This window comes from Melitaea cinxia, chromosome 2, assembly GCF_905220565.1.
Source record: "Melitaea cinxia chromosome 2, ilMelCinx1.1, whole genome shotgun sequence".
Classification (NCBI taxonomy): domain Eukaryota; kingdom Metazoa; phylum Arthropoda; class Insecta; order Lepidoptera; family Nymphalidae; genus Melitaea; species Melitaea cinxia.
This window is the reverse complement of record NC_059395.1, coordinates 8,529,754-8,665,067: the sequence shown is the minus strand read 5'-3', so window position 1 is coordinate 8,665,067 and position 135,314 is coordinate 8,529,754. Positions and strand designations below refer to the sequence as shown.

At 34.0% G+C, this 135,314-nt stretch overlaps 8 protein-coding genes and 1 long non-coding RNA gene across 14 annotated transcripts; 4 read left to right on the top strand and 5 right to left on the bottom strand.

Annotated features, from left to right (window-relative positions):
* The first annotated feature begins 20,705 nt into the window (after nt 1-20,705).
* Nucleotides 20,706-49,979, top strand: LOC123664043 (TAR DNA-binding protein 43-like). Of its 6 annotated transcripts, none has more exons than XR_006744760.1 (4): nt 20,706-20,733; nt 48,349-48,457; nt 49,047-49,136; nt 49,810-49,979. XR_006744760.1 is itself a non-coding variant. In XM_045598671.1 (4 exons), the coding sequence occupies exon 1, from the start codon at nt 46,556-46,558 to the stop codon at nt 47,891-47,893; it is 1,338 nt and encodes a 445-aa protein (XP_045454627.1). In that variant the 5' UTR covers nt 46,518-46,555; the 3' UTR covers nt 47,894; nt 48,360-48,457; nt 49,047-49,136; nt 49,810-49,979. The 6 variants fall into 6 exon arrangements, 2 of the variants coding, with proteins under 2 accessions (XP_045454627.1, XP_045454622.1); XR_006744759.1 differs by lacking the exon at nt 20,706-20,733 and adding an exon at nt 46,376-46,493 and having other exon boundaries at nt 48,363-48,457; XR_006744758.1 differs by lacking the exon at nt 20,706-20,733 and adding an exon at nt 46,377-46,493 and having other exon boundaries at nt 48,360-48,457.
* An 8,154-nt stretch (nt 49,980-58,133) lies between these two features.
* Nucleotides 58,134-65,498, bottom strand: LOC123660295 (E3 ubiquitin-protein ligase RNF168-like). Its single transcript, XM_045595396.1, has 7 exons — nt 65,147-65,498; nt 64,867-64,996; nt 64,212-64,439; nt 61,327-61,519; nt 60,777-61,000; nt 59,060-59,255; nt 58,134-58,831 (listed from the first exon to the last, which is right to left on the bottom strand). The coding sequence occupies exons 1-7, from the start codon at nt 65,496-65,498 to the stop codon at nt 58,247-58,249; spliced, it is 1,908 nt and encodes a 635-aa protein (XP_045451352.1). The 3' UTR covers nt 58,134-58,246.
* Nucleotides 65,499-66,853: 1,355 nt separating this feature from the next.
* LOC123664025 (E3 ubiquitin-protein ligase UBR5) lies at nt 66,854-113,828 on the top strand. The gene is given in 49 exon segments (XM_045598655.1): nt 66,854-67,104; nt 72,444-72,793; nt 75,992-76,149; nt 76,386-76,609; nt 76,940-77,115; nt 77,285-77,475; nt 77,592-77,736; nt 77,846-77,981; nt 78,253-78,413; nt 78,519-78,661; nt 78,793-78,955; nt 80,412-80,794; nt 80,912-81,085; nt 81,906-82,094; nt 82,374-82,485; nt 83,378-83,485; nt 85,747-85,894; nt 86,495-86,638; nt 87,077-87,302; nt 89,127-89,365; nt 91,798-91,988; nt 92,404-92,555; nt 93,081-93,247; nt 93,621-93,866; nt 94,443-94,677; nt 95,069-95,282; nt 96,126-96,327; nt 96,682-96,860; nt 97,092-97,275; nt 98,039-98,193; nt 100,593-100,795; nt 101,425-101,590; nt 102,561-102,710; nt 102,901-103,019; nt 103,322-103,437; nt 103,797-103,930; nt 104,408-104,490; nt 104,785-104,912; nt 106,833-107,055; nt 107,996-108,184; nt 108,529-108,662; nt 108,896-109,025; nt 109,311-109,418; nt 109,563-109,725; nt 109,991-110,180; nt 111,826-112,032; nt 112,147-112,294; nt 112,381-112,611; nt 112,700-113,828. Coding segments are annotated over 49 exon segments (8,592 nt in total). The 5' UTR covers nt 66,854-67,042; the 3' UTR covers nt 112,913-113,828.
* Nucleotides 105,456-109,403, bottom strand: LOC123664034. Its single transcript, XR_006744751.1, has 3 exons — nt 109,393-109,403; nt 108,172-108,179; nt 105,456-105,624 (listed from the first exon to the last, which is right to left on the bottom strand). It is a non-coding gene; the product is annotated as an uncharacterized LOC123664034 (long non-coding RNA).
* Nucleotides 113,829-114,903: 1,075 nt separating the features above from the next.
* On the bottom strand, nt 114,904-116,680 carry LOC123664013 (lethal(2)neighbour of tid protein 2). The gene has a single exon (XM_045598646.1). The coding sequence runs from the start codon at nt 116,447-116,449 to the stop codon at nt 114,962-114,964; it is 1,488 nt and encodes a 495-aa protein (XP_045454602.1). The 5' UTR covers nt 116,450-116,680; the 3' UTR covers nt 114,904-114,961.
* Nucleotides 116,681-120,580: 3,900 nt separating this feature from the next.
* Nucleotides 120,581-122,416, top strand: LOC123660286 (cyclin-C). Its single transcript, XM_045595385.1, has 3 exons — nt 120,581-121,186; nt 121,439-121,531; nt 122,226-122,416. Exons 1-3 carry the CDS (start codon nt 120,596-120,598, stop codon nt 122,346-122,348), a joined length of 807 nt encoding a protein of 268 aa, XP_045451341.1. The 5' UTR covers nt 120,581-120,595; the 3' UTR covers nt 122,349-122,416.
* Nucleotides 122,417-124,149: 1,733 nt separating this feature from the next.
* LOC123664001 lies at nt 124,150-125,015 on the top strand. Its single transcript, XM_045598637.1, has 3 exons — nt 124,150-124,248; nt 124,458-124,692; nt 124,798-125,015. The coding sequence occupies exons 1-3, from the start codon at nt 124,169-124,171 to the stop codon at nt 124,948-124,950; spliced, it is 468 nt and encodes a 155-aa protein (XP_045454593.1). The 5' UTR covers nt 124,150-124,168; the 3' UTR covers nt 124,951-125,015.
* A 628-nt stretch (nt 125,016-125,643) lies between these two features.
* On the bottom strand, nt 125,644-131,509 carry LOC123663980 (peptidyl-prolyl cis-trans isomerase G). The gene is made up of 6 exons (XM_045598620.1): nt 131,255-131,509; nt 128,884-130,089; nt 128,469-128,793; nt 127,655-127,798; nt 127,214-127,289; nt 125,644-126,219 (listed from the first exon to the last, which is right to left on the bottom strand). Exons 2-6 carry the CDS (start codon nt 130,079-130,081, stop codon nt 126,061-126,063), a joined length of 1,902 nt encoding a protein of 633 aa, XP_045454576.1. The 5' UTR covers nt 130,082-130,089; nt 131,255-131,509; the 3' UTR covers nt 125,644-126,060.
* Nucleotides 130,137-131,229, bottom strand: LOC123663990 (phosphatidate cytidylyltransferase, mitochondrial). Its single transcript, XM_045598628.1, has one exon. It carries the CDS (start codon nt 131,215-131,217, stop codon nt 130,207-130,209), a length of 1,011 nt encoding a protein of 336 aa, XP_045454584.1. The 5' UTR covers nt 131,218-131,229; the 3' UTR covers nt 130,137-130,206.
* Nucleotides 131,510-135,314: the final 3,805 nt, after the last annotated feature.

Here is a 135,314-nt window from a genome sequence, read left to right as displayed (position 1 = left end):
TATTAAAAAAATTATTACAATTAATTTGTTTGTACCTACTTGAATTTTTAATTTGATTTTAAATCATGCTTTTTGCTAGTCACAAAATTATAGATTTGTTAAGAAAAAACTGTAATATGTAAGTAAACATTTAAATTGAAGAATTGTATAGGTTGGCGTTTATATTTTGCAAATATTTTTATTTAGATTGATTTATTTATAATTTATGAAAGGAAAAGTAAATCAATCTGCTTGAAATTTTTGTTCTAAGATTTTATATAAAAAATATATATTATATTTTTAACAACAAAATTCATTTATATTGTTAAAAATTATTATATAATTTTTATGTAATAATTGTAACGAAATTCTTATTTCCTACGCACACTATCTTTACCTATATAGTTCATTATTTTATCAAGAGTTTTAATTGTTCTTTATGACAGTCTGTAAAACAGAAATTTATGTTAACTTAATTATTTTTTTTATTTTATTTAGCATTTTAAAATAAACTTTACGACATATTTTCTTTTTTTATCTACACATAAAAAAAGTTAAGTTCTTAAAATATTCCATAGTTCTTAGAATATTACATTTACTATTGAACCTGCATAAAATAAGTAAAAGAAATTTCAATTTAAAAGTTTGTATACGAATAAATTAAAAGTACGGTAATTGGACATAAGTTGACAAATATAAGGCTTAGGAACTTATACCTACTCATCATTACAGCCTATACAGTACTAGACTAGGCCTTCACAAGTTTACGCCAAAAATAACGTGAACTCATGTGTTTTGCCCATAGTCACCACGCTGGGCAGGCGAGTTGATGACCGCAGTACTGGCTTTGTCGCACCGAAGACGCTGCTGCCCGTCTTCGGCCTGTGTATTTCAAAGCCAGCAGTTGGATGGTTATCCCGCCACCGGTCGGCTTTTTAAGTTCCAAGGTGGTAGCGGAACTGTGTTATCCCTTAGTCGCCTCTTACGACACCCACGGGAAGAGAGGGGGTGGCTATATTCTTTAGTACCGTAGCCACACAATACCTTATAATTTGCAGTAATTTTTTGTCATAAATATTTGAAAATTAATAAAATAATTTCGCAAATAAATAAATTCCTTTCTTTAATGAAGTCAAGTGCTCAAACAAAAAAAAAAAAAACAACTGGTATTATTAAGTTTTTGTCTCATACTTTGGAAATTATAGTACGCTTCGCTACGCTTCAGTCTGTAATACTCCCACTGCTGGGCAAAGGCCTCTTTCCCCATGTAGGAGAACGACCAGAGGTTAACCCACCACGCTAGACTGGAAATAAATATTTGTATAAATACAAATATCCACTCCGAGTGGGAATCGAACCCGTGACCGTCGGTGTTTAGGCGCCGCCAACACGGCATACGCATCACCACACCGGAGCAATTATAATGAGTGGAATTATAGTAGTTTTTATAAAATTAAGCTGTGACTAATGTAGAAAAAAAAGTAAATAGCTGTCCGTGAAATAATGTTTATACCTACTGCAAATTTATTTTAATAAGATTACAAAATTTTTAAGAATATGTGTTTGTCACCTTTGCCTTTTAAAAGTTATAGGTTTTATATATTTTAAATACAGACAACAACAGAATATGAATGGTATGTGGTATGTCGATCTGGTTTTCAAGGTTGATTTCGAGACGCTTTTGGACACAACTTAACTAACGATTTTTATTATTTACAAGCTCGCTTTACCTCATATGTATGTATTTAATCAAAATTACACGTACCTATATTATAGCTAGATTAAATTTTATTTTTAACAAGCTACCCGGACAGACTGTCAATAATTAATAGATTTTTTTTTTAAAGTATTAAAACCTTCCGTGGGCTAATTTAATTTTTTGTACGTTCCTATTAAGGAAAATAATTAAAAAATTAAATTAGCTGAATTGATCGAGCCATTGTCGAGTTATGCGCTTAGCAACATTCATTTTTTTTTATATAGATACGAGGGTCATTTGAAAAGTTCTTAGCCTAACATGGTTAAAGTCATTGGTTTTTTTTACAATTACCCTCATTTTGTAGTTACATTATTTAGCAACAAGTATGCACAGTTTAGTTTATTCACAATAACTCATTGTTCGTTTACACGTGATACCGTAAGTTAAGTCAGAGCTATTTTTGAAAATGGATAAAATTGAACATCGTGAAGTGATAAAATACCTGAATTTGAAAGGTTCAATTCCAAAAGCTATACAGATTGACTGTCGAGGAGATAGCTAAGACTGTAGGCATCTCATCTCAGCGAACACATCATATAATTACTACTGAACTTGGATTCTCTAAGGTGTCTGCGCGGTGGGTACCGCGACTGCTTTCAGTGGAACAAAAACGCAACTGACTCACAACTTCTCGCGACTGTTTAGAGTTATGTGAAGCTGACCCAATAGAATTTGTTAAGAGATTTATAACTATGGATGAAACCTGGCTTCACCACATTACACCTGAGACAAAAAAACAGTCGAAACAATGGAAAAGAGCAGGATCGCCCACCCCAAAGAAGGCAAAGGTGGTTTTATCGTCGGGCAAAGTTATGGCATCCGTTTTTTGGGATGCAAAGGGTATAATTCTCGTAGATTATTTAAAAAAGGGTGAAACAATAAACTCCTATTACTATTGCAACCTGTTGCGTCGTTTGAGAGAAGAAATCAATAAAAAACGTCCAGGTTTATTGAGAAGAAAAGTCTTGTTTCATCAGGACAATGCGCGCGTTCATACCTCTGTGCAATCCATGGCAGAAATCCATCAATGTGGCTTCGAATTGTTACCTCATCCCCCATATTCACCGGACTTAGCACCGTCCGACTTTTATCTATTCCCAAAGCTGAAACAATTTTTAGGTGGTAAACATTTTTTTACAAATGAAGAGGTCATAGCCGCCGTGGATGCTTATTTTGAGGAGTTAGACGAAGTTTTTTTTAAAACGGGTATCGAAGCCTTACCGGGGCGATGGAAAAAGTGTTTTGAGCTCGGAGGAGAGTATGTTGAAAAATAAAAATAAACTCAAAATCGTGTGGTTTCATTAAGTATGTTAAGCTAAGAACTTTTCAAATGACCCTCGTATATTATGGAGATTTATAATCCTACCTAGTCCAGCCATAAGTTCTGTTACATATGAAAATGCATTTTTTTCTAAATGAAGTAATGTAATATTATTAAAATTTATATCTACATATTTATTAACGTCTCACCAAAAAATAAAAAAATATTCTATTCGAAATGGCCACCTTTTAGCTTATATACAGGCCTTTAATCTGTTTGGCCACGAAACTATGGATTTACGCACTGTTTCCAAGGGAAATTTCGCCACTGCTTGCTCCAACGATTTTTTAAGAGACTCAATGTCGCCGTGTCGTTTAGAGCAGGCCAGAAAAATAGGATCTATAGGCTTACGTAATCGGGGGTCAAACTATGCAACCATTTCCTGATCTCATCTGCACTAAAATGAGGCTTAGCACTTTTATGACCTTTTAACCACCTAACTTTTCGCCACAATTCACTTTGACTTATTCTATTATCTATTGAAGTACAAAATTCATGCCATGATTTATTTTGTGCCTGGCGAATTAGTCTCTGTGTGTTACGTATTTTAAGTTTTAGTGATGAGTAATTAGCGGGTGTTGGATTGCGTCTGAAAGTAGAAAGGGCTAGTCGTCTTTCAGCAATGCATTTAGACAGATCCGATTGCCAATATAGTTTTGGCGAAAACTTACAATGGGGATTACAATTCATTTTAATATATGGTATACTTCGATCCGCAGCCGTGTTTATGGTCTGAACAAATTGGTCATAAAATTTTTGGGGATGACTTGATCCACATGAAAATTCTTTAAATAAACCACGAAGCAGCTCTTTATATAAACACCAGTTAGCTTTTTTATAATTACGTTGCCTTGAAATAAAATCGATATTTTTCTTCTATGGTGTCGACAACTTTATAAACACATGATCGCTGCCTAACGTTTCGTTCTGCCAGGTAAAACGAAACGCTATATCAGAAGAAACTAACGTTATATCTGGTGACGATTTTTGAAGCTGGTTATTTACCAACTTAATGCTTGTCGGGCATTGGTAATCGTTTAAGGAAACGTATGTACTGTCCAGTAGGGCATCATGAATTTGAGAACTTCGGGTGTCAGTTTAAAACACCAATTAACGTGATGACATTAAAATCACCGATAATTAAAAATGACTTCCCCAGGTGTCCGAAAATATACTCCCAGTCTGCTTGATTTGTATAGACGTTCGGTGCATAATATACTGTTGTGATATATTTAATATATTCGCAATTGAAAACTTTAATTGTAAATAATTCTATACCCGAATTTATACTATCAAAATTATATATAGTGGCTTTAATTGGGCGGTGGGCTAAGATGGCTACACCGCCGTATGAATCAAAACTATCTTTACGGTAAATATTGTAATTGCTTATTTTAAAATGACTACCTGGAACAAGCCACGTTTCACAGAGTGCAGCAATATGGATCTTTTCCTGATACAATAGAGGTTCAAGGCTAGGTAACTTCGGACGAACACTTTGTGCGTCCCATTGTAATATATGAGCTCGATTAGTTTACGTTGAAAATCTATTTTTGACAAAAATAATTTAAAATTGCTTTAAGTAGATATAGGCTAGTTCGATATATTTTCTACAACAACTAATATTACCCATTCCACACAACACTTTATAAACTGTGAATCTTAGACTGCATCGTAACTTCCTTTAAAAGTATTATATTCTGTAACCTTTGTTACAACTCACTCAATTTAACGTTTTTTTCTGTTTCTTCCCATGTGCACACAAAATTTCATAAAAAACCGGTCCAGCCGTTTCGGATGAGTATAGCAACTAACATTGTGACACGAGAATTTTATGTATAAGAAGATTTATTACACTTGTATCACACTCATTTTTACCCGACTGCCAAGGAAGGGTTATGTTTTTCGCGCGTATCTTGTATGTATGTATGTAATATTCTTTACTACCTCATATTTCCAGAACCACTGAACGGATTTACATAATTGAGATATCGTTAGGTTCGTCTTAGCTGCCCAAGTGTTCTTAGATAGGTGATATTTAAAAAAATCAAACATGGCGGCTGCGCGAAGCCATTGTATTTAATGAAAAAAAAATTTTTTCTCGAATACTACAATATGGGTATCAAATTGAAGGGCACAATACAAGAATTTTAAAAAGGTATACCATGATTATTATTACCGTAATACTAATACAGAAATACAATATTAAACTTCGGAGTGTAGCCTTTCTAATAAAATACAATGGTTAAAAAAACATACAATTAAAATTACAAATAAAAATTAATAAATGTCACACCAATTTACAAATACATTAATAAAATCAATAACAAATACATAATACCAAATACAAACAAATAATTTTAATAATAATTTCATTATATTAAAACTAATAGTTGTTGACTTAAGCAGTCACCTATTTGCTAAAGGTCAGGCTTACGTTGCTTTGAGCAGAGTGAGATCTTTCTCCGGGCTTGCTATCAGTACTCTTGACCCTAAAAAATTACATAATCAACCACATGATGTAAACTGTTTTAATGAATTGAACCGATTACGTAATTTGTCTGACTAAAAAGACATAAATAAAATAATAATTAAAAATAAACAAAAAACCCGCCTGCGTGAAGAATAACTAATAGAAAATCAACTGAAAAAGCTGGAACAAGATAAAAATTCAATATGCACATAAAGTCGACGACGTTGCATAAAGTTTCGAAAGACTACCGTATTAATATATTTTAAATGTACAGCACAAAATGTTTGATATTGTTTCTATTTATTTCGCTGACTTTGTGTGCATATTGAATTTTTATCTTGTTCCAGCTTTTTCAGTTGATTTTCTATTAGTTATTCTTCACGCAGGCGGGATTTTTGTTTATTTTTAATTATTATTTTATTTTAGTTATGTGTCTGTTAGCGATCAATATCATTCATTTCATTTCAGACCTCGCTCAAATTTAAATGGCGTGACGAGCACCAAATTTCAAATAGAAAAAGAATTATCAAAATCTATACACCCAGTAAATAGTTATGAGTTAAAACGAAAAATAAAGTAAAAAATAATGCAATCCTTTTTTTTTGAAGTCGGTTAAAATTTATTTTGTACACCCACTGATCTGTGTAGGTATACTAGTACTTACTAGTACTTGTAAAAAAAATCAACTCAATTGCTTAAAGATATATGCTTCAAGATTAAGTTGCAAGATGCCACCGTAACAAACATACCCAGATACCTACATAATTTGTAATCAAGTTTATAATTTGTTTGTGCTAATGCGATTGTAAACATCTTTTTGATTTATCTTACTACTATTTCGTTGTTTAACTTGTTTATTAAAAAGGAGCGCTAAAAACGATGTGACTCAGAATTGCAGCAGTAAATGTGAACCAATTTAAAAGTTCTGAATTATCACACGTAAAATCGGTCGCAAGTTTTAAGGATTAAACTAGATGTTCAACTTATTGATTAAGGGCCTGTTTTGCATATTGAATATAACACAAATTTGCAAAACAGGTAAATTCCCTGAAGTAGGCATATCTGATTGTTAAACAAAATCATGTACGCCAATTGAATAGATAACAGCAGTCGTTTTATCAATTTTCTACATAGAATGTCTTGAGTGTTTATATATACTAGTGATATCAGAAATTGAAGATATATAATTTAATCGCCTATACTCGATAAATTAAAGGATCAAAAGCGGTTCCGAGTAACAAAACAATCGCATTAAAAACTTGCTTTGATATGGCGACGATTGATTTCTTTTGAGATTAATTTTGTTACATTACTACAATTATATAAAAGTTGCCTATTTGCATCAAATTTATGTTTATATAAAAATACAAATGGTTATATGTAACAACTTTTTCGGATTTTTCGGTCACGGGACAACTGTCCTCCATGGTTGCTGTAAAGTATCCGAAACTTCGGGCATTTAAAATATCTAATAAACCGCGATAAAATCCGAAAAAGTTGTTTCACTATAATGAGTGAAAATCGCGTAAACATTAGAAAACAATAAGTGGTTATACATTTTAACGAAACGTTATTTGAATACATCCTTTACCTTTTTTCGTATGGATTTTAATTATAATTAAGGGGCGTTCGTATGGATTTTAATTATAATTTTTTTTAATCGAAAGGTGGTGTGTGTCAATTGGTCCCATTTAAATTTATTTGAGATCTAACGACTACTTTTCGAGCTATATCTAATAATGCGTTTTTACTTGACGCTTTTTTCGTCAACCTACGTTGTATTATACCGCATAACTTTCTACTGGATGTACCGATTTTGATAATTCTTTTTTTGTTGGAAAGAGGATATTCCTAGTTTGGTACCATGATAAGGAAACTAGGATCTGACGATGGGATCCCAGAAAAATCGAGGGAAACTCTCAAAAATCCACAATAACTTTTTACTGGGTGTGCCGATTTTGATAATTTTTAATTTAATAGAAAGCTGATGTTTATCATGTGGTCACATGTAAATTTTATCGAGATCTAATAACTACTTTTTGAGTAATCTTTGATAACGCGTAGTTACTTGACTATTTTTTCGTCGATCTACGTTGTATTACTCTTCGATGTAATTGAAGTCGGTTTTTTTTCGTTTGCGAGCAAACACAATTATTATAATAGATTACCATGTTTAAACGTGTAGATCTCGGGGTATATCGAATCAATTTTATAACAAGCTAAGGCTATAAAATAGCAGGATTATAAGTAAAAAGCAATAACAAAAATACGAACACAAATAAAACTGCACTGTATTTGTTAATAGACTGTTTTATTACAAGTAGGTATGTAATGTAGTAGTTGTACTGATCATACGTGTTAAATTGAGGAAAAAAATAGCCTTCCCCAGTAAATGGGCAATCCAACGCAAAAATAATTTTTCCGATCCGAACCAGTAGTTCCAGATGTTGGCGTGTTTAAACAAACAAACAAACTTTTCAGATTTATAATACTAGTAAAGGTTAAGTTATAACTCTAAAAACTTTTACAAGGCAATAATAAACCATAGGTACAATGTCGGTTGCATTTTCGCAACGTCCGAGAAGAAAACGGGGTAGGTATCCAGCTGAATTGTAATTACGTATACTTATAATATGTATGTACCAAAGTTTAAAAACGTTACAATTGTTAACGCATTATTTTGATTGTTTATGATATACGACAGCACTAAATTGTTAAATTTAAAAATTATAAATAAGTGTTACAGACGAAAATACAAAAAAAAAATATGTAAAAGTACCTATAACATAATTATTGAGTCAAATGATGCTATAATTTGAGGTAACTTTGTGTGTTTAAAGTCATTGAACTCTGAATCATAAAGGCAGTTACTCCGTTCATTTTTAGTTTTTGAGTATACCATCCGTTAAGGAACAATATAGTCTCAAACCGGTGTAGCAGACATACCAATTTTGTTTTAGTTAAAAAAGTAAAGTAAGTAAGTTTTAAGTGTAAAATTGTAGGTACTGTATATTTGTTAACAGCTGTTGTAATAAGAAAAAATAAGTGATATTATTTTTGAAAGTTACGTGTGTCGTCACTCTTGTCTATTATACTGAAATTCGTTGGTGTAAGCGTTGCTTAATAAACTTGCAATACGTTTCACTGTACGAACCTAGTATATTCTCATAATCATTAGGTCGCTCCGAGAGGTGTTGCTGGCGGGGGTGTGTTGCGGCAGGCAAGTGGGTCGGTTGTGAAACAGAGTGAGAGGCCTGTGTGCATTTATAACTATTTGCAAGAGCGACCGCTGATACTACACGAGTTATTATTGAAAATTATTATCCTAAAAGCGTACAACACATATTTTATGTATGTTGGAAATAAAAACATATTCCAACCAACCCGCTGTGAACTGATAATTGCTATTGCAATTCTTTTACGCGTTCAAGAGATAAACTAAGCAGTAAATAAGTCACACATATTATTATAGAACATTATGTACGTTAATATTAAGTACTATATCGTTTAGGTACGAGTATATACGTATGATTTACCTTTTCCCTAAACATAATAAATTCAGCACCTCACTCTAAGCCATACTATGTTATTAAATATTTTAGGTATCAAATACTGATTCGTCCTTTTGCCATAATAATCATTTACTTACAGATATTTCAACTAATTCGCGTTCACTTACTCTTTTGGTATTATAACGGCTGTGCACTAGTACTTTATGCTTGTCATTATTAAACTGACTAGCCCCTTGGCGCAGTTTGTAGCGACCCTACTTTCTACTCCAAGGGTTGTGGGTTCGATTCCCACCCCGAGTCGGGGTGTAATATACATATTTATTTATATATTTATACATATATATGTATTATTATAAGTATGTTTATCGAAAAAAAAACCTGTAGCTATACCAGTCGGCTGTTACCTATATGATACAAGTATTAAGTTGCTTAATTTAGGAACAGACGACCGTGTGTGTATTGTGTAGATATTGATATTTTTCCTAGACTTACACAGATCTTAAAAATATATTGAAAAAACGTAAGAAATTATTTTATTTACATTTGACATTATGACATTTATAGACGCTTGGGATTTCTATCAACAACTTTTTCGCCATTGTTCTTTTCAGAAATACAAAATAGGTATTATGCTCTGACACTGTTATACGATGGTTTAGTGTGTAAGATTGTTATCAACTTTTCATTAAAATGTTTTTCGTTATTACTACTATCATAATTATATCACAATCTTTTAACTTATTTAGCTCTGATAACAATATTATCAGTTTTTAAAAAATTGATTTTACCATACTTCAGAGTACAAAAAGTATATTATGTATTTATTGTAATAAATATATATCTAGAATGACTTATTTTTTGTATTACTGATACATCAAAAATCTTCTTTGTTTTGTTATTTTTACTAATCTTATTACATGGTAACTTTTGCATCAAAAAGTGCCTTAGATTTTACATTATTATGTTTATTAATTTCTATATGTTTCTGCTTTATAATTAATATTTATTTGTTAATACTTTATTGCTCAATATATTATATAATTATAGTCACAAAAAGTTTGCAATATTCAAAACTAAGCATTTAAGTACTTATTTGAAAAAATGAAGCCAGAATAATAATCACGCTAAGGTTAAGATGTTTGCCTCCCTTTTTAGAAAAAAAACTCACTATTACTCCACATAAATTATATATATCATTTTTAACCAACTTCCAAAAAAGGGGGAGGTTCTCAATTCGACTGTATTTTTTTATGTATGTGACTTCAGAACTATTGACTGGGTGGACCGATTTCGACAAAAAAAATTTTAATCGAAAGGTGGTGTGTGTCAATTGGTCCTATTTAAATTTATTTGAGATCTAATAACTACTTTTCGCGTTATACCTATCTAATAATGGTTTTTACTTGACGCTTTTTTCGTCGACCTACGTTGTATTATACCACATAACTTTTTACTGGATGTACAGATTTTAATAATTCTTTTTTTTTGTTGGAAAGGAGATATACCTAGTTTAGTACCATGATAAGGAAACCAGGATTTGCTGATGGGGTCCCAGAGAAATCGAGGGAAACTCTCGAAAATCCGCATAACTTTTTACTGGGTGTACCGATTTTGATAATTTTTAATTTAATCGAAAGCTGATGTTTGTCATGTGATCACATTTAAATTTTATCGAGATCTGATAACTACTTTTTGAGTAATCTTTGATAACGCGTAGTTACTTGAGTATTTTTTCGTCGATCTACGTTATATTACTTGTCGATGTAATTAAAGTCGGTTTTATTTCATTTGCGAGCAAATACAATTATATAGATAATTACGTGCTCTACCCGTATCCACAATTTAAGAAATTATTATTGCTTTTGTTTTTGTAAATTAATTAATTATTAAAATTATATATATGACGGCTTTAATTTTGAAACAACATCAACATGATTTAAGGCGATTTATATTTGACTGATGTGTCGTGTTGTGTGGCATCAGAAGAGAATCAGTATCATACATTTTATATGACAACGTTTATATGGATTATATCTAATAATGCGTATTTAATTGACTAATCGTCTATCTACGTTGTAAGTATTACTTGTCGATGTAATTGAAGTCGGTTTTTTTTCGTTTCCCAGCTAACACAATTTTATTATACTAGCTGGTGGTTTCACCAGCGTTGATTTGAGGAAAAAATAGCCTGAAATTGAACAAAAAATTTACCGACCGCCAAGGTGGATTTATATTTGACTGTCGTGTCATGTCGTTTCGTGTCATATTGTGTCCTGTCATGGCTAGTGTTTAGTCGTTTTCTGACGCATCAGAATGATATTTTGAATCAATACGGCCGCAGCTCTAGAAAAGGTCAAACGTTCGAAATGTTCGTCATCGGATTCTGATTCAGATTTTGAAGAAGATATTCAATTTTTAATGCTCCCAACTCTTTTAAAAAATGAAAGAAAGAGAAGGAGATTTTGAATTCATCCAATCAATAGACAAATATATTATATACTAGCTGCTACCCGCGACGTCGTCTGCGTGAACGCTATACAGCACCAAAAATACCTACGATTTTACTTTTTAAAATAACATTCATTTAGCCGTTTCTTCTTTACATTTCATACCTACAGAAAAAACTCATAGATGGCGCTGCTTTAAAATTGTCTTGTACACTTCATCATTACAGCCTATACAGTCCACTGCTGGACATAGGCCTCCACAAGTTGACGTCAAAAATAACGTGAACTCATGTGTATATTCATTTAATTATGTTTATCGGCTTAGTTACTTATATTGCGTGATTTTTACAGTGTGAAGCTAACTTATATAGCATCGTTATTAACATAATAACAACAACATTCAAATATGCGTCGTTAGACTACACGTTGTTACAGAATGCGTTGAGGAAATAAAGGTTCACTGCTCGTTCCCGGTAGGTGATAATATGATAATGTGTAACCTATATGTTGACCCGACTTCTTAATAATATTCGTGCCAAATTTGAAGTAAATCGATGCGGTACTTTTTGAGTTTATCCCGGACATACATACAGACAAACAAACAAACAGACAAAAATTCTAAAAACTATATTTTGGAAAAAATATTCAATGTACAGTTTTGACTTTCCTACCATTTTATTATATGTAAGTATATAGATTACTAGCTGACCCCCCAAACGTTGTTTTGCCATATATGTTATAAAGCCCCTTAATCCCCCCCCCCACTTATAACTTAGGGGTATGAAAAATAGATGTTCGATTCTCAGACCTACCCAATTACCCAATATGCACACAAAATTTCACGAGATTCGGTCAAGCCGTTTCGGAGGAGTTTAATTACAAACACCGCGACACGAGAATTTTATATATTAGATATACGGTCGAATTAAGTAACCTTCTCCTTTTTTGAAGTCGGTTAAAAATAAAAACAATCTGAATTAAAAAAAAGAGTAACAAATAATTATATTGAAGGAATAATTAATTATATTGGAGGAAAGGTCTAATTTTAGTATGTAAAATGTTTTGGTGATGGGAATTCGTTGTAAGTACAGTGTTATACATAAAACAAATCGTAATATTTACACATACATATATATGTAAAACAAATACATTAAAAAATTATAAAAAAATATTTCCTTAATCGTCATATTTATAAGATATCAATTGGTTAATCTATTTATTGAAATAAGTTGATTCGTACACTTCTTTACATCAAAATATTTATATCGGTTCAATGCCTATCCCTACATTTACCATCATATGTATAACATAGTGTACAAAAATAAATACATAAAAACAATAATCCGACAATTACAGTTGTCTTAGTTCTAGTAATATTATAAACGCGAAAGTTTGTATGTATGGATGTATGGATTGGTTGGTTGGTTGGTTTTGGTTGTTTTTTCCTCTTTCACGCAAAAACTACCGAACGGCTTTTAATGAAAAGTTACAATAATATAGCTTATACATTAAAATAACACATAGGCTATAATTATTAAAGATAGTGTGTGAATTGTCCAAAATATAACGATAATTATCAAGTAAGTCGGACAAAAATCTGCCCTCTGCGGCTATTCTGTCGTGCGCTGCAAAAACAACCCGCTATACTCATCTTGCGGCCTATATCTTTGTCAAAATATTTTTTTTCATTAATAAAGTAACTACATTTATAACTTGGAATTACGTTTTAATTAAAACCTAAATAATTCTAAATAATTTTGTTTGCAGCCCGCAACACTATGACTAAAACGTGTTTGTGGCCCCTATAATTGAGTTTGCAGGAAAACGAAGAGAAACCGACTTCAATTATATCGACAAGTAATACAACGTAAGTAGACGAAAAAATAGTCAAGTAAATACGCATTACCAAAGATTACTGCAAAAGTTGGTTGAGGGCCCATGTTGGAACACTGGGCAATGAGAGAGCGGACGAGCTGGCCAAAAGAGCGGCTTTAACAAAAAAAACGGCATCTAACTACGACAGAGTACCAATATCGTATGTCAGAAGGCAGATCCGGGAAGCGACTGCCAGGGTGTGGCAGGACAGATACAATTCTTCGAAGACTGGCTCGGTCACGACAATATTCCTACCGGATGTAAAGACCGCTTACAGACTGGTAAGGAAATCGGCACCAACATCTGTCGACACGCAAATTCTGACCGGCCACGGAGGATTTGCGGCGTATCTTCTCAGATTCCACCTCACTGACAGTCCCTCGTGTATCTGTGACCCGAATTGTGAGGAGAAAGTTCGGTATATTATACTGAACTGCCCGAGGTTCAGTAAGGAAAGGCTGGATCTGGAACTCAAACTCCAGATTAAACTAGACCAGCCATCGCTCCATACCATCCTGGAGAGCGAGGCTAGACGTTCGTCCTTCCTCACATTCGCGAGAAAGGCCGTAAAATACAGCCGCAAAGAGGAACAGCACGCTTTCTCCATCACCGGCTTTAACACCTACGCAGAGTGCCAACACCGTCGTTCATACAACACACACTCAGACACACTACACACAAGCACAAATAGAGCAAAACCGTGTCCAACAAGCCACTCAGCGGGACAACACAACAGCTCCGCGGATGTCTCCTGCCTGCACCTTTCTGGGCCAAATAACTAGGACCATGTCTTCCTCACTCCAAGACCTGTTCAGGAATAGAGCCAACCAAAACGCACCTCCGCAGCCGACTCAGAGCAGGATGACACAATCCTCGCCCAGTGAAGTCGTTGAGTATGGCTGGTTTAGGCGTACCTATATAATGGTACTTGGGTCGAATATGGCCAGCCGGAAAATATGGCCACATGCCATTATTTAAAAGACGAAGTTTTCTAATAACCACAAAGCGACCATAACTTGTCGGTAATGTCGCATGTATTTGAACAGCATATTTGTCACCCTCCCCGCGCACTCGCTGGTCGCCCAGCGTCCACTATAGTGAAACATGCTGTTGAGGCTATAAAAACATTAAGTATTGTCGTGTATTTTGTTACTTTTCTAATAAAAATCGTTGTGTGACGATTGTAATTTAATATTTCTTTGTTTATTTATCAAACCATAGCCTGTTTTTTATTTGTTAATATAAAAGCCAAAAATTTACACGACTGTAAATATGGCCAGCGTTTGGCCATATTTACAGAAACGTTTGCTCCACAACATTTAATGAGTCATATTCGTCTTTTTGTAAAATTTTAAAAATTCTGGAGAAAACGTCAAGCATAAAAACTACATCACCATCATCATCATCACTTCAGCCTATCGCAGTCCACTGCTGGACATAGGCCTCTACAAGTTCGCGCCTAAAAATGGCGTGAACTCATGTGTGTTGCCCATAGTCACCACGCTGGGCAGGCGGATTGGTGACCGCAGGACTGGCTTTGTCGCACCGAAGACGCTGCTGCCCGTCTTCGGCCTGTGTATTTCAAAGCCAGCAGTTGGATGGTTATCCCGTCATCGGTCGGTTTTTTAAGTTCCAAGGTGGTAGTGAAAGTGTGTTATCCCTTAGTCGCCTCTTACGACAGCCACGGGAAGAGAGGGGGTGCCTATATTCTTTACTACCGTAACCACCCAGCTAAAAACTACACCAAGGGCAAAAGCTATTAATAGTATGGAACAGGAGCTAACAAAATCGATGTTTACAGAGAAAAATAATGAGCCAGGACCATCTAAAGGTTTTCCCAAAGAAAGAAAAGAATATTCTGCTAATATGAACAAGAGCGAAGCAGTAACTTATAAGGTTTCTAACCAAAAAAGTAAAAGACATTCAAAAAAATCTAAAGACTTGGTATTGTTACGTTTGCAATGGGGATAGAGTAGCAGACATGAGACTGCTTTTTATGTAAAACGTATGACTGACAAAATGACATGAAGACTGGGTTGCGCTAACAAAAGAAGATACTGACTTTGTAGGTACTCGTTTATCTTTGAACGATCTAAAATGTACGTTTTCTTTTTAAATTTTTGTTGATTTTCTATCTTATCGAATACCATTGTTGATTTTGATCTCATTGTTGATATTTTTAAATTTATATTAGGTACTTGTTAAATATTGTGCTTTATTTGTAATGAATGTCGTCCAAAGAATATCTTTTAAATTAACACTATTAAAATATAATATCTATTTTTATTTCAGTTACTGAATAGTGGTTATTAAACAAGTAAAATAAATGTACATACAGCAAATATTTCCACATATTAACCCACCCCGTCGGAAATATGGCGAATTTCTATTTTTTTTAACTGTTTAAAATACTATGTATCGTTTATTGTCTTTGTATTTTTTTACCTTTATTATAAAGATAAATAGCCACTCTTCATGAACAAATGCTAAAACTTGTTTTCTTTAGCTTTGTTATTATAAAAAAAGGATATCAAACCTTAAGGTGGCCATATTCGATAATAGAACTGTTTATCTTAATTAGTCTTACAAAAAAGTCTGCAACAGCATATATCTATCTATCATTTATGAGTAAGCTATTATCGGAAAACAGTGAACCATAAATACGATAATAATTAATAATATAATTCTAATGCACATTTGGTAGTAATAAATTGATTTTTATGTTGCAGAACCAAGTTAATGAATTTTGGTATAAAGATAGATATTGAGAAGATAATAAGCTCTCGAACTCGAAGTATTTACTAATCCTTCGCAGACGAAGTCGCGGGTACCAGCTAGTAAGAAATAAACAAAAAATAGTATTACTGGCTTGGCTAGTGCGGTCAAAGGAGGTCACTGGCCGACGCTGACGTGCGTCGCAGAAAGAGAAATAAATATCTTTTCCAGGATTAAATGCAAATATAAATAATGTAATTTTCAAAAACATAATTTTACTAAAACGTTATATACAAATCTGTATTACATTTTTCTATTCTAACATAAATGACGAATTGAAAGGAAATGAAAGTGAACTTTGTAAAAACTTAAATATCACGTGATATATAATAATATTATAAATAAATATTATTATTTATTTTTCTCTGATTCTAGTTGTTTACGTTCGTGTAGATGGCGCTATAGCCTGTAAAATGGAACGGACTGAAACCTGATTGCAGTCGAACCGTCAGCTGACCAAATTTAAACCAAATGAAAATCGGATCCAAGTCCAGTGACGTAGTGTGCTTAACTCGAGCCCGGGGCACAGTACCGTTTTAGTGTCCCTCCCCCCTTATTCGAAAACCATATAAGCCAGCAATTTTTAGTTTTGCGGACCATTTGGCGCCCCTTTGTGAGTAGCGCCCAGGGCATGATGTCCCCCCATGCTCCCTCTCGCTATGCCACTGCCCAAGCCTCGGGTATCTGGTTTTATAAACAAATTATTCACAGACAAAAATATAAATAAAGCTGAGGTTATAGAAAAAAGTCTGTGAAAGATAGGGAGAGACAACTAGAGGACAAACCTGTGCATTGTGCACACAAGACATCTTAGAACTAAGCGGGACTTTAAAAAAAATTGTGACTATTCGAATGCATTTGTGCTTTAAAATAGGAAAAGTAGTCAAGCAACCACCTGATGAATGTACCACACACGTGATGAATATATTGTAAACAGTTTTTATTTATAAACAATAATAAGATATTTGATAAGATAATGACAATTTCTGTCTACATTGGCTTGTCTGTAAAAACAACGATAGGTACAAGGATTTTAACGATACCACTCGTTTATATTATTGCTGTTTTGTTAGGTAATGTACCTAAAATTGTCGACGTCAGTATCTACTTGCTTGTTTGTTTGTATGGGTCATCGTAACTTTCAAACGGATAAACAAATTTTTGACATTTTTCAGTGATGTAAAAAAGTGCTAATTAATCTTATTACTGTCATTATGACATTAATAAGATTTTTTGCTACTTTATTCAAACCATACAACAAAGTTATAACTTATCTAATAGAGTATATACCTAATTTAATAATACAATCCAGGAAACGACTATAGGTTTAAATTAGGTTTTTTCTACCGCATACCAAATAATATAGGCAGCTAATATTATCTCTAGTACAGCACCTTTATTTTGCCGCAAGTTTAATTTATTTTGAATGTGGTCTTGCGTATCGTAATTTCAACCGATTATTTGAAATTTAGAAACGACTCGTATATGTTAAATTGCGCAAGTTTTATGTAATAATTCTTTCTCCTAGTTGCATATTATATTCAATTATTATACACATCTTATAATCTTTTTAATATATTAATAAATAGTGAATATTGAAATTTTGAATTTTATTTATTTGTACATCTATTACCGAAACTGTTTACCAATGCGCTGGAGGATGTCTTTAAGACCTTGGATTGAGGGGAACGAGGTATCAATGTCAACAGTGAATACATCTCTCACCTTCATATCGCCGACGATATCGTCATCTTTGCGGAGACGTTGGATGAGTTAGGCCAAATTCTGGCCGGTCTAAACGAGTTGTCCTGACGTTTTGGTCTCGATATGATTTTGGACAAAACGAAAGTTATGTTTAACAACCAAATCTAACCGAGACTGGTATCGGTCGATGGTACCCTTCTCGAAGTTGTTCAGGATTATATTTACCTAGGCCATCCAACTAGGCCGCAACAAGTTCGAGAAAGAGGCCGATAGGAGGATTCGGTTTGGCTGGGCGGCGTTAACAGACTTCGTCGAGTCTTCACTTCGAAGATTCCGCAATGCTTGAAAATACAAAAGTCTTCAAGCAATGCGTCCTGCCTGTGTTAATATACGGAGGCGAGACGTGGACACTGAAGAAGGGACTGGTTCACAAGTTTAAAGTCGCTCAACGTGCAATGGAACGGGCTATGCTTGGGGTTTCTCTCAAAGATAGGATTAGAAATGAGACTATTCGCGAGAGAACGAAAATAACCGACATAGGCCACACAATTAGCAAGTTGAAGTGGCAGTGGGCTGGTCATCTGTGTCGCAGGACCGATGGCCGTTGGAGCAGATGGGTCCTGGAGTGGAGACCGCGTCTTGGCAAACGGCTTGGCCGTTTCGTTACTACCGGCCGATGTTGTAGATGACAACTGTTGGTGAGGTGGACTACTGCTGCTGGCGATGCTGCCCCCTGCCTCTTCATTTTGGGCCCGTCGCGGGACAGCATGGATGGTAAGTTCGTAACGGGCAAGCCACATATTTTGACTAAGGTGTAGAGTTTGTGAAGTTAGGGCTTGTAGAGTTAGGGCGTGTAGAGTTAGAAGCTTGGCTCTACATGAGATGTGATAACTTTTTGACAGTGCGAGCCATATCGCTGGCCCCGGGCAATAAAGCGGTATACGCCGGTTACACCCTTTTTAATGTTATTTAATTTTTGGCTTCTCTGAGTATCAATCTATCACTCTTATTTTTTTCAGTTTTTTTTATTAATATTTCGTTAGAATAAATGACAATAACCGTTTTATTGCATGGATAATTCTCTTACGACTAAGCTATGTATTATTGCATTATTCTAAGAAAAATAACACAAAAAACCGGTGAGCATCTTTACAGTAATTGTTAATGATCTTGCAATTAAAATAGTATCATCTATGAATTGTATTATACATTTTTTTAATTATTTCATTAAAAAATTATACGATTTGTTTTTAAAAAATTATTTTTAAAAGCTTAAATTGGTAAAAAAATAGCTTTCATTTGACATATTGAACGTCTGTTTTGGATCACTGTACACTGCACTATAAACAAATTAGCTTCTTTTATTTCTCCTGTAAAATTTGATTTTTGATATTACCGCTTTATCGCCCGGGGACAGCGATATGATCTCGTCTTGGCAACATTTTATATGAAAATGTTTTTGGTAGGATTTCACTTCTTTTTGTAAGTTGCTTATGACAATATTACAGCTGCATTTTACCTCCGACACATTTTATACCATAAATATCATCCAATCTTCACCATATTCGGTTTAGGCACGCTGTTTTTGATTTTATGTTGAACTGATATGCAAACGGTGACCTCCGCCAAAACTTAAATACCAAAATAACAAAATGTTTATTTTATTATTATTATTTAAACAAGGAGTAACAAGGAGTCCCTATATCAATTTTCAGACCTCTAGCATCAAAATTTGCGAAAGTCTCATACAAACTTCCCCATCCCCCAGTTTAAAGTTTTAGGGTTGGGGGGTAAAAGTTCCAAGTTTTAGAAATTTTTTGTTGTTTGTGTACTAACACTAGCTTACGTACCAAATTTCAGCTTTCTGGGACTTCAGGAAGTACTCTAAGAATTTTGATGATCATCAGTGAGTGAAAAAATCGGGGTTTTTTAGATATCAATAAAATCTAAAGTATAAGAGCTATGCAATTGAAACTATACGTTTAATAAGTCCACTATTGACATCATATCCCTAGAATTTTGTTTATCTGGTATAATCCAATCCCAAGTTATGAGGGTTCAAAAAAACGACGAAGCGCTTCGAGAAAAGATAGGTAGTGCTTTTCGTTTTTTTTTTTTTTTGTTTTTTTTTTTTGGCTCGTCTTGGCGGGGGCACTACCGTGCCCCCAGATAGATTTAGATAACAATTATTCAAATTTTTATTGTGTTAAAAAGAGTAGGGATGGGAATTATGAATGAAAAATGTTATCTGACCGCTACGACCACGGTTTTAAAATATGTCATACTTTTTAAACACTTTCTGAAAAAATAGTGGATCTATATTTCGTTAGTTAGTTCACGATTAATGATGAATGAGATAAAACATACATACATAATCATTACACAGTAATATATATTGTCGATGAAAAAATCGTAGCCTACTTCTCAGAAGTTTCACTTCTGCTTTGTCTAAATTGCAAACTCACACTTTTCTTATTCACTTTTTCACAAGCTATTGAGCACGCTACCCCATCGAAAGGGTATTTACCGTAGGGGTTTATACCGTATAGCCTTTTTAACCCTATAATTTTCAAAATCCAATAGATTATTATGATGCTTAAGTAAATGCCAATGTAACCTCTTGGGCTCTCCTACTATTAGTAGTTTGCATCACAATTGGTTATTGTTTCGTTTCGTGCGCACTTTATAAGTATTTCTTTGTGGTAACTTCAATGGTATTTAAATTTAACCTTTGTATATTTCATCAATATATTTTGCAAGTGGTTTGAATTATAATCGTACCGATAACATACATATGTATAATTGTATAATAGTAAGTTTTATTTAGCACTACTCATAAATTGCGTTATACGTTAAGAGGAGGGTTTAAAAGTGTGACACAAATACGGGTGTAAGTATTCATATTGGACGGCAAATAATAATTATTACTTGACCTATGACATGTAATATAATGAGTTAATAATGTCTAGGAAACAAAGGGCCCGTAATTTTAATTTGATTTTTAAATGGCATTCTTAAAGTTTTGTTCAACGTTTTCACTTTCACTAACGTACAAACGTGCTTATTTACATTATGTCAACGTCTTGTTAGCTAATATCTATCTACGATGTCTCCAAAATGCGGTTACGTGAAAAAACATTTTGCGTTTCTACTTACTACTACTACTACTTACTAATGATTTTTTAAACAAAACCTTTAAATATATTGGCTTCATTATTTATATTTTTAATAAGTCTCTTATCTAGGGATAAGCACACCCATGACACGTGAATCTCCATGACAAATACTTTATTATGTATACCTATAATTTTTTACGTATAATAAATTGTTAAAAAATTAAAAATATTATTATGAGTAGGTATATTTAAAATGTGATAATGTGGAAGCATAGCTCATTCAATTATTTCTTAAAATAAAGAAAGCCAAATATATTTTCCTGACTAACGGTTCTCTGCGTCCCGACGTAACATTGTGTGGCTGTTGAATACTTAATAATATATAGGTATACTGTCTATAGTCTATATTGTTGCCTTATAGAATGTTAATTATGTATTGTCTCAAAATCTATTTTGTAGTTACTCTTAACATATAAACGCAACACAGTTTTATACCTACATATAATTATGTTTATGGCCAACAATATCTTACTTGTAGTTCGATGAGCAACACATACCTGCATTACTTTCTTGGTCAAAATTTTGTTATCCACCTATATTTGCATATTTTAATTAATATAAAAAAAAAATATGACCAGCTGTCGAAAATTGGAAAATTGGAACAAAATATTATTTCATTACGTTTCTAGTACTTTAATTACCTATCTATTGATTTGATAAATAATAAAATTATGAATAAAATGGATTAACAAAATTTCGATTAAACGAACATGCGATTAAACTAAACTTATGATATTAAAGTTAACTTTACCAATAAAAGTTTTTTTTAATACCAACTTATTTATATCTCGTGGAGCTTTAATATTTATTTTGGAAGTAGGTATACACATACAATATTTTTTTAAGAAACAACACAATTTCATGTCTTTAATATTTATCTCTAGGCAGAGTAGGTAACTTTTACTATACCTTGTCACAAAAGTCTATATCCGCCAATCCGCATTCGAGCAGCGTTTTGGATTAAGCTCTGATCCTTCTTCCTACATGGAGAATGAGGCCAGCCGTAGCCAGTCTATACCCAGCAGTAAAATATTGCAGGCTGAAGCGAATACCACTTATTTTAAATCTAGTAGTTCAACAGATGTGATATTTCTACTGTTTAATAAGTACCTGGGAACTAGTTTCACTCTGGCCGTGTAGAAAATTAGAAGATCTTTAAAGCTAATGACATTTTTTAATTTTCACCTAATGTAAGGCCTAGATACTTTAGAGAACAAAGTTTATGTTCTGTTTTAATTTAAATGTGTTCTTCTGGGGATATACCAATCCCATTGAAATATTATTATGTTAGAATGTCTGCTCATAAATGAGATGAGAATTAAAAATATTATGGACAATATAGCATACAATTAAACAAGACATTACGCTGCAACTCATAAAAAGAGATACCCGAGAACATGGGCATCGAAATTAAAAATTGTTTCAAAGACATTACGGTCTCTGGAGTTGTTTAGAAGTCAGTGGCCTTAGCTGCCGCTGTCGCTGTCGAGTGTCGCCACGGCGAAATTCCACTGTTGAACTGACGCATACAGAATACTAAACATTTGCCTTAGCTCAACTCAGGTAAACTTGTGATTGCTTGGGAATGCGATTTAAACGTATTGTTACCTACATTGTTTTTAAACTTACAACTAAAAAAATGTTCTTCCTCTTTATTCCAATTCTTAAAATAAGTTATTTAAAACAAAATGCGTTTATATACTTGTATAAAATATTTTTAACATCAAGAATATTTATTTAACGATTGAAACATACTTATATGTGAAACAACAATTTATATGGAATTAAAGTTTAGTTTTGCTGCTAGATTTGTAATTTTGCGGAACAAGGGAATGCAGTCTTCAACGTCATGCTCGCCTTGAGCAGGCTTCCTGTTGGTGCATGCGGCTCGCCACCAGTGAAGGGGACTGCACTGAGCCTTTGTTCCTATCCAAAAGAGAAATGTCACGGAACTACTCAATGACCTTCATTGAGTATAAAAATAAAACTTAATCGGCCTTATCTTACATATACAGACATTTTTACGTATGATAGCGATGATAGTAGATAGCATACAATGGTATGTAATATGTATTTTTAATCCATTTTACTATGTTTTAGATTATTTTTAAATGTACAGACACGAGAGATAAAGATTATATAGTAGATAGGTACACGTGCAGTTGCTTAGAATATATGAACTTAAGGTTCAATTAATTAAGGTAACTAATATTACTAATAATGGACATATTTTAATTGAATGTCGTAGTTGATGAAGGGGCAGGTGTACATATTAAACTTGATAGTTAAACATATAGGTAGTATAGTTTAATTAAGAAAGTTGCGCCTAAAAAGCCTGTTCCCAATAAAGTTCATCTATATAAACTTCCCACAGTTAATATTTAAACCAAAACAGTTATCGCGTTGTGTTGTTCTCTGCCTAGTAACTGTAACTTTAATAAATTAAAATTAAGATAATTTTAAGATAATTTTAACAGTGACTCTGTGCACAGTTTAAAAAATATGCCGATACAATTTTACGTCGTTTAGTAATACAACCCGATTGATATGTACCTAATTATTCCCCAGTATTATTATTATTTATTATTTCATACATTTCCATACAATTTGAGATATTATATCAGAACTTAGACAAATAGGTATCTAATGTTACCAATATTATTGCTTTTTATCTCGATTTTATTTCATTTTTCGAGGACATGTAATGGACTTATTTTGTCCACTTTGCTACTTTCAATAAGATTTGTGTCTTATTAGGCGAATGATGATTTAAAATCGGTATGATTAGTGAGCTTTTTGGCATAAATATATGGCTCTAACATCATTCCAGTCATATTGACTATTGTTGTTGTTATTCATGAAAAGTTAATAGTTTTCAGTAAAAATATGAATGGAAGCTTCACAAAAAACACAACGGGGCTTAGGATGATCTCCAACTGATCTTCAAAATGTCTGAGAGTGTAGCAGCTTTTGAATACAATGATTTTTGATATTCGTTATATGTTTTTTAATTTAATTTTTAGTTATTTGATGAATTAATTATTATTTAGTGAAAAATCACTTCAGCCTATCGCAGTCCACTCTAGGTCTATACCTCCACAAGTTGCGCTAAAAATGGCGTGAACTCATGTGTGTTACCCATAGTCACCACGCTGGGCAGGCGGGCTGGCTTTGTCGCACCGAAGACGCTGCTGCCCGTCTTCGACCAAGTGAAAAATGCTTTTGTTTAATTTATATAAATTTATTTTGATTACATTTATGTTGATTACTGAACAAAAAACTAACTTTTTAACTCAATAAGGGCACAGCGGGAAATATCCTGTTCAAAATATTACATCGAAATAATAAATTATATACCTAAGTTTCCTAAGATTTTATAAGAATCACGACGCTAATTTTTATGAATTTCGTTTATATTATTCGAAAACCAAGAACTTAAGCTTACTTAAGCTCAACGCCATTGCTTTTTAAAAATTACATTTTTCTGACACACAACGCCTAAAATAAAAATTTCAATTATGATGGACTTTATTTAGACGCATACATAGATAAGCTTTAAAAAAACAGCTTTTAGCAATGACTAGACGTAGGCATCTTTTTTCTTAGTTTTGAGTAACTTAGGCTCCTTTTATTTTAGAAATATTTTTATTTAACTCTGCGAGCTGAACAAGATTTTTTTTAACACCACGAGGACGAAGTCGCAGGTACAGCTTGTATATAATATTAATGACTATCATATTAAATTATCGAACACCGTATTATACGACATTTACTTTAAAAACCACTTTTTAGTCAGACCCACACATCCTTAACGAAAATGTTAATAAAGCGGGTAGAACAGCGAAGTAATTTGCAAGTTGCTTATAACACACCAGAACCGGTTGTACTGGATTTCTGTTGAGATCGAAAGTTCATCTTACGACATTTGGGTGCCTTTTTATACAATATTAGTATTAAATTGACATGTCCAAAATATCACTCGTAGAATTACGTAATATATATTTTTCCGTTTTCTAACTAAGTATAAATTATACTCAACGATCTTAGTAAAGTGAAATAATGTATCGGGAGCATAGAAATACACATGACACATAATAGAAGTACACCAAAACACAAAACATGTGTACGGCAACAAACGCAGGCAAAACCTGTACAAACGTTTGTCATGAAAGATGATCGAAGATCCTCTTAAAGCAACGCAAAATATACATAAGTACTAATTTTTGGGGCTGGTCGATTTTTATTTGTGTAAAAAAGGAAACATATGTTCTTATATCATTAAGAATATGCCGCCCTACAACCGTTCTGGTAAAACGCCGACGGTTTGCGGATTCGATTCCGCTCGGGGATATGCATATATATATATATATATATATATATATATATATTTGTACAAATATTTCTTTCCAGTTTACATGTCTGTCCTTATGGGTCTCCCCACCGTGCCGTAAAGCAACGGAAATACGAAAATAAGAAAAAACTTTTCCCCGATCTTATCTGTCAGTCCTGGTTGTTATCATATACACACTCTTTGTATACACACGATTGCGATCGTTACTTATAGTAGGGAACATATCCGCCAATCAGCAGTGAAGCAGTGTGGTGAACTAAGCTCCTATCATTTCCTACATGGAAAAGCCTCTGTCCAGCAGTGGGAACAAGAATATACAGGCAGAATCGTGAATCAATAAGAAAAGTTTGTCATAATTATAACCATTTTTAATACAAATTATCTGTGCCCGCGGCTTCGTTCACATGGAATTTAACAAAAAAGTTATTTTTCAGTTCGCAGAGATACAAAATAAATAAATTACTAAAATAAAAATAGCCTATAAGTCACTCCTTATTACATCAGCCAGTGAAAGACATAATTGGTTGCTCTATCGGCGACAACGATTAAAAAATGTGTTATTACGGCACCACGGTTCGCTTAAACCGAAAATAAAAATCATCATATCAAAAATTTCGCTCTAGCGGGTACATCGTTCCATAGCTTAATTGGCTAGAGCGCCGACACGGTCAGTCGGAGACGCGGGTTCGAATCCCGCTGGAGCGGTCAATTTTTGATATGATATTCAAAAATGTTTAGAATTCCTAATGTGGGGGTAACACAAAAATAAAAATCGTAGGTATTAAATGTGTTATTGCTTTTTTTTGTAAATGAGTTAATTATAAAATTATATGTATACTAGCGACTCGCCCCGGCTTCGCAAGGGTGAGATGCTGCTACTAATAATATACCTACTACAGAATGTCTTTATATACACCCTTCACAGCTTATATGTCATTAGACAATACAAACATGTTTTCTTTAGAGGTTACTCTTGAATTAATAAATTATGGTTTTAATCTAATCTTATCCAACCTAATATACTTACAATAAATGCAGATTAAAAAACAACCTTAATACCGACTAAAATACGAACATACAATTTCGAAAAAATTATCGCGGCCGGCCGCGTGACCGCCCGGCCAGTACAGCCGCAACCGTTATGTCCCTGCATATTAAATCTTTAATATATTCGAAAATATTAATTTAAATTACATGCTGTAAAGAGCCATATTGATGTATACTAAATACACAATGCATTTATGGTACTTAATTGGATAAGGATTAATGCTGTATTACTTAAAATCGCTTCGAAAATAAGCCATTATTTCCCCTAAAAAGTACAGGATAAAAAATGGTTATTGTGGGTTACCCCTAAGAGATAGACATAATAATTATACCATCGCGGATTTTTTTTTGTAGACCTTTTATGGCGTACAATACTGTCACACATTAAATTGATCTATCTCTTTGGGTTCAGCCAGTGTTTGCAATGTAAGCGCAAAAAATATGTTTATTCACGAACTTCCTTTTGAATCACTCCATCTATTATAGAAAACCGCATTAAAATCCATTTAAAGATCTAAGCATACATGGGGACAGACAGCCAGCCGGAAGCGACTTTGTTTTATAATATTACTAGCTGACCTGGCGAACTTCGTATCACCTTATTTTTTTCTGAAATATAATAATAACATAATATATCAAAATAAAATATAGCCTATCTTTTAAGTTGGATCAAACTGCACACGGTGTGCAAATTTGACTAAAATCGGTTAAGTAGTTTAGGAGTCCATTGAGGACAAACATTATGACACGAGATTTATATATATTATAATATTATGTATTGATGTTTTGAAACAACGAACGTCAACATGATTGACGGTGACATGATTTTTTTTGTTCAATTTCAAATCCGCTCACGTATAAATATATTTTTTTTAATTTTGGAAAGTGATAATTATTATAGTTATTTAGTGTGAATTATTCGCACGGGTATAGCTAGTACCTATTATATTATTTTTGTTCACCACGAGATCATAAATCTGTTTTCGGGACGTAAAATTTCATGAACTAATTACTAAAGCTTATGGTAAATAAAAATAAATCGGCCCACCTAATTGTAGAAGTCTTTTTTATGTTTTGTTATTGTCAATATTAATTTTAAAAATTAATGTAAGTAGGAAGTTATTCATAAAAAAGTTGTCAGTGCGAAGATCGCTGGGTCAGCTAGTTTCAAAACAAATATTTTAGGAAGTTTGTATTTATCAGCTATTACCGACTTTTAGTTTACATTATTCACTAACAGTGTTGCTCTATGTTCACTAACGATAAGTGTGTAATTAATAAATATTTATTTAATTTTAAAGCCATCGAGCTAATGAGCATTTTAGACCTAATTAGTAGGTACATATAAATAATTAAAAAAAATTCTTATCATCTTTTTATACGAAATTCATAAAACATCGTGATAAAGCTACCAGTATTGCTAAAAAGAAGCTTAAAATTAGACAGTAAATAGTAAAAGTCAACATTCAAGGCCAGCAAGTGACTGGATAAACATCCGCTTACGAGCTACGAACTGTAATATTACCAATACTAGCCACGAGGAATAAATCTTAGAAAATGCACGTATAGTGCACTCACAAATATTTTATTATTTGTCTTTATAATATTAGGATAATTACGCCATACATATCTACCATATCAATCTAAGAAAGTCAATAAAACATTTAATTTTTTATTGAGGTACTATTTAGCACTAAAAGTACTGGAGGCGCCAACAATATTAGACTCACGCCGTCGCAACATATTAAAGTAATAATTTCACATAATTTCACTCAAGTAAATTCTTTGAATTACAAATTAAATAGTGAAAAATCACAGAAATGGTAAAATCTGTGAAAAGTGTTAAATAATTGTGTTTGCTCGCAAATGAAAAAAAAACCGACTTCAATTACATCGACGAGTAATATAACGTAGATCGACGAAATAATAGTCAAGTAACTGCGCTTTATCAAAGATTACTCAAAAAGTAGTTATCAGATCTCAATAAAATTTATATGTGACTACATGACAAACATCAGCTTTCGATTAAATTAAAAATTATTAAAATCGGTACACCCAGTAAAAAGTTATTGCGGATTTTCAAGAAGTTCCCTCGATTTCTCTGGGATCCCATCATCAGATCCTGGTTTTCTTATCACGGTACTAAACTAAGAATATCTTCTTTCCAACAAAAAAAGAATTATCAAAATCGGTACACCAAGTAAAAAATTATTGCGGATTTTCAAGAATTTCCATCAATTTCTCTAGGATCCCATCATCGGATCCTGGTTTCCTTATCATGGTACTAAACTTGGGATATCTTCTTTCCAACAAAAAAAGAATCGGACCACAGAGTACAAAAGGACAGATAAAGTGGTTGACATAGACTATGTAAAAGTTCCCAATATGCAGATTACAATTAATCAATCAATATGAACATACGTTCCATTATATTTTTAACCAACTTCCAAAAAAAGGAGGAGGTTCTCAATTCGACTGTATTTTTTTTTATGTATGTTACATCAGAACTTTTGACTGGGTGGAGCGATTTCGACAAATTTTCCTTTAATCGAAAGGTGGTGTGTGCCAATTGGTCCCATTTAAATTTATTTGAGATCTAATAACTACTTTTCGAGCTATATCTAATAATGCGTATTTACTTGACGCTTTTTTCGTCGACCTACGTTGTATTATACCGCATAACTTTCTACTGGATGTACCGATTTTGATAATTCTTTTTTTGTTGGAAAGAGGATATCTCTAGTTTGATACGGTGATAAGAAAACCAGGATCTGATGATGGAATCCCAGATAAATCGAGGGAAACTCTCGAAAATCCGCAATAACTTTTTACTGGTTGTACCGATTTTAATAATTTTTAATTTAATCGAAAGCTGATGTTTGTCATGTAGTCATATATAAATTTTATTGAGATCTGATAACTACTTTTTGAGTAATCTTAGATAACGCGCAGTTACTTGACAATTTTTTCGTTGATCTACGTTATATTACTCGTCGATGTAATTGAAGTCGGTTTTTTTTTTCGTTTGCGAGCAAACACAATTATTAATAAAAAGTAACACAAAATGCATGTGGAAAGCTAAAAAATAAATTACTTTAATAAATTTCGTTGATTATTATTGATAATATAATAATATAAGTAATGAGAAAACCATTTTCTGTTTTATATAGACATTTGCATAAACCCAAGACCCAATATAACGAAAAACTGTTTCTCGCGATAATAGAGTCATTCGATCTACCCAAGTCCTGCCCATCGTTGCGGCGGGCGTGACGTCAACTATCGTTTCAAGGTCACGCACCGACACCGATTGAGTGAGTAAACACCGACTTACACCGAATTACAAAGTTAATAAAATTTTCAGTGACGAGCAGGAGTAGTCACTTGTTGACTACATTATCAAATGTAGTCAAATGTTCTATGGACTAACTACAGCAGATGTAACAACACTAACAACATAAAGGTACCACAAAAGTGGATTGATTTGCAGCAAGCTGGAATTGACTGGTATTATGGGTTTAGAAAACGCCATGCAGTTTTGAGTCTTCGTACACCTGAAGGCTGTAGTCTCAGCAGAGCTACTTCATTTAGTAAACACAATTTCAAAATTTTCTTTGACAACCTCGAAGCAGCGTTGAGGAGATTTCAATGTTTCGGAAACGGAACACGAGTTTTCAAGTTAGATGAAACCAATACAACGACGGTTCAAAAGTCGAGAACCGTGTTAGCTGTCAGGGGGCAAAATCAGGTGAGTAAGGTAAGTGGTAAGTGGTGAAAAAGACACTTGTTACAACTTGCTACATAATAAATGCCCAAGGTTATGCTCTTCCGCCCGTGATGATTTTACGTCGCGTGCATTTTAAGCAACATATGCTCAACGGCGCTCCGACAGGCACTTTGGGGGTTGCTAGCTCCTCCGGATGGATGAACAGCTCACTGTTTTTAAAAACTATGCAACATTACATTGAACACGCACAAAGCAACAAAGACAACCCATTCCTGTTAATCATGGACAATTACGAAGCGCATATTTGCATAGAAGCCACCAATTTAGCAAAAGAAAATGGTGTTACCATCCTTACAGTGCCTCCTCACTCAACAGGGAAATTACAACCATTTGATGTTGGTATTTTCAAGCCATTTAAGACAGCTTACACGGCCATTCTCCGATTAGCAAATTTTTCGTGTCCGGGCTTGTTTAAGCCGTAATATCATCATATTCAATCATGCACTTTTTTATATATTTTAGATAGCATCCGTACCTAGCTGTAAAAAAAATATTGGCTTCTGTTTTAAGTAATTAAGACTAAATTAATTTAACTTATGTTCAAAAAACCTCTGTTCTCTAATTACCGTGACGTGTCCGCACACCAACTTAATCTTAAAACTTGCTTGTAATTTTTATAGCGTATAGATTTACTTTGATCCATTCAACGTTTTAAACGATATTAAGCAGCGTGTATCGCATAACAAAATATCAACTCAATAGAACCAGTCTACAAATAATTATTATGAAGTAATCGTATGTCCAATGGAAACATCTAATTACCGTAACATCTGCTGTTCTCGAGTATCCATCCCTAAATAAAAGTATTTGGCACATCACTACCGTACGCATCGCGTCTCCTCAGTGTGTGCCGAGGTCCATCAGCAGTTGTATGACTCTCATGTTAGTGTACCACCAATGAAGCACGTGAGTATATAATTACCGTAGCCTTGGTTAAAAACTTTTCTAATTACCGTTGTTCTTATTTTAATACTAGATTTTTAAGATAGACCCAAGTTGATCATGTAAATGGAGACAGTACTTTGGCCTCCGTACGTTGTAATAAGCTAGAATTTGTATACTGCGTCGGTTTTAAACATTTTTGTGTAAATTTATCGTTTTCTAATTACCGTATACCAATTACCATATGTTTATAATTATCGTTGTATGAAAAAGTAATACTTGTTTACCGCGGTTTTCGTAGATTATTATTATCATTGTCCGTAAATATGTCTATATTATATGCTGACCATTCATCAAATTATTTAATTTATAGGATAGGAAAACCTAAAAAGACCAAAGAGGAAGTTAAAGAAAATAGAAGGCTTGCCGCGCGACAACGCCGAGAACGAATTAAAAATGCCCCTTTTTGTATTAGCAATCAAAAAAAAATAAAGGAGAAAGAGGGGTACAATAAAAAAAAATAAAAAAATACTGCCTATCTGCGAAATGTCACCAAAAGCCGGAAGAAAACTCAAAAAAGAAGTAGAGAAAATTTCAGAACTTACTATAAAACACAAAAGGAAAAGGGAAAATTGAAAACAATCGAGGAAGAAGGGACCTTAGATATAGAGGTGCTTGATAACAATATAACAGATCCTCTTGAAACTCTGTCACACCACATCTCAATGATTTATCATATTCGCTGCGCTAAAAAGTACACTAAAAGAGTACAAAATTGTCCCGAAAATCCCAAATCAAAAAAATAAGATAATCAGCAAGACGAAATTTTTCTGCAGTCGACTTCTTTTGAAAAAGAATTAGTTCCCTTGAAAAAGACACCAAATTTTAAACCTTCTTTAACCACATCAACGCCGCGTCCATCTAGTGCTCTCTCATCATCTTCTACTGAAAGTATGTTATTTTATTATTAATCAATAATGAGCATTTGACCGAAAATAAAGATACAAGTGTGAATATTACGGAACGAGCGTCTTCCTTGTGTTCAACACCAACTTCACCATCTTCAAAGATAACTGTCGAGAAACCGATATGTAAAAAAATCTCACTCTTATTGTTATTTAGAAGGCATGTATAGAAAACAAATAAAGAAATGTCATATTTGAGACAAAACAATAGAGCTAAGAAGAGCAAAAGAAAAGTACAGGAAGCAAGCATTAAGACTGAAATATAAAACACGCTACATCCAAAACTAAAACAAAGTCATGATAAAGAAATAGAACCAAAGTATTTACATAATAATAATATAGGGACTACTGTAGAGAAAACCAAACAAGACGTCTAAATTTTTGTAGAGCAAGATGAGATCAGTCGCATTTGTCCTGGCAAGAGAGAATAAATTTCAAGAAAAACGTGGCGTGAACTCATGTGTCTTGTCTTGTCTTGCCCATAGTCACCACGCTGGGCAGGCGGGTTGGAGACCGCAGGGCTAGCTTTGTTGCACCTAAGACGCTGCTGTCCGTCTTCGGCCTGTGTATTTCAAAACCAGTAGTTGGATGATTATCCCACCATCGGTCGGCACTTACAAGTTCCAGGGTGGTAGTGGAACTGTGTAATCCCTTAGTCGCCTCTTACGACACTCATGGGAAGAGAGGGAGTAGCTATATTCTTACTGCCGTAACCACACAGCATATTTTCTAATTACCGTTACATTAAATATAAATATTTTCTAATTACCGTACTCATAAATTTTTTAAGTCTCATTATCTAGAAAACCACAATTAACTGTTACATGCCAAATTAATTATTGAATTCGTATTTTTGATTTGTTTCATATTTTAATGTGTTTCAGTCAAATCAGTGAAAAATAAAAAACGTCACGGTAATTAGGCAAAGAACGCCGAATTGGAGAATGACCGTACAACGCTGCTGTCGACAGTTGGATGATGCGTAATCCCGGGAAAACGTTTTCAATTTACGAGATTGCACAGTGCGTCAAAGAAGCACATATGAGGTCTATGACTCCATCAAATATCTGCAGCGCTTTTCAAGTCACCAACCAAGATTGCAGACAGTGGAGCAAAAGGATTTGTCAATACTTTTAATTTTCGAGGACTCCCAAAAGCTGCGGCCAGGAAAACTGATAGAGTTCCACGTCGCAAAGGTAAATCAATGATTGCTACAGATACGCCTAATAAAGAAATAGACAAACGTCAACAAGAGAAAAGACGAAAACTACATCAAGAAGAAAACAAGAGAGTTAAAAAAAAAGTTTTGCAATCTGAGTCAAGTGATGACGATAATAAACCAGAAAGTAAGAAAAAGAAGCTTGAAAAAAAGCCAAGACAGCGACAGAGAAATGCAAAAAAAAATATATTTCTGACTCTGATACAAATGGAGAGGACAGTAACTTGAGCCTATATTCTGAAGAAGAAGGCTATGGCGACGAAGAAGAAACAGACGAAATTGATCCAGACAACTTTCCTGCTCTTAAAACTACCCCCCTCCCCCCTCCATAGAAGGCAATTTTGTTTTAGTGGAATTTGTTGCCCATAAGTCAAAGATATTTTACACAGGAAAGGGTCTTGGAACAAAAAATGGAACAGACTTTGATATTAGTTTTTTGAGAAAAAGTCAAAAAGTCTTGAATGGGTATAGACTGCCAGATGTTCCGGATATAGCCTCAGTACCCTTGGAAAATATTAAATTGATTTTACCATCGCCCACTATTGGTGGAACCAAACGACAGCAACAAATCTATAAATTTAATCTTGATCTTTGTCGTTTAAATTTACGTTGATTTTTTATTTTTCGGGGTTCTTTTCAGAATAAAGTTCTTCTGTTAATTTGATTAACTTATTTAATGAATGTAGAAGCAGATATTTTTTATTTTTATTTTTAATTGCTGACTAGTTGGAGTTGAATAGTTTAAATGAAAGTTAAAAGACTTGATACTGTGTGAAATTAGAAGACTTGTTTGTACCTACCTCAGTAAAAATTAGAAGTTAAAAACGAATAATATATTAATAAATAATATGTTTTATAGTTTATTTTTAATAAGTACAAAGTAGTAATTTTGTGAAGAGTATTATAGTAGAGGATTATTTTAGTTTTGATTTTTATAATTATAACACTGTTTTGGTAGTTGGGAGTTAAGTATAAAATACTAAACATGCCATTTTGTATAATTATAAGACTGGTTTAAAAGTGCCTAATACTGTGATTTTAGACAATAATTTAATTAAGGCTGGTAAAATTGTACTAAACATAAAGATTATGGTATTATTTATTCAATAAAACTACTTTAATTACTTGAAAGATTTTTCCATTTCATAAATTTCGTCAGTCCGTTGTTACCCAGGTAAAATAGTATGACGATTTCACGTCTTGGTTCATTGTGCCCCACTACGATCCACAGTACCCCATAGCGAGACCCAGTGTAACCCATATATGGGGAACAGTGGATCAATTCCCACTTTTTAAAAAAAACCTTTATCTGTAAAATACTATCCATGATTTTGGAAAAAATATATGTGCGTAGGTAGCCAACATATCATGCTATCAATTAAAATGTAAAAATGTGTTACTAATGGTATTTTTACTACTTAAAAATGTATTAAAAAAAAGGGACCCATTGTGCCCCCCTCTCCCCTACTTTTTTTTGGTTAATTTTATTTTATCAAACTAATATATATAATACTTATTACGAAACGTTATAAGCATTTAAAAAATTTATAATACTTATGCATTTATATCAAAAACTTTCGAGTAGTGTGGCATTGAATTGTAGTTTAGTAATTACGTTATTGACCATGAGTTAGCTTTGAAGTCTATTTATATACATTATAACAAAAAAAAATAGGATAAATAAAGCTTATTTATCAGACTATGTTATTTTTATTCCATAACAACGACTTTCTCGTGAAACGGTTTTGAGACGGCTTTGTATGGGGCTTTCCCATGTGCGTCGTGGTGACTATGGGCAAAACACATGAGTTCACACCATTTTAGGCGCGAATTTGTGGAGGCCTATGTCCATTAGTGGACTGCAATAAGCTGAAGTAAGTAACAGATAAAAAGTGATAGATCCGGTCTAAATATATTATCGTAGGACGGGGTTAAAAGGTACGATTTCGAAGTTCGCACAATAAATTTTCTACATTATCGTTGAAAATATAAGCAATGATTAAGTATTTCTTTACCGCCTCTTTATATTTTACAATTAAGATAAAAAACTTAAAAATATATTTTTGTACAAAAAGATTTTAAACGAAATATAGGTTGTTCCCATTCACCACACACCATTTAAACCGGGGTGAACTTGAACAAGAAAAGGCAAAATAGGAAAAAATGCCTAGGATCAACAAAAATTTTAAAACAAAGTTTTGTAGACACAGTAGTTTATACAGTCCAACAATCTCACTTCTTCATATATCTTGTCTTATTTGTACTTTACTGATGTAAGACAGTTTCATAAAAGCAGGTTATAATAATAGGTTTTTTTATAATTTTATAATTTAGTAGCTGTGCCCGCGACTTCGTCCGCGTCTAATTTAACAAAATAATAATTGTTCAGTTCGCAGTTATTAAAAAAAAGTACCCTAAGTTACTCCTTATTACATCAGATATCCAGTGAAAGTCCCGTAAAAATCGGCCCAGCTGTTTCACAGACAGACAAAAATTGTATAAATGTTTATTTTTTCGAAATTTCTCACTAGTTTGGCAATAGTAAAGTCAAGATGAAATATTCTATTATACGGTAAAATTATACCTCCCTGAACCTAGCGGCTGAAACTTATTTTTATTATTTTTTTATAAACAAATCGTTTGTTCGTCCCGACGTTTCAGGTACTTTACAGCAACCATGGTCACGGGAGGATCATGTGCTTATGTCCAAAACCTAATAAATCGCGATAAAGTCAGAAAAAGTTGTTTCATTAAAATTTCGAAGGTTTTAATTTAATGTAAATTATTGCTGAATTTCATTCCCACTTTTGTCTCTATTGATATCGCAATTCCTATTTCCTAGTAAGGGACCGGCCCCATGTCTACGTCAAGGCGTCGTCGCCGTAACACGGCACGGCGCCGCGCCGTGGCGTTCTACGGCGACGGCGTCGTGCCGTAACATTTCATGACGTCTTGCCGTAGCACGGTGCCGTGGACGGTGCGCCGCGCGCAACTTGACAGTTGATATTTCGCAGTTTGTGTGCTCGGGAGTCCTTGTATGGATATGGATCGCAAAAAAGTTATTCTACTGTTGTTATTAAGACGACGTATGAAAAAGAAACATCCATAATTTATAATTTATACAATGAACCAAAACGGAAGTTATTTCAAAAGAAAATATGTAGCGTTAAAAATATGTGTGCATGAGAATTTTTTTGAATATTTTAGAATGACGATATCAAGCTTTGAAGAACTACTTACCAAGAAAGCACCTCGTTTATGAAAACAATATGTGTTCAGAAAACCTATTGTTTCCATGGAGATGCTTGGTTTAACTAGCAAATTAATTACTTCTTATATTACATCAGTTACCTGCCAGTGAAAGTCCCGTCAAAATCGGTCCAGCCGTTTCAGAGATTTGCCGGAACAAACAGACCAACAGACAGACAGATAAAAATTGTGAACAAATGTTATTTTGGTATATGTACCGTGTATACATGTCCATTTTAGTAAAAAGCGGTATTTTAATATTACAAACAGAGACTAATTTTTTTTTATTTGTATAGATTGGTAGAGTATTTTTGAATATTGTTTAAATTCCGTGACAACGGCTTGTTGGAATTTGAATTTAGGTAAAGGGCTGAAAATTATTTTGTTAAATATTCACAGCACACGGTTTTTGTTATTTTGTTTTTTAATGAATGAATGAATTTAGAATTAATGTCTTTCACTAGTGCCGAATAGCACAGATGATTTCGCCAATGTCACGTAAGATGGAGAAGACACGACGGAGATTGGTCGGTGAATTAGAGGTAGCAACCTCAGTGGAATTTTGAAGACTGCCAAAATAGTAGTTATTATATATCAAACTATGAACCTAAAACAACACAAGCACTAATTATACTATATACATAAACAAGAATATTATTAATAATTTATTTACATTTACACTATAAACAATTAAATAATAGAACAATCACCTAATTTATTTACAATTTAATTCTATTACGTTTGATATATCTACACAAGAATGTGCAATGAGGACTAAATACAAGCATCAATAAGCAAACAATATTTACAGGACGGGGGATTTCAGGGGGAAGGACATCGTAAATAGGGTAAAGGAGTTTGGGACAGTTGAAAAGGATATGGGATGCTGAACCTTCGTCGAGGCCAACATTCGCACAGTGAGTGATCACGCACCCTAATTTTTGCTAAATACACTGGAGTACATGAGTGACCAAGGCGCAAGCGACGAATTGTTGATGTTACCCAGCGGTCGGCATGTCTATGAAGAAAAAACCAAGGGCGCCTTAGAATATTAGGCTGAATGACAGAGTAGTGTTTTTCCTTAACCGATGTTGACTCAAGCTATGCTATGTCCAGGATTTGTCCAGATGAGTTTTCGCCAACGATCGCAGGTCTTGACTTGAGTTAAAAAAATGTTCTAATGAACCAAGTTGAACCGCTGACTTGGCACAAGAGTCTGCAGTCTCATTACCTGGAATACCAGAATGGCCAGGGATCCATACCAGTAAAACTTCTAAGCCTTTATGATAGCATGAGAGTAAAGCCTCCCTTATCTTTAAAACGATAGAAATTCTTAGTTTACTACGAAACGGGTTAGCTTTAATCGCTAACAGGCAGCTTAGTGAGTCACTAAAAATTACAGATTTTCGAATATTATGAGAAAGTGTAAATAAAATTGCCTCCAACAGTGCCACAGCTTCTCCTGTGAATACTGACGAATGAGAAGGACATTTGAATTGTAGGACAATTTTATATTTGGGAATCCAGCAGGCAGCACCAACACAACTATCTGGGGAGAGCTTTGATGCATCTGTATAGATGTGAAGATAGTCTGACCAATTTTGATAAGTCTTTTCTTGAAACTTTGTTTTTGTATCGGATGCACCTTTAACTAGACCAAGATCTGTGATGACGGGAGGGGGATATACTAAAGCTTGATAGGAAGTATTAAAAAGAGAGTTAGAGGGATATGATGCTAGAGGATGGGATAATCTGGTGAATTTAAGAAAGCTGTCTAATAGGCAGGATGGGAGAGTTCTCATACTATTGGAGCAAAGAAGGGAAAGCTCGTTTAGTCGAGACCATAAGGGATGGGAAGAAATTTGGAGAGTTTTAATGACATAACGATCGCACAGATATTTCCTTCTGAGATGTAAAGGAGGGTCAACGCACTCTACTTGTAAGGCATTTGTTGGTGTAGATTTCATTGCACCAACAATAATTCTTGTGCTGTGTGGCTACGGCACTAAAGAATTTAGCCACCCCCTCTCTTCCCGTGGGTGTCGTAAGAGGCGACTAAGGGATAACAAGGTTCCACAACCATCTTGGAACTTAAGAAGCCGACCGATGGCGGGATAACCATCCAACTGCTGGCTTTGAAATACACAGGCCGAAGACGGGCAGCAGCGTCTTTGGTACGACAAAGCCAGTACTGCGGTCACCAACCCGCCTGCCCAGCGTGGTGACTATGGGCAAAACACATGAGTTCACGTTATTTTTGACGTGAACTTGTGGAGGCCTATGTCCAGCAGTGGACTGTATAGGCTGTAATGATGAACAATAATTCTTAGACATTTATATTGAATTCTTTATGGGTTGTCTGGAAGAAATGGCTAATTAGCCATAAGTCCGCCCATTGTACTTCACTGTCTGTAACTATCTTTATGCTTTGTTTGTAATATATTTGTGGTGTACAATAAAGTATAAAATAAATAAAATGAATTCTATTTAACTTTTCTGAGTCACTCTTGTTAAAGGGGTCTAAGATAAATGTTCCATAATCTAGATGACGTCGTACTATTGCATTGTAAATTAATTTTAAAGTGTAAGGGTGGGCACCCCACCAAACACCTGATACTGCTCTAAGGGTATTAATGTTTCTTTCGCATTTTTTAATAATGTAGTCTACATGAGAAAATCCGCTCAGTCTGAAATCGAGAACAATGCCTAAGAATTTGACCTTATCTGTGAAGTGAATGCTTTGACCCCTAATATACAAATCAAAGGACGGGATATTCCTTTTTTTGTGAACACAACTCCGTGGCTTTTAGAGACGGAAAGGGATAAGCCATGGTTCGAAAACCACTGGTCAAGGTAGTGCAAAGCAGAATTTAGCCGAAAAGTAGTATCATCCTGGGAATTTGATCTACGATACAGGACAATATCGTCCGCGTATTGAAGGATATTACAAAAGCTATTAACAGACAGTTCAAGATCGTGAGTGTAAATGCTGTACAGCAGAGGACTAAGGACTAAGCCCTGGGGTAGACCTTTCCAGACAAGTCTGGGGAGAAAAGAGTGGTTTTGGTGTTTAACCACTATGGTTCTGCAAGACAACAGGTTGTAAATGAAATGCACTATCCTCGGAGGAATACTCAGTTGTAGCATTTTCTGCCTGAGCACCGGAAGAAGTACATTGTCATATGCAGAAGTGATGTCAAGAAAAATACCTACCAGGAACTCACCTTTTGCAAAAGCAGTTCGAATGTCTGTTGATAGAATACTCAAACTATCTATGGTGCTCAAACCCTTTCTAAAGCCAAATTGAAAGGGCGAGAGAATTTTTCTGCTTTCCACTATCCATTCCAGTCGATTTTTGATAAGATGTTTAGTAATTTTGCACAAAGTGGATGATAAAGCAATGGGTCTATATGAATTAGAATTTAGTGGGTCTTTGCCTGGTTTCAGAATTGGAATAATTATTTGTGACTTCCAAGGTTTCGGGACGATTCCTGTCGTGAAACAAGCATTAATGATATTCAGAAAATTTTGTTTAACTTTATCATTTAAATTTATTACGAATGAATAGGGAACACCATCTTCCCCGGGAGTAAAGTCTTTAAGGCCGTTCAATGCGCATTCTAATTCAGCGAAAGAAAATGGTGCGTCCCTATGGACTATGGACTAGTATTAGAAACAGACGGAATTATGGGAGTTGGAAAGCTGTCCTTGAAAGAAACATAAGGAGGGGTGAGTTTGTCTGTGAAATCGTTAAGCCATGCCACTGGATCATTGGATGTGGGATTAGCGCAATTAATGGATCGACGAAATTTCTTAAGATTCACCCAAACTATATGTGCGGGAGATCTGGGGGAAAGGGACTCACAGAACTTAATCCAGCTACTTTTTTTCTTCTTACGGAAAAGCTTTTTAGACTTTGCCTCGATATGACGATATTTGATGAAATTTTCAACAGTCATAGATAGTGCCGCCGTATACGCTTGTTCTGCTTCTGTTCTTTCCCTTATCAAAAAGCTACATTCCTCATCCCACCAGGGAGTGGAAGGGTAGTAAATTTTTTTAATAAAATTAATTTTGTTAAAATATTTGTCAGCTGAAGAAATAAGAGCATTATAGAAATGGTTGTAATAAAAAAAGATATTTTTATCATCTACAAAATCCGGAAGACAATCTAACATGCTATCAACAGATGCGGCATAAGAATGCCAGTCTGGATTGTGGAGTTTATACTTTTCAAGGGAAGGGGCTGTAGTGGAAAGTGGTGGGGAACTTTGAATTTTAAGAGAGAGAAGGATAGGATAATGATCGCTGCCGTAGGTAGATGATAGAGTCTTCCAGGAAATTCGGGAAGAAAGAGAAGTAGAGGATAGGGACAGATCAACAGCAGACATGGGATTCTGATTAGGGCAAACCCTGCGCGTCGACGATCCATCATTGAGTATGCAAAGGTTTACATCGTCAACAATGTCCAACAACACTTGGGCAAACCCATCACAAGAATGGCAACCCCACAAAGTGTGGTGAGTGTTGAAATCTCCCATGATAATGATAGGACTAGGGAGGGAAGAGAATAGGGATCGTAATTCGGGGCCAAGAGAAGAGCGAGGATGAGGGATATACAGAGATAGGAAAGAAATGTTGAAGGCTCTAATGGCAACGGCATTTAAATTAGGACTGAGGGAGGGAAGAGGGATTTGGAAGAAGGGAGTGGAGTGCCGGACAAGAATGGCACTATCCGCATACCCATCATTCCTGTCATCCCTCAAACAGGTGAAACCTGGAACCCGGAACCGGGAACCTGGAACCAACCATGTTTCAGCGATGGCAATAATGATGGGTTTATAAAGATTAATTAATAAAAGGAGTTCATGTAGTTTAGGACGTAGGCTTTGGCTATTCCATTGAAGGAAGTTGATTTGAGCCATTGGTAAGGGAATCTAAAATATAGGATAAATGAGAGGCAACGTTGGTCGGTAGTGTCGAGTCAGTATACTTAGTGGAGATTTTGAGATTAAGAGTAGGAGAGGAGGGATTCTTATTTGAGATAAGGGCGCAGCCGTTGGGTTGGGAAGTGGGGCAATTAGAAATAATAGAATCATGAGCCTGTTTGTTGAACCCTTTTCCCAAAAGCAGGTCGGGGACGAGGAGTTCGGGAATCTGTTTTTCTATATGAATGGTAAGGTGACGAGGTAGGTACAATAGGTGGCGTAGGACTGGTCCTTTGGGGGATAGAGGGGGAGTATTTGATTTGAGAAAACATTTCTTTGGCTACTTCTGCATAGGATCTAGTGGAAGGGGGGATACGGGAGGATGCTTACAAGTATGAAATGCTCTCCTCTGCCATGATGACCTTGATGGATTGCTGACGAGAAAACTCTGGACAGGACTTATTGATAGTAAAATATTTGCCTGAACAGTGTAAACATGTCGCATTATCTTCAGAAACCTCACATGACTCACCAGTATGAGGCTGCGCACATTTATAGCACCTAGGCTTTGACCTACACTGAGTTTTTATGTGACCATAACGACAGCAGCTGAGACATTGGATTGTCGGGAACTTATAAATTTCTACGGGCAGGGATGTATGGTAGGAATATATTTTTTCAGGGAGCATTTGCTCCCTGAAAGTCAGGACAACAGATTGAGTACGTACCCAAGTAACAGTACCTTCGCTTATTGTTTTTCTATTTAGACGTCGGGCCTTCATAACCTGTCCACAACCGGAGGGAAGCTCCAAGGACTCAACTAGTTCCTGCATAGACCAGTCTACTGGTACGCCTTTAACCAAGCCGATTCTAGTGATGTTGTATGTCGGTACAGTAGTTTTATATTTACACAAGTCGAGAACCGGATTAGATAAAAAAGAGTTGGCTGCTTGTGCAGAAGTAAATTGTACAGAAATTTTATTTCGTCCAACGTTCTTAACGCCGTCATTAACAACGGATTTAATTTTATTAGTATGTAAGAACTGACCAAATTTAATGGCTCGGGTCGTAGTTCCTGAGGCTGGGTCTGAGACTTCTCGTGAGACATGGACTATGAAAGGACCTTTGTCGTCCTCTGCGTAGCTCTTAGGAGCTTCGGAAAAAGAGGGGTGAACATAAACGGTCTGTATAGAGGGAATAGCGGCTGTAGGATCGCTAATAGTTATTTTTGGAGAGGGATTAGTGGACAGATCATGGGCTGCTAGACGTTTTCTAGAACTCTGAGGATCACCAGGGTCCGGTGGATCCGGAGGTCTGTCTAGGTCCATTATAATTAAAAGAAAGAAGAAAAAAAAATTAGTTAGAAAAAAATAATTTGATTATTCTAGTTAAAATACAAAAAAAAAGCACTTACCAGGACTTACAAATGTTACTAGAAACTAATACAACTAATTACCCACTATTTTAACTAAAAAATTTACAATAAATCCTGATAAAAATAAATTAAGCGACAACTATCTCTCTAATACGTGTGTCAACCATCAATTCGCGCCAAAAAAAAAACTTTTGTTTTGTACACAAACTGCGTAATGAGTGCCTATTTTGACATTTATTGTTGTCATTGACATCCCTATAATAAATATTTTTTTTTCTTAAATATCTCGAAACTCGAAAGTACAGACTACAGACACCAGCTAGTTACAATTCTGTGACAGCATAGCTTATAGTATTTTATAACTCTGCTAATCACGAAAAAGAAAAAAATTAGAAAATTACTAGCTTTTCTTATTCCGTGCTGCTAATGATAGTTAAATAATATAAAAATGATAGTGATAGGTACTTAAAAACATATAGATATTGATCTTTTTTATTAAAATAATTTTTTTGAACATTTTTATTTTTCAAAATTCATAGAGCAACATGTCAAAACTGAAAGGAATATAAAACATTTTTCAAATTTTTTAATCTTAGCCTTTATAATTTATAATACTCTTACCCAAAGAGCAACACGGAGGGGAGTAGCCATGTACAGGCGTTCCCCTCTGTCAAGGTATAAGGCCAAATGGCCATATGCAAACAATAAAACTAGTTGCTGCCGCACTGATCACTAGACTAAATCTAGTTGCGCGATTGAATCAACGTCCTTCAAAAAATGCCAAATTGTTCTGTTTTTTACTGCAAAAAAAAATCTGCCACGTCAAATTTACTAAAACATGGCGCTACCTTTCATACTTAAGTATTTTTTAATCACATTATTACTTGTATACTTCTTTTAAACCTTTTTTAAACTTAAAAATTACAAATATTATCGTTTGTGTTGACTCGATTTGTTTACCAACACAGGCCGCTCGCCCGCATACAATATGCGGATCGGTCGAGCGACTGATCGGAGTCTATTTCCGAGAAGTCACTGTCGCCGAGCGATAGTGTTGTTACCGGTTTGTTTGTAGATGGTTATCGATAAAAATGGCAAAGGCAAAAGAGGAGACAGACATTTTTGAGATTTTGATTTATTTAAAATATTATATTGCTAGCTTTTTTTAATAAACATAGTTATATAATAAAATTGCATTAAATCAAATATAATACACGTATTATGAGTATTAATACATTTTACTAAAATTACTTAATGTGAACTTCCACCATAATGTTTTATATAAAAATTTGGCAGGTTTTCTAAAAATCCAAATTTAAGAGATACATGGAAAAAAATGGTAATAACAGATTAACCTGGAAGCCCACAAAAAATAGTGTAATTTGTTCAGATCATATCAATACCGCTAACTTTTAAGTGTTGACGAACAATAGAAGGATTAGTCGAGGGCACCAAATCAACACTAACGCCACACTGTTTTTGTCCCGTAAGTTTTTTTTTGTCTCATGAACAAGGTAATCAAGATATGGTTCACATTAGTGATAGTAGTGAAATGAAGCTTAGATTTATCAACTTTGAAAATGAACAATGTCCATCGTTTCAGAGTCATCAACAAATCATTAAATCTAGCAGATGACAAGCTATCATCTTATGATGCCATTAGTGTTACGCTCCCTACTCCCGATTCGTTGACATCACCGTGTACATCATCAACTCCTTAAAATGTATGTTAAGTTTAAATCGTTTATTGTAGACTGGCATTGTTTGGCACAACAACGTTGCACCAAACGTATTGTGACATAATTATAATAGTTAGACATAGGCTGTCGCGACACTTTTTAACTGACTTCCAAAAAGGGGAGGTTTTCAATTCGACTGTATTTTTTTATGTATGTTATTTCAGAACTTTTGACTGGGTGAACCGATTTTGATGATTTTTAATTTAACAGAAAGCTGATGTTTATCATGTGGTCGCGTTTAAATTTCATCGAGATCTGATAACAACTTTTTGAGTAACCTTTGATAACGCGTATATATTACGTATATTGTATTACTTGTCGATGTAATTGAAGTCAGTTTTGTTTTCGTTTGCGAGCAAATACAATAATTGTTGATAATGATGTGTTGTACAAAGTCTTACTAAATGATATATTTCTATTATCATTAGTTTTTGCAGCGTACGCAATGTAAGGATTTTTTTAGATTATTTTTTTTATCCCTTGGGTTACATTATTGGAGTTTTAGTAAGGATCCCTAATATTTTTGAAAATATAGTATAACCTATGTCGCTCAAGGATTATGTAGCTTCTCAACGGTGAAATAATTTTTTGAATCGGTCCAGTAGTTTCGGAGCCTATTCAATGCTAACAAACAAACAATAAAATCTTTACTCGTTATAATCGTTTATTTTACATGAAGATGTTTGATTTGTAGTATATAATAAATTAAGCCTATTTTTATAATAACATCTTACCTTTGTATCACTTTAAAACCCTTATTTCCCTAACCGAGTACTTAAATTTATCGATAATGGATATCGACAGTTGTTACAACCATGGCTGTAAGAAACTTGTCAGTGTAGTTGTGGCGTGTCATTATACTGTAATGACACAGAATGTATCTATGTGTGTGTGAAAAATGTAAGTGTGATTTTAATTTAGTATGTGTGAGTTTCGTAGTGACAGACGATTATTTTTGTGTGGGAATTAGATAAAGTGTGCATGTGTGTAATTTCCCCCCGCAGAAAATGACAGACAATTTTGTATCGGTAGCAGACGCAATGGCTACTCCCCTCCGTGTTGCTCTTTGACTCTTACCTTTATATACTCTTTGGTTTGTAACTTTGTAGTACGCTCTAGCCTCTATCATCTATGTAAGTATGTAGGTATCTTATGTATGTATATAGTTATGTTTCTGTGTTTCTATCTGCCAGCTAGGGCTGCCAGATGTACGATTTTAATCGCACTCATACGATTTTTTCGCATTTTTACTCATATACGATCGCTAGACCAAGATCGTACGCAAAATGTATGATTTTTTATATTCCTAAGTACCTGGAAGCATTCCATAATTAAAGAAACTTCATCCACCGGCAAGCATGACTTTCGGAGTATTCCCCAACTACTTAACGCGTGCCTAGATCTTTTACTTAAATGAAGACTCTTTGAAAAATCATTGTATTTGTTTGTTCATTTGCTTCTTTGTTATGTTTTCACCATTATAGTGCAAATTGTGAACGAGCATTCAGCGAAGTTAAGTTAAGCAAAACAAAGCTTAGAAATTGTTTATCCAATGATACAGGTAAGGGCACATTATTAGTCAAGCAATTAATAAGAAGAAACGAAAATTATACGAAATTTAAGCCAACAAATTCTTTTGTTAAAATATATAACCACAGAAAATTTTGTAAGAGTGTAACAAATAGTTTTATTGCATTTATTTTCTAAAACTAAACACATTTTGATAATTTATAATAAAAAATTAGAACTTAGTCTTAAAAGGCTGTACGATTTTTTTATTTCAAAATTTCCTTGGCAATTGGCATACTTTTTTTTTGTAGTTGGCGTATTATCACACTTTTTTGCACCTGGCAGCCCTACTGCCAGCCCCAAACACCGCCATTTTGATTTATTTGCGGAGACAAGCAGTGAATTTTTCTAAACGTATCTAGTAAGTAGTGGTTTTTATTTTAACCTCTTTGAAATTAGATATTCCATCTTGAAAGTACAATAATGAATAATAAAAATAACTACAACGCAGACCTTTTTGAATATATTAAAGTAAGTGAGGATGAAGACGATTCGAATGCGGTGGAGATTCCTTGTGAATTGGATGGGACCTTATTATTATCCACGCTAGTGGCACAATTTCCTGGTGCTTGTGGTCTTAAATATCGCCATCCTGATAGTAAAACTATTCGAGGAATTCGTCTAAGTGATGGCAAGCTACATCCTCCTAGTGAGACCGGTTGGGGTAAGCAACTATTTGTCTGCGTTTTTCCTAAAGAAAATAAACGCAAAATGGAAGATGTGTCGCCAGAAAACTCAGCAGCTAAAACCAAACGCTTAGAAAAGAAACTTACATGTTCCGATTTGATATGCCTTGGTTTGCCATGGAAATCTACAGAAGAATCAATAAAACAATATTTTGAAAAATTTGGAGAAGTTGTAATGGTTCAGCTTAAGCGTGATAAAAATGGACTGTTTAAGGGCTTCGGCTTCGTTCGGTTCGCTACATACGCCTCACAAATGCGAGCACTTGCTCAGAGGCACAATATAGATGGTAGATGGGTTGATGTTCGTATTCCAAATTCAAAAGAGGGAGTAGTGCCACAAATGCCTTGTAAAGTTTTTGTTGGAAGATGTACTGAAGATATGACAGCAGATGATCTCCGGGAATATTTCTCTCGATTTGGTGAAGTAACAGATGTGTTTGTACCACGACCTTTCAGAGCATTTGGATTTGTTACTTTTTTAGATCCAGAAGTCGCTCAAAGCCTATGTGGTGAAGACCATGTCATAAAGGGTGCTTCAGTTTCTGTATCAAGTGCTGCACCAAAAATTAAAAGCAAATCTAATTCCAACTGGAAAGATGAAAACTATGGACAAAACAATTGGGAAGGCAACCGACCTGGTCCATCTGGAGGGTCTAATAGCGGTGGCAGCAATAGTAATATAGATAGTTTAAACATGCAAAACTTGGGCATAAATCCAAATGGTGGACCACCAGCCAATTTTAATTTACCAATAAGTCTTGTTGCAGCAGCATTAAACCAAGCTGGATGGGGTGGGTTCTTGGGTGGTCCGGGTAATTCCGGGCCAAATAATTGGCAAGGTGGCCCTCCCCAGGGTAGCGGAGGTAAAAATTGGAATAATAATCAAAATTGGGGACAAAATGGACCTCCCCCATCATGGAACCAAAACAACAATCCAGGATGGAATAGTGGGAAAAATGGCAATTGGAATCAAGGAAATTGGCCAAATGGGCAAGGTTGGGGAAGTAATGGCGGGGGAGGTTCAGGGAGTTCAGGGTCTAATAGTGGATGGAATAACAACAAACCCCAGACATGAGGTGAGCGTACACAGTGTTTGTACCAGAGATGATTGTGTGGGGAGGTATCAAGTGTTTAAATATTATTAGTTTTAACAATATTGTGTGAACATTCTTTTCAAAAATATAGTTTTAGTCATAGTATTATCATACAATTTAATTGTAAAAAGCTTAAAATGATTGTAGTAGATTTAAGATGACCTTTGTTCTGTGTGTCATTTGTGAAATGGTGTGATATGAGAGACATTGAATTAATAAAGTATGTATTCTGAGACGGATGTTTCACTTGCATCGTTGGGTGGGTCAGTTGTGTATCATTGAAGAATGATAGATTTAAGGGTGTAATGATTCTATACTGTTATTATTTATAATTTATTGTGCAACTGAATTGGTTGAATGCATTGATCTCAATTCTTTAAGAATTGAGTATGAATGTATTTATGATATTGAGTGAGATAAAATAAGTATATAAAAGACCATGTGTAGCAGATGCCTTGGTGTCTGTGTGAGTATTGGGCGAGACGTGTTTACTCAATGCTCCTGGATTTGTACAAGTACCTTCTGAGTACGACTGCGTCAAAGTGGTGAGTGTGTTGCAGTAAGGGTTTGATAAGTGACGTTAATTTTTGTATAAGAGGGATATGTTTTTGTAGCTTTTAAAATTCAAATAATTTTATTTCAAAGCTGTTTTTTAAAAACGAGTATTTTAGATTAAAATTGTTAGTCTTAGTAGATTATATAACAGATTAAGGGCCTGTTTTTTCTGTTTCAACAAATGTTATTGTACCATATATATGGGTACAGATACAATCATCGCCAATAGATATAAAAATAGTCAACAAAAAATTTCATAAAAATTAGTCATGCAATTCCAGTGGAGTTCAAACACTGTAACACGAGGTTATTATGTAGTAGACTTGTATTTTACCATAAAACTACACTTTTCTCTGTCAGATATTTGTATTGGCAATCTGTGTATCCAAAAGTTGTAGTTTATTAGTTGAAGCAGGCCCTTAAGTCTGCGAAGTCTATTAGTAACTTATGTGGAAGATTAAGTTTATCAGCTACTAGTGAAAAAGGCCCTTAACATTGTTTTGTCTTTTGTAGATTGATATATTTTTGATAAATTTGTTTAAAAAAATGGCCAGTGTTCTAATGAATTGTTATTTACAGGATAGCACTTGTAGATATGGGAAAATGGCATAAAGATTTCCAACTTTTATTTAGACAAGAAATTGAAAAAAAAAGTGATGAAAACTAAAGGTATTTAATATTTTAATAACAACTTAGCCACACAAGAGTACAAAATATATACCAAATGATGTTAATGAATAGTTGGTTTTTTCTTATATTTTATCCACTTCTCTATAAAATGCTTATGCTGAACTTTTGTTATGTAAACTAATTTACGAAATATGTTTTAAATAAAGATCCTTCATTATAATAATACAAGTTAATATTATGGATGATAGAATTTAAAATTGTTGGTTTTCTCTTTGGAATAATTAGAATAAAATTAAAGTTTTAAAGAAATTTCCCAACATTGAAACTATTTTACCATATAATTTGGATGTACTTTTTAAATACATTCCTAATTTTATTAATAATTTGCTAAAAATTCAATTGATGTTAATTTTATTATTATTTTCCATTACTATTTAAATAATTATTTCCCTTAAGTTGTAGAAATTTCTGTGGAGTGTCTCATGTCCTAAAGTTATTAGATTGATATTTTGATCCTTCCACAACTTTTTACTCAAAATCTTCTACAGAGATGTATGTTTAATCCATCAATGTAAATCTGGATACTACTTTTTTATTTACTAACTTGTGAGATCCAAAATAAGAAATAAACGTTTAGTAAACACAAAATTGTACATTGAATAAATAATTAATTTTACTTGAATAATTATTTATATTAAATGTTTTATTTCAGATGCAAGGAGCAGATAATGATCAAATTGAAATGAAAAACAAAATTAAATTTTTGTTACATATTTTTATTAATAAAACATTGTTGAATGAGTTTCAATAAACTTTTATATTTACTCATAAATGTACATTTACTTAGGAAATCACAAATAAAACTTCGTACCACAAGCATTACAATTTTGTTTTTATATTAATATAGGTACATGTAAAACCTAGAATATTATAAACACTTGTGGCGTATCACAGCAAGCATATTACAAATAATAATAATAATATACGTGTTAACTTATCCCGTTTGTCCATTGCATATTTGTTTCTAGTAACATAAAGACATTGACCATATATTTTAAGAATATTACACAGAATAATTATTACTTAGATTTAGGAGACTAATATGACTAAAAACTAAGAGATCTTCAATGATATACAAGTGTTTAGTGAACAAGAATATTACTAGTTAATATAAAATGGTTACCTCCATTACAACCATTTTAAATTTTTAGGCAAACACACATGTTTTGAATAAAATATTTGACCATTTTAAAGATAGAATTATTGTATGGATATTTGTATAAAAATACATAAAGGAGATTAAGGAACATTACTTAAATTCACTCGAGAGCTTTCAACTTCGGTTTTTAACCAATAAAGCTAAAGCACAATCGCTACTTACTACAACTTGTTAATATTATTTCAATATAACACATTTCCCAAAAATATATATAATATAAATGATGATAAGAAGAATGACGAAAGATATAATTCGATATACCTAAAAAAAAATACGAATTTAATCGCTCTTTTTTTGTGTCAGTATTTTGTTATTTATTCAAATTGAATTTTGATTGCGCAAAATGTAAAGCTTAAATTAAAATATTCGACAATTGTTTAAAACTAAAAATCAATTGAAAAAATCTATGTAACAAAAATCAAAAACTCTATTTTTCCATCCTCAACCTGGACTTGGAAGGATCATAGGAAAGTAGATAAAATCAATGTGATCTTGTATTTTCGGCGATTTTTTGAAACATTAAGCAATTTTCATAGATCATATTTTTATGCTTTAATTAAAAAAAGTGAAAATCGAACCGATATTAATGTCATTTAAGAAACACTTTTTGGGCAAGAAACGATAACTGTACTTATATTATCAATAAGAGACAGAAGATCTACTAGTTAAAATCAGAAATAGCTGTACTTGCAAATTTTGCTTGCGATGCTTATGATGTTGCAGACGTCTATAGGCTACGGTAACCGCTTACAATCAGGAATAATGGAAAGTTACTTAGACCGAAATAAATAAATATAGTATGAATTTACTTATTTATCACATTGCCTTAACATTAATAATTATTGCCGTTTGGCTGTTGGGCACTGTGATAAAAACTAATGGGGAGGTCATAAAAGAGGTATTTTCGTTCTACCTACCCTAGAAAATGAACACGACACTTTTTTTAAATTAGAAGGATCTTATAGTAAAACCTTCGTTATATATATATATATATATATATATATATATATATATATATATATATATATATATATATATATATATATATAGCTAACAAAAAACAATGTTGTCAATTATCTTTATTAATTCTTTCATAGTTATTTAAAGCATTTAAAAAATGTGGATTTGGTTGCCTTTCATAAATATGCAATATTGAAAGAGACGTGTAATACACAAAATTACATTTTATAAACGAAATCATATTTTAATGTTTAGTGAATAATTTGTAATTTATAAAAAAAACTATTATGGTTTCAGTTATTTTCAGTCTTGCTGTTGTTTTTTTATCAATATTTAAGCCTTATTATTTGTGTGTGCATCGACAGGAATTTCAGGTAATTTTATTTAAGTGTAAGTAAATTAGATATAAGCCGACCGATGGCGGGGTAACCATCCAACTGCTGGCTTTGAAATACACAGGCCGAAGACGGGCAGCAGCGTCTTTGGTGCGACAAAGCCAGTACTGCGGTCACCAACCCGCCTGCCCAGCGTGGTGACTATGGGCAAAACACATGAGTTCACGTTATTTTTGACGTAAACTTGTGGAGGCCTATGTCCAGCAGTGGACTGTATAGGCTGTAATGATGAAATTAGATATATCTAATTAAAAAGTTAAAATCGGTCTCTAAAATAAGTTTTTAAAGTGTCAATTAGTTTAGTAGTTCGAATTGTCCCTTTCAATACGTATCGCTTTCATAGAACCTCTCTCCAACACAGCTTTTGCGATAAATACTACTCTTTTTTTGTTTTAATTCTTCAGTCCTATAGGTGACAAGCATTACAAATAATGCCCGATCGATTTGAATATTTCTATAGTTATTATATATATAACTAGCTGTGCCCGCGACTTCGTCCGCATGAAATTTAACAAAATAAGTTATTGTTCAGTTCGTAGGGTTATAAATTATATAAATTTCTAAAATAAAAGTACCCTAAGTTACTCCTTATTACATCAGCTATCTGCCAGTGAAAAATCAGTCTAGCCGTTTTAGAGATTAACAGGAACAGAGACAGACAGACAAAAATTGTAAAAAATGTTATTTTAGTTTATCGACGGGTCCTACGTATAAGGGCCCAATGTAACAATTTAAGCATTTTCACTTTTTTGTTTTAAATGCTTCCTTTTAGTTTAGTTAATAAGTTGCGCTTAAAAAAATACACATTTATAGGTGCAAATACTATATTTTACTGTAGTAAAAGGGCTTATCTAACATAATTTTAAACGTATAAAGGATAAAAAGTTATTCGAGACTTGTACGCGGGGGAATCCCGCGTCTTTGTTTATTTCAACGGCCGATCAGTCAGTTGAGCGCTTCTACGACACATGGAACGATATCGCACTGCAATAATAGTTAACCAATTTTTTAGTTTTATATATGTTATAAGATCTAACATAAGCAAGATAACGTCCAAATACAATTCTAAATACAGCAGAAGTCAGAATTTAGTCAATTTAGCAATTCACCATAATACATCTATAGACCCAGAAATGATCAAAAGTATTTGTAATCACGTCAACTCATTCGAACCGGTTGATTCACACTATTGTCGTAAATAAAGTAATTAACTTTATTTAGGCGGATTATTAAGTTTTACTCAAATGTTTAATTTATATAAAGAGTGGTTTGATTCAACTAAGTATGGTACCAAGTGCGAGTCATTAAGACAGTATAGAGATGTGGTAAATAAAAATATCAATCTGTCATTTTACAAACCCAAAAAGGATCAAATGTCATGTCTGTATATCTTATAAAAATAGTCCAATAACTCCGGATATAAAAGAAAACTGATAATCATATCAAGAATAAAAATTTGTCTAGAGCTTTAATACAGAAGATAAAAATTACGCACAAAATAACCCTAAACCATTTTGTGCTACATTTGATTTACAAAAAGTGTTACTGGCTCCCAGTGGTGGAATTAGTTTATTTTATTATTGTAAGCGTTTGAAAGTTCATAATTTATCCGTGTTTGATATCGGAAATTTGGTTGGTACCTGCTATTTGTTGAATGAACAAATAGCTATGAATGGCTCAAACGAAATAGCTAGCTGTATTTACGATATTATTAAACTTAAGACTAAAGAAGGCTGTGATGACTTTAGATTTTGGTCAGATAATTATACTGGCCAAAATAGAAATAGGATAATGTTTTTTTATGTACCTCTATGCAGCTAACCAGCTTAGTATTGGTGGTGGTTAAACTTATTTTCTTTGAAAAGGGACATACTTACACAAAATGAAAGTGATTCCATACACGCCACAATTGAGAAAGCTTCAAGACATAATAATATTTATACACCATCTGAGTGGAGTTCATTAATAAGATGGGCTAAAGCAAAAGGAGCTCCTTATAATGTTATAGATGTAGCACAAAACACGGTTTTCGACTTTAAAAAGATGCAAGTAAGTGTTTGTTTTAACTGGACTAAAAATTCAGAAGGACGAAAAGTGCCTTGGTCTAAAATCAAACAGGTTCGGGTCACTAAACATGAACCATACATCCTGTTTTACAAATTGGATCTATATGAAGATGCTTTGGAAAACCGCATTGACATTTCTAATTTTTCTGTTAGGACAAGACGACAAATTGCAGACAGATCGGAAATACCTTTAAAGTTATGTTATAATCAGTTATTATTACCAATCCATCCATCCAAAAAATATTTAATTATTTTTTATTTTTTTATTAAAAAATATTTAATTGATTTAGGTATGTCGAAAAAATACTATTCCACCAGTTGATTATACGTATTACGAAAATTTGGTTGTATCTAATGATAGTTCAATGATTATTACCAGTGATAATGATGACAACGAGTGATTTTGTTTAGTTTTTTGATGTTTATTTTTTGTTAATCAATTTGTTAATTTTTATTTTATTATTTTTTCCTCTTAGATCGTGCACTAAGAATCTCTAATTATGTTTAATAAGTTTTGATTTTACGAAAAAGTATAATTTGTTTTTCTTTTGATATTATTTTACTTAACTTTAATTATCAGTTTAGTTTGAGGTATCTATAATTAAAAAAATGATAATAATCATAAGTTTGTTGACTTCCAACAATACAATACAATAAATACAAATACTCTTTATTGTACACTATCAGAGAAAAAAATTTACACCGAAAAAGAAAATATAGACATGTACAAAAGGCGGTCATATCGCTAAAAGAGCGATCTCTTTCAGACAACCTCTCAACACAACATGACAAAAGAATTAGACGGCATGGAGGTGTACATACATAATATATACAAATAATACGTAAATATACACATTACACACACACACATATATATATACACATACACACATATATATCAAATATATGTAAACATAATGTATATAAAAAAAATATAAAAATAGGAATATACATACGACAGAAGAGAGGAAGGACCGGCTAGTCATTGTCAGTAATATATATTTGTAGTAAATTATTTTATAAACTTATAATGTGACTCATAAGTTTAAATAGTGTTTCTTTAAGTAACTTTAAGTGTCTAGTGATTGTGCCCGCCTTATATTTACGGGTAAAGCATTTCACAACCGAACAGCTTGTACCGAAAAAGAATTGGTATAAAAAGAAGCATGAGAGGGAATTTTAAGAATAAGATTACTATCCGATCGAAGAGACCGGTCGTGACAGTTTGATAGTAGCTCAAAGCGCTCTTTTAAATAGGAAGGCGTCTTTGGATTAAACAATACGCAATAGAGAAGTGAAAGAATGTGAGTATTCCGGCGAAGTCGCATTGGGAGCCACCCGAGCTTTTTGCGAAACTCAGAAATGTGGTCATATTTCCTAAGTCCAAATATGAAGCGAATAGAAAGGTTTTGAATACGCTCGAGTTTATTTAATTGATCTTCCCTGAGGTCGAGGTAACAGGTGTCGGCATAGTCGAGAATAGGAAGAAGGATGGATTGTGCCAACGCAATCTTGGTGGGAATTGGCGAAAGATTTCGGAACCTACGAATGGATCTAATAGCAGTAAACATTTTACGACTAATTTCCATAATCTGTGAATTCCAGACTTTTTCTTTGATTTTAACATTAATTATTGATTATTTGATAGCCATTCCCTTAAAAAAACTTCGATAATCCTATAGAAAAAAAGTCTAATTGTTTTGTTTCTATATTTGTGACCTAACTGAGGGTTAAGAATATTACGTAACCAAATAAGATAACGTATACTTATACGTTATCTTATTATCACGTCAATGTGAAATATTTCATAAAAGAATTATATTATTATCATTTATTTATAGTTATTTTATTATTGTATTATAGTTATTTATTCATTTTAAATATTTTTTTATAAATATGAATACGTTCAAAATTTTAAAATACACATTCTTTTAATTTTTTTTTTGCCGAGTAGATCGACCAAAATGACTCATTGGCCTTTTTATTATTATTTTTTCAATATAATCAAAATAAAAAAAGTCGCGTATATAGGCATATCTAGTTATCTACATTAACTAAAAAATCAATAATATACAATCAAATCAACCTAAATAGAAAAATGAACATTAGATGTCATAGTAACTGCAAAATTTCAATAACATAAGTTGAAGCAGTTAAAAATTATATCAAATTGAAACTTTGAGAGCCTGTATTGAAAAGCTGTCAATATTCACTCTGGTCCTTATACGTAGGACCCGTCAATATGTACTGTGTATACATCAATATGCATTTAATAAAAAGCAGTTATTTTAATGTTACAAACAGACACTTCAATTTTATTTATTTGTATAGATTTTAATGAAAAATAATGACAACTTGAAAGGGTGGCAACAGCATATCTTAACAAAAATGTGCTTTGTTATACAGATGGAATGTTTACGTTATAAAAGTTGTTAATCTGCAAGAATTAGGAACGTATTATAGAAGTGTCCATTGAATATTCCTGTCGCAGACCCGTGATATCATTTTTTATTTCTAATACGCCTGTACACTTTCCCCTCCAAAACAATCTAGAATTTTGTCGCATAACATCTTAAAGTATTAAATCCAAAATAGCATCGGAAAAACAACACTTTTAAGTATATTTCCACAAGATACTAATTACGGTATTTATGCATGTTTATCAAAATTACTCCGAAGTAATTAACGAAAATACACTTGATAATATCTGTTTACTACAAAATATTTATTACCGTCTACTATCAAATAAATCGACTATAATCTTAAAAGATTATATTTTTTTTATACAGACATTATTTTATTCATTATTAATAAAAAAATCAAGTGACGTAGTACCTAGAATTTTATTGATAGCGGTATATTTGTAGTAGTACAAATTATTATTATAAAAATCAAGTATTGATATTTTAAAAGCCCTTAAGAATGAATCTTAATCATACATAACACAGACTAAATTGACAAGAACTCTTATTTCTTCTTCTATTCTTTAACCTTTTCTTTTTTTTAAATTCACCGGTGTAAAAAATGTTTACATTTCTGGTAAGTAAGACTGGCCCAGAAAAAGAAGTGCTCTGTACTGCTCGAAATCTGCGCCGAATTTGGAGGGTCTGCCAGCTAAATCAATTTGGAGTTCGATTCAACGCATCGCGTCGCAATACATAAGAAATATACTTGACTTTTTGCAATTTACTCTAAATTTAATAGGCTGACGAGCCAAACCAACTAAAGAGATATGGGTTCAGCGCATTGTATTTCAATATAAGAAAGATTCTTTGAGTAGTTAAAAAAAAGAAATTTCATTTGCAAAAATCTTTTTTTTTGGAATTTACTAAAATTAAGGAGTGTCCGGACCAACGGTTCAAAATTCGGATTCAGTTCATCGAAATACGTAACAGTAGATGGATCTGGTCAACAGAGTGTGGGTATAGAGCACTTTTTTTTGTGTGCCGGTGTAATTAAAGCCATTTCCTTCTATTGGGTATTGTGAAAAATGTAAATTTGGATCTATTTTAAATATTTTTCTTATCATGCTATGGCTCGGAAGACAAGATTATAACGACTTTTTAAAAAAAAAATACATTAATATATTGTAGTAATTTTTTACCATTTGTGAATAAAAGATGGACCGAATGTTTATTAGATAGGCCACGAACTTCAGCCGAACTTTCAGAGAGAAAAAATAGTTTAAAATTTATAAAGTAAAAATGTTATAATATCCAGAAGAACGCAAATTTAATTTATTAGATTATTATTGATTCTGAGACTCCGCTGTCCGTCCTATAATAATTAAAGTACCCCCGTACCAAAGAATATATTTTCGGTGTTATTATTGTTATATTTAGTATTGTTATCCCTTTACGTCCGTACGAAATCCATCATGTGCCAGTCCGACACAAAGTAATAAAAACAATGGCTTTACAGAGTCATAAGTACAGGCATTTAACTTATTGTTTATATTATTTGTTTATTTTGTAAAGATAAAGCTATTTTTTTATTGTGTTCAAGGTTCGGAATTAAAAACAAATTTCCGCCGAACACTAAACTTCAGTTAAACCAAATATGAAACGGGTTTCGGCCCATCACTAAGATTAATTAATAATGTTTAAATTGAATAAAAAAGGTAGGTGGGTACATTGCTGTTGAGATTAATTAATAACTTTAAGATAAGTATTACTTACACTTACGAATTTAGTTGCTTATTTTAGTTCAGATTTAAATGCAGAATTTAATGCAATATAAAATCGTGCCAATAAAAAAGAATACGAGTTGCCTTCGAATATTGCAGATAAACGTGTTAGTAGTAAAAAAAGGAAATAATTTAATTTCCAAAATAAAAGTAATATTACTAGCGGAATTTTTATATACATACCCTGTGCTACATAAAAAGTTTTTATATCGTATTATATACATGTATTTCGTTCTAACATCGATGTTTCTAATACTACTCCTATTGGCACGATTTATTTCATTATGCAGTACAAAACGACAAACGCCGCCAGCGAGGCAGCTCTAGGCCCTGAGTTTCTTCGCGGGCCGCAGCGCGCAGCCGAGCGCCAGCGGCCGCTTGGCGGGCGCGCGCCGCAGCTGGCGCCGCCCGTTCCACTCGGCGTCAACCTTCTGCGCTAATTCAAAATCGTTCTTCTCTTGCTCAATAATTTTTTCAATACGTAGCTGCTCTCTCAAAATGCTTTTGACATCACAATTTTCCAACGGACTAGATAAATTTTTTACAGCTAATTCTACCTTATTATTATTTAATGTTTCGGTTAACGATGGTGGACTGCACGATTCCATATTAAGATGCATTCTTTTAGAATCGCTCCTTAAGTATGGTTTTCTGTCCGAATTAATTTTTCTCTCTCTTATTTTCTTTTTAGGCGTCACATCATTCTCCTCTTTCGGGATACTTCCCATAGATCTGGTGCGTCTGAGAGATGCAGTGTCGTCATTTATATTCGTGATACCGTCGATTTCTGCTCCTTTGTTCTTGTTTGTAGATCGTTTGAAAGGTAGTGGAGGACTATGAATGTTAGTATTTAGCGAATTTTTCTTACCTTTTGATCTTGTATAAGTGGAGCATTTTTTCGGGCTTTGCTGTAACAAATGTAAATGACGGATTTTGTTACATATATATATTCCAATACATAAAAATCTACATTTATATAAGTATTTTTATAATTTAATTTATGATTTCACTGTACCAAAAATGATTAACCATGAAAAAGCATTTAAGAAATACGATCACTACCAAGTAGACAACCAAATTGTAACAATAAAAAATGTTTATAGTCACAATTTTTTTAATAGAAAATATTTAAATACCTTTTTAGATTGAAATAAATCAAGTAGTATAACAAATGCAGATGGCATGTTTTGAGCCAGTGACAGATTCCGAAGCTTACACAGCCCTTCAATATACTGTTCACGACTTGGTGTTATTTCATTTTGAGGCAAAACCTTCTCTACGTCGACTCGTTTACAAGACACTCGTAATGGTAGACCCTTGATTGTGTTAAAACTGAAATGGATATATCGTAATTATAAGAATAAACCTAAGAGAATCAACTTTAGCTTATCAGCTTGTCTTACATAGCTACTTATTGACTAGCCCGTTGGCGCAGTTTGTAGTGGCCCTGCTTTCTGTACCGCGGGTTGCGGGTTCAATTCCCGCCTGAGTCTGGGTGTAATATTTGTATTTATATACGTATTATTTCTAGGTATATATATATATATATATAATTAGTTATAACAGTCGGCTGTTACCTGTAACATAAGCACTAAGTTGCTTACCAGGAAACACATGACCGTGTGTGTATGTTATAAGATATTTATTTATAATTTATTTACTTATGTTGTGTTTCTTTCAATTAATTAATCAGATGATGTTCTGATTTTAACTTTTTTTTATATGTAGGTATGTATGGGTCAATAAAATAATTGCAGAAATAAGTAGTAAAATCATGTGTAACTACCACAATTACAGAAATTGTTTATGAATAAGTAATAGAATACTTAGAATTCATTACAATAATGTTGTAATTAAAAGGTATTAAATTTTTTTCACAAATATATTTTATTTATTATTATAATTGAATATCAAACTCATTGATAAGGTACCAACTTTTACCCGCGGCTTCGCTTGCATTAATTTTTTTTTTATAAAAAGTATCTATCCTATGTTACTTTTTGTATACAAAGTTTCATGATGATCAGTTAAGTAATTTTCACGTGAAAGCGTAACAAACTTACATTCACATTTATAATATTATTAGGGACTAGCGACCCGCCCCGGCTTCGCACGGGTGCAATGCTGATACTAAATATACTACAGAATGTCTTTATTTATAGTGTGAAGCTAGCTTATAGCATGGTTATTAACATAATAACAACATTCAAATATGCGTCGTTAGATTACACGTTGTTACAGAATGCGTTGAAGAAATAAAGGTTCATTGCTCGTTCCCCATAGGTGATAGCATGATAATTTGTAACCTATATATTGACCCGACTTCTTAATAATATTCGTGCCAAATTTTTGAGTTTATCCCGGACATACATACAGACAAACAGACAAAAATTCTAAAAACTATATTTTTGGCTTGGCATCGATTGTAGATCACACCCCAAGTATTCTTTTAAAAAATATTCAATGTACAGTTTTGACTTTCCTACCATTTTATTATATGTATAGATTAAGGATGTATGTATACAAAGTAATATGCTATATATCATTGATTTTGATAGAAATAGTTATTTTTAGCGGTGTTTTTTAACCTTTTTTCACGTTTTTTGCTAAACATAACTTGAGGACGGATATATCAAAGTACTTCCTTTTGAAACTGCTTTGAAGCTGGCGCACGACATAGCTATACCACCCCTGGCGTCATTTATAAGTCACGGACCCTCGACTGCCTCAAACGAAAGAGTAACAAATACGGTCAACTGACGTTTACATAATGGGGTGTATAAAACAATATTGCATTTAAAAAGTCCAAAAAAGTTACATAATAATAAAAAATTTAAGTTTATTACACAGTACCTTGTAGGTGTTGTTCCTTCAATAGGTTTGAAGTAACACAACTCTTGCTGCATGGAATCAACGCTGCTTGTTTCAACATTTTGACTTTCTGTTTGACTTGTTTTATGCAGGATTCCTGAATGTGGTAAAGGCAAGGACACAACTAAAGATTGTATGCCCATTTTTGTTTTTATTACATTTTTTTTATCAATTTTATCGATGCTATCATCAAATATTTCTTTTTTCTGGAAAATGAAATTGTATTTAAAAAATTACAAACACAAAATCTCAAGTAGCAGAGCAGCAAACTGATGTAAAAAAATAAAGAAGATCACAGCTAAATAATACTGCTTTCAAGTGATGATTTGTGTCCGTAGTGAGTAAGGTGACCACAGCTCCTACGAGGGAAATGGGAGTAGGGCCGGCAACATGCTTGCGATGTTTCTGGTATTGTAGACTTATATAGGCTACAGTAATCGCTTACTATCAGGTGAGCCCTATGCTTTTTTGCCGACCATGTCATATAAAGAAAAAGAGATACATAAACATTAACATATCAAACCAATATTACCTCATCTTGAATGCTTTTTCCATTTTCTTTGTTCCAAATTCTAGTTCCACTTTTGATTTTCTTGTCTAAGAAATTTTTTAAAAGCTTCCCATAGCTCGGAAGCATTTCTGGTGATAGCCTGCTATTTGATTTGTTTGATTCTATTGGTGTTGATACATCTGTACTAGTATTGTCGTCAGTCAAATGTGGGCTGCTGAAATGAATTAGTAAGTTTTTATTGTATTGGAGAAGCATTACAGCAAAAATAACTACTAATAAGTCACAGGTATAATAGCACATGAGGAAATATCTTGCTCAAAATTTAGAGTGTCAGGGAAAGTATCTTCACTAGACTGGGCCAATAAAAACGACTATTTTTTTTAACAATACTGTAAAAATATCATTCATGATGATAAAAAAAGATTATTGTGAAAGTTTGCGCCCTTAATCCATTCGCCACTAAAACATGAAACAGAATGGACATACCTGAATTAATTAAGAATATAGATATGGATCTATTAATTTCACTGGTTCGTGAAAGACCAGTCGTGTGGGACAAAACTTTAGAAGAACGATACTTAACCTTATTGCCTTACTTTGTGCCTTAACTTACTAAATAAAACTTAATTTCATATTATATTCTATTTTTTATTACTTACGTTAATGTCACCATTAACATTTCCGGAGGTGAAATACATTCCCTCATATTTGTATCGTTCTTCTGCAAACTGTTGTGGAGGCGTTCTAATAATTGGTCAAATGTATCAATGCTCATACGAAAATAAGTACGGAATTTCTTAGGATTTTTTCTCAAGCTCTCATAATCACAATAAAACTTTCCGTTACTTTTCCTTGCAGATAAAAAGGGATCGATCCAAATAGTTCGTGTTTTTCTCTTTTTACGACGACGACGTGCAAGCACAAAACAAAGCGTCGCAACAACCTTGCTGTTGTCCATTCTGTCGAACTGATCGAGCGAGACTGTTCTACAGTCCTGCCCCGTAAGCCGCGTTTGCGTCGCTGGCGCTGCGGTGAAACACCGCTGCTCCTGCGGCACCGCGGCGGCGAAAAACGTTGCCGCCGCGTTGTCATGTGAAAGGGCCCTAAGGGGTGTATCGTTATGACTTGTTGTTGTTGTTGTTGTTTTGCATGGGCTTTTTTCCGCAACTCGACGTCTTAGTGCGCCTTTTTTGCGTGATTTGCTGGGGGCACTATTCGTACCAGCCTAGCTCCTTGAGGAAGCCTAGCAGACCCTTCGCGTTGCCGACGACTTCCTGGAGCGACCTCGGTGGCCCGAGGTATAGTGCCCTATAGTTCGCCACACTACCGCATTCCGGCAGGATATGTGAGGCCGTTCTTTCTGCCTCCATGCACGCTCCGCATAGGGGGCTGTCTGTAACACCTAAATTGTGTAAATGCTTGTTAGGCAAAGCATGTCCGGTAAAAGCCCCGGCCAGTATTCGGAGCTGGGCTCTCCCATAACCGAAAAAGTTTGTGGGACAATCCTGGGTTGATCGTCGGAAGAGCTTCCTTGGTCTGCCTGCAGGTTAGTTAGGTTTGTCCAATATTCTTGGTGCATTACCTTGGGTGTTGTGTCGCAGCTGGCTGCGCAGCCATCCGAAAGGCAAAGGCAGAATGGGTTCAGGTCCGTGGACCTCTCTTGAATTGATCGCTGTTGCTGCCATTGATTCCCATGCATTCCGCCTAGAAGACGGTATTGTGGATTCCCAATGACGATGAGATGTGGTTATTTAGGTCTTCTAAGTAAACCCCAGACCCTGTACCTGTTGATGTTTTCGACCCGTCTGTGAAGATTCTTAACTCTCTGGGGTTGAGGCCTTTCCCTGGGTCTTCGTGTAATTGTATTCTGTATTTTTTATCGAATACGTACTGTTTGGGTATCCTGTCGGTAACCGCTTCGATGAGCGGTTCCCTGTTTGCCAGTTCGCCAAGTATTCCTGTGTGTGCTACTTTTACGTTCCTCCATAGGTTTAGCTTCCTGAGTCTTACTGCAGCCGCTCCCGCCTCCTGTTGGATAAACAGGTGCAGCGGCGGCAAGTTCAGTAGGGCTTCCAGGGCCGCAGTCGGAGTGGTCTTCATGCAGCCCGTAGTCGCCATGCAAGCCAGCCTTTAAAGTCGTTGTAACTTTGCTTCACCGGTGATTAGTCTGGTTCTCGGCCCCCAAACCACTGCACCATAGCTGATAATTGGCCTGATGACGGACTGGTACAGCCACAGAGTGATTTTTAGGATAGACCCCATCTTTTACCTATCATTCTGCGGCACTGCCAGAAGGCTATTGTAGCCTTGTCGATCTTGCTGTTGAGATGGTTGCTCCAGTTCAGTTTGCTATTCAGAATGATTCCTAGATATTTTACCTCCGAGCTGAACTGTAGCTCCGTAGCGAACAGTCTAGGGAGGTTGTAGTTCCCCAATAGTCGTTTGTTAGTGAACATTACCTGTTCTGTCTTTCTAACAAAAATGCGATATTTTTTGAGAAACCTTAAGTCGTAACTATATACCCCTTAATTTTATTATTAAGGGCGCAAACTTTCACAATACCTAATATTTTTTTATCATCATGAATGATAATTTTCAGATTATGGTTAAGAAAAAAAAAGTCATTCTTTTTTGGCCCAGTCTAATCTTCACAGATCACAATTAAATAATATTGCTCACAAGTAATATTGTGTTCCTGTGCAGAGTAAGGTAGCCAGAGCTCTGGGGATAGTTTGGGGTAGGTAGGGTATCAACAAATCGCTTACAATACTTCTGGTTTTGCAGGCATCAATAGTCAATATAACCACTTATCATTATGCAGCCCATATGGTTGTTTTCTGCTCTTGTGGTATAAAAAAAGCTATTGAATTTAGCAGTAAAATAATTGAAACACATATAATACTTACTTATTTACAATAGTTGCTTGTACAGAAGACTTTTTTAAATAACTATCTATGGTGGTGGGTCTTAGTCTAGGTTTAGTTAAGGAGACTGTTATAGTCCTACGCTTTGGTGTTTTGGACACAGTTGTTGTTCTTGAACATTCTTGCTGCAACCGCTTTGCAAGTATTTCATCCTCTTTCAATCTTTCTAAATATCGTTTTTGAGCTTCTTTTTCTTCTTCGTTGAGTTTCCTAAAAATTACAAAAATGTATTAAATTCACTTAAATAATAACTTGCTAATATAAAATATAATTAGGCAGTTACTATAAAGTAATTGTAAATTTTAAGCCGTCGGTCCCGATTGTTATCATCTACACCTGATAGCGATCGTTACTCATAGTAAGGAATATATCTGCCAACCCGCATTCGAGCAGTGTGGTAAATTAAGCTCTGATCCTTCTCCTACATGAGGAAAGAGGTCTATGCCCAGCAGTAGGATATTACTGGCTGAAGTACATAAGGTAATCAATATTAGTAATAGACAAAAGAAAATGTCAACAGAAGTTATTCAATTGCAAGTATTTCATCTCTTTAAAGTATGTAATGACAAACATTTTTGTTATTCCAACACATCAAAAAACAGCCTATGTATGATAGCGAAATGAATTTATCATATACCTAATTAAGAGCTCTGTTTTATCAAATTCTTGTTGTTCTAGTCGCAGACGCTCTGCTCTCAGTCTCTCTAGTTCAGCTTCATATTCAGATCTTATTTCTCCCGGTTTGCTTATTCTAAACAATGGTGTCTCTGCAATAGAACACAGTGAAAGGTATATCCAAGGAATCGAAGTCTTATTCATCGAATTTATTATTTTTGTACGAAACAATATTTCGTTGATAATATATCTATACATATTTATTTTTATCCATTACTTCAAAACAATTTAAAAATTTGTACCTGGTGGTAAGTCAATATCTTCTCCTTTTAATTTTTTATCAATCTGCTCATCAAATTTTATTTTTATAAATCTCCAAAGCTGAATGTTAATTAAATTCTTTTGTTTTGTTGCTGTTCGTAACCAAGAACCTATTCGTAGTCGACATAGTGGACAACACAAAGCATTATTTTCGATACTTCTATTAAAACAGCTTTGACAAAAATCATGATAGCAAGGTAAAGTCACAGGTTCTATTAAAATAGATTGACAAATTGAACAAATAACATCATTCAGTTCTAATTTTTCTAATCTTAACAATTTATTTTCATTTTTAGACAGCCGCTTCTTTGACTTGGCCGCCATTTTTGACATTGTTTTTTATTTCACTCACAGATGTTTTATGTCGATTGCATATTAATTTGTTACGTTTTGGTTTTGCAATACAAAAAGTCACATAAAAATATAAAAGACAATTTTTTTTTTTAATTTTTGAGTCACTAAAAAACAAAAATTCTTTCTATTTTATAAGGCTACTAGCGACCCGCCCCGGCTTCGCACGGGTGCAATGCTTTTACTAAATATCACTAAATATAGTACAGAATGTCTTTATTTATAGTATGAAGCTAGCTTATATCTGTGAGCTTATAGCATGGTTATTATTAACATAATAACAACAACATTCAAAGATGCGTCGTTAGATTACGCGTTGTTACAGAATCCGTTGAAGAAATAAAGGTTCACTGCTCCTTCCCCGTAGGTGATAGCGTGATAATATGTAGCCTATATGTTGATCCGACTTCTTAATAATATTCGTGCCAAATTTGAAGTAAATCCATGCAGTACTTTTTGAGTTTATCCCGGACATACATACAGACAAACAGACAAACATACAAACAGACAAAAATTCTAAAAACCATATTTTTGGCTTCGGTGTCGATTGTAGATCACACCCCAAGTATTGTTTTAAAAAAATATTCAATGTAAAGTTTTGACTTTCCTACCATTTTATTATATGTATAGATATACATTTTGACGTATTTTTATTTCATGATATACTTTAAGTACTTCAACGGCTAAAATAAAATTTCTTTAACTAATAAAATAATTTAAAATATTTATAGAATTTGCAAATACACACATTATATTATACACAGTAACGCTAAAAAGAGATCGTTAGTTATGTTGAACAATTGAAAATTATAGGGACTTATTATATATAAGTGTATATAACTATAATATTTATTTATTTATTTATTTGTACAAAAATCCACAGCTACATTTTATGTTTCTTAAAGCAACACAGAGCATCCAAACAAAAGCCAATTTCGGATTTTACATTATATAAGTTACACAGTTGAGGTAGACAAAGTTGAGTTGAGGTACTTAGTAAAATACAGTTACAATAAAAATGAGAAATATATAAAATGTAAAATATCCATGGTCAATAATGTGTAGATGTTATACGTATTATCATGGAGCATCTATGCTCCATGCGTATTATAATCGTTTCTGTCTTTAAATATTTAAGAGTGCGTAAAATATAACAAATTAATTTTTATACCATTATTTTAAAAATTTTAAACAAGTTTAACTATGACCTATTTAAAGGTTGTCTAAAATTAAAATTACCTACAGACATAAAATTATAGATTTCGATCTTTATGGAACGCTTTTCAATTTGCAAGTCTACCAACATTTCAGACGTAGAAGCCATGTTGATATTTTCTTTCTTTTTTCGTCATGTACCGACTCACATGTATTTGAGAACGAAAAACGCTATTCAGATTTGAGAGGACCTCAAGAAATATGGTGGTTAGAGAACGATTGTAGATAGGAGTGTTCTTTTGTTCTACTGATTTTTAGTGGATACAAATGTGGAAGTGATCTTTGTTTAAAATTCACGAGATCTATTTGAAATGTCTTCAATGCATTTCGTAGTTCATCCATTGCCTGGAACAGAAGATCAATTGATAGATAGGTAAGCCTATTATTCAACTTTTTACTTGACTCCATTACCGTGATCTACAACTCGATATCGGACATTTAATAATGACGGTAACGATCATATGTCATTAAAAATAATGTTTGGTTGTTTAAGATGCCAGCGATTTCATGGATTATTTCATCTAGTATTATTCGTTTTGTTTGTCAATTTTATCTTTTAACAAAGCTGTCTGGTCCAGATTTTTTTTCCATATTTTTGCCTATATACATGAATATTGATATTGATAATGGCGTTATCTGCCAACTGAATCTGATTTGTGGACACGATGTTAATCGTTATTAATTTGCGAACCCCATTTTCTTAACATTAGGTATAACTAATATTTTCTATCCAAATTAGAAACAAGCAATAATTTATTAATATTTATTAACTACATTACTTGCACAAAGATAATTTTTTTTATTTACTATCGTTACCTTAGGAAACTTATTTACTACAGAATTTCATAGATATATTTGCTATGTTTATATGAAATGAAGAGCCTAAAAGGGTTTGTTTTTATTGCAATAAATATACTACATAAAATCTTACAATTTAGGTAATTGTAAACTATTAAATTTAATTTGATGAATATTTTTACTTATTTTAATCTCAATAAACAAAACAAAAATGGATTATTTATTAAAAAATTCACTATCAAAAATATTGGGCAGGCAATGTCCATTCCTATACATGCGTGAACGTGTATGTAATACTGTAATTGAATTAATTTTTACTATAAATATTGATAATATCCGCCGCCAACCTGCATTGGAGCAGCGTGGTGGATTAAGCTCAGAGCTTCTCCTACATGGGGAAAAAGGCCTATACCTTGCAGTGGGATATTACAGGCTGAAGCGATAAATATTGAAATCCTTTTGAAGTCTATATTAACTATTTTAGTTAAAATTGTAACAGTAATCTTACAATTTTAGTCCTACTTGTTGCCTCGGATGTCTCTCCCAGTTAATATCCACAGTGTATCCCAGTTATAAAAACTGACAATATGATGATAACAATAGAGATCAACAGCTCTATATGCTCTTTAAGACATGATGGGAACACTTATGAGAACAAATAGTCAGACTATAAATAAATGTCAGCCATGAGTTTGTATAGAATCTGTAACCATAAGCATGACACTGACTGCTTGTAGAATTGGTTGTCATAATTTGGTATTTATGGAAGAAAAAAAAAATATATATATATATTCAAGTAAATTTGAAATTATAATATTTATGTGTAGTAGGTATAAGGATATTATCACTTCCTTATTAAAAAAGCTAGTTTTTTTTTAATAACCGTAAAACACTCCCTGTGCTAAGTAACACGGTTCATATTTCTTAGACTTTTTGGTCTTATTAGGGCAATCTAATATATAAAATTCTCGTGTTGCGGTGTTTGTAGTTGAACTCCTCCGAAACGCCTTACCGATTCTCATGAAATTTTGCATGCATATCGGGTAGGTCTGAGAACCGAACAACATCTATTTTTCATCCCCTTAAATGTTAAGGGTAGTCCACCCCTAAATTTTGTTTTTTAATTTTTAGATAAATTATTTATTTTTTATTTTTTTATGATACAACATTAAAAAATACATACAATACATACAAATACATACAACCCTAAATTTTCAACCCTCTACGATCAATCCTTATATTTTATTTGTTAATTATTAACTTCAATTTTTTTGGCAAGATTTTTATTTTGTCATGACTAAATAAAAATGTTTATATTACTCTTAATTTTCCACCTCTCTACGATTAACCCCTATTTTTGCATCGCAATTTTTATTTTTTATTATTTTGGTAATTATGTACAAAAGCGGTGACTAATTTATGGGGTTGAGGGGGAGAGGGGGTGAAGGGGAGGGAGAGAGTATTTTTACCCCCCTGGACACCTATTATCATGTAAACCCTATGGCTACGGAGATATCGTGGTTAAAGTTTTGAGGTTAAATTTTTAAAAAATTTACCTACCACCTTTGACGTTAGAATAACGCTTGGCTCCGGCGCTGCGGGAAGTGCAGCCCTTCCGCCGTTGCGTGCGAAAGCACGCTCACTCATGCTCCGTTCCGCAAGCCGCTCCTCTACGCATTCGTTTACGCGCTTTCGCACGGCGGGCGAGGGCTGCCCTCCTCGCCTCCGGTTTAAAAAAAAAAAAACACTAGGGGTAGGGCAGACCAAGACCACGTGGACAGTGGGGTGCTCTGATTCGGTTTTGGGTATTTTTCGAATTTCTATACCTATATTCTAGCACGTAATGTTACTAATTTTATTAGAATATTATGTCTGACGCGTTATTTTGTTTAAAAGTGTCAATTGATCAGTCGTTAAAGGTCAATTCGTATCGTATGTTGATCTTGCATTAGAGATCGTTTTTACGAAAATTTGTTGGAAAATAACGTGTGAAAGTCGCGTAACGGAGCATGAGTGCATTTCCCGCAGCACCGGAATTAAGGTAGAGTCAGAAATAACAAAAATTTAACCTCCCATAAATTAATCACCGGTTATGTACAAAATAGCCATTATTTTTTAATAATTTCCTATAATTACGATGTTTTTCTTAATTCAATTTGATCTCCTGCCTTCGTCGGTCGATAACTATCAATCGATCAGTTAACCCCGCTAGATGTCTACCGTTGTCACCTCTCATCCAGAAAACATCATGGAGTAGGGATGAGAGTGAAGCCGGTATCCTGTCTTAAACACTATACCGTTTTTGGCCATTTTTCTTTGGTTTTATTTGTGTATCGATCATAGCAGTGACTGTTATACGTATTATTCTAATTTTTCTGTGCACTAAATAAAGCATTCTTCATTATCTACAACGCTTTCGATTATAAATAAATCCCTGCACACTTATAGTAGATAGTTTATTGGCAAAACAACCTTTGCCAGGTCAGCTAGTATACTTAAATAAATATGGATGCAACATGAGAACTAACTATCTATTAAAATCTGATAAAGCTAACTAAGACTAAGTAACACCTGATGTTTTTTTTTTTTGGATAAATATTTAATGATATATTTTTTCACAAATTTATTTAGTTTTGGATTTTTTTAGTAATAATCAAAAAAACACATAATTACAATATTTTCTATATACAATAACTTCTCTCACTAAAATCAATAAAATTATTAATAAAATTTGGGTACTTAAAAATAATAATTTAAATGTTTATATCATAAATATTATAAGCAAAAATCTATATTTATGTATTATGTATGTGTGCAGTACAGTTTAATATAAGACTTTTCAGCTACTTGTAAATACTAGCAATACCCATGTAATTAATTTCCACTAAATAAATAAAAAAATTATCGGCTGTCAATCATGTTGATGTTGTTTCAAAATTAAAGGCATCATATCGCTGGCCCCGGGCAATAAAGCGGTATACGCCGGTTACACCCTTTTTAATGTTATTTAATTTTTGGCTTCTCTGAGTATCAATCTATCACTCTTATTTTTTTCAGTTTTTTTTTATTAATATTTCGTTAGAATAAATGACAATAACCGTTTTATTGCATGGATAATTCTCTTACGACTAAGCTATGTATTATTGCATTACTCTAAGAAAAATAACACAAAAAACTGGTGAACATCTTTACAGTAATTGTTAATGATCTTGCAATTAAAATAGTATCATCTATGAATTGTATTATACATTTTTTTAATTATTTCATTAAAAAATTATACGATTTGTTTTTAAAAAAATATTTTTAAAAGCTTAAATTGGTAAAAAAAATAGCTTTCATTTGACATATTGAACGTCTGTTTTGGATCACTGTACACTGCACTATAAACAAATTAGCTTCTTTTATTTCTCCTGTAAAATTTGATTTTTGATATTACCGCTTTATTGCCCGGGGACAGCGATATATATAATTTTAATAATTAATTAATTTACAAAAATAAAAGCAATAATAATTTTTTTAGTTGTTGATGCCGGTACAACAAGCAATTATCTATAAAATTATATATAATTTATGTGGAGTAATTGTGAGGTTTTTTCTAAAAAGGGAGGCAAACCTTAGAGTATTAATATGTATGATAATAAAAAGAAATTCTTTTTTATTGTTAAATTTAAATGTAAAGTTTACATAAATAGTGATTTTTGGATAACTAAGTAAATATAAGTATTAATATGTTTTCAAGTGCTAAGTGCACTTGAGATTAGCACTTGCACTGACAAGGGGAATGTACAAAGTTGTTTTTTTTTAGGTAGAAAAGAAAATACAATATTAAATGTCTGTATAAATATATATTTGCCATTCCTTGAAGCATTGTCTGCAAGGACCGTTAATAATTTTTAAATTGATTCATAATTAGGGAATGTCAAGAAAATATTAGCAGTTACCCTAATACCAATTTTATTATTAAAAAATATTTTTGACTGTTGCTTTCAATTATTTACTTTATTAAACTGTATTCATAAAGTATTTTAATTAATCCCATTATTGATGAAGCATCATCTTTAAGCAAATTACTTTTAATTATAACTGCATTGTTACAAATTAACATGGTCTGTTAGTTTGCTTTTTTTTTTTACATATTAAGTAAAAGAATAGGCTATGTAAAAAGTTTCCACATTAGATAAGTAGGTCCTGCGATCATTCATTAAAATAAACTCTGTTTATATTACAATAAATGTTTTATTGGTACTAAATTTTATAAAAGCATCTCAAATAGAATTAAAGTGCATGTAAACTAATTCTTAACTTGCTAACTATATAAACTATAAAATTCTTTGAAAATAGAGATAATACTACTTTTGAGGACAAGGTAATTTGCAACATTGTAAAATTGCTACTCTGGTTATAAAAATCTTTTCATTGATTTTTTGTTTGACTACCCCAGAAAGTGCATTGTTTTTTGTATATAATTATTATATTTCCTTATCATCTTATGTCCTACTCAGACTTATTGATTTCTACATTGAATATAATATTTATCTAAGTATTGTATCAACATTTATTTATTTCCTGTTAATATGCACCAGGTGGCATTAAACATAATTTTATTTTTTCATTTACAAAGAGTAATAACATTATAGTCACAAATATTTGGCTATTAGTATATATGCATCTTATATAATTAATTGGCTTAACTGGTAATATTGTTGTTTAATATTTTTAATGATTAATCTTCTGGCTATTTTATTTCATGTTTAGCTTGTAATGCAAAACTTCATTTGGACCATTAATTTGATATGCTGAGCTTATTCTTATTTTGCAATAAAATAATTTTCAATAATTTGTTATAACCTATAAGTAAAATAATGTTACCATTTGTTTTATTTTATTAACATATTATGTTTTTATTTGTTGCAGGCTTAGAGAAGTCGCAGAGCGTTGGAATAGATATGGAACTGGAGCGGCACCTTCTGCTCTAACGTCATTAAGAGGCGTGAGAGCAGTGGCTGCAGGACCAGCTCATATAGCTTGCTTGCTTGAAGATGGTAGCATATGCCGCGCTGCATTCTCCATTATTCCCGACAGATTGGACTTGAGTAAAGCAGATGCCAGCAAGAATGGAGGGAACGGCGGTGGAGGCAGTGGTGGCGGTGGCACAAGTGGTGGCAAGCAAGGGGGTAGTGGCAGCGGATGTGGATCTAGACAGCAACCTCGCACAAGAGCAAGGATTATGAGAAATTCTATTCGTGCTGCACCTAGTTCACAAGGTATTGATATTGTTACATACACGTTGCTTAATGTTTAAGAGTAAATAGGCATGATAAATGGTGTTGAATTTTATCTAAAATATTAATGTCTAATTTTTTATTTTGTTTTACTATGTAATATGATAGTCATAATTGTGTTTGCTTGCAAATGAAAAAAAAAACCAACTTCAATTACATCAACAATAATAAATAACAATTGAACCAGAACCTTCTACTGGGTGGACCGAATTCGATGATTCTTTTATTAATCGAAAGGTAGAACTTGTCATGTGGTCCCATTAAAATTTAATCGAGATACGACAATTAATTTTTGAGTTATATCTAATAATCCAAATATACCTAACTGTTTTATCATCACCCTACGTTTTATTATACCTCATAACTTTTACTGGGTGTATCGATTTTGACGTTTCTTGTAAAAATTAAAAGCCTCCTATAGTCCTATTTAAATATGATCGAGATAGAATAAATACTTTTTTAATAATCTTTGATAACGCGTATTTACATGACGATGCGGGGATGTGCCTGTGGTCATATTCAATACTTTGTCACGACGCCATCTATCGGAATATAATAAGTACTTTTTGAGTAATCCTTGATTATGCCTATTGACGACGTTAAATACTTTATCGCAGCACTATCTATCAGAATCCAGTAAAATTACTTGCATGAATATCGATCAAACTATCTTACATGCGCCGCTGCGACATCGCGTTGGCGCAACGGTTACAGCCATGGATTGTATCTACCTGTTGCGCTGGTGGTTGCGGGTTCGATCCCCGCACACGACAAACATTTGTATTGGCCATACAGGTATTTGCCGTGGTCTGGGTGTTTGTACAGTCCTTGTGGGTCTCCCCACCGTGCCTCGGAGAGCACGTTAAGCCGTCGGTCCCGGTTGCTATCATGTACACCTGATAGCGATCGTTACTCATAGTAGGGAATATATCCGCCAACCCGCATTAGAGCAGCGTGGTGGATTAAGCTCTGATCCTTCTCCTACATGGGGAAAGAGGCCTATGCCCAGTAGTGGGATATTACAAGCTGAAGCATATCTTACATGGCCACATTTACTATAGCATAGTAAGCTGTATTATCCACTAGAGTAACAGTTTAGTCTTTACAAATAATTTTGATGATTCTTGTTTTAACCGAAACTTGATGCTTGTCTTGTGGCCCCATTTAAATTTTATCGAGATCTGATGACTACTTTTTGAGTAATCTTTGATAACGCGTATTTACCTGACTATTTCTACCTATGTTGTGTTACTTGTCGATGTAATTGAGTCAGTCTTTTTTCGTTTGCGAGCAGACACAATTATTTGGAAGTCAACAAAATGTGCATAAATCTGTGTATTATAATATATATCATAAATCTGCGTACCTTAAAAGGAAAAAACGGAACCCTTATAGGATCACTTTGTTGTCCGCCTGTCTGTCAAGACCCTTTTCTCTGCAACGCGTGGTGGTATCAAGTTGAAATTACTCAAGTCCACCATCCCTTAAAGCTTTGAAAAAATCAAACTTCTAAGCCAACGCAATCAAAAGATACAGCCGTTTATGCTGCAAATTTTCGACACTCGCATGGGAATCAAAACCTACAAGGTACTTCACGTGAACTCAGTCTTGAAATTTGATACGAGTGAACGTCTTAGCACAGATGGTTTTTTTCTTCTATTTACAAACAGCCCCTTAGCTTTAATTAAATCTGTTGAACCTTTCTAGGACTTTACGGAATCAGCACATCCGACGATGTGACATCCCTCATTAATTTAACTTCAAATAAAAGCTAGTCTTGATCTTTTAAGTCGAAATATACTATTATCAGTATACATTAGTGCTCTATCCAGTTGGTTTTCGTGCCGGTCTAATTTATATTTGTACGCTTTACAGGAGATATCAATCTCCTCCTTGATTGTGGGTGTTTCCAAGTATCTGTGTATTTCTGTATTTTAGATAAACCAGGGAGCATTACTTAAAGTTTTTAAGGCTTTATTTTGAAACCGTTGAAGAATCTCAATATTGTAGTTGCTGGCCGATCCCCATAGTTCAATTCCATACATCCATACTGGTTTTATAATACATTTATATATCAACAGTTTGTTTTCTAAACTGAGTGAAGACTGTCTTCCAGTTAGCCAGTACAGGTTTTGTAGCTTAAGGTTTGCCTGATCTCTTTTGGCCTTTATGTGGTTCTTCCAGGTGAGCCTCCTGTCAGGGTGCATCCCTAGGTATTTGACTGTAGTATTCTGAGGTAGGACAGTTCCATTAAGTGTCACTGGTGGACAGTCACCTCTTTTTAATGTAAAGGTAACATGGGTAGATTTTGCAGCACTTGCTTTAATTCTCCATTTCCTCAACCATGATCCAACCTTTTCTAGGTACCTTTGGAGGTTTTCCGATGCTTTGCAGGGATCCATATGGCAAGATAGTACTGCCGTGTCATCTGCGTAGGTAGCAGTTAAGACGTTATTGGAAGTGGGTAAATCGGCAGTAAAAACTATGTACAATACTGGACCGAGTGCAGATCCCTAGGGAACCCCAGCTTTAATGTCACAAATAGGTGACATTGAACCTTCTGTTTTTACTTGGAACATGCGGTCCTGTAAGTAGGATCTTAAGAGCATATAAGCAGTGTTGGGGAAGCAAAGTTTTGCCTTGCATTCGAGACCCTTATACCACACACGGTAAAACGCTTGTTTCAAGTGCAGGAATAAAGCTGAACAGTATTCTTTTTGTTCCAATTCTTGGCGGACCGTAGAAGCCACTCTGTATATCTGTTCTATGGTTCGGGACCGAATTTAGGGAAGGTTTTTTTTCGCGTTTTACCTTTACCTACAGTTCAGTACAGTACAGTATATGTTCACTTCAATTGCAATCAGTAAAATATCAAAATTTCAAATGAAAATATTTTGGGGCCAAGGTGCCTACACTACTTTTTGCCCCGAGAGTTCCAGACTTCTAAATTCGGCCCTGACCCATACCAGTCAGTTGATTATACATATATGGGATGAATTTGTGAAGACATTTTAATTAAAAAAAAAGTTTTCTATTGAAACTATTGAAAAATTATAAAACATTTCATTTAAAAAGTCGTTTAAACTTTTCCTTATATTAAGCTAGTAAAATTGATATATTCAATGTCTATTTTAAAGTAAATAGGTATCTAAATTATTTTTTTGCCATATAATTTATTAGGATCAACAAGCAGGGCTACTGGTGTGATTATCGGGGCATCGGGCTCTAGTAGAGTAGTATCGGCAGTACCAGCGCCATTTGTGCCCGAAGATTTAGTGACCCAAGCCCAGGTCGTACTTCAAGGAAAAAGCAGAAGCCTTATAATAAGGGAGTTGCAGGTAAAGTGATTATTGGCAGTTAAGTATAAATCATCTATAAAATAATTATAAACTCGATAATTTGTGAGATGGTTCTCTTTATTATGTTCGAACTGTTGTACCATTTGTGTTGTACATACATCGCACATTATTAATTAATATCCCAGACTTCTTAAGTGAGCTTTGTAAGTAAAACTTTAAGGCACAACTATTGATGGTTATACAGGTTAATTCAAAAGTGTCATTTTGTTTTGCAGCGTACGAATCTCGATGTAAATCAAGCCGTAAACAACTTACTGTCTCGAGATGACGAGGAGGGCGAGGAACCGGAGGGTGGCGAGGGCGGCGACGGCTATGTTCCTGAAGATCTCATTTCTCTCCTGGATGGCGGTTTTCACGCTACTCAGCAAGACCAATCAGTGATTATAGACGCCGACGCCATGTTTTCGGAGGATATCTTCGGGTACGCGGCTGTCAGAAGGTATCCTGTCAAGCTACGCTCCTCAGCCTCATCTATCCTACCACTATAGTTAAATGTAGTCCTCGACCCAATCTAGCACGCAAACGCTTCGCAATTTCCGTTTTCTGTTCCGTGATTGGGTGTTTTAAGTTTTTTTTTATGTATTTTTTTAATGGTGTATCATAAACAACTACATCATTAATTGATAAACTAAATAATACTAATATTTTGTTTTATTCGCGCGAGATTTAATATACAAAATTTTACGTTCAATTTGTTAAGATGTAGTATGGTATGAAACACCATGCATATTAAAAGTGAACCCTTTGAGCAATCATAATATAAAATCAGTCGCAGTGGGGGCGGAGGTGGCAGTGGCGGTGTACGTGCCGGAGCCAGTCGCGAAAGCAGCAGCTCCACACAAGACCGGCCCTCGGAGTTCAGTCGCTGGCGAGAAAGACAGTACTTCGGTCCCCGCCGGTGGTTGGAATCTGCACTTCGTGATACATCCTGGGATAAGGAAGGAGGTATTACACATAATTATAATTATGGTATATAATGGAAAGTATATGAAAGTATACTTTAAAAATTATATTATTATATGTTATTTTTTAATTTTGTTCTCAACTTTATATTTCTATACTTTGATATTTTTATGTTCTTAATCAAATATTTTGTGTTTTTTTTTTATTAAAGTAGAAAACAAGAAGAAGGACTCAGCCATGGCAGCGTCCCCCCTTTGGGTATCTGAAGAGCTTGAATACTGGGACAGTAACATACGCTTCACTCACATTGCGGCGACTTATAGTGAACTGATCGCTATTTCTACTCAGGGACAACTGCATCAGTGGCGTTGGTCCGATGCGCACCCATATCAGCGCAATGACGTACGTATTTTATACAAAAATAAAAATATTAATTTATAAAATTTTTATATAATTTAAGCAGTTATACTTAAGTGTTATACTTTTGTTGTATTAATAATCGTATTTTATGTTTACAGCCATCGGGTAGTATTTTCCATCCACGAGGCAACTGGCTTGGATTGACACTAGGAGAAAAGGTCATAAATATGAGTGCAGCTGGTATTCGTGTGTCGGTGCTCACTGATGCTGGGCGAATAGCTACATTTTTGGATGAATCTATAGGTGATAATACAAATTTAAAAAAAATATATATAACAAAAACCATCTGATCTATTATTAATATGTATTTCATAAATTTACATACTTAATACTCTTATTTTTTGTTTAATAGCTCATGCACCCGGTGCTGCTAGGTTAGAACATCCTCTGCAGACATTTACTGAGTTCGGCTCTGATAAACCTGTGTCTCTGCATGTTTGCTCACTATACACTGTTGCGAGGTTAGAATCTGGAGCGCTTTATTGGTGGTATGTATTATTTAATAAAAATAAAATTATTTAAATAAATATTATAGTTAAAGTAAATATATATTTCTGCATTAGTTACTATTTTACATCTGAATTATTACAAGGTTTACATTAAACATTGTAGATCCTTGTTTTGTTGTTTGAAAGGAACATCAAACAAATGTAAACATGCATGTCCTGTATCTAAAGTAAATAGCAAAATACCTAGATTTACATGTAACCTAATTTTATTAAAAAAAAAAAAGTTACATTATCCACCATCAATATTTAGGGGTGTATTGCCACTTGGTCAACGGGCTCGCCTTTGGGAAAAGCACCGCGCGCGATCTCGCAAACAACAGCGTGGTCATTCTTCTAACACGCCTCAAGATTTGCAAGCTGGCCAGAGTGTAACTATGAAGAATGCTCCTATGTACCAACCAGGAGCTATAGGTAATTTTAAAACTTTTCATTTCAACCATTCTTAATAATTATTTAATCATATCAACATTTGTAATGTTGATTATATTTTAATAATATTCTTAAATTATTTATTAGGTTTCAACATGTCAACTGGGGTGCCAAAGGTGGGAATATTGCAGAACGCTGCGTGGAATCTTTCTGATACATGTCGTTTCAAACTTTTACCACCACCGCAGCCAGATCGATCTATCTCAGACAAAGACAAAAGAGATTTACAAGTAAGTTGAATGATAATGTTTCATTGCCATGAAGGAACGTTTTGGTAGTGAAGTTTTATTGAAGTGAGTGAAACGTATCATAGTGTTAACTAAGCTTACATCTGTATTTATATTTAAATGGTTTTCTTCAGAATCAGTCACCACTAACAGTCTCATCAGTGAAAGCATCATCTTCAAGTAGTAGTAACAAAGATGGTGGCAAGGACAGTAATAAGGATATGGCTGACAGGCTAGACATGCCACCACCACCTAGCCCTGCTTCCTCGACCTGCAGTGATACAAGCACATCTCATAGTAAGTATTCGTAATTTTTTACCAGTTTACACTTAGTAAGCAGTAAATGTAGATAAAAATACATAGTATCAATAATGTCTTTTACTATGAGAAGACAACCATTTATAATTAATTGTACCGGGATTGACTGAGCTTAGCTCGTTTTTTTTTTGGTTAATCATGTTTTCTGGAAATCATATTTAAATACAAATTAATTATTGTTAAAATATTAATATTTTTCGATTATATTGACATAATAATAAAAAATGTGAACTATTTACTTAATTTAAAAAAAAAATACGAGTGCAGTTAGAAAAAAAGGGAAAAATAATCAATCTGGAGACATGTGGGTTAAATTGTGGTTTTTTTGTGTTGGATCCGGCCAATTTCCCACCTGGGCTATTTATTATAAATTTGTAAATATTAGCGAAATTTACCTTTGTATTCTAAAAATATTGTAGCAGTTTTTTATTGGCTGAAAACACGGATAAAACGACATTTTCTACATATAATGTGTTTATTAACGACTTCACATTAGAAACCTCTAAAACTATGTATCAGTGTTCCTCTACTATACTATGCATGTATTATACATATAAACCTTCCTCTGGAATCACTCTATTTAAGTATTTACTAAAAAGAAACCACATCAACATCCTTTGTGTAGTTTTAAAGATCTAAGCATACAGACAGCGGAAGTTTTCTTATACTATGTAATGATATATGATACAATGTTTATTTTAATTCACCTTATTAGCAAATGTCTTTGTGTGTAACCATTATTAAAACTTGTGTAAACTTAGAATATTTATATTTGATAAAACACTTCTCTGCAACTCAGTGTTTAAAACCCTGAGAGACATAATCTATACAAATATATAAAACTAGCTGACCCGGCGAACTTCGTATCGCCTAACACAAACTTTATCGTATGGTATTAAAGTTCAAATTGACTTTTAAGTATTATCACAAATCTTTTGTATGGGAGTATAGAAAAGTGTTGTTTTGAGACTTTTTCAGGAAATTTAATTTTTTTTTTTTTTGAATTTTTCTCTCCGTAAGAACCATCCTCGTACTTCAAGGAATATTTTAAAAAACCGTTCTCGAGTTTTGCGCTTAGCAACACATTCAGCGACTTATTTTTATATTATAGAAGATTTGAGTTTCCGTTTGTAATATTAATAACTTCTTTTTACTAAATGCATATGGATGTATACACATTATTGGTATACCAAAATAACATTTTTTACAATTTTTTCTGCCTGTTTATTTGTTCCGGCTAATCTCTGAAACGGCTGGGCCGATTTTGACGGGACTTTCACTGGCAGATGATGTAATAAGGAGAAACTTAGGCTTCTTTTACTTTAGCAATTTATTTCATAACCCTGCAAACTGAACAATAACTTTTTTGTTAAATTCCACGCGGACGAAGTTGCGATCAAAGCTAGTTCATAATATTGATGTAATTTAATTTTAGAACGAGCTAAAAGAATGACAGTCCGCGGCGAAGAAGGTTCGTCCAATGATGGTTCCAAACGTGATGAAGAAGAGTGGCCATTAAAAGAAGTTGTTTTTCTGGAAGATGTTAAAAGCGTGCCATTGGGACGTGTTTTAAAAGTTGATGGAGCATATGCTGCCGTTCGTTTTCCCTCTGTCGGGAAAGATGGCAAGGAAATAGTGCCTACCACACCTGATGATTGGACTGTATTATTGCAAGATTGTCGTCTAGTGCGCAAAGATGACTTAGTAGCAGTAAAATGGGGTGCCGGTGGTTCAGCTGGACCACGTGGGCCAGACTGTTTGCAACGATCGCCAAGAAAAATTGCTTTACCTCCAGATCTAAATGTTATTACCATTGCTGTAAGTACACGTGCAAAACTTTTTTATAACAAAAAATTATAAACGTTTGCTGCAATATATAAGTAATATTATAGAATAAGATTACATTCCTTATAACACATGATACTAAATATTTAGGTGGATAATCGTGGAGTACACGCTGTCGTGCGGCGCCCAGGAGGCGCCCTAGCGTATGCGGTGTACGCGGTGGGCACGACCCGAGCGCTCACCGACAGCACGTTCCCCACTGACCACAGCGCTCTCCTTGGGAATTCTAATGGACAAACTATTCAACTTGCTACTGCTGCAGAGGTTTGTTACTAACTCATCATCACTTCAGCCTATTACAGTCCACTGATGGACATAGGCCTCCACAAGTTCGCGCAAGTGGTTTGCCCATAGTCACCACACTGTGCAGGCGGGTTGGTGACTGCAGGGCTGGCTTTGTCACACCGAAGACGCTGCTGCCCCGTCTTCGGCCTGTGTATTTCAAAGCCAGCAGTTGGATGGTTATCCCGCCATCGGTCGGCTTTTTAAGTTCCAAGGTGGTAGTGGAACTGTGTTATCCCTTAGTCGCCTCTTACGACACCCAAGGGAAGACAGGGGGTGGCTATAATCTTAATGTCGGAACCACACAGCATACACTTATTGCACTAACTCATAATATATATTATTGTGACTTTTTTCTGATTGTCCTTTATTTAAAAAAGTCTAGCAATAATAATGGTCTAAGATCCCGTGAAAAATCATTACATTTATCACGTAGATAATCAAAAACTTAATTTGTACAAACCTTTAAGAATAGACAAATACATTAATAACAGGGTGCCAGTCATAAAGTGCTCACACACCGGCGATTGGGGGTTCGGTTCCTGCTCGGGATAGATATTTGCATTTTTACAAATATTTTTTTCTGGTCTGGTTGTATGTCCTAGTGGGTTTCTCCACCGTGCCTCGAAGTTGCTATAGTGTGCCACGTCGTCAATCATACGGTCCGACAAAACATATAGCAGTGGAACAACTTGGTGAATTAAGCTCCGACTCTTCTCCTACTTGGAGAAAGATGTTTATGGCCAGCTGTGGAATGTTACAGGCTGAATCGTAAACGTGTAACTTTCTACTGTTTTAACAGGGTAGCGAGCCTGTAGTAATGATGTTAGACGGAAACGGCGCCCTGTACCCGGTGGCGCGCGACTGCGTGGGCGCAGTGCGCGAGCCCCCGCCGCTCAACTTGCCGCCGGCGCGCGCGCTCACCGCGCATGCGCTCCCGCTGCAGCCGCACCACCCGCACCATCCACACCACCCTGCACTGAAATCACAAGTAAATCATTTTTTTAATGGAGATCTATTATTCCGATGTCGTTTAGCTCCGTTCTGCTAATTCATTGTTATGAATTACGAATTATTATTTATTACAATTAATTGTTTTTATTATTTGCATTTATTTTAATTTCTTTTCATTTCAGCCTATCACAGTCCACTGCTGGCCCAAAATAACCCATACCAAATAATAAAGCAATATAGCCCAAGAATAAAAATAAAATTTTTACGTACCCATGATACTTTTAACACTTTTACATAACTTAACTTTTTCTCACAGGTGGCTCTTATTATTATGGTCCCTGAACCTCAACTAATGATGCCTCGCGTTTTGCGGTGCGATTTAGACGGTGTGCGTCAACTCTTACACCAATTGGAGTCAGATTCCAACAGTAAGTAGAATTATTAAGAAAATATTAATGTTACATTTACCTATAAATTAATGTGAATAATTGACTTTGACATTCGCGAATGCGAATGGGAATAATTAATATTGACTTTTGAAATAAAGTGCGGTTATAATGTATCTAATTTTGTGTTTGTCAAGTTTGAACTAAACATATTCTAGCCTGTGTATCTGGGTTTAAAGTTTACAAGAGAGAATGCAAGTGTGAGAGTGATATTGAAAGAAGAGTGAATGCAGGAAACGGTGAATGGAGCTTTGCACTCCTTTATGAGCAGTCGGAAGGTTTCTAACAAGACTTGTTTGGCTGTGCATGTTCCGTACATGAGTGTTGGTTCCAACACTTCAGACAGATTCAGATTTCAGACATAGATTGCAATCTGTCCCTCACTCTCGTCTGAGGCATATTAGCCGGTAGTTTAAAGGTAGTTATACAAACGAATATTGTTGGCTACCCCTTTAATCTACCACTTTTTTTATTAAAATATTTCAGCTTACTAGCGTACGGCTGATCTGATGGTAAGCGGTTTCCGTAGCTTATAGACGCCAGCAACACCGGAAGCATCGCAAGTGCGTTGCTGATTCTACCCCTTACACTTCCCCAAGAGCTCTGGTTATTTACAACTGGAATATAACACTACTTGAGAGCATTACCTGTGATCTTTTGTAAGGTTGAGCTACTTCCTCAGAAAGGCTGCTAATATACTACTGTGCCTTACCTAAGTGTTACACTACTCTGTTTATTCTGCTTATTGGTAATATGAAGAAATTTGTAGTAAAATATGTGTTAATTTTGTACTACAATGGTAACATATAGAAATGAAATAAAAAGTTCAAACAACATTTTAATTTAAAAATAAAAAATTGTTTTCTATTTGCAGAACAACAAGTTCTTTCAATATTACAAGAGCGGTGTGATGGTAATAGGAACATTTTACATGTGTGTGTGCACATGTGCGCGCCAACCTCCAATAAGGAACCTGATATTGGTAAGTATTATCATGTATAATAAATAAAAAACTAAATTTGTGTTACATTTTCACGAATATAACTAGCTTTTACCCGCGGCTTCGCTCGCATTGAATTTTTTTTAGTAAAAAGAAAGCGTAACAAAAGAAAAATTACATTCACATTTATAATATTAGTAGGGATTAGTGATGTGATACAGATATGGATATTTAGTGTCAAGATCTGCTGATACGGATGCGGATCTTTATTTACTCACCCAATTAGTGTCGCCGGTGGCCTTGAAACGATAGTTGACATCACGCCCGCCACAACGACGGGCAGGACTAAAGTTGCCAGATCGAAAGACCCTATTTAATATCAGAGAAAAAACAATTTTTGGGATATTGGGTCTTTGGCCGGGAGAAAAAAAAATTAAATTAAAGTTAATACATATATTTTTAAACCAACATTTAACGTTATTATTACATTGTCCGCTGCCGATACCAATGTCTATATAAATAAACAGTAACAAAAAAAAAAAAAAATAGTTTTCTCATTACTTATATATTATCGTATTATCAATAATAATCAACGAAATTGAATAAAGTAATTTATTTTATAGCTTTCCACATGTAATTTCTGTTACTTTTAACAGATTTTACCATTTCTGTGATTTTTCACTATTTAACTTGTAATCCAAACAATACCTCAATGTTGAGTGAAATTATTACCTCTGTTTTTATTAAATCCATAGAATGTTCAGTAAACTAAACACTCTACCACAATAAGCATTGCTTACTGGAATAGCACTAAACACAATTTTTTTAAATAATTTTTTACCTTATTGCACCTACTAATAAAATAGGCCCATATTTTGTCATTGGACATATGCATTTTTCCTTCTGAGATTAATTTAAATTAAAATTTTCTTTTAAAAAAACAATAAAAATTATCCAATTCATCATTATTGATATCATTAGAAATGTTCAATTTTTCTACTAGATCCAAGAGCTTGAGAGCATTTGAGACAGAGCATTCCATGAGAACAAAGTCACCTTTTTTAGTGAAAATTGGGAGTCTTTTATAGAAGGTGTTCTCTCTGAAATAAAATAGTTCTTCTAAGTACTCAATAGCTCGTTTGAAAAACTACTCTACTTCTTTATGAAATTGTCCCTTTTCAGCATCGGATACTCTAATTGATACAGATCTGTTCTTACTGCTATAGAATTTATCTTGCATTCGGCCTTTGAGTTGGTAGTAGCTTTCTCATTACAGTATCTTCTTTTTTATACTTATAGACGGTCGCAACACCAGAAGCATCGCAAACGCGTTCCTAACCCTACCCCTAACCCCCCTCAGGATATCTTACTCACCACAGAAACACAACACTGCTGGAAATTAGTATTATTTAGCTGTGATCAGTATTATTAGGAAATACCTTGAACTTAATAATACTGATCACAGCTAAATAATTCCTTTTCCTACTACTAGTATGATCCAAGCCAAGTTCCACATTTTGAGTAGGATATTTCCTGATGTGCTCTACCTCAGTTGCAAACAACATGCCAATACTGCTGGAGCGCCGTTAGGCAACGTTCCGTTTGACGAAAATTCGGAACTTAAAATTATTGTTTTCTTAACTGAAGTTGTTTTTCGAGACTTTTTTTCACTGTCGGGAGTCGGGAAGGTATACAAAAAATTCTGGAAAATCCCGCCGAATCTCGACCATCAGGCAACCCTAGGCAGTATTGCGCGCGTATTACTTTTGTTTAGCAACCAGGTCCAGGTAACGTCGAGCATCTAAAAAACTTAATAAACCGCGATAAAATCCGAAAGAGTTGTTTCAATAAAAAAAAGTTATTTGTTTTTCATTTTCTTATATTTATAAAAGTAATGTCATAGCTTTCTATGTGCAATAGGGATATCATATGATAGTTGATTTAGTATATTTCAGTTACTATTAGTATGATAACTTACAAGAATATATGTTTGCAATAAAATGTGCAAAATATTTTTTAATTATAGTACTTAATCACACAATCTAAGTTATTATGCAGCATTTTATCCTGTCAATTAAATTTAATTTTAATAATTAATAAAAGATCCGTATAAGATCCGCGAGAAAAGTGACGGATACGGACCTCATTTTTCCGCGGATATCCGCGTATACGGATACGGGTACGGATATCAGGAACATCACTAGTAGGGATACATGTTTTGTAAATCTTTACTTTAAATATGTTAGAATTGTATTAGTGAAATAGTCTGGTGTCTAATGGGTTTCATTCTAAATTTTTTTCAGTCGAAAATGCTTCAATGCCTAATATACCGACTGGTACAAGTGGTAGCGGGGCAAGTGCTGAAGAAGCAGTGCCAGCTCTCTCCTGGCCTCCAGAAACATTTGAAGCGTCTGGAGATGAAGATAGTCTGATGGGACTAACCAATAACGGGTAAATAATATATATTTTTAAAGTGAAACTTCTTTAGGCTCATGATGGGTAAAAATTGAGACGTGTAACGCGGCAACGTGTGACGCGTCAGTACTTGGATGGGTGACCACCTGGTTTATAACATGTTGAATATACCGGTTCTCGTCCTATGACCGAAGTTAGCTACGTCGGGCGCGGTCAGTACTTGGATGGGTAACTGCCTGGGAACACCGCGTGACGCTGGCTTTTTGTTTTTTCTTTATTTTTATTTTTCAATTAGTTTGCCAAGTTTCACTTCTGACTGTGTACTTTGTACGCACGCAATTTTTTTTTATACAACTATATCGGCAAGCGTATGGCTCATCAATGGTAAGCGATTAACGTAGCTTATAGACCCGCAATACCAGAAACATCGTAAGTGCGTTGCCGATCATACCCCAAGAGCTCTGGCTACCCTACCACAGGAAAACAACACTACTTGAAAGCTGTATAATAAAGATGATGTCTTCTTGTATTAGGTCTAGGTACTTCCCCAGTCGGGCTGTTCCAGATTTTGAGCAGATTTTTCCTGCTCATAATAAAAAAAAAGGGATATATTATACAAGCTGATTTTATTTCTAGAAAAATGACAAGTGGCAGCAATAACGGAGGCAGTGCAGTCAGTGCCGACCCAGCAGAGCGTCGAGGAAACGCACTAGCAGCTCTCCGTGCTTTATGCGAGAGCCCGGCGCTACAACCCTACTTGATGCAACTGCTTACTGCCAAGTAAATTTTCTCTTATAGTAATGATTATTACAAAATTTTAAAACTAAATTTTCGTTTTCTAACTTCTTCTTCTTTTAGAATTGGACTCCTATAGGAATTATAAACCAATTGTGTATCAACATATATTTTGAAGCAAGAAACGGTGCAATGTTGTTTAATATCACGATAACAATTTAACTTGTAACAACCAACTGCTGGTTATAGACCCCTTTCTGCATGTACGAGAAAGATCAGAGTATAATCCACCACTCTGCTCCACTGTGGGTTGTCGGATATATTCCCAACTATGAGTAACGATCGCTATCAGGTTTACATGATAACAACCGGGACCGACGGTTTAATGTGCTCTCTGAGGCATAGTGGGGCCATCCAAACCGGAAACAAATATTTAGTTATACAACTTATAAAAGTTGTTTGTTATATGAAATGTCAATTCAGGGATGGCATGGGACAGACTCCTCTGATGGCAGCGGTAGCGGAACGCGCCTACCGGGCAGCACTCGTGCTCTTGGACTCAATCCGTGCGTGCCCAGATGCAGACGAGGCACAGCGCTCGGCGGCTATCTTCCCGCCCAATGCGCATCCAGATCATTCACCTCTACTCGTGCTTTGCTGTAATGATACTTGCAGCTTCACGTGGACTGGACAGGATCATATAAATCAGGTATGTGTTATCAGATGTGTGCAATTGTAGTCAAGTGTAGGTCTCATTTATGTATATTCTATTTTTTTGGAAGAGTCTTAAATAGTAAACAAATATGGCGTACTTCCGACCACAGACAATGAGTAAATATTGTAAGTATAGTAAAGTGACACAAAGAGCAAATGAATGAACAATATTAATAAGCCATAGACGAATATAAAATTCATTTTATGTTCAAATATTTAACGCTAACATATGCTAAAATATTTCAAAACCTAATAATATATTGAATATTTTTGCTAAGAATTATGAGAAGTACAGTATTACGAAAAAAAAAAAAATTAATCGATCATCGAGCATAAAAGGCAACAAATTTATATTTCGTTTATGTAAAAGGGTCGGTAAAAAAGACGTCAAGAAAAAAATTCGACCCTATTAGTATTATTGTCACATTATTTGTATTCACTATAAATATAAAGCCTTGCGCCGGCGGTACACTCTCTGTGACATGTAAACAAAAGGATTGATAACACTGTTGCTCACGTAGCTCTCATTGGGTAATCCTAAGTCTCATACTTAAGTATGTCCCACCAAATTTTCCTGTGAACTACAATAAACTTTTATGGCAATACTATGTGCTATACTTTTATATTATATGGATAGTGCTAAAAATGTTCAGAGTGAAATTGATATTCAGAAATATTCATAATATAAAATAAAACCTTTACAATAAACACTTTACTATAAAATATTTACATTTATAATATTTTGTCAGCATATTTTACGCTCAACATTAAAAAAAAAAAAACAATATCTAAAACATAATAACAAATCGCTTTACGGTAACATTGTTTTATAACTTACTAACAAATTATGATTCGTGAAAATTTAAAATATAAGTAAAATAAGTCCATTTTATCGCTCATGCCGTTCATTCTCTTATACTCATTCACCTCTATAAATATTATGACCACATCCGTATTTGCGTCATAAAAAAAGATATTAAAATGTCATTTTCGAAAATATTAATTATCTGTACGCTCGAAATCCGTATTTTAATTTTTTTTTTTTTTTTTGTGTTTAAAATGATAAATTAATATTTGTTTTTAGTGAAATAAATAGTAAAATGGAGTTTTACAGGTGTCCGTAAGCTAATGTGTTGTGAAAGTGAGTGATAATGCGGAAAAAACGTGAATTACGATTGACAGGGGTTTGTTTACCAAATAAGACTCTTCCAAAAAAAAAAAAAAAAAACGGAATATATGGTCGTAGGTTCTAAAGTTGAGGTGCTATAGTTTATATTCTAATACAGTTGTGTCAATTCAATTGTCTATCAACCTAAATTTCGGAATTTGAATAGATATAATTTCACAATTTTTTATTATAACTGAGATCTATTAAATTAAGAAATATTAATATAATATAATAAAGCATTATTATCCAATATTGCTTGGCTGTGTGGCTACAGCATTAAAGAATATAGCCACCCTCTCTCTTCCCGTGGGTGTCGTAAGAGGCGATTAAGGGATAACACAGTTCTACTACCATCTTGGAGCTTATAAAGCCGACCGATGGCGGGATGACCACCCAACCGCTGGCTTTGAATACACAGGCCGAAGACGGGCAAAAGCGTCTTAGGTGCGACAAAGCTAGCCCTGCGGTCACCAACCCGCCTGCCCAGCGTGGTGACTAAGGGCAACACACATGAGTTCACGCCATTTTTGGCTCGAACTTGTGGAGGCCTATGTCTAGCAGTGTACTGCAATAGACTGAAATGATGATGATAAATTTCCAATATTTTAATAGTGAGAATAGAAATAAAAATATGTAACCCATTTCTTGCAGGATATATTTGAGTGTAAAACTTGCGGACTTACTGGATCTTTATGCTGTTGCACTGAATGTGCAAAAGTGTGCCATAAAGGACACGATTGTAAATTGAAACGCACATCACCTACAGCATATTGTGATTGTTGGGAAAAATGCCGCTGCAAAGCCTTGGTCGGTGGTAACTGGGCTGCACGGTGTGACCTGCTTGCAAGACTCGCTAGAGATACGCAACTTGCGACACACTTTAATTCGAGGTAAATAATGCTAACTAAATGTAAAGTTTTGTAAGCTGATGTGATTGATTTGAGTTTGTACGTTCCTACTTTGTATAAGTGTGCATAGTGTAATCTTATTTTGCATTTACAGTTACGAATAATCGACTTCTATTAAAACAATTGTTTGAAGTACAATCCCTATATTCTATAATTGTGTTTGCTGGCAAACGAAAAAAAACCGACTTCAATGACATCGACAAGTAATATACCGTAGGTAGACGAAAAAATAGTCAAGGAAATAGGCACGGTCAAAGATTACTCCAAAAGTCATAACCAAATCTCGATGAACCATTTTTTAATCAACAATAGTTTATTAAACAAACAAAATATTTACAATTCACAACTTAAGAACTAAATATTTATAGATAGTTTTGGTATAAATATATTCAGAAATATTCATAATATAAAATAAAACCTTTACAATGAACACTTTACCATAAATTATTGACATTTGCAACATTTTGTAAACATTTTTTTTTTTGCGCTCAACATAAAAAAAAAGAAGAAAAAAAAAAACAATTAATAACAAAATACAAATTAATAACAAATCGCTTTACGGTAATATTATTTAACAAGTTATAATTCGTGAAATTTTAAAATATAGTTAAAGAACATGGCCTATTTTATCGCTCATGCTGTTCATTCACTTATTCACTTCTGAATATAAATTATGACCACGTCCCTATTTGCCTTTTAAAAAAAGATACTGAAATGTCATATTCGAAAATATTAGTTATCTGTACTCTCGGAATCTGTATTTTAGTACTTTTTATGTGTTTAAAATAATAAATTGATATTTGTTTTTAGTGAAATAAATAGTAAATGGAGTTTTACAAATGTCCGTAAGCTAATATGTTGTGAAAGTGAGTAATAAATGCGGAAAAAACGTGAATTACGACTGACAGCAGTTTGTTTACCAAATAAGACTCTTCCAAAAAAACGGAATATAGACTCTTGTTTTGACTCAGGATCATAATGGTGAACCCAAGTTCACAATTCGGGCCATAACTTCCTCCTTTTGCCAACAACTCGCGACGACTTTCGACGCGCTCGCGTTTTTGATGCGCCGAAAGCATTCTCGGAACCCATCTTGCACAGACTTTAGTCATGCCAAGGTGTTGATGTAGGATGTTCAAAATGTTTGTGTCTTATACTCCAACTAATGCGTCAAGCTGTTTTTTCTTTAGCCGGGCATATTCCTATACAAGTTTTTCAACTTTTTCGATTATTACTTGCGTGGTACCCACAATCAGCCGTCCAGGTCGGGGGTCGTCTTCAATAGAGTCCCTCCCTTGTTTGAAAAGGGCATGCCATTTATATCATGGTTTTCCTAGGAGCGGAGTCTCCATAAACAGCTGACATTTCTTGAAAAATGGTTTGAGGTGTCTTTCCTTGTTTGGTGAGAAACTTAATGACTGTACGATCTTCAATTTTCTCTATAGTGGCTAGTTTCTTCCCGATTGACTTGTTTACTCGTTTATAACTCAAAAGCTAATGAATGAACGATTAGGCTGAAACTTGGTATTTGTATTGTATTGTATTGGGCTCGGTTTTCCGCATTTAGACGCAAAGGTGGTCCATTATGCGTGAAAAGAGGGCTGACTAGTTCAGCCAGCCCAGCTCCTTCCAGAAGCTCAGAAGCCTCCGGGGGCGTTTACAGGCTTCTCGGAACGTCCTTATTTCCTTAAGGATGGTAGCCCGATGTACGGCCACTCCCTCGCATTCCAGGATTACGTGGGCGGCTGTTTCTTCAGCAGCCAGACAGCCCCTGCAGAGAGGGCTGTCTGTTGCATTCATGATGAATAGGTGGTGATTAAGTACCATGTGGCCGGTAATCGTGCCAACAACTATTCTGATGTCCAGACTGTTAAGACTGAGCAGTCGGCACGCTAGGTGCGGTGATACTTCCGTGAGTATCAATTTGGACTGTCTACAGCCGGTTTGGTTTGCCCAAAGGGCATTGTGATTTGCACGTGTACGTTGCCTTACCCACGAGCGCAGTTGTCCAAATGGTAGCGGCAGTAGGATGGTTGGGCCGGCAACCTTTGTATTGGACCCCTGTCTTGCAAGCTCGTCGGCAGCATCATTTCCGTGCGATCCACTATGTCCTTTTATCCACTGGAGGATTACCTCATTATGTGAGGCTAATACTTCCAGGGTTTGATGACATTCGTATATAAGACTAGAGTTGGTCGAATTGCTCCCTAGTGTCTTAAGTACGGCCATGCTGTCCGACAGAATACGGATGTACAGAATACTGAAACTTGGTATATGTACTAACAATGACTCACTCAATTAGCGCCTACCTGGATGAGTAAACTCATCCTCGCCAACTCCGCCATTCCGCGAACTTTTTGACCTCCCCTCGTATATTAATAATAAAATGATTCTTGAATGATTTATTTGTATAGGGGCGAGTCGATCCTGCTCTTCCTAGTGCAGACAGTGGGGCGGCAGGCGGTGGAGCAGCGCCAGTTCCGCGCCGGCGGCGGGCGGGGCCGAGGCCCGCGCAAGCAGCCCGGCTCCGACGCGGAGGTCGACGTGCCCGACCACGACTTGGAGCCGCCGAGGTTTGCGCGGCGCGCCCTCGTGCACCTATTGGGTAATACTCGACACCTGTGCTATGTTATTCATCTGCTTATTGATCTGTATGTGATAATCTAGCTGTGCTTTTTGCAGTAGTGTAGTGTAGACAAATATAGACATGGGCGAACATAGTTACGATCTAACCATGCAGTTGTTTAGACCCTTTGTTTGAGCTTAGATGTGATAAAATTATATGTATAGTCTGTGGACAGGTACAGACTTTAGTCTGGGGGTATCAGTAGATCCTTTTAAATGCGAGGCCTTATCCAATATCCTACTACTGCCTCGGTATTATCTAGAAATTCTGGAACCTATCAGAATATGGATTAAGATTTAGCCTTTTTTAGTCCCAAACTGACTTCATTATTTACATATAAAATTTCATCAAATATGTTCTTAGAATGCAAGTAATTTATCATTGCCTTTTTTAGGTGACTGGCCGGCAGTAGAAGCAGCAATTATGTGTGGCTCAAATGGATACAATGACAGTGACAGCCGGGCTAGCAGCCCTGGTCCTAATCAATCTGGAACTACACTGTTAGATAAATTTACACATGCACTGATTGTGAAATGTACTAATGAGGTAAAAATATATAATCTATACATATAATAAAATGGTAGGAAAGTCAAAACTGTACATTGAATATTTTTTTAAAGAATACTTGGGGTGTGATCTAAAATCGACACCAAAGTCAAAAATATGGTTTTTAGAATTTTTGTCTGTTTGTCTGTATGTATTTCTGGGATAAACTCAAAAAGTACTGTATGGATTTACTTCAAATTTGGCACGAATATGATTAAGAAGTCGGGTCAACATATAGGCTACAATATTATCACGCTATCACTCACCTACGGGGAACGAGCAGTGAACCTTTATTTCCTCAACGCATTCTGTAACAATGTGTAATCTAAAGATGCATATTTGATGTTGTTATTATGTTAATAACCATGCTATAAGCTAGCTTCACACTATAAATAAATACATTCTGTAGTATATTAGTATCAGCATTGCACCCGTGCGAAGCCGGGGCGGGTCGCTAGTCACTATTAATTAATCTCTGTTTCATAATTCATAGAATATTTATGTAACTAAATTTGTTTATTCCAGATGCTAGATACACTACTGCATACTCTGATCAGAGAGCAACAGAATGATACAATACCGGGTCGCGCCGAGCGTGCTCGTGAAGTTACACGACGATTCGTTCGTTCCGTTGCTAGGATTTTCGTTATTTTCAGCGTGGAGATGGCTCCAGGCGCAGCTAAGAAAAAGGGGTAAGTAATATTTTAATCGACTTACAAAAAGATTATTATTTTAGAAGACATAGAAACTCAATGTGATACACTATATGTGATACAATATACATATATACAATAGATCGATCCCTAATGAGCTTAATCAAGAGTTATTAATTTTAACTTACAGTATTCAAGCCACTAAGAATGTAATGTGTATCACAGTACATAAAAGGATATATTTTATCAGTAAAAGATAGTTCAGTTTTTTTATTCTATTAGATGAAGATATAAAAATATTGGTAATAAAAGATTATTTATTAAATATTCAATATTACTGGCTCTGTAGGTCATATGTTTTATTATAAATATTTGTTTGTACTTTTCATAGTACAAAATTTATTTTTTCTAGGCCTCTGTCGATCACATCGTCGTTGGTCCGTTGCCGCCGAGTATTTGCGGCACTAGTTGCCCTCGCAGTAGAAGAATTAGTGGAGGCAGCAGATGCGTTACTCGCTCCAGTGCGTTTGGGTGTAGTACGCCCAACTGCGCCTTTTCCTCTTGCAACTACCTATGTGGATTTAGTTAATGGAAGCGAAGATTTGTTTGGAGTGGAACCTTTATCAACAGGACATTCACGACATCCACATACGCGCAGGTTCGTTATTTGTAAATTCTATGAATATTCATACTACCACAAGATCAACAAATTTATTTCTGCCTAAAGAGATGAAGAGATGTAAGAGGATACGATCGGCAATGTGATGTTGTGCTTTGTCTGCTTAAAGGTCTTTTTTATATTATAACTAGCTGTGCCCGCGACTTCGTCCGTCATCATACAAAAAGTTATTGTTAAATTTGTAGAGTTATAAAATAAATTCTAAAATAAAAGTAATCAAGTTTTTTTTTATTATATCAGCTATCTGCCTGTGAGTCCCAAGTAGTAAGGTCCAGCCGTTGCAGAGATTAGCCAGAACAAACAAACATACAGACAGACAGACAAGAATTGTAAAAAATGTTATTTTGGTATATGTACCGTGTATACATCCATATGCATTTATTAAAAGCGGTTATTTTAACATTACAACAGACACTTCAATTTTAATAATTTGTATAGATGTATAGATAAAAGCTATCAAGAAGTCCAAGAATTCATGTTTAGAGTTTTATGTTTCACTAATTTTTCTTTCTCATACTTAACATATTATATACATAGGTTTTTCTTTTATTTTAGAGAATCGAACGTCGCTGGAGGCCGTGGGGCTGCGACTGGGGGCACGTCAATGGGCAGTTCCACTCTCGTGCCCGATCGATCATCAACACCAGTAGCAGTTGAGTATCCTGAAGATGTTGCCGGAGAATCACTCGGTGCAGATGATGACGCATCAGAAACTGATGAACCTAATATTTCTGCACCTGCAGCGCCGGCTGAATCTCAGCACCATGATGATCCAATGGGTGATAGGTGAGTGATTACATTGCTAACTGGCTGACCTGACAGACGTAGTCTTGCCCTGCGATCTGTGACGCATGAAGTTTAAGTAATCGTTATTTTGCCGAAAATTTTGCAGTTTTCAGCACAATTTTCTTATCTGTTCATTCCATAAGAACCTTCTACAAAAAGAGAATTATTAGAAGAAACATGAAAAAAAAAAATTGTTAAATTAGTCGAGCCCTCCTTGAGTTTTGCACTAAGCAACATTAATTTATGTAAATATGATAGTTTTGTTAGTAAACAAAATTTGTAGATGAGCTAAAGAAACATAACTTTATAAAAGAAAAGAAAACTAAATTTCATTTTATTTAACAAGGAAATATCAAAATGAAGATAATAATGAAATTCCATTAAAATTGCACAAGATTTTTTTTTTAAATCACAAAATAACTTCTCACAGAGGACAAGAACAACATGTAGTTGTAGAAAACGGCACTGAGCGAGTTGAAGGTGGTGAAAGTGAGAGTGAGCTAGACCTTTTGGCTGAAGTTGAGACCGAAAGTGACTCAGATGATCAGGACAATGCTGAATCTGCTCAACGTAGTGTGCAGACCGGAGCTACGCAGGGATCCGATGCTGGTAAGTGAATTGTTTTTAATTATGTTTGAATATATTGTTATAAAATAATAATTATATAAAATAATGTACAGTACTATGATGAAATCTTCCTACCATATCGATGGCTCCTAAATATACTGAGTCAACTCTACTTTTAATAACTTTATTTTTTTCTTACATAGGTAGATAGGAAATCAAGTAAATGTTATTAATATCTTAAAAAATTAAATTATCAAAAGTTGTTAGTTGACTCAGTATACTTAGGATCCATCGATATGTACACACATATTTTGACACCTTAGTGGTTTATATTTTAAAGCTATAACCAATAAGTATTACTTCCTAATAATAAATTATAAAAATCTGATTTAATATTTATAAGTGTTCATTATTACAAAATAAAAATAACTTTTTGCCCACAAAAATAAACCCGACTTCAACTAAATCAACTAGTAATTCAACATAGGTAGATTTAAAAAAATAAAATAAAGTAAATACTCATATTAGAGATAACTCAAAAATTACATGTCACTTGATAGTCAAATTTAAATAGAACCATGTGACAAGCTCCAGATTTCGATTTAAAAAAGAATCATTGAAATCGGTTCACCTAATAAAAAGTTTTGAGGCACACATAAACAAATAGTTGAATTGATAATCTCCTCCATTTTTGATGTCGGCTAAAAAACGTCCTTTATTTAATTATATTATTAGAACCTACTAAAAGTACTTTAAAATTCATATTAAACATAGCAATGGAGAAATTGTCAGACACTGTAGTGAATTATTAAATAACAAAAAAATGCTATTTGAGGGCTTCGGCCTTCCTTATTACTATTGAAATTATCTGGTCCACCGTGACAGGCATAGCTTCAATGCTGCTGTATCCAGAAGACGAGAGCGGAGACTCGACGCAGCCTGAGGACGAAGATTCTGAAGCTGGTGAAACTGATGAACAAGATGCTGAAGCTGAGTTACCTCTGCACGAAGGAGAACCTCTAGAACGAAGGTCTGCACCACCGTCGAGACCAAATCTTGCACCGCATTCAATGCAATGGGCTATTCGGTGAGATCATTTTTATGACAACCAGCTACTCTAGCATCTATGCATTTCTACATTTTGTGAAACTTTAAAGGATGCCTATAAAATCATGATCGTCTGTTCCTAAATTAAGCTTGTGTTATTGGTAACATCCAACTAGTATAGCCACATATTTATTAAGACCCAGACTCGGGATGGGAATCGAACCCACAAACCCTAGAGCTGAAAGCACAAAAACAAACTGTGCCAACGAGCTAGCAATAAATAAAAAAGTAATCTAGTTGTATAAATTTGTTTCATATCTAGTTTTGTTTTAATAAGGTATGAATAAATATTTTTCACCTCAAAATTTCATGTATATCTGTATATTTTAAGCAGTTCCCGCGAGACTACACGAGGAACGACGAGCGGCACGGGTGGAGTAAGGCTCACTGGCAGCTCGTCGCTCGTGTTCATTGACCCGTCGTCTCTGCGCCGCTCCACCGCCGCTGCGGCTGCCGGCGCTCAGGACCCGCATTCCACATCCACTACGGCGTCGTTCCTGGCTAGAGCATTTGGTGAGTTGAAAAATACATTATTTGTATTTTACTAGCTGATACTTTCTATTGCTGCTCGATATGTAGCATAAGCATAAACGATGGCTGCACCTTTTACTAATTTCATTAATTTACGTTCTGTTATTATGTAATACTTTAAAAGTGTTCGACTGCTGAAGAAATATAAAAATAAATATTAAATAACTGCATTCTATATTATTTTTTTAGTATGAAATAAAAACTGTTTTTAAGGAATCGTGGTACGCCAAATTGCTGACTTACTTTGGGAATATGAACGTATCACGCTACCGTTGCCGCGCATGTTGCCTTTGGCATACCGCGAGGCGTTGCGCTTGCAATGCTATCTCGAAAGACAACTCAAACAAACATGGGATTGGTTGGTAACAGTCATGGACGCAACTGAAGCACAACTTAGGTAATTATCAACTACTTTACTACCCCCAGCTTATTTCAAAAGTTTCATATATAATAATTGTACTCTCTCAATAATTCATTGATTCTCTGAATGGTTAATTGTATATATATATATATATATATATATATATATATATATATATATATATATATATATATATATATATATATATATATATATATATATATATATATATATATATATATATATAATCCTATACTATTACATTTATTGTTTATTGTTTATATTACATACATTACAATTTGATCTACGCACAATTTATACTTACAATATTATGACGTCTTCACACCACTACATTTTTCAACATATCGAGCACACTCTCAATGACGCCGGCATCGCTATGGTGAATGGCCATCTTGAGACTTTACTCAAGGATTTTCTTGTCCATCGTCTCCGCTGCCCTCGCCACAAAGCGACGAATTACGTCGTCACGGTCGTCGGTGTAATAGACACAGGTGTTGGTGTGTCTAGTCACCGCGACTACAGCGTACGAAACGCTGTCGTGGATCCTCCTTGAGCCTCCTTGTATTTCCCTTCCTATTTCCTATCTGGAGGACGATGACCTCCTCATAGTTCTGGCCCTGCGCCTCATGGATGGTTAAGATGATGATGCTTAATTGTATATTTGAAATTTATAAAATTAACAGTATTATTACCTTTTTACCAGAAAAAAATTAACGAATGACTTTTTAAGAAAAATTTAGTAACACTAAAATATCTAATCACTGTAAATTGGTTACAGATTTGGTGCATCACTCACTTCTAATAATGCCAGCTCTTCTACTGGTGAAAGTCGTTCTTCAGCACCAGCCACTAGACGAACTACGTCATTTACATCTCCAGCGACAAGGATAATTGGTTTTTCTGAGGCTCCTCGTGCAAGAGATAGGGAACAAGGTATTTCTTTTACTATTAAATATGTAGTTTATAACAGTTACAGAGATTACAAGTTTAATTAAAAGTAAAAGTTTTATTGATCTATTTTTATTTATTTAACAATTTATGTACACTAGGAGGAATAGAAAGAGAAAGGAAATAGGTCTTATAAACAATGCTGGTACAAAGGCACTACTTATCCAATGATGGAATCTCTTCCAGTAGTCCTGCAACAGGAAACTTATAAAACAGTCAGAAAATTAGCATGTACAATCTAAACGTATTTAATAAATACATAATTATACAATATATAAATGCACACATATATAATAATGTATACACACATAGATACAAATAATATGATACTTATACATACACGCATACACATATACGATACATAATATAATACATACGATAATATATTCCAATATGCACAAGGACACAAACGCCGAGTTGCACGAAAAGAAATTAAAATTTAAGTAGTGATTAAACTAATTTAATCGCAAGGATTGTATGAAATTCTTGTGATTAAATTAGTTTAATTTCCACTTAAATTTTAATTTTGTTTCCTGCAACTCGGCGTTAATTAAATTGATTTTAGACTAGGATAGATTAAGGTAAAGTCTGTTTAACGAGAAGAGATATTAAACGTAAACAAAACCCATCATTTTTTTGTAGCGACGACGGAACAAACAAAATATAGTCTATCTCTTTCTATCTTGTTTGTTTGCTATCTGCTGCATGTCTCCCTGCAAGGTCGAACGATATTTTAACTGGCTTTGAAAACATCGGACCGCAGACGGCCCTCTGATTTTGTATTATTTATTTTTATTTCATTCTGTGTCCTGAAGCGCTCGGGATGATTTTTATATTTTGATAATTATTATTTAAGGGGTATCAAATCTTATATAATTGGTATCTCGGCTCGTTGAACGCACTATAGAATTTTCTCACTCTTTTCTTAAATAGCGATAGTGTTTTGCAATCGCGAATTTCATATGGTAGGGAATTCCAAAGTCTTACAGAATGTACTGTAAAGGAGTAAGAATAAAAATCGGTACGGTGGGCATCTGAAGAAGAGAACGTTTAAGAGATCTACACGGAGAATCATCATCGTGAGAGAAAGAAAAGCGGTCCCGTCGATACGAAGGAGAACAAGGATTAAAAGAGTCTTAAAAAGGAAACAAAGTATTCTAAAATTTTAACGATGGCGGATAGGTTTGAGGTGCTTACGAAAGTGACTTACATGATCATATTTTTTTTAAGCCGAAAATGAAACGCAAGCATAAATTTTGTAGTCGCTCAAGCCTGTTAAGTAATTCTTCGGTGTCATCTAAACAAGTGACATCGGCGTAATCAATGATCGGATGTATGAGAGCTTGCACGAGAGAAACTTTAGAGTCTTGAAGGGTAAAAAATTTTGTAGTGCTTTTAGAGAATGGAGCAAAAAGTATACCTTACGACTGATCTCATTGATATAAGCATTCCAGTTAAGATTAGAGTCAAAAACAACACCTAAGTTCTTAGCCGAGCTGGAAAAAGTAATAGGAACGCCGTCGACAGTAATAGGGGGTAGTTCAGCTATGTCAAATCGAGAGCGAATGCGTTTACTACTTATGATTAATGCTTTAGTCTTTCCCGGGTTAACAGTAAGACCGAAACTATAAGCCCATTCAGTAATACGCCTTAGGTCATCATTGATGGAGATAATAGCAGACGCGACATCATATAACTTACAATGGCGATATATTTGCAGTCCGTCAGCATATAAGTGGTATTTGGAAGATATGACCTTAGTGATCGAGTCAATAAAAACTGAAAAAAAGAAGAGGGAAAAGTACGCCACCTTGGGGAACTCCCACAGTAAGATTGCACCAGTTGGAATACGATGTATTTACTTGAACACGATGTGAACGATTCCGAAGATAAGATTCAAACCACGCTAACGCGCATAAAGAAGTATTAATAGATTTTAGTACGCCAAGAAGGATGTCGAAGTCGATAGAATTGAAAGCATTACTAAAATTTGGAATTGGAAATTGGATTGTAAGCGATTTATTCTCCATGGCTAAGCGAATGTCATCAGTTACGTCAATAAAAGCCGTCGATAAAGTTGTGCTATGGCCTGGACGAAAGCCAGATTGATATGAATTAAGAAGATCATTAGAGTATAAAAATGAAGAGAACTGCTTTTATTTTATATTATGAATATTTCTGAATATTTCTGAATATCAATGTGACAATAATACTATTAGGGTCGACTTTTTTTTTCAGACAGAGGCCGTATTGTGTTGTAAATTTTATTTGTGACGTCTTTTTTATCGATAAAAATAATAATTTAGAAGCATCGTAGTTCATTTAAAATATTTAAAAAAATTAAATTAGCTATATCTTAAATCATTAAAAATAATATATTTTAGGGGTGGAGGCTGGAAGCGCTCGAAGAGAATTCTTAGCGTACTGTTTGTCGCTCCTGAGAGCGCACAGTGCGGAACACGCGGAGCAACTGCCCGTGCTCGACGTGGCGGCTCTCAAACACGTGGCGTACGTCTTGGACGCGCTCGTGTACTACATGCGAGCGGCCCAGCCGCAGCCGCACCACCACCAGCACCTCTGGACCGCGGTGTGTATATCTTATATGCACAGCAGAATCAATTTTGTTCAAAATCTGGAGCAGTCCGTTTGAGGAAGTATCCTCAACCTTACAGAAGGTCACAACTAAATAACAGTGCTTTTGAATAGTGTTGTGTTTCTGTGGTGAGTAAGTTGGCCAGAGTTCCTGGGGAGCATATGCAACACGCTTGCGATGCTTCTCATATTGCATATATAGGCTATGTAGTGTGTTGCATATATAGTATATGTAGTTGTTTAAAAAATTCAATTTTCTTTTTATATTATGTATATTATGTTTGTGGTGCTGTTCTAAGCAACTGGTAGTTCGGATGTTAAAAAAATTCTATTTAGCCAAGTGATTTTTAAATTATACTCTATGTATACTTGTGTAAAGGCAAAACTAAGTGAGCTGCAATTTTACAAATCACCCAAGTGAAATAACAGTCTTTATTGCTGTAGATGATCTTAGTTTAATTTTTATAATCTGAGCTTAAAAAAGTTAATTTTTGACTGATGAGAATTTGCTTTGACACCCTTCAGTTGATTATTAACGAGGTTGATCTTTTTGTATCTGTGTATATTTTTTGTATTTTAGAAGATTTTAAATGTTTCTTAATTTCATAAATTTTTTTTAATTAGGATGAAAATGAAAATGAAGAGGGCGAAGAGGAAATGGTAGTGGGGGGTGGTGCCGCAGCGGAATCAGACAACGAAACGGACGGCGCTAGAGGTCGAACACACGCTTTCTTCCAGCGCTCGGACTCTACTCTGTGTCTTGGCTGTCCACCACCTGATCCATTTAATAGTAAGTACACTAATGTTTCTAAAGCATTTGACAATGTATATGATGTGCTGTGTGGTTACGGCATTAAGAATATAGCCACTCCCTCTCTTCTCGTGGGTGTCGTAAGAGGCGACTAAGGGATAACACAGTTCCACTACGACCTTGGAACTTAAAAAGCTGATAGATGGCGGGATAACCATCCAACTGCTGGCTTTGAAATACACAGGCCGAAGACGGGCAGCAGCGTCTTCGGTGCGACAAAACCAGCTCTGCGGTCACCAACCCGCCTGCCCAGCGTGGTGGCTATGGGCACGCCATTTTTGGTGCCAACTTGTGGAGAACTATGTCCAGCAGTGAACTGTATTAGGCTGAAATGAATGATGATAAATGTTGTCCCATTCATTACTGGGCAGATGTGATTTATACGATACTTCATTGTTGGTTGGTTATACAGATATATATAGAGGAAAATCTACCGATACATAAATAATACTGCTTTCAAGCAGTGTTGTATTCTTGTAGTGAGTAAGGTGACCACAGCTCCTGGGGTAGGGTCGGCAACGCGCTTGTAATGCTTCTTGTGTTACAAGCCTCTAAAAGCTATGGTAATTGCTTACCATCACGTGAGCTTTTATCACATAGTTCTTTTTCACTTAAAATCACTTGTGTGGTCAATGTAAAAATTCAAATTTGATATTTTTTATTATTGTTTATAACCGTTTTTAAATGGTATGGCATAATGAACAGTATACTTTTCTTGAAAACTTTCTAATACGAAATGCTTAGACCTTGAAGGTATTACTAACATTTCTCCTGCTACTTATTAAATGTGAATTTACAGTAAAACTGAGTTGTAGTCAAACTCAGGTCTATGTTAACGTAAAGGAGAAATTTTAATACAAAACGTTTTAAATTGGATTGATCAACTATATTTGGACTTTTATTTGGATTTATGAATATAGTAGTAAATAACACAATAATTTTCTCATAGTGACAATGCAAGATGCCTTACCTTTGGCCGATCAGCCTCAGCTATTGCAGCCCAACGCCCGCCGAGAGGAATTGTTTGGCATGCCGCGGCAGCCGGTCACGGTACCCACCTCCGGAGACGGGCCGCCCGGCACTAACAATCCACTAGAAGGTAAAATAAAACTTATAATCCATTTGCTTTAACAGAGGATGATAAAGGAAATTCATTTTGGGATAATATTTAAATTTAGTATGTGTATGTATGAACTTTTTTTGAGTGTTGAACTTGTGTATTTATACATAGGTAAGAAATATCAAATACATCTAGTAATATTTTAATGAATTGTACTGTTTCTTTATAGTGGTACCTCGTCGATTAGGACTGTCAAGCCGTGGTACAGAGCGCGGCTGGTCGCCACCGGCGCGCCCGGCGTCTGCTCCGCCTTCTCACAACCATGCTGTAACTCGAGATGAACCACAGGTAAGATACTATTTTCTACATATACAATATTTAAAAAAAAAATCTGCATGTTTCTAACAGCATCATTTGAGAACGACTCGAAAATTTTGCTAATTATATTTTTCAGATTAAGGTTATAAAAGTTTTAGAAAAAGAATTTTAAGAAAATAAGTTCAAAAGCTTTTTTAGTATTTTCTACTTTTTTGTATTATATCCAGGAAGCCATATAGGGTGGCTAATTGAAGTATTGTTTTATAAAGAGGTGATAAATTCTACATTATAAATTTGTGTTATTTTAATTTGGGTTCAATTATAATTTTTAGGACTTGTCTTGCGCTAAAGATACCGTGACGAAAATGGATATTGACACTGACGGTGAATATTTATCTGATTCTGACTCTAATGAAGCGAGACAAATACCAAGAAAGAAGCATCATAGGTGAGTTACTATCTTTTGGTAAAAAAATATTACATTCAAAAAAGAATTTGATTAAATGTTTTTTTTTTTCCAAATTATCATATTCTCAGATACAGATCTGTCAATAACATTAAATGTAATTGTAGGAAGTTAAATATTTTTTAGAACATTTTTATACGAGAGGGACAAATAACGAAATAGTGTATGTTTTATAGTATCAGTACCAGGATGTTGTATCTTAACAACTTAAAAGTAATCAATGTTTGATTTAAACATTCTGCCGAAATATTGCTAAAGCCGTGCCTATTAATAAATAATTAATGTATGGTGTGAACTCTCATAAAAAGTGATGCTATAATTTTTTTTTTTTAATTACCCAGGCATCCTCATGCGGCAATGAATAGCAACATTCGCCAAGAACCTAATGCTTCCACATCCGAATTTCATACATTAGTTGATACAGCTTGTTCAATTATGGAAACACCACACCAACAGACTGTGTCCCCTTCACCAGGTAAGTACACTTAAATCAAATATTTATTTTACTTTATAAACAACAGTACATAATATGTTGCGCAAAAAGTGGACTTCAAAGTCATAAAGCCTTGTCTACCAGTCGGTCTTGAGATGTATAAGTAACATTTTTGAGGTAGAGGTGTAAAATAAAAATAAGAAACAACAATAATATAAAAAATTACAAAATAAAATTGTTTGTATTAAATAAAAATTAGTTTACGATGGAAGAATTTATACGGTAAAATAACTATACATAGTGTAATTAAAATATTTAATATAAATAATAATTAGGTACTTTGATTCTATGCAACTTTACAGCGATTATAACTTTGAAACACGCGATATTTCGTCGTTGCAGGCGCCCATAGTCGCGGGTCGCGGGTCGCCCCAGTCACTAGTACTGAGTAGGAGTAGAAGTGTTCGTTGTGACCTTGAAAGTTAAAACTCTCTTATTAAAATATGATGTGTTCCCCAGGCCCGAGCAACGCCAGCGCGCCGGCGCCGGAGCCGCGCGCGTCGTCGTCGCGAAGCCCGGGCAAGACCGTTATTGTACGTGCTGTAAGTCACTCCACTTTTTTGGGGGACTTTTTCTTAACAAAAATATTCACAAAACTAATTGGATTTTCAACTCTTTTTATAATTAATAACGAGTATAATTTTTAAAAGTAATTTTTATGTGATACGAGTATCTACGAGTATATATCAATCGTAATGGTAACTTTCTGGGATAGCTATACATATGGTACTAGTATTACAATACGCTTCTAGTATATAAAATGTTTGTTAACTGGCGATAAACTAGTAAGTAGAGAGACGTTTGTCTGTTAGTAAACTAATTTATTGTAATTTCAGGGTGAATTGTTAAGTGTAGCTGATCCTCTTGAATCCCAAGAAATATCTGCGCATGTGACAGTTGAAACGACGGGTCTTCCGTCAACGTCGTTACTCCCTCCTCAAGTACTTACCGCTCCTGCACAGCCGTAAGTAAAATAACAAATTATGGTTTAGCTTAGTTTAAGGTTTCTTGTAACGTCTACAATTCTGTGTAATAAAAAATGGTTCTGGTATAGTTGTGTATATATGGTAGGTATCACTGACCTACACTTTCACTGAATTCGAACATTTAATGGTATGATATACGATAATAACTGATGACTGGTCCTTAGATATTATATTAAAATACAGTTTATATGTTATTTTCAAAAGAGTAACTGTAGAGTTTCTTGACAGTTCTTCTCTGCAGAATCTACATTCCGAACCAACGAGGTAGTCATTAAAAAAATAATCACTTTAAAATTTTAATTTGTAAAATGACGATTCAAAGTGCTTTTGAAGCCTATTCGAATAAAGTTGTTTTTGATTTTAATCTTTAGCGGTCTTACTTATAAACGTTTCTTAATATTTAATCAATTGCTGAACAACGGATTAGCAAAACCTCACTTATAGACACTATTTAGCGTTAAGAAGTCCTTAAGTAGTGTTTAAATAGCCGTCTAAATTAAACACTGCCGAGACATAGTTTAACTCTCGCTAAGCGGCAAGATGGCGGATTTCACATACATCAGCTGTTCTATTGTAACGGCTGATCTACTTACTTGCGTTTGTTTGTTAGAAAAAAAAATATGTTTGTGCTTAAAACATGGATGGATGGGAAGATCTTCGTGATTTCCAAAACGACGTAGCTGATTTAAGCTAGACAGATAGTAGCTGATTTTGAGGAGAAGAAAATTACAAAAAATGTTATTTTGGTATATGTACCGTGTATGCATACTAATGAATGAAAAAGCGGTTATTTTAATATTACAAACAGCCACACCAATTTTATTTAGTTGTATAGATGACAATTTAATTAAAATACAATAATCACAATAAAACTCATACATTTGCTCTTTATTTTTCTTATTTTAATTTTCCAATTATTTTAATATTACAAACTGATACTCCAATTTTATTTATTTGTATAGATGAAAATTTAATTAGAATACAATAATCACACTAAAACTCAATAAAATGTTTACAATAAAACGTTTACAATAAAACTCATTCGTTTTCTTTTAATTTTAATAAATTTAATGAAAATGTTGAAAATTAAATAAGAACTACTATTAAAAATGAAAGGTAAAAAATTATTTAGATAGAAATTCCCGCTATAAAATATACTAAATGAGCGTTATCTGTCAAATTCACGACACTCGTACACTGCATAGATGATATAATATGGAAAAAATAGAACTTTTAACAATTTCGTTCATTCAATTTCTCTATCTAATCGATTATTTTAGGTATAATCTGTGCCAACCATCTATGTATCGTTCTTTGTTTGTTTCTTATCTAAGTAACAGCTAATCAACGTTTATAAATAAACAAAAGTTAAACACGGATTTCTAACTTAAGAGCGGTTTAACTAAGCGGTGCCTAAGTATTGCTTAGCGAGATTTTTATAAGTAAGACCGTATAGTAATATTGACTAACATTGTTTCTCATTGCGTCGTGTCACGTCCTGTTAATGTTACTGCATTATTCTCATAATATGTACTATATTCCGTTTTTTTGGAAGAGTCTTATTTGGTAAACAAACCTCTGTCAATCGTAATTCACGTTTTTTCCGCATTTATCCTCACTTTAAAAAAATAGAATATATGTATATATATATATATATATATATATATATATATATATATATATATATATATATATATATATGTATGTATGTATGTATGTATGTTTCATAGTACATATTATGAGAGAATACTTAATATTTATTTAGTAATAGGTTATTTATTAACAAATCAACAATTCAACATGAATAAAAATATATATAATGAGATATTGATTTTATATATTATGGTTTTATCTGTACTATATTAAATATTTAAATATAATTTTCTGTGGTCAAACAGTCGCGCGTGTCCATCTTTGGGAGCTTCAGTATCCCATGACTTGCTGCTAGGTCGGTGGAGACTCTCTCTCGATTTGTTTGGACGCGTATTTACTGAGGACGTGGGTCTCGAGCCAGGCTCTGTTGTTGCTGAGCTGGGAGGTTTCCCAGTCAAGGAAGTCAAGTTTAGAAGGGACATGGAAAAACTCAGAAACTCACAACAACGTGATTTGACTTTACACAAGGTATTTTATTTAAAATATATCAAAAATGTTAAAAAAGTGTTTCTTTTAAATTGTTGGGCAAAATGTCTTCGGTAATAATATTTATTTCATGTTAGTTTACAAAATATTGTGCTTTAGTAAGATTTTGTTTTTTTTTTTCAAATTAATTGATGACAAAAGAACTGAACTTGTACAATAAACCTCATTTTAAAAAACGGGCTTATTGTACAGATGTTAGTTTGATGTGTAAATGGTTGGCTAAAATTAGAATTATCTTTGGAAAAAAATCAAACGCCATCTGCTACTTTTTGCTCATGTTCATAGAGTATGTGGAAGTTCTGATAGAAATCTCGCTTCACCTGCCGCTAAGTTAGGCTAAAACAACGAATCATTACGGTTTATTCATTGGTCTCGAACGTCTAAGCATGAAAACGGTATATCTGCCCACTAAAATCGGCATATTTGTACGAAAAATTAATATATGACAAAAGAACAATATTCAATCAAATTCGATTTTATTTATGAAAAAAAAACTAAGTCTAATTTACATCAAAGACGTTCAAAAATTTTAGACCACCTCTATTCCATAGTATATATAAACCTAATTTGATATATAAAACTGTTTTTATTGTATTGGTAGAAAGATCGGGATAGTTTCTAAAAAAATATTTTTGCATCTCGGTGAGGCTGTTCAACAAATTACTCAATTGAATGGTCACACGCAGTATTCAATCATTTCAGTCTAGAATAAAGTAATTTTTCTTACACTAAACTAGCACATCTAACGAGAATAATCCTACAACAAAGTAATTTAGCTAAAAATTGAGTTTGGCCATTAAGATCGTGTAGTAAGTTTGCACATACTACATAATATAAATTAAAATTTTATATTGTTTTTCCCTGTAAGTTAATTTATTATCTTTATGAGAAATAAAGTATCATTAATAATTTTTCTTTATAGATGGAACGCGATCGTGCGAAACTTCTACAACAAACGTTCACCGAATTGAACAGTGCGTTTTCGGGACAAAACCGTCGAGCTCACAGCGCTCAGCCGCCCCTGGCCGTCAATCGCGTGAAGGTCACCTTCCGAGACGAGCCAGGCGAGGGTAGTGGAGTCGCGCGCTCCTTTTATACCAGTGTCGCTGAAGTAAGTTTTATTATTTTTAACATATTTTTGTGACCTGTGTTTAGATATATGATTTTTAAATGAAGTTATAAAAGCCATAATCATAAGTCTTGAATTAAAAATAGATAACTTTTTATTTTACTTACTTCATGTCGAAAAGTTTGACTCTTTGAACATCTCATTTTGTCCGCTTTACTAACACTTTTTCACAAAAATGCTTACGGACAAGATATATATTTACGTCGTTAGAATATACAGCAAATAGAACAAAAAGTGTTTATTTAATTTAAAGATGTATTAAATATTTTAGAAATGTAAAAAATTAATATTAGGATATAAATAATAAAGCTTTTTATATTTTTCAGGCTTTACTAGCAAATGAAAAACTTCCTCCGTTAGAATCTACTTCTGGTAGCAGTAGTAATAATACAACAACCAATGGCACTTCAGGATCATCTGGAACGGCTGCTAGTGGTGCCAGTACCAATAGCGGGCCTAGGTATGTGTATGTATTGTAGACTTTTAATGCTCAAAACATTGTAAATGGCTAAATTATTCGAAAGAATTTAAAAAAAACATAAAAATTTATTAAAACTTAGTACTATAAAAATATTAGTTCTCATCAAAGCCAGCTACGATTTTTTTCCTTTGCTATGCTCGCTTACTTGTGAATATAACTTATTCGACACTTAAATAATGGACAAAATGTCAACAATTTAGTGATCTTGGCAGGAGTGGGGCTGGTAGGGCTCGCGCGAAGGACAACGCCAGGCGCGCGCCCGGCCGGCCGGCGCCTCGGCCGCCCTCAGCGCGAGAACCCCGGCGGGTTCTCAGTGTCGACGCGCGACCTTACAGCCCACAGGTGAGGCCTGGGCCATCGCAATAATAATTACTTCGAGGATACCGCACAAGTTCATATGATAATATATAAGATTGATTGTTTGTCAGCTCTTTTATTACCTAATTAAATGAAACTACAATTTTAATACATATGTATTTTAGTATATACAATTTGTATTTTATATAAATTTATTATAAATGCTTTTTAAAGACCTTAGTAAAGATATTTTTAAGTATTGCTTTTTAAAATTAGCAATTTTTTGGGAGATAAATCTTTGTAGTGAATGAAACATATTCTTTTAATTAGGCTGCTCCTGGAACGGAAAGTGCAGGTTACAGTGGAGATCGACCTGGAGGACAAAATGAACATCTTACACTGCACCAGGCACAGCTCGGAGAAAGACTTTATCCCAAGGTGTTTTTCATTTACATTGTGACTAATTAGTTACATATAAATTAAAATAATAATAATTTACTGACATTATTCTATACATTATAGCGTTATAAGTTATTTTTGATGTACAGCGAAGAATAGATGTAATATGATAATTTAAAACAGGTGCATTCCCTTCATCCGACATTCGCCGGTAAGATCACGGGTATGTTGTTAGAGCTGACGCCCGCTCAGCTACTCGTACTGCTAGCGAGCGAAGACGCATTGCGGCAGAAAGTGCGGGAGGCGATGGATCTCATTGTTATGCACCCTTCGGAAGCAATACTGGGTAATGCATTAAATATACCGGATTTTTGTTAGCTATGCTTTACAAGGGTCTGCTATATTTATTGCGGTTCTGTTATTTAAAAATCTTAATAACATGACTAATCCTTAAACAATTTTGACCATAAATATAGTTATTAACATATTAATTATTTTTCCCTTCATTTGGGGATTCAACTTCACTAACAACTTATGACTAAAATATATATTTATGGTGCATATTATTTAAGGACGATTCCAAGACCCTTTAATGGCATCTCTCTACTTAGATTTGGACGTGTTCTCACTATCAGAAAGGGGTGCGGCGAGCGGGGGCAGCGGTAGTAGCGCAACAACAGTCAACGCGGCCGCGGACGACGCCGCGCCTCTTTTCTACTCGCCCGGCAAGCGCGGCTACTACTCGCCGCGGCAGGGCCGGTGCACGCCCGAGCGTATCAACGCCTTTAGAAACGTTGGCAGGTTAGTGAACAAATCTATCTTTAAACAAAAGCTCCACTAACTGACTCGGCAAACGTTGACTTACCGCTAAAAGCTATTTAATAATAGGGGTTGGTGGTAGAAGGGTGAAAATTTAGGGTTGTATGTATTTTTCAACACCAAATCATAATAAAATAAAAAATAAATAATTTATCTAAAAATTAAAAAAAAAATTAGTTATAATTTAGTATATTGTTCGATTCTTATACCTACCCAATATGCACACAACATTTCATGAGAATCGGTCAAGCTGTTTCGGAGGAGTTTTAACTACAAACACCGCAACACGAGAATTTTATATATTAGAAGATATACGGTCGAATTGAGTAACCTCCTCCTTTTTTTAAAGTCGGTTAAAAACTAAAATACCGCGCTTTTATAGCTAATCGAACTAAAAAGTAGAAAATAATTTTTAATTACAAAGAGTTTATATTACAGTAGTAGAAGATCGAAGAATCAATCCTTATTAATAACTTCAAAATAAAATTATAATAAAATTTAAGTTATTATGAGAATAATTCAATTCAGAGTAAAAAACGTGAGGTGCATTTTACTATATTTTCGTAACGTTTTACTATGTTTCTATAACTGTCCGCACATATAGTTGCAAGTAGAATAATTGTTACATTTAATATATCACGCACATAAAACATAAAAGCGTGATGTATTAGTTTTCTTAAACTATAATTTATTTTTTAGTTCGATTCTTCAATTAATTATTTGCGGACATGTTATTATTAATATAAACAATAAAAGAATAACTATTCCGCGCGGGGCGAAGCAACGAACTTACACGCGAAGCGGGCGGGAAACAGCTAGTAAGGAATTAACAAGATAAAAATGCGACTAGCTTTGAAAAAGTATCTACCTCCGTTGTGCTGTGCCGAGTGCCCGAGCGAAAGAGTAACTGCAGGCATGCGCAGATCACGCGCTAGCTTTATCTCTCTTACTTCCTCTCAGAGGGTCCACGAAAGAATTTATTAATCCTGGCGGTCCTAATAAGGATATTGGGAAAAAACTGTCATTGAATTGTCATCGGTCCTTGATACGCGTGCAAAGTTTCAAATTAATTAAACTTCTGGAAATTGGTGAAAATTATGCTCAAAGATTCCATTACATACATACAACCCAAGCTAATAAAAGCGTAATAAAAAGCTTATTTGCATATAGTAATATCGGAGACTGCAATGTTTTTCGAGGAAAATAACACGATATTCTGATTTCATCCGCATTTACTTTCAAGTCTGTTATATTGAAACTAAGTAGATATTTTTTACTTATACCCACATATATCATTACATTTTACCGACCTCACAAAAATCGCTGTTAGGTAGCATGATATATCTTAGTAAGTTAATCTTTTTTATTAATATTTAAAATGTATGTACATAATATACTAGTTGTACTTAAAAGGGATGATAAAAAACTAAAGTAATTCTCGTAATTTCAATTAAATAATTCTAACATTTAGAATATTTATTATTTATGTAATGTTAAACATTTATGTGAAACTCCTACTTGCATTTTTTAATAATTTTTTTAGATCAGGTTCTGCTATGTTTGTACGAGATCCGATAATTATATAATAATGACTATGTATGAAAACAGTAATCCTTAATTTTTTCAGAATAATTGGTCTATGCCTATTACAAAATGAGCTTTGCCCAATGTTCCTAAACCGACACGTACTGAAGTATATCCTAGGAAGACCCGTTCGCTTCCACGATCTAGCCTTCTTCGATCCCGTCGTGTATGAGAGCCTGCGTCAACTCGTCGTGGATGCGGAGACGGGCGATGCTCATTCACTCTTTGCTACACTTGATCTCAACTTTAGGTACTGTTTTATGATTATTTTAATTGTTTTGTTAACCTTTGAGGAGATGGGGATTAAGCAATGTAAGTGTTGTTTTTTTTATGAAAAAATATTTATTTAATGTTTTACTTTTAGTTTGGAAATGTGTGAAGAAGAAGGTGGAGGTTGTGTTGAATTAGTTCCTGGCGGTCGGGATATTGAAGTTACAGCGTTAAATGTGTACGACTATGTAAGAAAATATGCACAGCATCGTATGTTGCTCTCTCAAGAAAAAGCACTAGAGGTAACGTTTTGTATTCAAAATAAAGTAGTTTGATATTCTGAAGTCTGTTATTCTTTGCTAATGTTTTTTATATTTGTCCTTTCCAGGCAATACGAGTTGGTGTACTCGATGTTTTGCCTGAATCTGCTTTAGAAGGTTTAACAGCTGAGGATTTGCGACTGTTATTAAATGGAGTAGGAGATATAAACGTAACTGCACTCGTATCTTACACAAGCTTTAATGACGAAAGCGGTGAACCACCGGAACGGTTAGCCCGCTTCAAACGGTGGTTGTGGGCGATTGTAGACAAAATGACACATTTAGAAAGACAAGATTTAGTAAGTGTAAAATTTATGGGATGTTAAAAAATGTTTGTTAATTCGGTATTTATTTTAATATGGCAACTCATTTATAATTTTTGTTTAGGTATATTTTTGGACAGGATCACCAGCGCTACCGGCGTCAGAGGAAGGCTTCCAGCCTATGCCTTCGGTTACAATACGGCCAGCAGACGACGCCCACCTACCTACCGCTAATACATGCATCTCACGGCTCTACATCCCGCTTTACTCCTCGCGACACGTGCTCAAGCATAAACTGTTACTTGCTATTAAAACTAAAAACTTCGGCTTTGTGTAAATCTTATTCGCAACGACGATGTATTTCGTTTAGTTATAAGCTCAGTCACTTAAGACTGCCGTTGTATTCTATCTGTGTTAGTTTTACGATACTGTATGTTTGTATTTATAGAGCGCCATAAAGTAATTTATGTCGGAGAGTTAGCACTGATACATACATAATTGTATGATTTATACCTTTTGACGAATATGACTGAAAATTTTGTGACTGGGGTTATTTGACTGAATAATTATATTCCAAATGCAGTTAGTGTCCATTTTAAAAAGGCCCTATTTTCAGCACAAGAATATAATATACAATTACATTTTAAACTGATAGACCTCTAAATATAAATAGGTATATCAAATTGCAACTGATAGTCAATCCTATTGTAAATGATTTCAGTCGTATGATACATCTTACAACAGTATGCTGTATGCGTCTTTTACAACAGCATGCTGTAATTTAAATGTGCATAGTCAAACGAGGACAGGCATATATTGATGCAAAATAGTAATAAGAAATCAAAACTTCTTTATACATATTTTGGAAGTAACTAAAATATTGTTAACAGTTTTTTATTTCTAAAATTCTTTTTATCCTGTTATTGTTTCGATTCAATTTAAAATTGCGTTTGATTTCTTACCTTATTTATTGTATCTTATAAGGATTGATCTATGAATCACTTAAAAGTATCCTCTTAACAAGCTTGTTATATAGAGAAATATATAAGATCGGATATTAGACAATGGATATAATATAAATATGATTTGTTTGGGACAACTGGTCAGAGGCGTTGGATTCCATTAATAGTGGACTTTGTGATAAAGGAGGAAGTATTATGCGCCTCTATCTCTAAAATTAAGATTGCGATTAGATTTCCCTTTTATTAGTTGTATTAAATAAGGTTCATAATAAATACTTCTCAAAATGCTTATATTATTGTTTTTATTATTGTAAAAAAAACCTGTATTCTTTTGAGTTCTTCATATCGCCACTATTTTTCTAATATTAATTGGATGCAGCTATGTAAATCCAACACGCTAAGCTAGTCAGTGACACTGTTAGAGTTTAACCAAAACCATCATCAACCATCCACTCACCTATACAAATAAATAAAATTGGAGTGTCTGTAATATTAAAATACTACTTTTGCTTTTTACTAAATGCATATGGTATACATGGTAAATATTAATTTTTGTCTGTATGTTTGTTCCGGCTAATTTCTTAAACGGCTGAACTATTTTTGACAGGACTCACTGGCAGGTAGCTGACGTAATAAGGAGTACCTTAGGCTACTTTTATTTTAGAGATTTATTTATTTTTTAACTGCAAACTGAACAATAACCTTTTTTATTTGTCACCCAATTTAAAAAAGACTACGAATTTAAAGAAAGAGAAGAAGAAAATTTCTGACGACAGAAGTAAAGGAGGCATTTTGGGGCAAATTATAAATATTTTTTTTTACGATGGCTTAGATAAATTAATTTATAGATCTAATAAATGTATTCAGCTTAAGGGTTACTCTATTGAATAGGAAAAAAGATTTATTGTTTCATTTAAAACCCTTCAATTCCATGAACTTTTGGACCCCCCTCGTAGTTCAATCAAACAATAAACTTATAGGTGTAGGACTAGGAAAAATTATCACTAAATTTGTTGAACTAAATAGCTTTAATTGCTAGCTAATCTTCAGTAAACGAGTGTGCTTTAGAACAGATGACTGAAGTAAAACTTTAGCTCCATCTAACTTACATCGCCCTCTCAACTTCTGGTCGCCTCGCCCGATCACACCTTTCGTAACGCTCTCGTTACATATTCACCAGCTTACTCCCCAAGCCAAGCGTGCGTAAAGACGTTTTATTCCAAAAATAGCTGGTTATCAGTATTTTTTATGATCACGTTATTTTTTACACATTCGGAACAGAGGACGCTCCGGTCAAATCATACATTTTGTTGGAATCGTTTTTTTTCTGGTAGCATGCAAATGCAGTAATTAATAAGACAATAAATTATCAAAATACATATTTATTAAACAAATATTTACAATTTTCCAAGATATTTATCTTATCATTGCAATTTTGATGCCATTTTTAATTCTGTTGACATTTTTTTATAAACTCCATATAATATACTAATATGACATATATGCAACATAGCACTAGTAACATTAGTACTGGGGTAAGTGTTCCAACAAAGTTCTATAAGTGCTAATATTAGAAACCTAATAATAATAGTGTAATTAGTAGACCATAACAAATATGGCAAAGTATGGAAATACCATGAATAAAATTGATAATGTAAACTGCGTGCACAAACAATGCCTATAAAATTGACTAAAAACATTGGAAGGATAAATAATTGTGACAAAATGTCAAAGTTAATGCTATAAGACTTATTGCTTTCATCATTAATTATTTTCTTAGGTAACTTATTGCCACTCATTTGTGAAGACTTTTGTAACATATTTTCAAATGACTTTAGAAATTGCTCTTGTTCCTTTGATAGAGATTCTTCTTTTCCTAAATTTGGATTTAATTTCATTTTAATTTCTTTTTTCAGCTTGGACTTTCTCTTATTTTCCTTATTTTTTGCATCAATTTGAGGTTGCACCTGCTGCTGTACATATTTCAAGCGGCAATAACTTTGAAAGTATTTAACACACATAGGTACACATATGATTAAAAGCATAATATGTATAGAAAGCAATGTTAAATGAAATATAGGATTTTCAAAAAATTTTACATCTAAAAATCTGTAATTAACCGTCCAAGTATGATTAAAAACTCTGCCTAGGTCAAAACTTCCTTTTATATAGGCAACAGGTGCAACTATAATGAAAGGTAATCCTAGCAATAACTGTATTATGCCACACACAAATAATTGTTTTATGGTTTCTTTGTATCCGAGATTAATTAAGTAAAAGAAGAATAATGCAGGTGCATAAAGTAGTATGTTCATTTTTATTGAAACGGCTAAACTGTAAAAAATACTACCTAAGTACCATTTTGAGTCTAAAAAGAAGTTTAGAGATACATATAAGAAAAGAACTGCTACAGGGTCATTAAACATACGTAAAACGTGAATAGAATGTATTCTATATGAAGTTAATATTGTAAAAGCAAGAACATATGGAGGAACCTTTTTTGTTTTAATATAAATTCTAAGAACAGAACTCAGTAATAAAAGATAGACACCTATAAAAATGTATTGGGCTAATTTAATATTGTGGCCTTGATCAGTAAGAAAATAAAACAGAGAATAGATGTAGACAAACCCTGCTGGATATACTAACGGTCCAGTGTCTCCATGGAGCTTACTGTAATCGAGTGTTCCATTTAAAAATCCTTCGCACTCCTGCATGTACGCTTTCCAGTCTATTTCAGTGTAAGGTACTTTTTCTACTATTAATAGGTTAAGGATTAGTTCGGCAAGTATTATTAGAAAAGCAACGAAAGGTAACTGTGCCGGATTCACCACTAATCCCTTTAAGTAATTCCACGTAAAAAAATTATGGAGTTCATGTTTAATATCTTGAATTTTCCTTTGGCTTCCCATTCTGTATTAATATTTAAAAAGAATTTTAATGCTGTTCCTCTTTTAGAGTAGTTATTCTTTTAAATTTTTTGTTACAGTTGCTAACTAAAAAAAGCTTCTTCTACTTCTATTTTAAGATCAGGTCACTAGACCCAGATACGAAGACACATTTTAGTTAGTCGTAATAGCTACATGATAATTTTTTGACATGAAAATATCACAACGAATGCAACGAATCTTTAGCCAAGTTTGACAAACAACGTCAATTCTGTCAATAACGTTCCTATACACCCGCGTGACACCCGCTATACTCAACGTGCGGCACGTGGCGTCGTGGCGGAACGCATGCGTATTATTTGTCAAAACCTATGTTTTCATTAATAAAGTAACTACATTGTTAACTTAGAATTATGTATTAATTAAAACCTAAATAATTCTAAACAATTGTTGCTTGTGGCCCGCGACACCGTAACTGAACCTGCCGTTAACTTGCCTAACCGTTCCTGCTAACCGTCAAAGAATATTTTTTTAATATTTTATATTTTTTGAAGTTGATGTGAAAATTTTGATTATCCCTCCCTTGGTTTAAATGAGATTTGGTGAGATTTCATTGGACCCCCCCCCTCCCTTCTAAAATGGTTGTCCCCTAAGTCCAATTTCAATGGTAAGAACCAAAGAGCAAAACGGAGGGGAGAGCTATAGCATTTTTTACCGATACAAAAGTGTCTGTCATTTTTTACGGGGGGAAATCACATACACGCACACTTTATTAAAAACACACTTACATTTTTCACACAAACATAGATACATTCTGTGTCAATACAGTATAATGACATGCCCCAACTACACTGACAAGTTTCTTACAGCCGTGGTTGTAACAACTGTCCATACGCATTATCGATAAATTCAAGTACTCGATTAGGAAAATTAGGTTTTTAAAGTGAAACAGAGGTAAGGTGTTATTATAAAGATAGACTTTATTTATAATGTACTTCAATAATTACCATGTCAAAAATAAACTAAATGTTTGTATCATTTTAAAAACCAGTGACAGTTGTATTTATTTATTGTTTTCTAATGTTTACGCGAATTTTACTCATTTAATAAAACACTTTTATATAATTCTGCGTAGATAGGACTATATAAGATATTGATGTATGTCGGGTAGTTTCGAATAACTTTGTAACGTTGGGACGTCTGACACCTCAGTCCTCCCGTGACCATGGTTGCTGTAAAGTATCCGAAACGTCGGGAATCAAAAGTTAACAATAAACCACGATAAAATCCGAAAAAAGTGTTTTATTAAATAAAAAAGTTGTATTTATTGCTTGTTTTTAAAATGGATTAGTTTTCTATAAATATGACGAATACATTTTTGTGGGCTTTCTTTTCTCAATAAGAAAGAAATGCTTGTGCTGGTTTTTTTTTTTCCATTATTAATCTTGCCAGTTCCACACTTGAAAGTCAGAGGTATTGAAATGATTTGAGCAAATGACACTATTTCTTGTGGGCGTCCAGGTTAGTTTGTTATTACCATAGATATAGTAAAAAAAAGTAGATAATGCGCGGCCTTTGTTGTTAGTGAAGCCACAAAACTCGGCTCCTTCAAGTAAATACACGCGCTCACGCACACATATGCATCAAACTACGCTCATTTTCGTTAATATGTAACGAGGCTTCATACAGTATTTTGCTTATAAAATGCCGTCTTGTGTGATTAAATGGTGCAAAAACAATACCAAAGTAAACAAAAAATCTGAAGGAATATCGTTTCACACGTAAGTACATATAAAACTTTAAATTTATTGTTATTCCAAAATAATATTGAGGTTATTCGGAACTTATAATTTCAATGTCACGAAATGACGTACCACGGGAGTGCTGCCAGTAGTTCTTTTTTTCAATACCCCAAAATGTGGGTAAGTAAATTGTACGCAATCAGAAAAATAATTAAGTAAAAAGTAGACATAGTTATTGTTTTTATTCTCGTGTTATTTTATGTTACATAAATTGAAAATAAAAAAAATCAAAATATATTTATGAATTATTAACTCGTTTGTTTTATGTTTTAACTTTTTACAATTTTTGAGTAAACTAGGTACCCATATTTTACTATCAAATTTCATGGTTTTAGGTTTCCAACGAATATTTTAATAAGAGGTGAATGGGTAGCGGCTGTAAGACTGAGAAAATGACCACGATTATGCTGGCCATGCGCATAAAGTCAGTTTAATACGATTAGTGATTGATTACGATTTTTCTATATGTGATAGCTTGTTATTAGCTTTTTTTTTATTCATATTCTGTATGAGTTATAGTTATAATAAGCTATCCAAATAAAATAAAATAAATAAATAAAATAAAATAATTAAAATAAAATAAAATATTTGAACATAAGACTACATCATATTAGTAAAATGCAAACAATGACGATGACTCTGAGTTCTAAGCGACAAAAATTTAAAAAACTTATACAACATAAAGGATTCTAGGTTTAAGAAAAATAGTTAAAAAAAAACCGACTGCAAACTGAAAAGAGATAAACAGAGGGGATAGGAAGTATCCATTCATACGATTATCTTACGAATATATTTTTTTATTATTCTACCGATTTTTTGTTTTATTTTTAGTAAATTTATTTAAAACTATAAACAGGTTTTTATTTTCACATACCCATTTTACCTATATTAAATTAATTGTTTAATAAAAATTTTAGGGACTTTTTTTAAAAGGTGTCAACACTTCACTCACTCACACATCTTTAAAAAAGTGGCTTCAGTTTTCTGTTCTAGGTGCGTTATCTACCTTTTTTACTTGATCTATGGTTATTACAGTTTTTTTGCATGTATGCCTTAAATTTGGATCTTTAAGAAATCTGCAAAAATTAATATAAAACATAATGGTCGAAGTTAACACTAAGTAATTCTAGTAAAATGTGTTAATACTCGTTAGTATTGTATTATATTTAATTGAATGCAATTTTATTATAAAATTATGTATATAAAGGCATGTATTCCCTTGAGTTTGTATATTCGTATAGTATCTTTTTTTATAGCAGTAGTACTATGTAGTAGTGTTTTAAAAAGAGATTTTTGACACTCCATAATAGTCACATATAAAAGAAATATTTAATTTTAATTTTATGTATATGACTTGGTAAATAACTTTAAATGTCGTTTCTTTGTTTTTTCAGGTAGGTCAAGGGTTTTTATAATTTATTTTTGTATCATAATATATAAAGAAAAATTGTACAATAAAATCTTTGTTTTTTTCAGAGCAACACATTGTATAGTTTTCCGATTCCAATTTCAAATAATCGACTAATGTCTTATACGTATATTAAAATTAAGCTCGCAATATTATATTATAAATAAATCAGAATCTCAAATACGTCTCTCGCCTCCTTTGATTTAGCCGTTTTTATCGATAACTATCTACAAATAAACCGGTAACAACACTATCGCTCGGCGACAGCAACTTCTCGGAAATAGACTCGGATCAGTCGCTCGACCGATCCGCATATTGTATGAGGGCGAGCGGCCTGTGTTGGTACACAAATCCGAAACAACACGACCGATAGCATTTGTAATTTTTAAGATTAAAAAAGGCTTAAAAGAAGTATACAATAATAATGTGATTAAAAATACTTACATGTGAAAGGTAACGCCATCTTTTAGTTAATTTGACGTGGCAGATCTCTTTTTGCAGCAAAAAAACAGAACAATTCGGTAATTTTTTTAAGGACGTTGATTCAATCGTGCAACTAGATTTAGTCTAATGAACAGTGCAGTGCGGCTGCAACTAGTTTTATTGTACGCGTAGGACCACTTGGACGTATACCTTGACAAAAGGGAACGCCTGTGCATGGCTACTCCCCTCCGTGTTGCTCTATGGTGAGTACTAAGAAGTGAGAACTTCCTCTCTGGTCTAGTTGACTTATTTATTTGTGACAGTTACACTTATGTGTGACTTCTATTTGTCACTTCTGACACATTTTGTTTTGAAAGAAATCAAATGGTATTATCGTTGTTATATTTCTAAAACTTATAAATCAAAAAATTGTATAAGTTGGCCGTCGTTCCAAATAATATTTAATTGTTTATTATTGTATTATTAATATTATGAGATAACTATTTTATAATATAAAGATTTTGAAAGATTCTCAACATGGCTGGTAATTTTTGGCAAAGTTCTCATCATCAACAATGGATACTAGATAAACAAGATCTAATTCGAGATCGCCAACATGATTTAGCTAAGCTGTCGGAGGAAGAATATCAAAAAATATTCAACTTTTTCGCGAGCATTATACAAGTTTTAGGGGAGCAGTTAAAATTACGACAACAAGTAATTGCCACGGCCACTGTGTATTTTAAACGTTTCTATGCGAGGAATTCATTAAAATGTATAGACCCATTACTCTTAGCGCCAACGTGTGTATTTCTCGCTTCTAAGGTAGAGGAGTTTGGCGTGATTTCAAACTCAAGACTGATAACAACATGTCAAACAGTTATTAAAAACAAATTTAGTTACGCGTATGGACAGCAAGAGTTTCCATACAGAACGAATCATATACTCGAATGTGAATTCTATTTACTAGAAAATTTAGATTGTTGCCTTATAGTTTATCAGCCATATAGACCTCTGTTACTCTTTGTTCAAGATATAGGACAAGATGATCAACTTCTGACTTATGCTTGGAGAATTGTTAACGATTCTCTCCGGACTGATGTTAGCTTACTATACCCTCCATATCAGGTAAATACTACCATTAAATACAATGCAATACAAATTCTTTATATACTAAAAAAAGACATTTTACATGAAATGAATCTGCGAAATATTTTATGAATAACTAATGAATTGTTTAAGCATTAGTTATGCTTATAAAGTTATCAATTTATCTGCAATATTTTTGTCACCCACCTTTGCTGATGGTAAATCTTAAATGAAGTATAGCTAAAGACAAAAAATAAGACTAAGTTAGTGCTTTAATGTTATTGTTTTTAGATTGCAATTGGGGCCCTTCATATAGCATGTGTTATGCTTGGAAAAGAAAATTTAAAACCCTGGTTCGCTGAACTAAATGTTGATATGGACAAAGTAAGTTTTATATAGCTATTCAATTAAATGTTTCATTAAGTGTGTTGCTCAATTCTAAATTTGAATGTGACAGGATCAAGTTGGCTATTTTATAAATGTTCTAATATTTTTAACCGACTTCAAAAAAGGAGGAGGTTACTCAATTCGACCGTATATATATATATTTTTTTTTATGTATGATCGGGGATAACTTTGTCGTTTATGAACCCATTTTGATAATTTTTGTTTCGTTGGAAAGGAGATATTCCTAGTTTGGTACCATGATAAGGAAACTTCGAGGGAAACTCGAAAAACTGCATAACTTTTTACTGGGTGTACCAATTTTGATGATTTTTAATTTAATCAAAAGCCGGTGTTTATCATGTGGTCACATTTAAATTTCATCCAGATCTGATTACAACTTTTGGAGTAATCTTTATAATGCGTATTTACTTGACAATCTTTTTGTCTACCTATTATTACTTGTCGATATAATTGAAGGCGGTTTTTCTTCGTTTGCCTGCAAACACAAATATGTAGAAGGTTCTTAGGGGATGAGTTATTGGGGAAATTGGATAATTTTAGAAAGGGTGATAATTATTTAAACTACTCGTTTGACAGTTTACAAGACAAGACAATGTTTGTCAAGTTAGTTTGTTGTATAATAAAGATTCAAGTGCCTACAAAAATACTTAAAAGATATGTTGCTTTTCAGATACAAGAAATTGTCAGGTCAATAATCAATTTATATGAAATGTGGAAGAGTTATGATGAGAAAAAGGAAATTCAAAGTCTTCTAGGAAAAATGCCAAAGCCAAGTCCAGCACCTCAAAGATAATACTATATATTGGAATAATATTTTTACTAGTGACTGTTTTACTTTATAAAGAATTGATAATTCAAAAATTTGTTTTGTTTATACCTATTTCTGACTTTTAAGTAAGAAAAAAAATTATTACAAATTTGAAAAGTTATGTTAAGTATACTATTGCTTATCAACAAATTAGTCACAAGTTAGTTTTAAATAATGAATTTATTTATTGCTGCCCGGACAGACTTCGTTTTGTTAAATTTGATAGTATTTTTTTTATTTTTTTTTAGTATAAAAACCTTCCGTGGCTATTAAGGAACATACAAAAAATAAATTAGCGGAGTTGGTCGAGCCATTCTCGAGTTATGCGTTTTGTACCATTCATTTTTATTATATAGATTAATATTTATTAAATCTAGTATAAAAATTCTCGTGTCGCGGTGTTTGTTACCAAACTGCGCCGAAACGGCTGGACCAATTTTTATGAAATTTTGTGTACATATAGGGTAGGTCTGAGAATTGGCTTACATCTATTTTTCATACCCCTTAAAAGGTTGACGCATTCCTATTTTTTTTTTGACAAGTTATTTTTATTTTATTATGATTTGGCATTGTTATTTTAGATTAGCCAACCCTATTTTTTAATAGCATTAGCGGCAAGACGAAGTTTACCGGGTCAGCTAGTTATACTAGCTATACCCATGCGAATAATTCACATTAAATAAGTATAACAATTTCTTTATTTATTTATAATAATTACCACTACAAAATTACAAAAAGAAGTATTTATACGTGCGTTGATTTGAAATTGAACAAAAAAATTACCGGCTGTCAATCATGTTGACCGTCAAATGTTGATATATTAAACTCACACACTGTATTACAATACAAATAAATAGTAATAAATGTTACGTGAAATAGAAAAAAAAATGTTTTTTTCTTTATAACAATATTTAGGGCAAGACTATGTATATATTATTATACTGATGTATCAATTGTCTCTTTTCCGTTAACGATTAGCGAGTTGTTTAACTGCGTATTGTGTAAGACGTACATTCAAAACAGTGCAGTCGTATTCGTATCAAAACATTTCAGTTCATAACTCGATACGATAACCATGATTTAATTACTTTAAAATACACTGTATAAAAGAGAATTAAATCTTTTTACTTTGTGTCCTTAAAATAACTCACGTCGGACAAATTTTGCAGAATTATTAATGTATCAGATGTATTATATTAGTATAATTAACGTGAACAAAAATTACGTTATCATACCCAGCCTATTGCTGTGTGGTTACGGAAGTAAAGAATATAGCCACCCCCTCTCTTTCCGTGGGTATCGTAAGAGGCGACTTAGAGATAACACAGTTCCTTTATCACCTTAGAACTGTTAAAGCCGACTGATGGCGGTATAACCATCCAACTGCTGGCTTCGAAGCATAATACACAGGCCGAAGACGGGCAGCAGTGTCTTCGTTGCGACAAAGCCAGCTCTGTGGTCAACAAACCGCCTGCCCAGCTATGGGCAACACACACGAGTTCACGCCATTTTTGGCGCGAACTTGTGGAGGCCTATGTCCAGCTGTGGACTGTGACAAGCTGAAGTGATGATGTGATGGTGACCCAGCCCAGGATCTACTCTTGTTTCTCGTTGGATAGAAACTCGACAGTGGCTAGAAACTGCTAATCAAAACCTTTGTACATAAAGATCTTAAATTGAAAACATTTAAAGACTTGTCCTTAATAAATATTAATTAAGGACATCCTAGAAGTTCAAGCAAACTTTTGGTATTTAAGTAAAGGCATAAGTTTCATTCGTCAGTTTGATTTTGTAGAGCAGTCGATATGGCTCTGTATCAAGAAATGTTTTACATTTACATAATGCTACTGTTCGCAGTTTTTGGACAAGAATCAGTCATTAAAAGGTATTTAAAATTTATAACAAAACCTATTTTATTTTAGGTACAACATTTTGTGTGTCTATCGTATACACAGTATAACTAATTATCATAGATTTTATTACCCACTTTCAATAAAAATTACTATCTTACTAACACTTTTATGTGTACCTATGCATACACTGATTGCGTGCATATACTGACTACTATTACGAATGTTGATATTATTATTTTAGTTCATCACCCTTTGGCGTTATTCCGACTGGAAATTGTTCCTGCGGAGGATTCTCAACATCTACTCCTGATGAGAACAGTGAACCTCTTTTAGCCCAGACCCCAGCCCTAGTCGTAAATTGTAACGACGAAGGCGATTCAACTTGCAAGAGCCTTTGTCTCGCTCTGGCTACGGCTGCTAAAGCTAAGGGACCAGAGATTTTATGTGCCAGGCTTCAAAATGCCAATGAGTTAAAGGTACTAGTAGTCTATTAGATTTTTTTTTCATAATACGATCACTAAATTTCTAGATTATTCTGTTAAGCTTCCTAAGATAAACGTATTACACTTATTTATTTTCAGCTTTCAGCATTTTATAAAGTTTGCGATAGACGATGGTATTACGCCAATATGACGGCAGCGGAACCGCTTTGTTGTGAGAACTCAAAGGTTAAAACATGTTCTTCAGTCAAAGGTGTCATCAATGCTCTAAATTCAAACGATAAAGAAACATAGTTCGTAGAACTTTATTCTTTAATATTATTAAAACATAAGAATGAAGAATATATTACTATAACTTATAATTTAGTTTTTTTTTTTAAATCTATCATTAAACTTTCTTTTAAATTAGTTTCAAAATATCATCTAATATATAAAATTCTCGTGTCGCGGTGTTTGTAGTTAAACTCCTCCGAAACGGCTTGACCGATTCTCATGAAATTTTGTGTGCATATCGGGTAGGTATGAGAATCGAACAACATCTATTTTTCATACCCCTAAGTTATTGGTTAAGAGTGTTAATAAAATATTATGAAATTTTGTATCCTTGTCGGGTAGGCCTGAGAATTGGCCAACATCTATTTTTCATTCCCCTAAGTTATAAGGGGGGGGGGGGGGGGATTGAGAAGGTTAATAAAATATATGGCAAAATAGCGTTTGCGGGGTCAGTTACTAATATATAATTTTATTTCAGTTTAAAAAGATGTTTTTAACACTCATCGTTATGTAGCTAAAATAAAATACAACTGAAACTAAAAATACGAATTTATTTACAAGTTCATACATACAATTAAAGTTAAAGGCAAATTGTTAAGATTTTGCTTTTTTATTAAAGACAATTGCAACTTCAATTTTATTTATCGACAAGTAAAATACAGACATGTATATAGATATTATTTTCTTATAATTTTATGTATATAATTTTTTTTAAGTAATGCCTTGATAAAATACGATTGTTAATTAATTTTTTCCATTTGACATTCTGACGTAAGCATCGAACTAATTAATAATTCGGCAATTTTATGCGGTTACTAAAGATTATTTAAAACAGTTTAAAATAGTAACGTTTAGTTACTACAACAAATTTGTAAAAAAAGGATCTTTAAAGATTCTATTTTTCGCCGACGCTTCAAGTGTTATATAGTTTCTATATTGTTAATATTTTCGGTATTCTTTGTCATGCGCAGAAGCAGGATGGCGAATAAATGAGTAAGATAATTATGTTATATCATTTACGTTATATTAATCACGGCACATACTTTATTCTCAGCCTTTAATTTAATGAACATTGAACGCATATATTATATAAGAACTAGTAACATACAAGTTGTGTGGTATTTAAAAATATTACAAATATTTTGCCTCGCCACTCGAAAATCTCGAATTTAAACCTTGTGCTTTTTTGATTATAGACTTTTTCTGTGCTTCGTCAAAGCGATTAACCGCCAAATCAACTTCACGGCTGAAGGGGCGGCGTTCTTTTTTTTCTTCATCTTTTTCTTCCTTCTATAAAAAAGAAAGTGTATTATAATAATAAATTACTAAAAGAAAAACCTAAAATATGTGGTTTTATAAGCAGATGTGTTAGAGAAGCTATCATAGCAATGGGTAGTCTGTTGGCGCAGTTTGTAGTGCTTTCTGCACCAGGGGTTGTGGGTTCGATTCCCACCCCTAGTCTGGGTGTAATATATATATTCATTTATATATTTATATATGTATTATTTATAAGTATGTTTATCAAAAAAAAAAAATAATAATTAAGTATTACCAGTCGGCTGTTACCTATAACACAAGCATTAAGTTGCTTACTTTAGGAACAGACAACTGTGTATGTGTATTGTGTAGTAATTTATTTATTTATATTTATAATGGTTTATGCGCTACCCGTTGCAGGTTCGATCCCCGCACATGCCAAGAATTTGTATAGGCTATACTGTCGTTTATCGTCACTTGTATATATTGTTATAGATCTTCAACACAGGCTTTATATCGTAAAAGCGTCGTTGAGATAGCGTAGTGTTTTTTTTTAAATTTATTTATATTTCGCAGTTACAGTAGTGACCACAATTTTTTTTATAATTGTTTAAATAATATTCATTATAAAAGCAGACCAAGCTGTGTATTTAAATTTTAAAGTAAATTAAAGTCTCAAACATTTTATTGAAATTACCATTTACAAGTTAAAATGAAAAACAAAAATTTTATTTTTATTGAAATATATAATACATACAAAATTATAATTATCTTAATCTTAATATATATAAATGACGCGTCACGTTGTTTGTCCCCGATGGACTCCTAAACTACTTAACCTATTTTAATCAAATTTGCACACCGTGTGCAATTTGATCCAACTTGGAAGATAGGCTATTATTTATTTCGATATATGTAATTATTATATTTAAGAAAAAAAAAAATAAGGCAATACAAAGTTCAGCTAGTAATCAGCTAGTCAGCTAATAATTTATAAATTAAGCCTATGAATAAACAATATCTTTACCTTTTTTTTCTTTTTTAATTTCTTTTGGTGCATCTCTAGTAAACTCTCCTCTCTTTTATGTTTCTTTTTGTGTTTTCTGTAACAAGAAAGTATTTTTCAATGAAAGTGCATAAAACATAAAAAAAATCTTCCGTGGTGTAAAAACATGGTAAGGTTGAACTAACCTGTCTTATTACATATTGTCTTGACTATAGTTTTGGTTCATTTTTTTTATTACAAAGGTGGTAAATAAGCATACAGTCCCTCTGATGGTATGATGTTACTTTAGTTTATGCATAATAGCAACACGAGGAGCATTGCCAGAGTGTTGCCGACTGTACCCCTGATCCTCCCTAGGAGCTTTGACCACCTTACTCACCACAGCAACACACCACAACTTGAGAGTAGTGTTATTTAACTGTAGTATTCCATAAAGTTAAATAGCTTAAAATATTAACTCACTTAACAAGCTTTTCCTGTTCCTCATCTCGGCTTTCAATTTGTCTGATCCTTGCTTCTTTTTGTAAAGTTGTGTTGGAGTCTTCTTCTTTCGCTATTCCTAAAGCTTTTCGAGCTTTGTCTTCGGGAGTATCAGTCCAACTTGACCTTAACATAAAAATCTACATTAATACTCAAAATATTTAAGAATCACTATAGTATACTGATGCATTGGAGCAATGATCACAGCACTGGTTTGTGGCTGTTGCGCTAGCGGTTGCGGGTTCGATCCCCTCACATGACAAAAAATTTTTACAATGGCCATACAAGTGGTTTGGGTGTTTGTGCAGTCTGTGGGTCTCCCCACTGTGACTCGGAGAGCACGTTAAGCCATCGGTCTCAGTTGTTATCAATGTACACCTGATAGCGGTTGTTACTCATAGTAGGGAATATATCCGCCAAGCTGCATTGGAGCAGCGTGGTGGATTAAGCTCTGATCCTTCTATGTGGGGAAAGAGACCTATGTCCAGCAGTGGGATATTACAGGCTGAAGCAATAATATACTCATTTTTGAAACATGTCATAAACAAGTGTGATGGTGCAATGGCAGATCACTAGCTGTTGCGAGACGAAATACGAATATGTCGTATACATTAAATTAACATGGGCGTTATTAAAAGGTGTATTGAAATTTGTATTCTGTGTATTTTGAGCAATTTATGTTTATTTTCTCTTGTACTCTTGTTAATCATTTTGGCACATAAGTTTATTTAGTAACTTAAAAGTTGTATACTACTAAATAGAAAGTAGTTAATTCTTGTTTAAATAATGTAGTTACCTGTCTGACATATCAGGACCTGCTTTTGCTCTAAAAGAACGAGCTTCTAAGCCCAAATATTTAGCTTTGCCTTCTGGTAGCTCTAACATCCATTGCTCTCGTGATTTAATATTTGAGTTCTGTAGTGAATGCCCATCTAGGGTTTTTATTTTCATTTCCATAGCTCTCTCTTCGAGACGTTGATGAGCTTCCGACAATTTATCCTTGGCACCAACGGGCAGTGGTCCAATACCGTCGTCATCTGAACTTTCGTATTTTAGAACTTCTCGGTCAGCTTCACTACTTTCTGCTAAAACTTTACGCATATTTTCTGGTATAGACGGTCCTGTAAACAAATAGCAACTATTGGTATAATTTTTGTTATATTTAAGTAACTTTATTATTAATAACAGGAATATAATAACAAATTTCTAACCTATATTTCGAGATTTGTTTTGTAGCTGAGGAGGTAGAGAAGGTCCTTCAGGGGCTGGCGACAAGCTCTTTCGAAAACGCTTTTCTAAGTGTGGAGGTAGTGCTGGTCCGCATACGTCTAGATTCTGTTTATTATCTTTTTTTTCAATTTTTGATCGTTTTAATTTATGTCGTAGATCAGTAGGATCAATTTCGAAATCTGACTGAGAATTGTCATCACTTAATATTTCGCCTTCTTCACTACTCTCCTTTGTATTCATTTTTTGAGTAGAGGTTACCTCAGCTTCAGGTATTTTATTAGATTCATCAGTTTTAACTTCCTGTATGTCTGTGGTACTGCTTACTTCCACCGATGTAGAAGACTCCTGCTTCTCTTTATCAGCCTTTGAACTTTTTCGTTTATGTTTCTTCTTATGTTTTTTCTTTTTTGTTTTCTGCAACTCCTTTTCTAAATTTAATAACTTTGCTCGAAGTTTCTCATCATCAGATGAATCAATTTCACTAGACTCTTCAGATTTTTCTTTTACAATCGCAGGTATCATATTGTAATAAGAACCAGGTTGTACTACATCTGATGCATCACTGCCTTCATTTTCTTCAATCAAGATAGGGCTATCACTTATTTTCTTTTTAGTTTCTGAAATTGCAGGTTTATGAACTGCTGACTTTTTTACTATTTCAGGAGATACTGATTTTTCAGTTTTCGATTTCACATCAACTTTATCAGAGTTTTTTTCTTTTCCAGTTATTATAAATTTAATTTCATCTTTGATATTTCTTACTTTAGCTGGAGATTTATAAGACCTAGATCTTGAACGCCTACTTTTGTCTCTACTATTACTTCGAATATCTCTTTGTTTTGACTTGTCTCTAGAGTCAATTGTGTGTCTTTCTCTGTGCCTATCTGGAGTTCGTCTATTTCTACTCCTATCGCCAGAATGCCTTCTCCTCACTGGAGAATACCTAGAATATCTATGTCTTTCTCTAGAGCGCCTTTCAAATCTTTCTCTATCGTCTCTCTTTCTTTCCATATCTCTGTAAAACCTTTCATCTCTCTCTGTTCTCCTAAATCTTCCTGAAGACCTACCATATAAACTGTCTTTTTTGATTTCATTTTCATTTGTTTTTTGATTTTTACTTTTGGATTGACATTTGAATCTGCCTGTTTCTGAATCACTGCTTGATTCATCTGATAACATATTGGGACCTAAAAGCAAAAATGGATTTTAAGTTAGGAATAAAAAAAACGTAATGTAACTTAAATAATTGAAACACTTTATTATTTCCACTATTTTGCAACTTAATCTATATTTACAATTTTTTATTAAAACATTTTTGCAATTTTCTTTGCACTATAACGTATTGACTTAAGAATTCCAGCTGTAGGGATCCCCTTTAATGATTGTCTAACACTTGACTGCCATACTAGATCTTTTAAAATTTGCCTTAATATAATAGCACAATCTATGTCATAAGCTACAGCTCGGAGAACATCCTCCATGTCTTGTTGAAGTCCACCATGATTCCAAAACTTCACTATCCTTTGTTGTGGAACCATTGGCAGCTGCATTAGATGATGGAGTTTAGTTTCTGGATTTATGTCTTGGCGACATTGACCATCTCCTGTTGGAAAGTCTACATACGCATGGAATTGCTGCAAGATTGGTCTATACAGCTCTCGAAAGTTCAGTAACTGCGGCTGTACTATGTTTCGAACTTTGTTTTTATTTTCACCAAAAGTCATTCTAAAGTCTCCAGCGTAGCTTAAGTTGGATATTGCAAAATAGAAGTCATATTCAGAAAAAGATTCTGGCAACATTAATAGAGCTGTATGAACGGCTGAACGTAAATTCGACTGCAGTGCATTTTGAAGGTGGGAACTGTTAGTTTGCTTGATGATTTCAACAGGTTTGTGAAGGCGGCCAGCCAGATACAAGTGATTCCAATCCAGGAGATCAGTAATAAGATCTTTCTGTGAAACAACGCCATACTTGATAGTGACATTTTCTTCTTTGATGTTTACCAAAGTATTAAAGTAAACTTTAGCACCCCAGTTCTCTTGGAATCTCGCAATAAAACCTTTGCCAAGAAAACGAAGTGCAGAATAGTGAGATGGATTCATTTCAATATTTGCACCATGCCATCGATAGGAATTGTCAACACAATATATGAGATCGATCATATTATGCTTCTTTTGATTGCCTATTTGAGGTTTGACAGCTGATCCATAAGCAAAGCAGAATGTGAAATTCTGCGGAAATTTAGATAAAATTCTATAATAAATAGGGGAAATGTCTTTAACAGCACCAGCTACTTTTACTGCCGTAGATGCCATGATTAACAACAAAATAAGTAGATGTTTGTTAGCTGACCTGCGGTATAACAACTCCGAACAAGTTTTCAATAATAACACCCGATTACGAATTTCAATTCGTATTTAGTTGTGCCCAGATATTTAAGTTAATAAAACTTAAAAAGATTGTTTATTAATTCTTTTTAATTTTAAATAACTACAATAAACAGTTAGTACGGGAAAAACACATTTTAACATTCAATCAATGAATGAAAATCACGCAACTACAAACGTAAAGAAATTTGACAACCAACAGTGTGACCAGATTTCATTCGAATCTAATGCTTGTGGAGGTTAAAAACTACTAAATTCTAACAAAAAAGAACGAGAAATTAATAAAAATCTATTACATTTTTCGCTGTTGTGTTACAACGAAGAAGCATAATTGTTTTCTTGATTATAACGATAAAACAATAAAATAAACAAAGAAAATATAATAAATTAGATAAATCAATGTTTATTACTTAAAATTAAAATCTACAGAAATATAAGTAGAAGAAGAAATATAGATATTCTTAAATAGGGCATTCCACTATGTTCGAAAAAATACTTCAAGATGTTCATTCTTTAATAAAAAAAAACCACAAAAAAATATATATTTCAGCAAAATAAACACGCTTTCATGCCATAAAATTAAATTACATTTTAAACCTTTTTATTTTCTGCGAAAACAGATTCGTACTATCTGCTTTTACAAAACCTTTTTGCATTTTAATAAATAAATAGGTACTAATGAAATGCACTAACGAAAGAGCACAAGAATTACTCCTTGAAGTTAAAGTTGATAGATGTACCTAGCTGTTTACAGCTCTGACAGAACTTTGTGTTTGTTATTGTTCGTATGACGTCATATCATGGTGGGTCGTGTTTTAGGTCACGTGATATAGAGATTAAAATATACGACTTTTAATTTCAATATAATAAAATAATAATATTCTATTGTTTATTGATTTTGTGTTTTCCTCGCAATCGATAACTATGGAAAGCCCCTATATTCCAAGGACAATAATATTCAATCCTTAGTACCTACGAAAGACAGTTTAGATTAGCTTGTTTAATAAGAGGCCAATATGAAATGCCTCCGAGAATTACTATTTATGTACAGTTAAATTTAGGTACAAAACTTATAACTCGTATAATTTAAGTTTCATGTGCTAAAATGGGAATCGGGAGATTTACTTGCTAAAATCGTTTTATCGGTGTTTATTCACCAAAATCGAGTTCCACCGATAAATCGGTAACTTTTTACGCTCACGGCACGAATGGTTACGAAAAGAATAAAAATTAAAGAACCTAATCCAACAGCTTTCCCTCTCGAATAATTAATGTTAGAAAGAGATGATTACAATCTATTCGATGAAAAGGGCAATACCTCGAATTTTTCGAGAGGTTTGCCATATGAAGGAAAAAAGTTCCAGGATAGTTGGAAAACGAGAATTAGACAAAATTATACCAAATAATTTTTAACTAATCCATCCAAAAATAAGTCTTATTTTGTAGACAAAATGGCGGAATGGATAACCATAGACTACTATAGTGCTGTGATGTTTGTTAACAAATGTCGATGTCGGTAATTTTTATATACAAATAGTTTTTTAATAAAGTGAACGATATAAGACTAGCAACATTAGCAGAGTGCAGCCTGCATGCGCGTTTCAAATTAGATTTCCGAAAGTACTTTTCGGTATTTCAGGTTACTCTGTGTTGTTGCAGTCTTTTCATGCATCGCCATTTCGTTCATGTTATAATTAATATCTAATTAAAACATTTTCTACTTAGAAACTAATGAAAGTACAGAGAAATGTTAATCAATATTTTAAGTCTATTTGTGTTAGGGGCATATTGCCTTAGCTGGGGCTCCACACTATCGTGTAACAACTCCTTTAAAAAAGTATTTGCAGTTTGATGATAAAGATATAAAGAAAGAAAAGTTATTTATTGGCCTCATTATAAACAATTACACCCTGCACAATATGGCAAGATTAATTTTCAGGGAGTTGGTGTGATTCTTTCCTCTCGAATGGTTGAATGTAAGATGGAGCATGAATGTGTGAGCCCAGGACTCCTCTGGATCAGGCTAAAAGTTGGACTCACTCGCTTTTATATCCTTGGGGTCTATGCACTGACAGAGCTGCGTGGAGGTGAGTCATCAAAAGCTCAACAAGAGAGAGAGAAATTTTGGGATAGCATGAGAGATGTCTTGAATAAGTGCGGAGAAAATGAACGGATCGTGATGTTAGGGGACTTTAATGGATGGGTTGGAATGGAGCGTGATGGTAGTTCTGGGTATGTTTGGGGATGAGAGAGTGAATGACAATGGGAGAAGCCTGCTTGAAGTATGCTTGGAAAAGAGTCTTTGCGTGGCCAACACAATGTTTGACTACAATAATTGTGTTTGCTCGCAAACTAAAAAAAAAAACCGACTTCAATTACATCGACGAGTAATGCAACGTAGATCGACGAAAAAATAGTCAAGTAACTACGCGTTATCAAATATTACTCAAAAAGTAGTTATCAGATCTCAATAAAATTTATATGTGACCACATGACAAACATCAGCTTTCGATTAAATTAAAAATTATTAAAATCTGTATACCCGGTAAAAAGTTATTGCGGATTTTCAAGAGTTTCCCTCGATTTCTCTAGGATCCCATCATCGGATCCTGGTTTCCTTATCATGGTACTAAACTTGGGATATCTCCTTTCCAACAAAAAAAGAATTATCAAAATCGGTACATCCAGTAGAAAGTTATGCGGTATAATACAACGTAGGTCGACGAAAAAAGCGTCAAGTAAAAACGCATTATTAGATATAGCTCGAAAAGCAGTTGTTAGATCTCAAATAAATTTAAATGGGACCAATTGGCACACACCACCTTTCGATTAAAAGAAAATTTGTCGAAATCGCTCCACCCAGTCAAAAGTTCTGATGTAACATACATTAAAAAAAAATATACAGTCGAATTGAGAACCTCCTCCTTTTTTGGAAGTCGGTTAAAAATATTCATTTGTGTACTAGAGATGAGGGTGAGTCTAGAAGTATGATTGATTTTGTAATAGTAGATGAGAAACTGAGGAAAAAAGTGCTAGAGACTCGGGCATACCGCGGTGTAGGCCTCAACACAGACCACTTTCTGGTCGTAGCCCGAATGCGTGGCCTCTTTAAGCGGTGGCGACACAAAAGGGCTGAGCCTATGAGTATTTTGGACAGAGTGAAAGTGGAAAACTTACAAGAAAAGGAAAAGAAAGACGAGTATGTAGAGAAACTGAAAAGAGGTTTTAAAGGCATAAAAGAGATAGGTGTGATTGAAGATTTGTGGGATACATTTAAGAAAGGGGTCGTGAATGTTGCTATTGAGGTTTGCGGGGTAGCTAAAAGAAGGAAAGAAAGAAAGAACTATAATGTGTGGATGGATAAAGATGTACAAAAGGCTGTGCAAGAAAAGAAGAAAGCGTGATTGGATTGGTTAGTAACAAAAGCTAACCAAAAAGTTCAAAAGGTAACGGATGACGAGATAAAGGAAGCAAGAACGAAGTATAAAATATTGAAATTAGCGGCGAAAGAAGTTGTGTCTAGGAAGAAAGAAGAACGAAAGGATGATTTTGATATAAGGCTCACTAAAGATTTCCAGTCAAACATCAAGTTTTCTGGAAATCCATCAAAACAGCCAGAGGAAAAACCTCTACCTCGGAACTGAGTACAATCAGGAGTCAAGATGGGAGCATTATAAAAAGAGAAGAATTTGTGTTAAAGAGATGAATAGAGCATTTTGAAAGTTTGTTTGAAAGAGAGAAAGTGCAGGTACAACATACGGCACCTTCCATGGAAGCGAGTATAAATGTTGATGAAAGTGAGATATGCATGGATGAAATAGTGAAATCGTTTAAAAGTATGAAATTAGGTAAGGCTGCAGGGTATGACAGGATTACCGTCGAAATGCTGAAGGCTGGACATGGCATAGTGGCTAGCCAGCTGTACCGCCTTTTCAATTTCTGCTGGCGAAATGGGCAAGTACCGGGAGACTGGTGCAAAGCCGTAATCGTCTCATTGTAAAAGCGAAAAGGGTCACGGCGGGACT

Coding starts and splice junctions, on each gene's coding strand:
- LOC123660295 (XM_045595396.1), bottom strand. CDS start 65,498: ATGTCAAAAATGGCGGCCAAGTCAAAGAAGCGGCTGTCTAAAAATGAA. Junction 61,001..61,326: donor GAAAAAGCATTCAAGATGAG/GTAATATTGGTT, acceptor TTCATTTTCCAG/AAAAAAGAAATATTTGATGA. Junction 59,256..60,776: donor GAAGGAACAACACCTACAAG/GTACTGTGTAAT, acceptor TATCCATTTCAG/TTTTAACACAATCAAGGGTC.
- LOC123664001 (XM_045598637.1), top strand. CDS start 124,169: ATGGCTCTGTATCAAGAAATGTTTTACATTTACATAATGCTACTGTTC. Junction 124,249..124,457: donor CAAGAATCAGTCATTAAAAG/GTATTTAAAATT, acceptor TTATTATTTTAG/TTCATCACCCTTTGGCGTTA. Junction 124,693..124,797: donor AAAATGCCAATGAGTTAAAG/GTACTAGTAGTC, acceptor ATTTATTTTCAG/CTTTCAGCATTTTATAAAGT.
- LOC123660286 (XM_045595385.1), top strand. CDS start 120,596: ATGGCTGGTAATTTTTGGCAAAGTTCTCATCATCAACAATGGATACTA. Junction 121,187..121,438: donor TACTATACCCTCCATATCAG/GTAAATACTACC, acceptor TATTGTTTTTAG/ATTGCAATTGGGGCCCTTCA. Junction 121,532..122,225: donor TAAATGTTGATATGGACAAA/GTAAGTTTTATA, acceptor GTTGCTTTTCAG/ATACAAGAAATTGTCAGGTC.
- LOC123663990 (XM_045598628.1), bottom strand. CDS start 131,217: ATGGCATCTACGGCAGTAAAAGTAGCTGGTGCTGTTAAAGACATTTCC.
- LOC123664043 (XM_045598666.1), top strand. CDS start 46,556: ATGAATAATAAAAATAACTACAACGCAGACCTTTTTGAATATATTAAA.
- LOC123663980 (XM_045598620.1), bottom strand. CDS start 130,081: ATGTTATCAGATGAATCAAGCAGTGATTCAGAAACAGGCAGATTCAAA. Junction 128,794..128,883: donor AAACAAATCTCGAAATATAG/GTTAGAAATTTG, acceptor ATTTGTTTACAG/GACCGTCTATACCAGAAAAT. Junction 126,220..127,213: donor AATTAAAAAAGAAAAAAAAG/GTAAAGATATTG, acceptor TCTTTTTTATAG/AAGGAAGAAAAAGATGAAGA.
- LOC123664013 (XM_045598646.1), bottom strand. CDS start 116,449: ATGGGAAGCCAAAGGAAAATTCAAGATATTAAACATGAACTCCATAAT.